The sequence below is a fragment of the Ostrinia furnacalis genome, unplaced genomic scaffold, assembly GCF_004193835.3.
Source record: "Ostrinia furnacalis isolate ACB-3 unplaced genomic scaffold, ASM419383v2 OfSCF7244, whole genome shotgun sequence".
NCBI lineage: Eukaryota > Metazoa > Arthropoda > Insecta > Lepidoptera > Crambidae > Ostrinia > Ostrinia furnacalis.
Window position 1 is genome coordinate 17821 of NW_021137483.1, and position 144179 is coordinate 161999.

Sequence of the window (144179 nt, forward strand, 5' to 3'; positions counted from 1 at the left end):
GGGTCGAATTGAGAACCTCCTCCTTTTTTTGAAGTCGGTTGAAAAGTCGTCGTGGGGAGGGCCCTAAGGGCTTGTCCCCGCGGAGACATCCCGTTTTTTTTTTTGCAGTAATAATTGTTTTTTGCAGGATCCCGTTTATTAGCATGCATGTTTTTATATTAACGTTCACACGAATATCCCGTTTCCGATCCGTTCGAATTTGTAAAGGCTTTCGGATTTCAAACACTCATAATAATTATTATTGTGTGTGTGTTCACACGTCAGTCCAGTATTGCAGGATCCTACATTACTGAGTTCCACAAAACCGGATTACCGCGGAAACTAGCTATCACATAGAATTTCTATACATAATTAGTCCAGTCAATAAAGCATTATAGATGGAAAACTGTAGAACACAATTTCTGACTTCAGGACTTTATTTAGACTAGTTAGGAGGTGAACATAGCAAAAGTCCCCGCCCTTAGCCCTTGAGCCGGCGGGGAGAGGGGGGTTTAAAGGTGCCACTTTTCAGTTTTTCGCTTAATTCACGGAAACTATGCGTCCTAGTGACATGACTACTTTGAACCAAAAAAAGCATATTCAATTTGCTACAGGTGAGATAGACAAGTTTTTCTATAAATTGTATAGTTTTCGCGGCATCTGCTCTAGAAGGTCTGTAATATTGGAAATTTTATTTTTGTCTTACATGTTCCCATCAGGAGAAAATCGACTAAATCAACATTGAGCAATCATTCTAGACATGCGGGAGCATGTTAAGCCTAGTTCCAGCGAGGGGACTACACCGTGCGTATATTTAGACGAATCACTTTGAGCCACTTTTGACTCCTCATCACTCAAAAACTACTGTGCATTAACACTTCAAATTTGGCTCATGTGTTGAGACTTACAAGATATACATCAGTTTCAAATTTCATAAATATGCCTCAAACGGTTCTTTAGATATTGACGTCCAAAAATCTACATGTCTGACCTATAGACCAAATTCTAACCACTTCCAGATGACCTCGAAGGTTCAAATTTGGCATCCAGAAAGGTAGTTATGTAAATACAAAGGAACAAATAAAAAACCAGTAAATTTTAACATTTCACATGTGATAGATAGATTTTAGTGCTCTAAATATCGATTTTTGAACGTCAATACCTAAATAACCGTTTGAGGTATATTTATGAAATTTGAAGCTGATGTATATCTTGCAAGTCTCAATACATGAGCCAAATTTGAAGTGTTAATGCACAGTAGTTTTTGAATGATGAGGAGTCAAAAGTGGCTCTAATTGGTTCGTCTAAATATACGCACGGTGCAGTCCCCTCCATGGAACTAGGCTTAACATGCTCCCGCATGTCTATAGTGTTTGCTCAATGTTGATTTAGTCGATTTTCTCCTGAAAGGAACATGTAAGACAACAATAAAATTTCCAATTTTACAGACCTTCTAGAGCAGATGCCGCAAAAACTATACAAGATATAGAAAAACTTGACGGTCTCACCTGTAGCAAATTGAATAAGCTTTTTTTGGTTCATAGCAGTCATGTCACTAGGACGCATAGTTTCCGAGGATTAAGCCAAAAACCGAAAAGTGGTACCTTTAAACCCCCCTCTCCCCGCCGGCTCAAGGGCTAAGGGCGGGGACTTTTGCTATGTTCACCACCTAACTAGGCTAAATAAAGTCCCGAGGTCAGAAATTGTGTTCCACGGATTTCTCTCTACACCGTCGTTAAGGCATTCATTGACTGGACTATTATAGAAATATCTGTAACGTGCACGCGAGCGTTGCGGCGCCGCGTCGCGCGATACGGCGAAATCTTTGCGGTGCGGCGCCGCAACGCATCGTGTGATTTGGCTCTTACACAAAAGTGTGGCCAACATACTAGTTCGCGTGTTAAATACCAATTATGTGACATTCGCTTTGTTGATTGCAGGCGCTAATTTAGGGTCAATGTTGCTTGTAGAGGACGCGTGTACACAAGTGTGCGTTTCGGGGCTCGATTTACGAGGTACAAGGTGTGAATTGGGTTTTGTTATGTTACTAAGTTGACCGCTTTTTAAAGAATATGGGTAGTCTTTGGTAATTTGATAAGATGAAGGTATAATAATGGGGATGTACAATAAGTACATTTAAAAAAGGTACATCATAATATTGAGGTTTCAATTCACATGCAAAATTAATTAAAAATAAAAGACTTAAAGAACTGTATCTAAACAGTACTCACTCATCACGAAATCTCAGAAACTACAAAAGCTAGGAGTCTCGAATTTTGCACGGGGGTTCCTTTTAGTACGTAGGTGCTCACTAAGACAGGATTTTACGAATTACCTACCCTAAGGGGGTAAAACGGGGTCCACGCGTACGAAGTGGCGGGCGGCCGCTAGTAGTAAATAAATCTATCGAAAGCTTTCCCCTACTTCTACATTTTCCACTAATATACATAACACTAAACTAACTTTCGTACACGCATATGTTATGTTATATGTTATATGTGCTAGCTCTCATTAGCTTAGGCCGCTATTCGCTAGGAAAACTTGTTTTAATCAGCCGAAGTTTCGTGAGGTACAAAGTTTTATAACATTATTCAATGTTCTAAACAGTACCGTAGGAGTTTACCACGCATGTTCGATGTACAATATATTATTATATTATAGTAGACAACTTTGCTTGAAACATAGATAGTATAGTTGAGGAACCGAGTACCTAAATATTTAAATCATTGTTTTACCCAATTTTTAGGGCGAGCGAAAGGGTGTGTTACTTATATGCGTTTAACGCTGTAACGCTGCCAATTCGCTCATTGCACGGTCTGTCCCGGCCGCTTGCTTTGGTGTTGGCCTTGAGGGAGAGCGCTGGTTGTGTAGATCCTCAAGGCAAGCCTGACTGTTATCCTTCTCGTGGTTGCCGCCTGTTTTTGGTCTGGTTCCTTATGAAACAGACGTAACGGAAATGGTCAGACGCATCCCATGCTCCTTAACACCCTTTTCCTACCCCAATCCTGCTTTGCTTTTGCATTTCCTTCCTCTCCTAGGGATACCACAAACCTAGAGGTCCTNAAATAAAAAAATACCCAATTACTACACTCGCGAGCAAACTTATGGAATCGCCCGATTTGGTTATCATCAATAAGAACATAGTAAAAAACAAAGTCGTTTTCCACTGCCTGTCCCTATGTATGCTTAGAACTTTAAAACTACGCAATGGATTTTATTGCGGTTTTTTTAATAGATAGGTTCAAGAGGAAGGTTTATATGTATATTTAGCAAATTAACTAGTAACTCACTATTTGATAGTTATTTTTTTTTATTTTCAACCTTTTTAAAAAGACTGCCGACTCGTCCATTATGCCATTAAACCTCATTAATCGATCTCCTCCGCCACAATATTTGTAAAATAACAGCCACCAACCCAGTGGAGTTAGTAAGTTTTCTTTCCTTAACTCTACTAACTATACCACTCCTTCGCGTAAATTAATATTGGCAGAAGAATAACACTTTCAGTGACGCCATTTTCTGTTATTCCTGTTTATAGCCAGTCGTTATTGTATTGTTTTAGTGACCGTATACAGATGAAGATAGATGTAGATGACATAGTTTCTACGGCATAACTTTGATTTTAATGTGATGATTGCAACTCTACTCCTATCTATTTTTAATTCTTCTTCAACCTATTTTTATGCACCCACAAGGTGGACCGACGACATCATAAAGATAGAAGGAAAGCGCTGGACGCAGGCCGCTACCAACCGGACAACATGGAAAGAGGCCTATGTTCAGCAGTGATGTCCTTTGGCTGAGATGATGATGATGATGATAATGATCAATGGGAAACTTATAGCCGTTATGTCACTTAATCGTGACTAAGAGATCAAAATTATCTCTGATTCAAAATCCCATAAATAAACAAATTAGGTAACAATGACTAACATCTCGTAACTTCGTAAATTACAGAAGGCACCAAATATTCTACCTACAAAAACATAATATATTCTTAATCGTAATATTAATGCAAGGCTTCACATTTCCTTCGCTCCATCGACATATGAAAAAAATCCAATCAGATTACTTGGGAGGAAATGAAAAGACGCGCGCGATAAGACAGAGAAGTTGTAACAAGCTTACCGAAGGCATATTGATCTCGATTGTGACGTAGATTAGGGAGGTGCAGAAGTGTCATTAGAAATGGGTAAGGCCCAGAACAGACGGTGAAACGCAACTGCAACGAAACTGCAACTTTGTAATGATTCTGATGACTGAAACTGAAAGTTTCAAACTGGTCGGGTCATGTGTGGTCTCTCAACGGACGCTATGGCAGAAACTAAGATGCAACTCAAAAGTAACTAGCAGTTGCAGTTTCGTTGCAGTTGTGTTTCACCGTCTGTTCTGGGCCTAAGAGGAGATAGGAAAAAAAATCGTAATAATGACGTCAATATTAATGTACAGATGACAGATTAACAGCACATAAATTGCCTGTAAAACAAACCTGCCTGTAAAAAAATGTGCTTTATTTACTTGTAATAGAAGCAATTAATCTGTCTGTGTTTATTATGTGTAATGATACTGAATAAATACTTTTTCTTTCTTTCTTTCATTTTTGTATAAAAAATATGATGTGCTGCTGTCATCTGTCACCTAATAAAGTTATTGAACTTTTAAGGCATTCGCTTAAAATGAACATTCGTTCGTTTCAGCCAAATGACGTCCACTGCTGGACAAAGGCCTCCCCCATAAAATGAACTTACTTTCTTAGAAAACTCGACTACTTTTTCAATATTTTTTGCAGTCACTTTTTGACAGCTAATAAAAAATATTGCTACTATTGTATATTTATACATTACCTATGTAGTTTCGAAGCTTAAGATTATTTACTGAAGATGAAGAATGGTTACAACTCTCTTACAACCAATCGACTCAGGGGTAGCAAAGTTTGTAACGTTGTTACTTACATTTGGACAAGTGAGTGTTGGACGTGTGTTGGACACAGTGTGCCTACCATGAGTTTACGTTAAGGTTCGGACAAACCAACGCGTGCAGCGATGGCGATGGCGATGGCGACCACTGCGCGTGCAAAAGTTGTTTCACACTGCCGCGACCGCGATGGCGATCACTGCGCGTGCAGGTTGTCACTGTCACCACAACTGTCACGCATATTGTCACTTTCGCTTAATGTCAATCACCACGCCTTCGGCAAAATGGAAACTGAATTAAATGATTTGTTTGAAGCTTTTGATGCAATTGAGACATTGGAAACACTTTTTCACTCAAGTTTATTCAGGCGGCCATATATTATAGAGTGAGACAGGATTACCTACATGCGGTATAGGTAGTAGGTGTTGGTACTCATAACCAAGCTATATTTCTGGCTTCGTTTGTAGTCCCTAGAGCCCTAACAATACCTTTTAATTAGATTTAAAGAAAGGTTTGAAAGGAAGGAGGACTGCACTAAGGCTTTCTTGGCCTCAGTGGGGGGAAATGAAAACGCGGACGGTTGATATCTGGTTTATTACTGTTATGCTATTGCTATATACAAGATTTACATAATGTACACAATTCAATGTGTCCAGTCCAATGTGCCGTCGGTGTAGAGTGCCTACGGTGCACGTTCGTTCAGGGTTCATGGGCCAGTCGGCTAGTCGCGGTCGATGCTGACGTGCTCGTACAGTATCCTTGTGGGCAAGTAAGATTATAACCAATTCATCTTTTTCCTTGAGGGTAAAAATTTGCCCCCATTTCCTTTTACCATTGTCGTTCTTATCGTTAAATCGCACAAAACTACACAGAACTCAACAAAACATCTATCAAAATCAATTTTCATTTTCATTTTTGCTGCAACAATCATCTTGACATTTACTTTTTTTAAGGCAAAGGAATCACATTATGCACCCAAACTACAGAGTACATAATAGTCCAAATATCCTTCTTGTTTTTAATAATAACTCAAAAATACAAAAAGACATCAGTTTTGGTCAACTAGGTATTTTTAGTGGCTCTAAATTAATGACTGAGACGTTTGATGACTCTAATTAGGTTTTTATTTATGGCACAGGTACTTAGGGCCTTTGAGAAAGTTGCAGACATGTACATTCTCAATTATTTTGTTCTGCAGATAATATCCCAATTTTATTTATGAAGTTGAAGAAGCAGGTTCTCGAGAAAACTAGAATAATTTGTTTATTACATAAAAATAAATTCTGATATTGATACTTTATTCTAAAACCTTTTTTATTATTCAAGTAGGTCAGACTAGTGCAGTGGTATGTTATGATTATAATTCATTTTTAATTGTGTAAAAACTTTTTAACAAATCCTACTTACTATTTATTACATCGATTTTAAAAAACAAAAACGTCACAGTGACAAAAATGTCGCGATGATCGCTGATCGCTGCGTGCAGACGCTGCATAGATCGCCGCGACCAATGACAGGACGCGTTGATGTGAACTCATCGCTACAAATTCATACACGCTGTCTGGTCGCCATCGCCATCGTCATCGTGCACGCCGGCTGCACGCGTTGGTCTGGTCTAACCTTTAGGTGTGCTCGCTAGCGACTGCGTAAAAAAATGACATTTAAATGTATGACATATTGTGCAGCGCCCCTAGCGGCTACTTTCAAGAAATAAAATCTTCATAGAATTTTTTGACGTATTCGCTAGCGAGCTCACCTAACGTAAACTCATGGTAGGCACACTGCTGCTTGCCAAACATTGGTCAATCGATTGTTACTTTAGTGCGTATTAAAGTTTGGTTATAAATTCTAGAGGTAATGAGGTCCCATACAAAAGTCTTAAAATCAGTACCGTAGCAATCCGTAGCATGCTTCTGCAATATGAATTGATGTATATTTTAATACAAACTAGAGCACATTTTCGAATAAAAACTCGATGCTAATGACATCAAAAGCATGAGCTTCCATGCGTGCAACACTGAATGTAGAGACGTACACTTGTCACAATACAATTACTCGAATAGAAAACATGACAAAGCTGCACTCTTTTGAGTACTTACAGCATAAACAATGGTCTGTGTATTATTAGGGTTCCGTAGAAAAAATAAAATTAAAATTAAAATGCAATTATTTCACCAAAACACGACCGCTAGAGAATGATCAAACACAATGAAGAATGTTCACTAATTTTGTTTTTTAGCTTTCTGTATTATCTGTTAAAAATAAAAAATACACGTGAAAGAATTATTTCGATACGTCAATTACTTTCCAAGATATTGAATTTTAAATGTGCGGGCGGCGGCCGGCCCGCCATTTTATGCGCGTGACGTCATATTACAGTGACTGGCTCATATTTGTATGGGTGGAATCTTGCAAGCTGAATTAAGACCCACTTCCGTGCAACCGATTATGCTGAAATTTCGCATACACATGTGATTTGGATGACCATGCAATATTATGATGACATGGAGCTGATCTGATGATGGAGCTGAAAGGTGGCCATAGGAACTCTATAATAAAACGACTTAAATGCATCGAGTTTGGGCTCGTTCGTTTTGTATTGATCAGTATTTTAATTCTATATAGTAATCGGGGTCTAATGATGGAGCTGGAAGGTAATTCGCAATAAAAAGACACAATCGCATCAAGTTTGGGTTTGGTTCAATTTTAATTTCTGTGATGGGTCTGGGTGTTAATATGTATAATAAGTTTGTATTTACAAAAAAAAGCTGGAAGGTAATTCGCAATAAAAAGACACAATCGCATCAAGTTTGGGTTTGGTTCAATTTTAATTTCTGTGATGGGTCTGGGTGTTAATATGTATAATAAGTTTGTATTTACAAAAAAAAATGTATTTAAGTATGTTTATATCCGTTTTCTAGTGAGCGGACACTGTGAATGTACGTCACGCGGGGTCACGTGACCTTCGGCGGGACTCAATAATTAAGCGAACTTTGAATGCCTATAAAATCATAACTACTGGGTATTTTTGAATGAAATAAAAACTAATGTATTTGTTAATGTAAAAGCTTAACTGTAAAATAGGTTTCAAGTGATTTTGCATACCTAGTAACATTCTCAATTTCACGACAAACTTGACCTTCACTTGTTTTTATTGGCGGTCAAGCTGTAGATTCTGGCTACACAGAAGTTGCAGCGGTGAGAACGAGAGGTGGGAATAGTCTCGTTAAGGAATAGTCAAGAATATTTGCTCGTTTGCCCCTGTCCCAAAATAAAACTATTTCATAAGAAGCATTGGTGTGTGTAATCAAGTGACAATGGGGATGTTGCCTGGGTCAAAAAGCAAGAGTTTTAATTAGTCCGTCAGTTAACTTATCAAAAAATACTCTACACGTATTTTTCACTTTTTCAAACTAATAAAAATTTAAAGAGATAAAGCGCCCCAAAGTTCATAAGAAGAGGCCCGTGACGTCAACGCTTGCTTAAAAATGCCGCACGTTGTGACGTCGTGCGCAACTTCAACGCACCATAATTATGTAATTATTTGTTAGATTGACAAATAAAAATATATGTGTCCAATATTTTTTGATATTAAAATAAACAAGCTTTTGATGCTGTAAAAAGAATAAAATAAAACATAAATTCTTTCAAACCCATCAACTTATTACTTTAATCAATTTAAAGATTAAAAACTTGTCGCGGGATTTACTAGTCTAAAATATGTACATTAATTACGTAACTTGATTTTGCTAAAAGTCTGATCTGAGAAAAAATCAAATAGGTAAATTATACATTATTTCTTTATTATTATGTATGATGTACTGTCTTAGGTACGATACAACTACGGATTAAGATCGTTTAGTCGACGCAGCGTTGAAATTGTACAGATAAATGCAGTTTGCGCACTCACTACGCGACGTCAAGCAATAAAAACCTAAAATTCGAATGCCAACTTTTTGCTACAACGCTCTTAAACATTACGGACTAAAAAAATTTTTTTAGGCAACTAGCCTATTTAGTCATAACAATAGCACTGTTAGAACAAAGAATATTATATGATGCACGAAAACAGAATAAATATGAACACGCCCTAGTTCCGCCAAAACACACAATCCGTTTTTGCTGTGAACTTAAACAAATACAAAGCAAAAATCACTCTGCTGCATATTCGGTTAGTTTTTTGAATGTGAAAAAGAAAATCTTTTGGACAGAGTATTATTATTTATTATGAATTAAGCGTTTTATTATACGAGTACAATATTTAAAAAAAGTATTGAGTGCACGAAAATCACTAGGTACTGAAGTAGGGCAGCGTAGTATGATTTTAAAAGGGGACATACATTATTGAGACCTTTTTAATTATTCATTTTAAAAATCATGATATAGTTCTAGCAAAAATCATAATGAATATAATTAAGGGTAGAACGGGTGATAATGGTGAGTATGGTGACTTATCATTTTTTACTTTTAGAGTTGATGAAGTGTGTTGACAACTCTATTACCTACAATATTTATTTCATTTTTGCTTAGATAAGTGTATAGATCTACCATATTCTAAGAGATATTTCCCCAAGCAAACGATAATGAAAAAGTGAAACCGTGAACGTCCCGCACGCACAAAGTGAAAACAAAATAAGGCATCCAAGGCAAGGCAAATGGACGGAGATGAAATAGGGTAAAACCACAGACAAACCCAGCTTCAGACTCCAAGTCTATAATTATCACGTTATCTTGTAGGTAACCAAACGCTAAATTTAAGTTAAAAGTCCTGACTCGTGTTTGGAAGGCAGCAACTGAAGCAATACGATGTTCATAGCATGATCAATACCTTCATCATTGATGATAATTTAGTTTCTTTTTATTGGTTGACATTTTGACTGTCTATTGAATTTGAAAACTACCTAAAATTCAAATTAAAACACACTACACTGGCCAGAATAATTGGATGAAGAAATAATCAAACGTTTACTTAAAGTGCATGAGCGACACCTACTTCAAGCAGTGGATGGATAGTTCGATTTAGGGAGGAGTAAGACAGTTTAACTTTCCCGAAACAAACTTGGCTTTTTTTTAAGGAACGTGCGCTGGTAGCTTGAAGAGCTTTTCCAGCTCCACCGTACTCTAGCCGTTTGGCGATCGTCAGTGCGCGTGCCGACGAGGCCGAGTGTGAGCTTCGCCTTCACAGGTGTGGACTTTTATTGGCCGTCAAACTGTAGATCCTGGCTGGAGTTGCAGCGGTGGGAACGAGAGAGGGGAACAGCCCTGTTAGGCAGGAGTACACTAAAATAGATTTATCTATATCAGCGCATTCTACAAGGCTCAGTTATCTGAAGAGGAAACAGACCTTATAATGGATGAACGGACACCAGAATAATCGACGGCCGCGCTCCGAAACATCTATTTAGAAACTAGCATGCGAACGGGATTCTTACGGGCCAGTCGAGTCGGTGTGTTTAGGGTGGTTACGTCTTTCAAATGGTCTACTCAGGTGTGGATAAATTATGTACAGCGTGCTTTGTTTTCAAAGAGATGTTAAAGCCTGATTGAGGAGCACAATGTTTCGCTATTGCTAGTACAGATGAATAATTGTGGACTTTTGGTACACAATAATAAGCAAAGTATTAATAATTACGAAACGCTCAAAAATGGCATCACACTAAAAATATGCATTAACTAGCGGCCGCTCGCGACTTCGTACGCGTGGATCCCGTTTACCCTTAGGGGTGGAGTTTCGTAAAATCCTTTCTTAGCGGATTTCGTCATAACATCTACCTGCATGCCAAATTTCAGTCCGATCCGTCCAGTAATTTGGGCTGTACGTTAATAGATCATTATGTTAATTCCATGCTTAGTAGGTATTTATTAAATTTTTCATTTTAGAGGGTAAAATTTAAATAATAAAACCCTACAATCCTCATCGCAGGTCACACACAGCTTTACCCTAATTACTGTAGAGTCGTTTTTTCGGCCATATTGGTGGATGCTGAAAGACTATTTCCCAAAGTAATGGTTTCTCATTATAAATAAACAGTGGCGTAGCTTGGGGGGGGGGCAGGGGGGGGCCATGGCCCCGGGCGGCATATGAAAGGGGGCGGCGGATAAGAAAAAAAAACATTGCATGAACAAGAAAAAAAAAGAAAATGAGATTCAATTTGATATCGACGATTGTGTAAAAGATTTTGCTTTGAAAAAAGCACGAAAAGTACATTTTTAATCTATTTTTTTAAGTAATAGTAACAAAAATATTTAAGGAGCTTACTTACCCCTCTAAAACTTGCGCCACAGATAATCTTTCGTGATTTCTCTCGTTACAAACCGAAATAAAAAAGTGGTTTGTAAATAGTTAAAGCCATATCTAAGCTACTTTTAAAACCGTGTATTATTCTGCAAGTTCGAAATTCAAAATTAGCTAAAATGGTAACTTTTAGCAGTAATTAAATCTGTAAACTTGCTGCAAATATCTAATGAATTCAAACAAATTATTTTAAAAAATAGCTTCGATACATATTATTATACTTACATTTTTCAAACCACTTTTTTAATTTCGGTCTATAACAAAAGTAATCAAGAAAAAATATGGTGGCGCTGGTCAGCTAGGGTACAACCCTTAATAATATTAAGCACATGTATGTTATTCCTTTTAAGTTCAATGAGCACTATACAGGGTGACTGGAACTGAACCCGCCATAGCTAATACGCGTATAGAGGAGGTCATTTTCTAATTATTGAACCTTACTTTCTGTGTCTAAAGTTTTATAGTTTAGGAGATATGTCAATTTTTAAACTTTTCAGATTTTTCCGAAATTTGACCTAAAAACTGCTTAAATTTTTTTTCTCGTGTGATTTCAACAGTTTTTTTATTAGATATTAATATCGAATATTTCTTTATTTAAATAAAATAAATTTCTGATCCAGAAAATGACTGAATAACTAGTTACGAGCCGCCAAAGTCTAACAAAAGTACAAACCACGATAAAAAATTCTACTTCGAATTCGATTTTAAAAAAATAATGGTGATAATGGATAGCCAATAATCTTAAAAATATCTCTAGCTTCTTTTCTCTCCAATGATATATCACACGTTGTAATTAGATATTGAAATTTGTCAAAAATTCAAAGTTTATGGAAGAAAATTGAGTAATAATACAAAAATTATCCATACAAAGTTGATTTTGAATTTTTGTCAACTCTTTTTTTCGTAATGTGATTAATTGATTATTATTTTAAATTTTTTTTTCAAAAAACACAAAAATAGTTATGAAAAGGAGTATAGCACAAAATATGAGATGTTTGAAGAAACTTTGTATGGATAATTTTCGTATTATTACTCCATTTTCTTCCATAAACTTTGAATTTTTAATCAATTTCAATATCTAATTACTACGTGTGATATATCATTGGAAAGAAGAGAAGGTAAATATATTTTTAAGATCATTGGCAATCCATTATCACCATTACTTTTTTTTTAAATCGAATTCGAGCTTGAATTTTTTATCGTGGTTTGTACTTTTGTTAAACTTTGGCGGCTCGTAACTAGTTATTCAATCATTATCTGAATCTGAAATTTATTTCATTTAACTAAAAGTTTATTCGATATTAGTATCAAATAAAAAAATCGGTTAAAATCATGCGAGAAAAAAAAATTAAGCCGTTTTTAGGTCAAATTTCGGAAAAAGTATAAAAATTTACATAATATCTCCTAAACTATGAAACTTTAGTCATAGAAAGTAAGGTTCAATAATTAGCAAATGACCTCCTCTATACGCGTATTAGCTATGGCGGGTTCAGTTCCAGTCACCCTGTATATAATTTAAGATAATATTTACTCTCAATTGACAACTAAATACTTTAATACTTGTTATTATTGTTTATTGTTATACACCTAGTGTTACCTAATAAAGCTGANTTTCGTGATTTCTCTCGTTACAAACCGAAATAAAAAAGTGGTTTGTAAATAGTTAAAGCCATATCTAAGCTACTTTTAAAACCGTGTATTATTCTGCAAGTTCGAAATTCAAAATTAGCTAAAATGGTAACTTTTAGCAGTAATTAAATCTGTAAACTTGCTGCAAATATCTAATGAATTCAAACAAATTATTTTAAAAAATAGCTTCGATACATATTATTATACTTACATTTTTCAAACCACTTTTTTAATTTCGGTCTATAACAAAAGTAATCAAGAAAAAATATGGTGGCGCTGGTCAGCTAGGGTACAACCCTTAATAATATTAAGCACATGTATGTTATTCCTTTTAAGTTCAATGAGCACTATACAGGGTGACTGGAACTGAACCCGCCATAGCTAATACGCGTATAGAGGAGGTCATTTTCTAATTATTGAACCTTACTTTCTGTGTCTAAAGTTTTATAGTTTAGGAGATATGTCAATTTTTAAACTTTTCAGATTTTTCCGAAATTTGACCTAAAAACTGCTTAAATTTTTTTTCTCGTGTGATTTCAACAGTTTTTTTATTAGATATTAATATCGAATATTTCTTTATTTAAATAAAATAAATTTCTGATCCAGAAAATGACTGAATAACTAGTTACGAGCCGCCAAAGTCTAACAAAAGTACAAACCACGATAAAAAATTCTACTTCGAATTCGATTTTAAAAAAATAATGGTGATAATGGATAGCCAATAATCTTAAAAATATCTCTAGCTTCTTTTCTCTCCAATGATATATCACACGTTGTAATTAGATATTGAAATTTGTCAAAAATTCAAAGTTTATGGAAGAAAATTGAGTAATAATACAAAAATTATCCATACAAAGTTGATTTTGAATTTTTGTCAACTCTTTTTTTCGTAATGTGATTAATTGATTATTATTTTAAATTTTTTTTTCAAAAAACACAAAAATAGTTATGAAAAGGAGTATAGCACAAAATATGAGATGTTTGAAGAAACTTTGTATGGATAATTTTCGTATTATTACTCCATTTTCTTCCATAAACTTTGAATTTTTAATCAATTTCAATATCTAATTACTACGTGTGATATATCATTGGAAAGAAGAGAAGGTAAATATATTTTTAAGATCATTGGCAATCCATTATCACCATTACTTTTTTTTTAAATCGAATTCGAGCTTGAATTTTTTATCGTGGTTTGTACTTTTGTTAAACTTTGGCGGCTCGTAACTAGTTATTCAATCATTATCTGAATCTGAAATTTATTTCATTTAACTAAAAGTTTATTCGATATTAGTATCAAATAAAAAAATCGGTTAAAATCATGCGAGAAAAAAAAATTAAGCCGTTTTTAGGTCAAATTTCGGAAAAAGTATAAAAATTTACATAATATCTCCTAAACTATGAAACTTTAGTCATAGAAAGTAAGGTTCAATAATTAGCAAATGACCTCCTCTATACGCGTATTAGCTATGGCGGGTTCAGTTCCAGTCACCCTGTATATAATTTAAGATAATATTTACTCTCAATTGACAACTAAATACTTTAATACTTGTTATTATTGTTTATTGTTATACACCTAGTGTTACCTAATAAAGCTGAGCTATTTAAGAAAATCAAACTTCCTGTGGGTTTCAAGCAATTGCTTCTCTTTAATGTATTTTCCTTCTGAAGCAGTGCGTGGTAGTTTATTTTGACTTTCAACAAATAAGGTGAATAGTGTACCTGAAGTCCATTCAATATAATATTTAAACTTTAAAATATTTATAATTAAAATAAAGGGCGGCGGATTTCCGGACGGCCCCGGGCGGCGAAAAGCCACGCTACGCCACTGATTATAAAGGTACACCTTCGTGAATGAAGGCTATGGCGCGAATATCAACGTACTTATATTTTCTACTTTAAAAATATACAATTAAATAAGGGACTCAATCTTATCGTCAATTTCAAACGACAATTATTTATTCATCGTGTAGAATCGATAGAGACGCATTCCTGCCAGACTCCCATTAAGTTTGTTATAATAATACCACTGTTTATACCAACCATGTAACATGACAGTTTGACATATTAAGGCTGGGTTGCACCATATTTAGGTACTTTAACTTTGACAAACATCAAAAGTCTGCCAAACTCCATACAAAAAACACAGGTTACGGTCAAAATTAGGTGGAGCAACTCAGCCAAAGGCTGATTTGCACCAACTTACTTTGACTTTGACAAACGTCAAAAATCTGTCAAACTCCATACAAAAAGCACCGTTTATCGTTATAGTTACGGTCAAAGTTAAGTGGTGCAACTCAGCCTTAGTTTAATTTGATGAAAACTCGATAAAATAACATAAAGCATCATTTGTCATATCAAAAAGCCCCATATATCTATGTACCTGTATTATATCCATCAACTCCTGACTTTCCTCGTGTTAAACTAATTAATGAGTCACCTCTATTTTACATTATTCGATTACAATAACTATAGCTCAGGAATTAGGGTCNTTGGCAATCCATTATCACCATTACTTTTTTTTTAAATCGAATTCGAGCTTGAATTTTTTATCGTGGTTTGTACTTTTGTTAAACTTTGGCGGCTCGTAACTAGTTATTCAATCATTATCTGAATCTGAAATTTATTTCATTTAACTAAAAGTTTATTCGATATTAGTATCAAATAAAAAAATCGGTTAAAATCATGCGAGAAAAAAAAATTAAGCCGTTTTTAGGTCAAATTTCGGAAAAAGTATAAAAATTTACATAATATCTCCTAAACTATGAAACTTTAGTCATAGAAAGTAAGGTTCAATAATTAGCAAATGACCTCCTCTATACGCGTATTAGCTATGGCGGGTTCAGTTCCAGTCACCCTGTATATAATTTAAGATAATATTTACTCTCAATTGACAACTAAATACTTTAATACTTGTTATTATTGTTTATTGTTATACACCTAGTGTTACCTAATAAAGCTGAGCTATTTAAGAAAATCAAACTTCCTGTGGGTTTCAAGCAATTGCTTCTCTTTAATGTATTTTCCTTCTGAAGCAGTGCGTGGTAGTTTATTTTGACTTTCAACAAATAAGGTGAATAGTGTACCTGAAGTCCATTCAATATAATATTTAAACTTTAAAATATTTATAATTAAAATAAAGGGCGGCGGATTTCCGGACGGCCCCGGGCGGCGAAAAGCCACGCTACGCCACTGATTATAAAGGTACACCTTCGTGAATGAAGGCTATGGCGCGAATATCAACGTACTTATATTTTCTACTTTAAAAATATACAATTAAATAAGGGACTCAATCTTATCGTCAATTTCAAACGACAATTATTTATTCATCGTGTAGAATCGATAGAGACGCATTCCTGCCAGACTCCCATTAAGTTTGTTATAATAATACCACTGTTTATACCAACCATGTAACATGACAGTTTGACATATTAAGGCTGGGTTGCACCATATTTAGGTACTTTAACTTTGACAAACATCAAAAGTCTGCCAAACTCCATACAAAAAACACAGGTTACGGTCAAAATTAGGTGGAGCAACTCAGCCAAAGGCTGATTTGCACCAACTTACTTTGACTTTGACAAACGTCAAAAATCTGTCAAACTCCATACAAAAAGCACCGTTTATCGTTATAGTTACGGTCAAAGTTAAGTGGTGCAACTCAGCCTTAGTTTAATTTGATGAAAACTCGATAAAATAACATAAAGCATCATTTGTCATATCAAAAAGCCCCATATATCTATGTACCTGTATTATATCCATCAACTCCTGACTTTCCTCGTGTTAAACTAATTAATGAGTCACCTCTATTTTACATTATTCGATTACAATAACTATAGCTCAGGAATTAGGGTCACTTTCGTAAGTCACAAGCCGAAATCGACGCTACTAGGGTTGCCAGGCGTCCGAATAAAGCCGGACATAGGTAGGCTTTTTGGTTGCGTGTCCGGCCAAAATGAAGTATGAACGGTGTCCGACTTGTCCTAGGCTTGAGCGAGCGCCGTGCGTGGCCGAGCCAGATACACGACTAGGGTTGTCAGATGTCTGGTGAGCTACTACATGAATTGACTTGTCCGGCTTTTAGGGTAAAATGTCCGGCCAAACGAAGCACAGAGTCCGGCTTTTGTGTTTTTAGACCTGGCAACCCTAGACTCAACAGACAGCGCGTTGCGTGCTAAGTGACACTTGAAGCCCACACCGCATTAATAAATGAAAGCTGCCATAGAAACTTTAGTGATAATTGCCCTTTCTACAGCCATTATTTCGTATTTCTTTAATACGACCGACTAAGGTATTAGCCACTTGTAAGAAGTATTAGAAAGTAGTGGTAGTTAAATTTCAATTTTGTCCTCTAATTTGAAGGTCATTTTTCGGTTTAGAGATCAATGGATCCAATCATGACATAAACTTTAGAAACACATAGGTACAAGCTTGCCGTTGAAGTTACTTATTATCTGTTAACTCAAAGGTGACTGACTGACTGACTGACTGACCTAGTGCTCTATCAACACACAGCCCAAACCATTGGACGGATCGGGCTGAAATTTGGCATGCAGGTAGATGTTATGACGTAGGTATCCGCTAAGAAAGGATTTTACGAAACTCCACCCCTAAGGGATCACGGTTAAACGGGATCCACGCGTACGAAGTCGCGGGCGACCGCTAGTGTAGCATAAGTAGCCTAAATATAAATGTAGAATAGATGTCTTACTATAATAATACTATAATAACTGTGCAAAAAATAAGATTACTTCCCGGCTGCAACTACAACAATACAAACCATAAAATAATGTGCACCAGTTCATTTCCGCGCTATGCAGGCCATACGTCATAATGTAGGTTTAATTCGCTTTACCACGTAATTTATTTTCCATTGCAACAGACAAGCAGCTCGTTCTTCCGTAATGGAAGCAAAAACCTTACGCGCCACCTGTCGCCAGTGCGGCGGAAACATAAGTGAATTTTATAGTATGAGACTTACGAGGCGAGCTGTAAATTCTTGATGAAAATAAATAAGCAGGTTCTTTAGTAGGTACTAGCTAAGGTTCGAAAAAAGACAAAGATGTTAGCGATCGATTGACAACATAATGGTAAGTGAGATTGGCGTGTACCAAATGGGAATAGGTGAACCAAAAGGTAGAGGTGTGACAGTTATTGTGTATTTTATAGTACACTAGCGGCCGCCCGCGACTTCGTACGCGTGGATCCCGTTTTACCCTCTTAGGGGTGGAGTTTCGTAATTTTTTTTCTTAGTGAGCACCTACGTTCTAAAAGGAACCCCCATACAAAATTTGAGACTCCTAGCACATGTAGTCAGTCAGTCAGACAATCAGTCAGTGGCTTTTCGCTTTTATATAGATTATTATCCTGTGATTTTATTAGTCAAAATAGGTATTACAGGCACTTCCTAGAATTGCTTAAAACCAAATAACTATATGGTTGTAAATAGATCCAGAAGCCAGTGAACCTAGGGTTTCTTAGAAGTTAGAACATACGAGGCCAATCTCCTACTAGTCCTAGACTATCCTACGATGTGTCTGCCTGTCTAGCACATAGCACATACTCGATACAAAATCCAATCTATTTGCGGCACCTTTAATTAAATGCAATTCAAAACTAGGCCTGAATTTGGTAGGTTTTGTTGACCGCATTATACGCATTGTGAACATTCCTGCATAGCTTTTATCTATATCTAAGTCAATACTTCTATACCATCTGTCTGTTACCAATTCGCGCATTAACTCAACCGATTTCGATGAAATTTGGTATAGAGACAGTATAAGACGCTAGGTTTAAATTGGAAGGACACGGTCACGATCATAGAGACATGGAGAGATGCCAACTAATGCGCTGAATTCGAAACTCAGTGTCGCATTAGAAATTGACTTTAAGTAATCAAAATATGTGCTCATTATCCACTGCGGCATCAGTACTCAACGTTCGAATAATCTTTAGTACTACACAAGCAATGTAAACTGTTTACATTATGACGTCTGCAGCAATGTGTTCTGTTTTTGGGCATATTGTTGCGACACCGGCCCCGCCCCCTTGGCACATCTCCCTTTAGTTTCTGTGATCTGTGGTCACGATAGTTTTTCTGAGACAAACTGAAATTCACACGGTTGAAGCAGCAGCATAAGCTAGTGTTTTAAGTGTTTAAGATGCTATTGTTGACTCTCTTATACCCATTTAGCTAACACCCTGTATGTGATAGTTTCATGAGGTGAGTGGTGGGAAACTGATCGGCGTCCGCCGCGCAGATCAGCCCCCGGCCACTGACGCGCGGCCGAGAGAGCTGTTGACTACTAAGGCCTCATGCACATTGCACATGCGAGTTTTAGTGATGCGTGACGTCATCTCATGCAGTCTCTCAACTCGCACGCGTAATTTTGTATGGAAGAAAACCCTATCTGCCTTCTTATCACTTTTCTATTAATTTCGACATAAAGCTTTTACGTAGCACTTAATCCTAATTAAAATCCGCACACAACTTACGTAATCCCAACAGTGATCTCATTAGCAGAACTCCCAAAGGCGTTAATAAATTCCAACAATTCCGATATTGAACCGTGAGCTACAGAAAACAATATTTATTTACGTGTTCCGCACAAAGGCCCGAAGCCTGCCACATAATTTTATACCGAAATTATTAAAGCTTCTTGAATTTCGAGAAGTTTGTAATATTAATCGATGGTGCAAAGTTACCCAACTTTTATATTAACTGAACAAGGCCAATAAAATATGGCCGGGTCCCGTTAAATCACACGCCGTGGAAAACGGCCAACTCATTACAAAAATTGTTGCGTAAAATTAATCAACGCGACAGGTGTTTAATTTAAAACTGTTTACAATACATTCGATGTTTTGTTTTTAAGTTGATTTGGATCCGTAAGTTAAATTGAAATAAGAGAAAAAGTATGTTACGTTACTCTTTAATCATATTACTTCAGCCGTGTACCATGTTGTGAAAGATTCTAATGTTACCACGTAAAGTTCTATTTGATTTAATTTAATATTTCATAACTCTTATACTGAGTTTAATTACTTAATTCAATGTAATTTTAATGATTATACCGGGCTGAGTTAAAAGTTTTTGTTTGTCACCGCTAGACTTTAGCTGACCAAGTTAAAATGGATTAAGTTAATTGTTATGGATAGATGGTAAAACTGGCTGCTAAATATGAGCTACAATTAAACTGTGGCCAAGTTTCGCCATAAGTCGAAAATGACGGCCCATGGGCAGCTCGTGAAAAATAAGTGCAAATATTTATAGGGCAGAGACATTTTGCTTTTTTCCTCATCGCGAAAATGCTCTTAGGAAAACGAGGATAAATCTCCGACTTGTTTAGATATTCTTAATAGCATTTATTCTATTGTCATTGCAGAAAAAAGTGGGGAGGGTGAAGTAAAGCACTCAGTAAATAGAAAATTCCACATGAGTTTTGATTGATTGCAATTTCAAGAATATTTACAGACGCTATGAAAGTCACAAATTATATTAAAAACGTACACAAAACAGCCAAAATATAAATTTCAGATACAATTATAAACATCAATCGGTGATATCCAAAGTTATTAAATGATGCGTGAATAAAAATATATTTTCAGTATTCAGTTACAGACTAGTATGTTACTATCAATTTTAAAAAAAGTAAAATAATACTTGCCATCGAACCACCACATGATCTCATTATATGACATTTCTTTGTAGAGACGCTTGCTTAGGTAGGTACATAAAAGTATAAAACTCATAAATCTCATTTATTTCTGTAAATAGGCTTAAAAAATCACTTTTACACGTCCCAGTATTAACCCTACCACTGCTTCAGGACAATAATTGGGCCAGTACTGAGAAGAAGCAGCGCAAGAAACTCAGTCACTATTGTCAGTCAATATATATGTCACTATTGTCAGTTATAGCTATTCAGTAATGTTTCTTATTTTCTACAAAAAATGCCCACTGCAGGTAACATTCTTTTAACGACTAAGCACTCACACGCATTAGTTTTCTTCCTAATTTTATCTATCGCCGCTACGGTCCGAGTGCAGCCAACTTTTAATTAAAATATTCGCTTAATAATCGGCGCCAGGGGACTGATACAGCACTGCTTCATGCAGTTCTCAGTTTCCTGGGAAAAATCCTGGCCATTCCCCTAATGGAAGTCCATTGCCTCCGGAATGCGAGTTGACTTTTGCCGGTAAAGTTGTTTATAAAATCCTCTTTTGAAAATAATCACGCTCCCACAGGTTGCTTGAATGGATCGCCTTTGCGATGGATTCTGCTTTGGTCTGGATTTTGATTTATGAGGTAAATACCAAAGAGGCTTTTAGAAAGGGTTAAGATAAATTTACACATTTTTATATTAGATATTATTATTAGACACGAACCTCGTACCGCCTATGTTCATCAGAAAGCATGTAGGATTCTAATTGTAAAAGATTTTTTAAATGGGTCCAATGGTTTTGGAGCCTGTTCAATACAAACGAAGAATCAAATAAGTATGTCCTCAATTTAATATTAGTGACGATTAATCATTAATTGCACTAATAGGTTTTATGTTTCATGTTTAAGTTCTTAATGAAGGCTAATAACATTTTGAATGGAATTTTAATTCATAAGTATATTCACACCTATGTAACTTGGCGTTAACTATAAAACTAATGACCAATGTTGTCTAATTTAACGAATGCCAAACAACTTACAAAGTTAATTTACTGTACTCAAACACAATTAATTCAGTAGTACTAGATTAGACGGACTATTCATATGGTAATACCAACATTGCGCCTGGACAACTCTCAATTGCCTAGATTGGTACACAGCAAACGATTTGATTAGCGTAATTAACTGTAGGTGAACCTGAGTGTCATACAATGACGTAGGTTTAACATGTTATGTTAGTTTATCAATGAGATAAAGGCAGATGGGATTGCCTATTAGTTTGTCCTTTCTTAAAACCTTAAGTAAGTTATAATTATACTTCTTAATCAGACAGGCCTAGTATTCATCTAATAATAATAAAACAGACATGTACCATACATCTTTGCGCCGCAGTGAAATTTAAAACAATATTAACTCGAAAACTATCAAAAATCGCGGAACATACGAGGGCGGCACTGAAAATTTCGGGAATCAAGGAAGTGAAACAACATTACTATTTAAAAATGTATTTATTGCTTTTTAAAGTATTCTCCGCGAAATTTGACACATTTTTCCATACACGAAACCAATCATTGAAGCAACCATTGCATTCGGAAGTTTGGGTCTCCAAAATGGCCGTTTTGTAGGCTTCCACAGCTTCTTCAGGTGATGAAAATCTCTGACCACGCAATTTATTCTTTATTTTTTTTGTTTCGGGTTCGTACGCGTATATCCATGATTCGTCACCTGATACGATGTTGTATACAGCATTTGAGGATCCTGCATGTAATCTCCCGAGAGTTCTGACGCACCAAGTAACGCGAGCCGCTTTTTGCTCTTCACAGAGCGAATGCGGTATCCATCGGGAAAACAACTTTTTTACACCTAATTGTTCATGCAAGATTATTTGTATTTGACTCATGCCAATGTCTAAAGTTGCCTGAATTTCGCGGTATATCACATGTCGATCTTCTTCAATCAGCTTACGCACAGCATCAACGTTTTCTTAGGTGACTGCAGTTTTTGGACGACCTTGACGGGGATCATCACTGAGCTTGACACGTCCACGTTGAAATTCAGGAAACCAGCGATAAATTGTGGTTTTGGATGGGGCTTCATTACCAAATGCAGAAATCATCCGGTCAACACACTGTTTTTGTGTTAAACCACTTCAAAAGTCATAATAAATCATCGCTCTTGAATTTTCTCGAGTCAATTCCATTTTCTCAACGACTAAACAAGTTTGACAAGACCTTGTGATACGACCGTGAATCTTTTTTTAAATAAATAAATGGTATACGATTTTTAAAACCCTGGAGTTTGCAATTAAATAGATTTTAATATGACTGGAACAGTGGAAATATTCCATTCCCGATACTTTTAGTGCAGCCCTCGTACATGGGGGTGACTCGGATAGCCCTACTGATGCTCTGCCTCTGGGCTACAGTTTGACACTACTTTTTGGGGCACCCTGTATTGGAACCGGTGGACAACTGAAATAATATTTAAAGTAGTATGAAACGCAACTCTCCAAGAAAATTATGTTTATTTTTTTATTTGGAAACAACAACAGAAAACAATAACTGCTTAGGGGTAGTTTACGTCCTATTTTCAGACCTACGGAACATTCACACAAACTCTAGAGCTCATTTCAGATATTCAGTAACTGTCTGCAATCTCAGTTACCGCTTGTTAAATGCACTCTGGTCAAAATTAATTGTCAAGTGGATAATTTAATTAAAACTTGTGCAACACCGGACCGTGGACACAATAAATAAATTTACTTCGCGAGCGAAAAAAGCGATAGCAAGATAAATACGACCGTTTGCATTAGTGTTGTAGATGTTGAGTTATCTATAAGAGGTTATTTACTTTAAGTCCAAAGTTGATAGTTATATTATACAGCCACCTGGCCTAAGGGTTTGCTTAATAGACAACAAACGATAAATGCTGCTGATTATATTTATTTATAGTCGTTACTTTGCAAGTTTTTATGAATAATATCTAAAATGATTACTCTATCTAAACCTAGTTAGGCCTACACAAAATCTACATTTTTAATAACAAAATAAAGTTTAGTAAAATTGTCATGAGGCCTAATTCAATTGCGATTAAAAAGCAAAACGAGAGCCTACATAGAGACCCCCTGAAGCTGATGATGCCCAGTAGATACCATCCTATCTTTAGTAGCAAAATCTACAATGATTGCTTTCACGGGTCGTTTAAAATCGTTATAATATCGATAGTTTTCGAATTCCCACTTTTATATCGATCGGCTATTTCCCATCACTATCCACAGTGAATTAGTGATACCCGAGTGGGCAAGTACAGTGGGCCGAGTTCGAAACGTCATCGAACACTGAAAAAGGTTAGGCGCCTATTTTGTTCTGGTCAACCCGAGCCCGATTTCCAACGCCCGGATTTATTTTGTTTTGAGTATTTAAAAAAGATGTCACAGCTAAAAGCTCGTGTATTTTTGTTTTGTGTACACAAACTTGGTCGATAGGAGTTGAACAAATAAACTTTCGTGTTGTGGTCAATTTGTTTCGATTATTTTTATAATTTGGCCAAGGAAGGCTTTTTGGGAGCAAACGCCATGTAACGATTTAATTACTCACTGTATAGACTTTAACACGTTAGCATCCTTATAAACATTCATAATACAATCGTCAGAAAATCAATCTAAATATTCAAAACCAAAAGAGTACAAAATGCACTATGGATATTCGATATTTTGTACAGGTTAGTGTGTACGTTTAAAAGTTGATTAAAGTCTCATTAAAATGCAAACGATATTTTTAACCATAATATTGTGTAATAAGAAACACGATCGCAAAACCTCTTTCGTCGCCAGTAATCGCTTTAATGTAGTCGCAATGAAAATAGGTTAGTAATATCGGACTTAAAACATCTTTTTATGTTGCAAACCCCGCTTGTTTAATAAAGGTAAAAGCTGAAAGATTTCACCGTGACGGCAAGCATCTTTTCGCTTATGGATGCTATAAAAGAATGAAGTTACTTACAAGACTTTTTATTTTCTTGGTTCTTGTATGTTTTGTTCGTCTTTTTAAAAAATAAACGGAAATTAGAAACCGTTGTATCTGCGAGGTAGTTTTGTTTGGAAAATGTATGATGTAGATTTATTAGATTTTCGAGAGAATAATTGGGTATTTGACACCATTCGCCAATAATTCTAAACCACAACTTTTTTAAAAAGACACTTCTTTCTGGTCTTAAAAACTTAATTAATTTTTAATTACCTGTTAATTACGATTTTTGGTTGCATTAAAATTGTAAAAAGTAGTTTCATTGAGTTGATAAAATTGTGACGTCACATGCTAGTATCGCCGTACAAAATCTATGGGAGAGTGTCGTTTTGACAGTTTTAAAAAGTACGTCAATTGATTGGTGGTGTCAAATACCCTATTAAGATATACTGTAACGGAGCGATGTTTTCATAAAAATTGACTTTGACGAGTTAAAGCGCGATGTATTCGGCGTGAATATTCGTTTCCATACGCTTCCATCTTTTTTTTTATTCAGGGCAAGACAGGTATTTGACCGCAATTGTACCTGGTGTTAAGTAAGATGCAGTCGAGGATGATACATACTACATATAATAGGTACTCGTAGAAGCGCAAAAAAATACTGGATGCATTTTGATATAACTTTACAATATCATAACTTGTATTATCAGAATAGCTAATAGGCTATAATAATTTACTAAAATTATACGCAAGCGAAGCCGCGGACAGAAACTAGTATAAATTGAATAGGAAAAAGACGCGCCACTATCACACGTTCCCGCCTATGCTACACGTTTGTTAGAAGCTTCCACTACATTTATTCACATTATACTAGTAGTATCACGGGAAGGTTTGCACACTAGACATAGCAGTGAGCCGGTAAGTGGGAATGCTGTGAGTGACAAAAGGCGCAATTACAAAAGTACATATTTTATAACAACTGAAAAATATAAAGAAATTGAGATGACTGTAATATAGTGGACGATTTATGTAGTAAAATAACAAAATTAGTAGATTATGTACGCCAGTTCACAGAGTGTGTTCGCAAGAACATCCAACCTGAGTTCATTTGTATTTATGTATCATTTAAAATTATAGGAAGTTTGAGAATACTCGTAGGTCCTAACCATTATAAGTAGGAGTATCTGTAAATTTCGGCGTTTACCCGTGGTCCCCCCAATAGCCCTACATCAAAATAACAATTTAATTTCTTTCTAAATATTTCAAATATTTGACTCCCAGTAAGGATACATCAACACTTGACTTTGGTCGAGTTTCAATCCTAGACCGATCAAAGGCCTCACCTATTGAGTTTAAACCGAGCCTCGTTTCGTATACAAGCTTTTATCTAGTCTGTACCTCTAGTAGGAAAAACTTTCGAGTTCGTTTCGTTGCGTATTCAAAGTGTCATCGAAAAATTTTGTATGAAAAATTAAACAGCGCCCCCTATATTATAGCCGCCCTAGGGGGCGCTGTTTAATTTTTCATACAAAATTTTTCGATGACACTTTGAATACGCAACGAAACGAACTCGAAAGTTTTTCCTACTAGAGGTACTGTACTAAACTACTAAGCCGTGCCGTCAGTTTCTCCGTATCGAACGTAAATACGGAGTCTGTGTCCGGGGACGTCCATTAGCAAACCGGGCGAACGTTTTAACGCAGAAAACAGCGGGTATACTCCTATAACGTTATTCAGTTTCGAATGTTGCCATCCCTCTCGCACAAAGCGAGATGCCAGCACGAGCGACGGTGACAGATAGATCTGAAACTACGTAAACAGCGTTTTTAGAGTAGCCCTGAAGCGAAGCATCTCGCGGCGGGCGACGTGTTAACACGTCTGATTTAATAGGCGCAGAGCCCGCGGCGATCGGTCTTATTGACCGGCCATTCGTTTAACAGGTAAAAAACGTGTTAAAATAACGTCCAATAAGCGGGTTGTGGACAGCCACAATGGAAGCCACATGTTTTCAGCTTTTACAGCAACACTATTATTATGTTTTTTTTTATTGATATCCTAAATTTTTTATGCATTAGTGCGATTTACAGCCAGTAATAATTGAGTAATTCAAATTTCGAAAATCATAGCTCTATTTGTTTTTGTTCAAGTAACACAGTCTCTTAGTAAATTTTTTTTTTTAGTAAATTCAACTTTTTAAAGCTGAATTCAAAATTCGATTGGTTCTTTGAAATCTTATGCCTATTTTTTGCTTTAATTGAGAAACACAGTCTCTTAGCCTATCCACTATTTTGAACAACTCAACTAGAATGGAAACGAGACAGTTAAGAAATTGACACTAATTGTCTAGTCCAGATTGCGCTGACTAAATGGCCCAGTATGTTTATTTATTCTATTTTAGCTTTTTCATTTATTCATTATTAAACGTTGTTTTAAAGCGAAACGCTATTAGGATCTTCGTATTTTTTTTAACGTAGCTGGCTGGTAAAAGTATGGAGAACAATAAATAGTTTATCAAATTACTCGTAGGTACTTGACTTCTTCGTATGACTTACTTAATTTGATTAACTACAAGGCTATGTAGTATTAGATATCATCTTCCGACTCTACCATAAATAAAAACTAAAACAATAATCATAGTCATAAAAATCTTTATTCTTACAATAAGGTCATTATGCACTGCTGAAACTGAAGTCAAGGAAGCCAAAACTGAAGTTTCCTAAAAACTATCAGTTCTCCAATGTTCCAACACCAATATTGGTGGCAACAAAGTTGATAAAAGTAACCATTTCATTTTTAACGGATTAATTTCAAGCTATGACTCATCTAAACCTTCACCAAGATTCCGAACTAAAACGCCCGCGGCCATTAAAGAAGTTTGCAGACAATTTTTGTATCCAAGTTTCACCGGTTAAAACCTTTTACGGTGCTACTTACAATTTAAAAGCGCTGCAATAAGGCAGTGCATTATATTTCGCGTGAAGCGGAAAACGCTGCCTCGATTAGGGATGTGGATGAAAACCGATTTTCAGACATTTTGAGTAATTAATCGATTCTTTTTACAATGCTTTCAGGCTCTATTATGTAGGTAATAATAGTCTTGGAAACAATTGTGATAGTTTTCAATGAGTCAGACCAATAGTAGTAGTAGAGTTCCGGAAAAAGTACCGTGTTTTATTTTTATAAATGCTGCGGTTTAGTTAGGGTTTAACACAAACCAAGCAAACACCAGAGCACCCTCTGCGAGCTACCAGTACCACTAGCCTGCCAGTATGGCTCAAATGGTGACTTAACAGTGCTCTACTACGATGGCAACGTATCAAATTAAAGCAAAAAACCGATTATTATAACCGCTTTTCACGCTCACCATCATCACATCCCTATTCTCAATAAGTATGAAGTGAGTGTGGGGTGTGGCGTTGCCGTCGTCTGTAGGTAATTTATATATTGACTCGGCGGGCCGGAGGTCGTAATTCTTTTAGTCGCGAGTCAATTTGCTAGGCATTGCAACATTTACACCCTTATGGAGTACACGGAAAACGCATTTTTAAACACATAATGTACCAGTCTAAGTCCTATCAAGATTGAAAGCAATTTCTGGGCATGACCGTTTCAATAAACGACAGATTTAAGACATTGTGTAAGCCCTACGAATGGTGATATTTTTACCGGTTTTGTCTATTTTTTATCGATTGGGCAGTTGGCCGTCTCTATCAGGCTTTCTTTATTTCATATAATGATTTAGGTCCGATTCGATCAAACTTTTATTCGAGAATAACTCCTGGTATAACTGACACATTGACAGTTTCAGTATGGGAAATATGTATGTCAAAAATGACGTTTTATTTTGAGATAAATATTTACTCTTGTTTGGTCGAATCCACACTTAAAAATGATAAGGATAGGTAACTAAATTAAAAGTACTAACTACAATGAATACTGTACGCTAGAAACAGTGATAGAACGGCATCATAGAAAAATGTGACTAACTTAAATTAATGATGAGTATTGATGAGTATTTTAAGTGCGTAAACACACGCATTGCCATACTCACATTGCTTTTTATTTGTATAACATTTGAGAAGAAACCAAAATGCCGACATAAAAAGCAATTTTAGGTTCAAACCGCAAAGCTTACTACAATTTAAAACGCGATTAATTCACAGTTCAACGTTTATGTAACAGAAATTAAAGGCGGCTGCCACATACCTGCGACTATCAATATGATAATCCGCGATTAGTCGGAAGCTCTATTCAACGATTGTGTCATTGCGCTGTCTTAAGTCTTTCGTGAATAATATGAGTAGATTTAATAGAAGAGGTGTTCTATAATATATTCGGCACTTTTACACTGTGTAAGTACTGTAATAAAAATATTTTGCCTGTAATAAAAGTGTAGAGCAATTCTGTTAAAAAGCTCTTTATGTAGACCGTATTTAGTCGTAAACGCGACTTTACTTGGAATTCTATGGCGTCATAGTCATACAACGTTAAAAATTGCGCCGTTGAATTGCGTGCCTATCATCATTTTTTCGTCGTTTTGTGAACAAACTCCATTACTGTATTACCATTCATTATCCGTGCGGTAAATCAAATAGATAGCGCGTATTAATAAAACTAACTTAGTTGCTTTGTTCAAGGCTTCAAATGAATGCATCAATACGCTTTTGTGTTTGTAAATTCCTTTTTGTAGTTTCGCAGCGGGGTTGATTGACGGTTGATCAAGTTTGCTGAAAGGTATAGCAACAAAAAAATAACTTTTCATTGATTTCACTCTAGCACTAATAAAGTGTCATGATTCTGAACGAAATTTAAAAAAAGTTACAATTACAAAAGAGACTCACTCAAATGACAAGGTTCAAACTTCAAAATAAAAATAAAAACAAATCAGAACGGCCAGATGCGTATTGTAATCTGGCGCGAAAAAAGCACTACAAAAACAGACGCCGGAGCCTGTGTCATTTAAAAAAAGTTACGCGAGTGTGATTTTAGGGCGGGCGGTGGACATTTTACCGCCTGACAAGGGTTACCGGTCATCATTCCGTGCAATTTACGAAAATAAAATATATATCGATCGCCTGACAGCCCGCCACATCTCTATTCCATTAGAGGGGCGGACACGGAATACGGGATGAGTGCCGTGACCCTTCGTATATCGTCCGAGATAATTGTTTAAAAGGTAATAGGTTAGAATGTTATTGGTTTTAGGACTGTTTAAAAAAATGCGAGATTTATCCCTTTTGGTTTTTCAGCTATTTCAGATTTCTGATACTAGTTTTATGTCTACGTTTCATTTGAATTCATATGAAGAATGAACCATTTCAATATGGTAGCACACTCGAAAGTATTTTTTATATTGTCCTAATTCTGTTCCATAATTTTCTCGCAACCTCTTCGTTTCTCTTATTGGGGTTTTAAGTAAGCCCTACAGGCACTACAGCTCATTAACCTTTGGAACCTAATTGATTTTCAAGCGACGTCAATGAGTCCAATTTGTAAGAATTTAATTGTAGATTCCAAGAATCACGTACTAGGTACTACCTACTTAGATTTTGATAAGGGCAAGTCAAGGTCTAATTCTTTTAAACAGAATTAATTTTATACCAACGTATTTGTATACTAGATATTAAGTAGGCACGTGTCACTCAGGTAAGTCGGTAAAAATTCAAACAGTCAACATACAGAAATCTATTTCCTGATAACCTAATTGGAGCACAAAACTGACACAGTTCTCGAGTCTTTGTAAAGGGAAGATACCCGAAATAGTTGTCAATTTACATGAGTGCATCAAGGGCCTCCGGGCAGTCCATACATTACGTCGCAAAAGTGGTCGCCCTCGGCCTCCCATTTCAAAGGTTGTAAATTGGAATGACCCTCCCTATATCTCAAGTGCGACACTGTGTAAGTTGATAGTTTACTTTGTCACGGCAGAAAATAGCAACGGACCTTCGCCCAAATAAGCAGTTATGTAAAACCGGAGGCTTAGCCAGTTGTTGCTAGGTTTCGCCAGACGATCCTCCGGCAAGACTGACTGGGCAAAGTCGAAACTTTTGGGTCGAATAGGACGAATGAGATAATAACGTTATCAAGTGGACTAGGGTTACTACATCTGACTAAAGATTACATAAGCTAGTAGTTAGGGCTGGGCTGGACTCGGTATAAGAGCAATTTTTTCGCTGAAAGTAACAAAACACTATTCGAGTTTACTATTATTAAAAACTGGTTCTGATTGATGATAGTGATGAGGAAAGTGTCTAAAATGTCAAAATGGAGTTACGTCTAACTAAAGATTAAATGAGCTAGTATAGTTAGCTGGTGTCAGCCTAAGGTGATTTTTTTTTATTTGATTAACAATTTGCTAGTTAACTACGCATTAAGGAACTGGCTCTACGTCTATGAGCAGTCTTGATGAGGGATGGTGAAGGTAGATGCCCAAAATTCAACAGTAAACAATGCACCAGTACCTAACTGCTGTCCACCACACAATAGAGCCTCATAATTGCCGAATACCCTTCCACTTCAGCATATTCGTGGAGTGCTGATTGACGCACAGAAACAACGGCTGTCTATTTTAGAGCGTTAATTAAATCCGCTGCACCATTAGCAATGTGCTTAATGTCCAATAAATGGGCCGTAATGAATGGGCCCAATCGGACGCGCAGTGACGGCCGTGCAACGCATCGCAGAATATAGGTTATGCAGTAGAACTTAAGGCTTTTTCTTCTATGGTTTACATACGCTATAACAGCTATTTAGCCTGATCTTTTCGCACCCTTCATAATTGTAACAGGTGTAAGAGCCGTCTGACATGATTCAATATGGCACATTTTAAATGCTTGCAATAATCGTATCGTAATAAATAAATAAATCGTATTTTTTATTTTATTATTTTCGTACTCAGCAGAAAATCATGAAATCCATATTTTTTATCAATAAATAACTAAGCCTTCTGGGCTTCTGGGTCTACTGGGTCTAAATCAGTTTTGTGTGACCACACCGGTCCACAAAGCAGTACGTTTGACAGGAACAATATGCGCCCGTAGTTCACACTTACCAAAATGATAAGATTGCGTATAAAACAGTGTATAGATCACACACACATTATTTTGTTTGGGCATATAAAGCTCAACTTTATGTTGGACCAAAACCACGTAACTAAAATAATAATCGTTCATGTTATGCTCACAAAAGTAATAAGCGTCCAAAAACCCATATAAAAACCGATTTGCTCAGTGAAATGTATTATTACGAGATCCAGCTGGCCATACAAAAGGGCATTCTTCTATAAACCATATAAAACACGGTTTTCTAGTGGGGACATCCCGACCGCGTCCCTCCCCGCATCACTGATCAAAAGGCGCACGGTTGATTCGTCATATCCTCTTCTAACCGAAAAGTGACGGTGTAGGCCCTTCTTCCACATTACGTAGATATAATGTTCTGAATATTATTGCATTTAAATTGTTGCAGTCTACTTTTGTTTTTATTTTAAGCCTCAATAAATCAAGATTCTAAAATAGTGGAAATTATTTTGAACTTGCGTGTCCGACTAACGCCCGTATTCACAAACACAGGGTGACACACGAACCAATCACAGAGCTCTACACACATACAAAGTTATTTAATTTCTAACGATAAGAGTCGCATCTCAAACTTATTTGAAAATTATAAATATTCGTGGGTTCAATTCCTGCCTTAGGCAGTTCGATTTTTTCAAGTTAGTTAAAATTTTCAAAATATATACAAAGTCATGCACGCACTTTATCTCGAAACTTCAATGGGAAGACTGGTGTGCAGGACTGTTTATTATCCGGCTAGAAAAACTGTACGGAACTATCGGAGGCCAGATAATCGATGACTGGAGTGAATGAGCGGAGTGGGCTGTACGGATGCGGTGAAACGGAGAGCGGTGGACTGTAGACTGTAGAAGCTCCGCTGACGGTGTCTCCAATCGCTGCACTACTATACTATAATCGGTGGTGGATCGTTGCCACGTCTTCGTTCCTCGTGGCTTCTATACTATGTGCGGTGTGACGTTCTATACGGTGAACACGGTGCGGTCGATGTCACACGCTGTAGGAGTCCGGTCTATACGGTATCCGATGTCGCTATGCTATAACGGTGTCCGAGGTCTATGCTGTAGTCGTTCTTCTATTAACTATCTTCACTATGAACTCGGCGAGAGTAGACTTCTTCGTAGACTGTCTTGAGACTATTCACTTCGGTTGATTAGAGAAGACTATTACTACTACTATACTCTTCGGTTGCTTGTAGAAGACTATGCTTGGTGCGGCCCGGCAGCCGGTTTATATACCCATAAAAGCCCGCCTATTTTCTGGAACGCGGTCCGCCCGTATTCGGGAATACGCAAGTACTTACTCGAACTCGCGGGAGTCGTAAACAAACTATAAGGCGTCCGGATATGAGCCTTATTTCGTACATCGTAAGGGCGGTTATCGCGGGCGCGCGTACTATCGCTATCCTTTGCGCGCTCGCGCTGTCTCTGTCTTTTTTGGTACTTGCCGAGCGCCGATGATTTATTACATATCTATAGCTATAGTTGCGTATACGTATTTACTGCGGTTTCTTTTGATATTTTTAGGGTTCCGCTCGGCCGATTTGTGTACAGGGTGGAAACGATAAGTGATTTCACTTGATTTTTAATTATACAAGATATCGAGAAACTGTTTACTGTTCCTGTAAGTGCTCTTTAAAACAATAACAATAAATAGGTCAAAGAATAAACTGGACCTATGAGAAAAATCAATGTTTCCGTATTTCATTCTAAATGTATGCCGCCAGCCATACCTACCATATTAGAAGTGTTAATTTTTAAAATTTAAATTTTTAATTGAGTAATATATTATTATAATAATCAAACAACGAACTCGTAAATTGCATTCTTATTTAAATTATTTACGGAAAACATGATTTTAAGTTTAACTTGCTACAATATCATCAAGAGCTACTAATTAATAAACACTAAATAAACAGATAAAGGGGACGGCATTAAGGCACTCAGAATTCTCAGAAACCATTGATTTCGTGTTTGTTTGTAACAGTATTAAATGTATGAAAGCTGGAAATATAGGTTTTTTTAATAGATTCAGTTCGTTCTTAAACATATTATTGATGCCATTTGCTAGGTCTCATGAAGCAATTTTTCAGTAAGTAACCATTTGTTCGACATCTTGTATACCTACTATAAGAAATATTCGAGTGAGATCACTTATCGATTATTTTCGTCGTCCTTATTTGTATTAAATTTAATTAAAATACACTAAGGCTGAGATGCACCACCTAACTTTGACCCTAACTGACAATAACCGGTGTTTTATGTTAGACAGATTTTTGACATCCAAAATTTAGATATCAATGTTAAAGTAAGACGGTGCAACACGGCCTAACAAATTTATCGTAGACAGTACTTTTTATTTTCTTCATAAATCTTTCTTTTCTTTGTAAAGCTATCTACAAGCTTTTATTTACTTTGACATCTGGAGTTGTAAAATCTTGCAACTTAAAATTTACTTACTTCCCTTTTTCCCGCGGTGGACTGTAGACTGTAGAAGCTCCGCTGACGGTGTCTCCAATCGCTGCACTACTATACTATAATCGGTGGTGGATCGTTGCCACGTCTTCGTTCCTCGTGGCTTCTATACTATGTGCGGTGTGACGTTCTATACGGTGAACACGGTGCGGTCGATGTCACACGCTGTAGGAGTCCGGTCTATACGGTATCCGATGTCGCTATGCTATAACGGTGTCCGAGGTCTATGCTGTAGTCGTTCTTCTATTAACTATCTTCACTATGAACTCGGCGAGAGTAGACTTCTTCGTAGACTGTCTTGAGACTATTCACTTCGGTTGATTAGAGAAGACTATTACTACTACTATACTCTTCGGTTGCTTGTAGAAGACTATGCTTGGTGCGGCCCGGCAGCCGGTTTATATACCCATAAAAGCCCGCCTATTTTCTGGAACGCGGTCCGCCCGTATTCGGGAATACGCAAGTACTTACTCGAACTCGCGGGAGTCGTAAACAAACTATAAGGCGTCCGGATATGAGCCTTATTTCGTACATCGTAAGGGCGGTTATCGCGGGCGCGCGTACTATCGCTATCCTTTGCGCGCTCGCGCTGTCTCTGTCTTTTTTGGTACTTGCCGAGCGCCGATGATTTATTACATATCTATAGCTATAGTTGCGTATACGTATTTACTGCGGTTTCTTTTGATATTTTTAGGGTTCCGCTCGGCCGATTTGTAGTCGTCCTGCACAACTGGTCTCCACGACACAGGGAATCCTAGTGTGGAGTCCAGTGATGCTGTTAGTACATACTTACTGTATAAATTATAATCCGTTTTTATTCTGAATGTAACAGTAACCAGATCATGTAGGTACTGTAATATTTTTGGACTAAATAAATATCATTTTCATTTTCATCATTTTCTATTCAACGCTGTGCGTTAGATTTACTGCTTCACTTAAGCAAGAATTGTTTGTGAATACGGGCGTAAGGGTTTATTTATCTATAAAGGTACACCAACAGCAAAACACATAAGACATTGGCAGTATACAATGTAGGGTTTCAGTCTAAATATGTAAAGGGTTACTAAACTATAGGCATGAATTTAATCACAACTATACCTGATGTTGATGTTATAGATGTAGCATTTTGTTTTATATTTAGTATATGCCTATTTACTATTAACTATACTCCTAAAGATATTTAGATAAGTACTTTATAAGTAACGGGACTATTCCCACCACTGCAACTCCTGTGTAGCCAGGATCTACAGCTTGACCGCCACAAAAACCCAACCAATGAAGGTCAAGTTATTTTATAAGTAAGTACAATTTAATGTGTGTCGATAAATTTCCAAGCTCAACTCATAAAACTTTAAAACTACACCATTAGTCATACTTTAGGCCTACGGCCGTCTAGGCGTTGGTATCGCCTACAAATCAATACGTAATCATCCTGAGAACTTCTGAAGTACAAACTTAATTGCTTGCTGTACTAAGTACATGTCTAGCAAAGCAATTAGCCTGCTTTATTGGTGGTAAAGTCGGAATTTTTAATCGCATCATAAAGGACATGTGACGTCTAAAGATTTTTCTCTTGAAAAGCTTCATTACCTTCACAACTATGTTCTTGCTTAACTGACACATTCACGGTACAACTAATTATGAACTATATTTTCCTATAATATGAATGAGAATATAAATACCTCAGTCATACGTAGTATTATTCTGTGGTCATACTTTTGTTTACTTGAGTATTAAAAAATTGTATTTATAGGCATGTAGAGGTCATCACTCACTATTCGATACAGGCTACATCAACCATCGGGGCGGATGACATAAAAAAATTGCCTACTACTTATAATGAATACTCAAATGTATAGTGTGTCATTTCTAGAGCTATCTGAAACAGTTGTTAAAGAATTCACTACCTATATTACAAAGATGATTTACACACAGTTTGTGTAGAGGCCGTCAACCATCAATGCGCGTGCTCAGCTTTCGTGTGCAATGGCCTTAAACCATCCCTCATTTCGAGTGAGCGCTCCTTCGCGATCGGAGGGAGCTGACGAATAATCTGACCACACTCGATTCGTTGGGCGCTGTGTGAACTGGGACTAGGCCGTTTCAGTATCACTAGTTGTAAGTGAAAATGAACCTTATTCGGTACTTAACTCAAGCTAATCTATCTTTTAATAGAGCACCCAAATCTTCATAGATTGGTCATCTTCAGTCTGCTACTGCTGCACTACCTACGATGCTACTCTGTAGTAGTTCTAGTTAAAGAGTATTTTTTTTTACGTCACAAGCATTGCTTACATTTTTTGACAGAAGTTAAGTTCAGATTATGAAAGATAGGTATAATTAGACGCCGGTCAAGTCAAGACATGGATTTTTTGTTTTATCTTAGAAAGTATTTTACAAAACGTTTTACCTTATTACCACATAGTTTGTGCCGTATTAAATTTTTTACGAAGGAAGCTAGAATATCCCAAGAAGACGTGCGCCAATTCATTATACAATGTATCGGCTCTCCACTCCATAAAACCATTAGCAGAGCACCAGTCGCAAGTGAAACTACAAACTGCCTAAGTAGTCTCAAGTCAGCATAATTCAGCAACATTAATGGCCGCTTTATCTATCGCATCTCAGCTGCCGGCAGTAATCCGGGATCACCGGGCCGCAGGTGTCCGGGCCGGATCCGACGGCGGACATTACGCCCGCACTTTATACGATGAATTTAACCGGAGCGGGACCACAGAGCAGACACAACGGTCGACCTTCGTGAGGTGGTGGAGAGATCGAGATACCTATGACCTATGTATCAAAATCAAAATCAAAAATATTTATTCAATTTCTTAATTGAATTGAAATATTTTTGATTTGGTCTACCACAAGTGGCACTTATGGACGTCAAAATATAGTAAATAATAAAAAAGAAAATTTAGCCCTAATGGCGCACTTTACATGTCTCCTTATCTTTTGGGCCCTACTAGCGCTTCGAGACAAACATATGGCAAGTGCTGAGAAGAAACGCCGGAACAAACTCAGTCACAGATTTAAAGGCATAGTTTTTAAAACACTCATACATACATGACTGAAGTGGCGTAAAATTTACTCTTTTTTTTCTGATTTACTTGCTTGCTACATGTTTACCTTTTCCTATCAGCAGGACATGAGTGTATGATCACAATTGTGACTATAATGACTACTAGGCATTAGCTGAAGTTATACTCACAGTTCGCGTTATCTAGATTCGAAGTACTAAGTATATTGCAGTTTTTACACACAATATTGCTTAGTTCTAGCTCTGTTTTACAAGCTTAGTTAATTGATGTTATAATTTCCTCTGCACAAAAAATATTTTAATTGGAAATATTATACTTACGTATGAATCTAGGAGAAAATATGAAAAACATCCCATATTTAATAACGCCATGAATGCTACTGACAACGCCCCCCTTGTAGCAGTTTTGGGCTGACACTGTAGGTTTGTTGTCGACACGACAAGAAGAAGATGAAGCTATGCTCTCTTTGGAACAGGATGTTCTGGCTGCTTTCCTTGATTTGTGTCTACGGAACCCTCGAGCATCGACGGGTTGAAAGGCCAGCGTTTACTTTAAGCGTTTGGGTGCCTGACAAATTGGAAATTTAGAGTTTTCGATTGCTTTATCGATTTCCGATCCAAATTGAGTAAGCCAAGAGTATGTTTTTAAAATAATGTCCCAATATATCGGCAGTAAAAAAACATTTAGCAACATCTGAGTAGGAATTTTATTCAGCCAGATACGTTCTGCTGAAAAAGGTTAAATTTAACATCACTTTTTGCAATTACAAATACCAACTTAATATAAAAGCTTAAGGAAACTTTTAGCCTTTATTACAGCAGTTTTCTAAAAAATCAGTTAATTCAACAAGTTACGACATAAAGTTATATTTTGCACCACGCAAGTGCATATTTCATCATAGAGTTAGCTGTTTAAATATTCAAACTGGTAGAAACCAAGCGGTCTATATGCAAGCACATTTTGCTGTATTTGTAATTTCTAATTTCGACTGTATAAATTACTTTTAGTGATGTCACTTTATATTCTTTTCATCAGATTTAGTGCTGCCTATTTTAATGAGATGACATCTCAAAATTTTTGAATGAAAGTAAACACAAGGTTAATTTTTACAAGCTTTCATTTATTTACATGTAAAAAAAATTAATTGAAAATGAAAAAATAATTTATTCAGTATCTTTAAAGTTTACATATTGCTGCAAGTGGCTGGGGTCCCCTTTTAACTATAATACTTGATTTGATTGAATTACAGTTCATAAAAACTCTTATCAAAAAGAATGGTAAACAAACAGACAATGATATGACATAAAGAGTACAGACTCCCAACACGTTATCATAATCGGGTCATTTAATCTCAACTACCCTCTAATTTACCATCAAATGTAAGATTTGGCTAACACCCAAGACTAAACATGTAAAAATACATGTAGTAATGGTTATCTATCGTCTTGTAAATCCCGGCCGAAGCAAGAGTGGGCGCCGACGGTGCGGGTAGATTGATAAACGCGCGGAAGCACTCGCCGCCTAATGAATGGGGAGTGGCACGCACGCCGCGTGCCATTGCAGTGCTGATGCACAGGGCACACGGCAAATGGTTAACGTAGCTTTATGTACAGTACCCGATTGAGCTTCAAAATTAGAATGTAGGAAAAATTACTCTGTTGTATAAACCATCTTTGGATGAAAAAGCAAGTGTGAGCGTGAGGGATGTACCGGATGTACGAGATGTGAGCGAGATGGCATGTGTGACATGATAGCGCCAACCGTGTGGATTGCAAATATTGCAATATTACTCTATTGTATTAATAATCTTTGTAATGAATGGGGAGTGGCACGCACGCCGCGTGCCATTGTAGTGCTGATGCACAGGGTACACGGCAAATGGTTAACGTAGCTTTATGTAGAGTACCCGATTGAGCTTCAAAGTTACTCTGTTGTATTTATAAACCATCTTTGGATGAAGCAAGTGTGAGCGAGAGGGATGTACGAGATGTGAGCGAGATGGCATGTGTGACATGATAGCGCCGACCGTGTGGATTGCAAATATTGCAATATTACTCTATTGTATAAATAATCTTTGTAATGAATGGGGAGTGGCACGCACGCCGCGTGCCATTGTAGTGCTGATGCACAGGGTACACGGCAAATGGTTAACGTAGCTTTATGTAGAGTACCCGATTGAGCTTCAAAATTACTCTGTTGTATGTGTAAACCATCTTTGGATGAAGCAAGTGTGAGCGAGAGGGATGTACGAGATGTGACCGAGATGGCATGTGTGACATGATAGCGCCAGCCGTGTGGATTGCAAATATTGCAATAATACTTACTTACTTCTAACTAGCTGACCCGGCGAACTTTGTTCCGCCTTAATGGCAATAAATAAGCAGACTTTTTTTAAATTTCGAACGGAATAAAAAGTATCCTATGTCCTTCTCCTGGCTCTAAACTACCTCCCTGACAATTTTCAGCTAAATCGGTTCAGCCGTTCTTGAGTTATAAGTGGTGTAACTAACGCGGCGTGCCATTGCAGTGCTGATACACAGGATACCAAGGGCAAATGTACGTAGCTTTATGTAAGATGTAGAGTTGCCGATTGGGCTTCAAAATGATGACGTCATAACTCCAAAGAGTTCTATTAACCACTTACAGACTGAGATATTTCTTTACCATGTTGGTCAAACAAATCATCTACTATCTTCTTTGCACATTTGCACTGTCTGCTGTACACGGCAAAGGTATGTAGCTTTATGTAGAGTTGCCGATTGGGCCTTAAAGTTATGTGATCAGACACAAAATCACTAGACAGATAGTTTTAACTGAGATATTGCTTATTTAGAAAGTGATAAGTCGAATCAGTCTGCTGTACAGAATACGAACACGGCAAATGGTTTATGTAGTTGCCGATTGAGCTTCACCATTATGGGATTACTCCACTAGACAGGCTGCGTTAAATTTGAGATGTTAGTTACTAAGTTGGGGACTTGTTGTTGGATACTTGTATCCACGAAATAATTTACTAGATTTCGAGGAAATGACAGGAGCAAAAACATTATTCTTATCTGACTCTCCACTTAGAAGACTGTTTTCTTTCCAAGTATATTTTTTTCAGACCTAATTCCTTTTTCGTTTTTCCCAACACGTGGAAGCGCTTACTAGTATGTGTGTAGGTGTTGTATAATCTGCGCCAAAAGATGTCGGCAATGAATCAAAACAATAAGTCCGTCTAATTTTTATCGTACTTTCTATATTGTCTTAGCCAAAAACTTTCCTGAGTGAAATATTCAAAGAGATAATACTCTATTTCAGCAGATTTTTATCATAGCCAATACAAATTGCCAAAGTCAATTGACGTAGACTTTATAGCCATAGGAACGTGCCTACTGATCCCACCCTCCTCACGATTGCAGTATCTGCAATCCTCGCTAACTGCAAGCCATGCCATAACGCCGAGATATTTACGATTTTCACGCTATTCCCGCCGCAACTAACAGTACAGTTAACTGTTAACAGTTACTGCCAAATATTACTTATAGCACCCGAGACCCAGCTGTGAAACGTGAGTTGAACAGTAAAAATTCTCGGTCAGGTGTTAAAATAAACGACCAACAACAAATGGGAGCTTAGGAAAGGAGTCAGGAGTGTAATGCTTGGATTTCTGGAGCAACGGGATCAATAGATGGGATTCTTGTCTTCAGGTGTCGAGAGCAACAAGGTAAGAGGATTCTTGAGGATGTCTTCAGGTGTTGAAAGGAAAGGGAATCTGAAAGACAATAAAGTATGATGAGTAACATAGGAGATAGAGTCGTTATTTTAACAGGTAACGGAAAATTTAATAACAGTTGAGTTCTCTGGTCAGTTGAATCAAAACAATCGATTTTAACATACGCGGCCATAAACAATAATCGTTAAACAGATTGCGCGGGAACAACGCATCCCCTGACACCTCAAGCATTATAACGGAAAGCAATTTCGCACGGAGAACACTTGTACGCCGCTCCCATTCCGTCCGACCAGCCCGGCCGATTCATTTCCCTGATGGCCACCCATTACACCGGTCAAGATGGATGGATAACAAACCAGCAATTACACTATAAACACAATGACAATCGAATGTTTTCACTAATTGAAAAAGCCACCCGAAGATCGATTCGTTTAAGAGCACTATATGAAATGAAAGTCACACGTATGCGTGACGCGACACTTGATATATGAACACCATTGACTTTACGACCGATGGCGACATTTATTAATCTAGGGGGTCACCTCCACGCATGTAAAATTAATAGAGTGCTTTAATACGTGGACGACGCGAACGAATCAACGTTCCTTGATGGACGTTCTTAAATTCCAGTAATGGATTCGTTTAATGCAAACAACTGGAGGCGACAACAAAAAGCTTTACAAAACTGGGCGAGTGAGCTGAACTAAAACGATAATGAAGGAATTAGCGAGTCTGCGTCACTTGGCAAAGAATCCTAATCATAATAACTCAAGATGGTATCGCGGAGGTAGGCGATGAACAAAAGGCAGCGCCGGCGAGCAACAATGGCGCCCGACGCGGGGCCAAGATCCGCGCTAACAAATTACCAACCCGCAGATAACTAAGCAATATTAAATCATAGTAATTTGTGGTTGCAAGGCGCAGCCCCTTTTATTATCTTTAGGCTCAAGAATGACTCGAGATATTATTGTCGTTGTCTTTTTCTTTGATTCGGTTATCTGCGTTGATATTTAGAATTAAAACTGGGTGTATTTTAAGTTTGGGGATTTATTAACAAGCGGCACTGACAAGAAATAGCAGTATTTAAATCAGTCTAAAGAGTAACATTCAGCTGGAAGTTGGCAAGTCTGTGTGAAACTGCAATTTCGCCGCTCATAAAACAGGAAGCCGGAGTCGGCAGCGCAATCGCATCTTTTCACTGAGCTCCTTCGGAGGCGCATTAGCAATTCTAACCATCGCAATAGTTGCTCGGAAATTGTAATATTTAGTCTTAATAAAGCCATTCGTAACGCTGAATATCCGGAACAGGCGTGAGCTACACTGCAGCTGCAGCGGAGTGGTTCGTTTCCCGAAAATTTACTGGAATCCACACGAGATCCAATTTGCACCAAGATTATAAAGATTCTGATCTTATACTTCAGGTTCATTCATATGCATTAGCATAACGTAGTCGAATGAAAAAAACATTGCGTATAGAAGTTCTTATAGGGCAACTAAAGTAAACAAAACAACTGTCATTTGTCTAACTGTATAAATTTTTAAAGACACGTCCTGCCGTTGACACTGTCTAACTAACCAAATGTCCAATATCACTTAAAAACTTCCAATTAACTTCGGCCCATACATAGTATATCATCATAAAATCAATATCAGCTCCGCTCCCCTCGATTCGGGCATTATTAATAGAAAAGCTGCAAAATCCAACCGTAGCGAAACGAGTATCCAAAATTCTAACCGCTATAAATTCCCTACTCGAGCAATCGCGAGCGTTCTGCGGCTATTGGGCTATTGTATCGCATAGCGGCTACAGGATATAGTATATTAATGAACCGATAGCGAGCAATATGAGGGCTGGAACGGTTTATATAAATTTACCGAACACAGTTACAGCCCTGCGGACAATGGACCGCCTGACCCGACCGTATGCAATCTTTCATGATGATATTTTAAAAGTGGAATATCGTGCCAAAATGTTATAATTCGGCTCTCTCCGGACGCGCGAAATTATGCGAGAATGTTACGTGTAAACTCCATACGGGGCATTAAATTACGCTTGAATGCAGACTTTTACATGAGCTGGGATTTTTAGGAAGAGCTCTTACGTTCTTTTTGCTATGCAAACAACCGTTACAGCGCTACAACGAGTTTTTATATCCGAATGCTAGTTAACTCTCGTCTGAAGCGCTTTTACTTAGCATTTTTTTGTGTTCGTGCAACATAAAAATTACAAACATTTTCTGCAAAATGTACTCAACTTTAAAAAGTCGCAAAATACGCCACCTAGGATAAAAGTGAAAGAATTTATGAAGCCTTCGGGTTCTTTAAAAGTTCCGGTTTTTGCGACACCAACGCCATCTAACAGAAGCGCTGCCATTTACCGAGTAAACGTTCAGCGCCACCTAGCGGATTTTTCGCGAGCTAATGGAACAAGACACCAACCCTAAACGTGAATCCAGCGGGAACATAGCAGTTGTCGCGCAAAACGTCTCATAGATGGCGGTATACGACCAAATCCGTAGCAAGGTTGTGATGTGTATTACTGTAAAGAATATCGTATTTCTTTTCAAATTGACGTTAAATAATCAATTTTAAATTCATCAAAAATGTATTAAAATCAATATATTTCTAGGTACTCACGGGTGTGGTTTCAGCTACCATCCTTGGTAACTGTTCGGCAACTAAATGTCTGAAACAATGAAAAAATCAGATTATTAAAAGATCCATTGTCAGTCGCGGTACCACGCCGCGGTACACTTGGTGCTAATTGTCATGTGAACTATTGACATCTTTACAAGCAGTTCCTACTCAACTGTCACCACTAATGCCTTCAACATGACTACAGATAAAAAGTGTTTCTCAATGCTTTCATACATAACAACTACACACAAATGTCTGGGAACGTATTTACGAAATCGCGACCCAATCGTCTATTTACCCTATGCTATTTGAGCAATTTCACATACGATTATTAAAATCCAATTTGATGAAATACCTCTCCTGGATTTAAACAAAAAAATCTCCAAAAGTTCAAAGACTCCGACCACTTTCAATTCGATTAATCTTTAACAAGCGCCAGTACTCGACCTTGGCAATAATAACACACGTTTACATTACAATGGGCATCGAATCCAAACAGTAACAAACTCAATCGATAGGAGATTGCTATACTCGGCCTTCCAAAAAACAACGCGATTAAAATGTACTTAGGAAAATGACTCGCTTACTTCCGCAATCGGAATCGTAGAGATTATTTTATGGGCACTTTCATTATCGACTGGTATCCCTATTCCCTACAAACGATGCGAGTTGGTGGAATTGAATTAAGCCTTTTGAAGTCTCATTGCAGCGTATTCTGTAGGAATTTCTGAGATAATGTGGATAAAAATCGCTCTACATCTCGTTACAAGATTCAACCTATAGCAACTCAATAACTTTATTGTTTTATAGGCTACACACACACCCTTTCATCATAAGGTTGGTTATAAAAGCGCCGATGAGGTATTTAAAATGGCTTAGGGTTTATAAACCTAAGGACTAACCCAGCCTATAAAAATCGTTGCAGTAGAGGTCCACTAAGGCAAAAAATCAATATGTACCTCAAACAAAATGGGGTCCATATTGGCTCACCTAAAGTTATTTACCCGAAATTGTTCTTCCTAACGATTTTAAATCCGAATGATCACTCTTCCTAAAATTTTTCATCCTAAAGTTTTCATTCATAATATTTGTAGTGCTACCGGCGATGTTCATAACACTCATGTTTCCGAAAATTGTAATTAATAATATCATTTATGTAAATATATTTAAACTCCTACTGTTTTTTATCATAACACTTTTATCCCTAAACAATACCATAATATTTGAATCGTAAGGCCACAGTTCTAACCTAACCTAAACCAATAATAATGAATAGGACCGATTCGTTTCTGGAACTTGACTGAATGACTGGAGCGGGACTCTGGCTTCGCTCGCTCGGCTCGTGCGTTGTGGTCACAGTTCTAACCTAACCTAAACCAATAATTATGAATAGGACCGATTCGCTTCTGGAACTTTGATATATCGTCAAAGAAAGAAATCTAAACAAAAAAGATATGACTTTGAATAATAGTGTAAAATATGGTTATGTTGAGAAAATCTAGAAGAACAAATAAAAGTATAAAAGATGTTTATTGCTAATGACATTATGAAGTTGAATGATTCGGAATTATGAACATTAGAGACAGAGTAGTTAGGAATTGTGATTGTTAGGATGAAAAATTTTAGGAAGAACATTTTCGGACTTCCAATTTTCGGAGTTGAAAATTTAGGTGAACTTTGGCGCACCCAACAAAATGATGTAAAATGACATAAAATAATAGCAATACTTTTTAAATACTACATATTACAGTATGACATCAGCATAATCATCAAGACGATAAATTAGTCACTCGTTAAATATTGTCACTATAAAAAATGGTCACAAATCAGCGTAATAAAATCGTAATGGAAATTAAAATTATACTCTGCCCCGTCGCGTATTGATGCCGAATGTAATTTACGCGTTTTACGAGTAATGCGTTCAATAAACATCCTAAAGTGAATTCAGCAACAAACGGTCATCTATAGATTTGAGTAATCGAAAATGCATTTTGGTAAACGAAATTAAAGTCTAGGAAATTTTGAAACATTCAAAAAGCATCTCATGTCCAGATCAGTTTCAATGCTCAATAATTTATTGCACTAGGTACTTGTCGACGAAATTTCAGAGCCTATTAGGACTTAGCCTATCTGACAAACAATAACTTTTGGTAGCGAATAGACACGTCTCGCAGAAGAGAAGAAACTGACCGTAATATTAGCATCTTTCATGGAATTTTTTGTATGACATTAGCAGAATTAGTCGCAAATCGCTTTACAATGGCCTCTAAAAGTTATCGCCAAGCTGAGAAACTAAAGGTAAGGCACATAAAAGGCATTACACGTAATTTACGTTATTCCGTGAACACCGCCACATCCTGCCAGTGACGGGGCATAGTGACAGCTGGAAATGAGCTTATTTGAACACTATTCCCCATGTAATTTAATACCAACGCATCTGAATAAAAACAAATATTGAAACTGTTGATGCGGGACCAATAATGTTGTGAATGAGTTTAGGTGCAAAGTCTACAGACGGTATATCAAGATAAACCCTGCGCCCTGCGTCATCTTAATGTAGTTAACCTAATTTAGGCAGTTAAAGGTGAGATAGCCAGTTCCTCCGTAGTTGAGGATTCCGGGTGAAGCTCGCTTCCACCTTCAGCCTGATCATCACTTACCATCAGGTGAGATACAGGCCAAGAGCTTCCTCGTTGTGGATAAAAAAAATTGTGATTTTGCAACTAAACTGTAAGGCTGAGTTGCACCACATAATTTTAACCGTGACTATAACGATAACAGATGTATTTTGTATGGAGTTTGACAGATTTTTGACGTTTGTTAATATCAAAGTAAGATTGTAAGAAGAATTACCTATTTGTCAAAAACATTTAGGTAACAACATTCGACGTCAGAAATGTACTGGACTAGACAGGTCCACGAAAATGGTATCTAGAATGAGGGTATCAAGCCCTGCGATTGGCAGGTGCCGTTTTATTTGTGACAGCTGAAGATTATACCTAATCTTCTTGGCTGGAAGGATCAAAATAATAGGGTCATTCCATGACAAATGTTACCGAGGGTGAAAAAATAAATATGTTCTTTTCGCATTAAATCTGATGAATTTTGAAAGTAAACATTCCAAATTATAATGTGCAACAAAAAAAATCTGAAAGAAACAAGTAATTTTTTAAGTTATTAGTCTTCAAAGTCTATACTTAAGTCAACTGTCTGAATGATCATTTTCTCTCTAATTATTGGTAATACGATTTAAAAAAAAACTATCAATCTGTGAAACGTTTTGCCACTATATGATTCGAGGGTATTTATCATAGTATTGGTAGATAGCGTCATAGTCCCAAAAAAATGGATAATCATCAAGTTTTAAGTGTGTTTTCTTGTTACTTCGGCGATGTAACACCCGAAACAGAAAAACAGGTATTTGTTTTATTATTGTACCTTACACATGGATTAGAATAACAATATTTGGTAAAAGTAAGGTCATGGTAGTAATGATTTCAAATACTAACTAATATCTGAGCATGATACTAATTTAGTATGTTTCTTTCTTGATTAAAAACTGTAACACCCGAAACGTTTCGGGTATTACATTTTTATTTATACGTCGATAATGTGTGTATATTGCTTGGAGAAGTGAAAAAGTATTACTGTAAGGGTCCTTTGACCTCCCACTAGCGCTGGCATCGGAAAAGGAGTCATATTTCTCAATTTAAGACTTTTTTGAAATGTCGACTTAACACTAAAATTAAGGTATTGCTAAAAAGTGTCGATGTTTGACATTTCCAATAAATATCGTAATTAGAAATTAAAGTAATGCTATTTCAAGCCAAAAACAATAGAAAAAGCTATATACTGAGGAAAAATTAAACTTGAACTTTGTATATTTTTTAAAAAAAGCTGCTTCGTAATTTCAAACCAGAATTCGCTCTATTTGTGTTTATTTGTTGTACTCCTTATTTTGTAGTACCTAGAGACTAATAAAACACCGATTTTATCGATAAAACGAGTTGAATTTTCGTACTCGTAACACCCGAAACAGAACCATTGTAACACCCGAAACAAAGAAAAAATTTATAAAAAAATAGTAAAACGTTTTATTTAACAGTGATTGTATGTTACATGGTTTGTAAATGTCATACTTTAGAAGTCCTGTAAGTTTTAGGTATGATTCCTTAAGAAAATTCGCTAAATTTCGAGTAAATGCAGCAACAGTCAGAACATAGAGGCAAAATCTCGTAACGCCCGAAACGCACACTTTTCGACTCATATTTTCATTATCCTACATCCTAAGCTGTACAAACTTTATTATTAAGATAAAACAACTAAAAACGGACAGATTAAGGCACTAACATTATTAAAATACTATTTCAAAATACATGAAATTATTGAATATGTGTGTACGAACGTAACACCCGAAACGATGGAATGACCCAATAGTTATTATTCGTTGAGTTAGTAACAATCACTTATTATTAAACTATCGCATAAATGTTTGTCAAACTAAACGCTGGCAACAGGAAATCGCAAAAACAACATTTGATTTGGAAATCGATTTCTATTCCTTGAAATTCTACCAACAGTTTGTATTATCTGTAAAGCCAACTCTATAATCTGTAACTTATTTGTAATGCATTAAGATACAGTCTTCGTTGTAAATATTTAAAATAGCTCTAATAAATAGTCAATAGGTAGATCAATAAGTGTTCTTTAACATAGCGACAACACCGACAGCTAAAACTCGTATTCGAGTTTTTTAAAATCATTTATCCATATAAATGCAACTTCGCGTTTACAAACTTATTCTGTGCTTTTATGCTCAAAGAATTTCAGTAACATCACCTTAGAAGCTCGCATTATAAAATAGTCACTAATATTATAAATTCGAAAGTTTGTGAATGTCTGGATGTTTGTTACTCTTTCACGCAAAAATTACTGAACAGATTTTGATGAAACTTTACAGTATTGTTGTTTATAACCCAGAATAACATATAAGCTATAATTTTATGACGATCTGTGACAAACTAAATTTCACGCGGGTGAAGCCGCGGGCAATAGCTAGTGAACAAATAATTTAGAACCTACACCCGCCTGCACTAATTTTAAATACAAAAATCTGTCGTTCTCTGATTTGGAAAAGCGAGAAAATGAAAAGTTCCCTAATAGCCTATAATGAAAAGAAACACCACGTTCAAAAATAGTACCGCCAGTAATTGGCAAAAGAGATGTAATACACAGCGTGGCCTGAACGTGACGGCTGCCGGTTCATTTGTGACAGCTGGAAATTAGGTCTGTGCGCTCGCTCCCGTTTGAACCCTGCTGCGATTCAATGTTCTCACTTTACCGAAAACTGTGAAGTTTGCGTTAACTGTTTAAAGCGTTTACATGACTTGGGTGGAACTGAGGGTTAAGTGTGAGTTTACATCAAACGTCGTCACTAGAGAGCGCGTAAAAATATGACAATGTATGACGGATTGTACAGCGCCCCTAGCGGAAGCTTTCAAGAACTAAAATTTTCATATATTTTTTTAACGCGCTCACTAGTGAGAACGTTTGTTGTAAAAACTCACACTACGCCCTCTGATCATGTCCTCGTTTCGTGATGCTAATTTTTCTATCGACAGCACATTAGTCTGCAATTCAATGTTCTCAGTTAAACGAAAACTGTGAAGTTTGCGTTAACTGTTTAAAGCGTTTACATGACTTAAGTGGCACTGTTTATGTCCTTATTCCTGTCTGATTCGAATTGTTTTATCGACACAAATATCAATGTTCTCAGTTTACCGAAAACTGTGAAGTTTGCGTTAACTTTTAGAAGCGTTTACATGACTTGAGTGGAACTCATGTCCTCGATTCGTGATGCTAATTATTCTATCGACAGCAAACTTGAGTGTACTGAGATTCAATGTTCTCAGTTAACCGAAAACTGTGAAGTTTGCGTTAACTGTTTGAAGTGTTTACATGACTTGAGTGGAACTGTTCAGGTTTTCGTTCCGTGATCACTATTATTTTATCGACAGCACATTAGCACAAGTGACATTAGAGTGCACTACCATTCAATGTTCTCAGTTAACCGAAAACTGTGAAGTTAGCGTTAACTGTTTGAAGTGTTACATGACTTGAGTGGAACTCATGTCCTCGATTCGTGATGCTAATTATTCTATCGACGGCAAATTTGAGTGTACTGAGATTCAATGTTCTCAGTTAACCGAAAACTGTGAAGTTTACGTAACTGTTTAAGGCCCGATTCGACCAAACTTTTATCCGAGAATAACTCCTGGTGACACGTTACAGACAGTTTCAGTATGGGAAAAACTGACGATTTATTCTGAGATTAATTGACTTTTGTTTGGTCGAATCCAAATAAAAAGCGTTTACATCACTTGAGTGGAACTGTTCAGGTTTTCGTTCTGTGATCACTATTCTTTTATCGACAGCACATTAGCACAAGTGACATTAGAGTGCACTACGATTCAATGTTCTCAGTTAACCGAAAACTGGAAGTTTGCGTTAACTGTTTGAAGCGTTTACATGACTTGAGTGGAACTCATGTCCTCGATTCGTGATGCTAATAACTAACTGAGAACATTGAATCTACTATTCTATCAACAGCAAACTATAGAGAGTACTGCTCTCTGGTTTGCTGTTGATAGAATAATTAGCATCACGAATCGAGGACATGAGTTTCACTCAAGTCATGTAACGCTCATGGAACGAAAACCTGAACAGTTCTACTCAAGTCATGTAAACGCTTCAAACAGTTTTAACGCAAACTTCACAGTTTTCGGTTAACTGTGAACATTGAATCTCAGTACACTCAAGTTTGCTGTCGATAGACAGTTTCTATTCAGGTTAGAACTGTTCAGGTTTTCGTTCCATGATCACTATTATTTTATCGACAGCACATAGCAAAGTGACATTAGAGTGCACTACGATTCAATATTCTCAGTTAACTGAAAACTGTGAAGTTTGCGTTAACTGTTTGTAGCGTTACATGACTTGAGTGAAACTCATGTCCTCGATTCGTGATGCTAATTATTCTATCAACAGCAAACTAGAGAGCAGTACTCTCTATAGTTTGCTGTTGATAGAATAGTAGATTCAATGTTCTCAGTTAGCCGATAACTGTGAAGTTTGCGTTAACTGTTTAAGGTCCGATTCGACCAAACTTTTATGCGAGAATAACTCCTGGTATAACTGACACAGACAGTTTCAGTATGGGAAATATGTCAAAACTGACGATTTATTCTGAGATTAATTTACTTTTGTTTGGGCGAATCCACCCTAAAGCGTTTACATGACTTGAGTGGAACTGTTCAGGTTTTCGTTCCGTGATCACTATTATTTTATCGACAGCACATTATAGTCTATTCAGCGTAAGAAAGTGATTATGACACTTCTATTTAGTGAGGCGCTTCTTTTAAACCTCTTCTATATTTTTTAGAATCGAGAATATTTTCTTAAGAAATCTAATCGACTTTTTATTTGTTTGATTTTTAATTTTATCTACGAAAAATCAAAATTATATCTACGAATTTTAATTATCTGGATATGGAATAAACGTTATTACACAATAAATCACAAAGAATTAAATATTATGCATTTTATTCTTTAAAAACAACAAATAACAATGACAAACAACTCGTAGAGAAATCGCATAAAACACAACCGGCCATACAAGGCAAACGCACACGTACTGACTGACCTTTGACCATCCTGAAAGAATAATTATGATTCGATGGTGAGATGACCACCATACCGATTATTGATTGGTTGCGATTGTTCTTGTCCATCCCTATGAGCAAAAGTTCCGATTAACGCATTATGCATTTCATTTCATGTAATATTTTTTCACAAATTTTAATAAATAATAAACTAATAAGTATTTGAAATTCTTGTTTAGGTTAATTGAGAAAGATTAATAATTGTATTTTGGAAAGATAAAATCACAAAAAAGTGATTGATTTTTACACCTCAATATTTTTATTCTTAGGAAGTTGGATTCATGAAACGAAATGTTTCATCTGTCTAAATCACCATCATAAGTTGAATGAACTATAGCACAAGTAACATTAGAGTGCACTACCATTCAATGTTCTCAGTTAACCGAAAACTGTGAAGTTTGCGTTTACTGTTTGAAGCGTTTACATGACTTGAGTGGAACTGTTCAGGTTTTCGTTACGTGATCACTATTTTTGTTGAAAAATTGCCGCTAGTTTAACTCGAAGTGATTAAAAATTGTAAACCTAAATGGAAATAAAGGAAATTGATCTGCACAGTACATAAAGAGAAACCTTCTGATTAGATCATGTATTAATTTTAAGAGATTAGAATGATTATTCGGCAATTATGTGAATTCCGAAAACTGAAATGAAACAACGAATCTAACGCTGATAAATCATGTAAACTGAATTAACTTCATTACAACGGTACTTTCATTACAACCTTCAAGCCAAGTAAGTATTGCTGTCAGATAAGCACAGTTTAAGTTCAATAACACAAGCTTTTCCCACGAACTGTAACTGTAACCGATTAACATGGCAACACTTTGACAGGCCGCCTGTAATCATTAACAAAAGCGTCCCGTTTTATTTATGAAACTTTACAGATGTCAGTAACTCCCGACTGGGAACAGGGCTAGGGTTGCCAGGTGTCCATCTTCAGCCGGACATGTTTGGCTTTTTACGGACGTGTCTGACCAAATATTTTCTTGTCCGGCCTCTCTGTCTTTTGTTAGGCTTTCTAAGTGACTGCCGCGCCATCCAAAAGACGAGCGTAGAAGTAAAGCCATGACGTGATTTTTTATTATGAAATATTTTTTAGCTTTTAGAACATAAATTAGGGCGTTTATTAAGCTATGATTACTATTTTTAAAAATATGTTCGGCTTTTAGATTAAAGTGTCCGGCCAAATTAAACACTGAGTCCGGCTTTTGTTTTCGACGTGGCAACCCTGTTTAGGGTGCGAATGGTAAGCAGCTTACAAATTGAGTCGCTGTTTATTATGCGTCCGATGCAAAGAGCCCTCCATCGTTTTAAGATACAGTTGTCACCGAAATGCCAAATGCTTTGTGAATTTGGCGATTTGAGACGATTTAATAACAGAATTGTTGACTCGCGGTTTATAAGCTCAATAATTTGACAATTAAGCTTTATAGATGCGTTTAAGGACACCATTTAGTGATAAATCGATAAACTAGAAGGAAAAGTGATAAACTAGAAGATGTAAAATCCACTTCTTTTAAGATCTATTTTTGTTTCAATATTCCATGTCCATCTCCTATGCCTCATTATCTACGTTTCGCATTATGTAAAGAATTGCTTTTATGGAACAGAAGAAAATAAAATTTTCGATTTGAGTCCAGGTGAGTTACAGCAAAATGGTATCCATTTCGAATCCAAGTCATAAAAAAATTCAACCATAGGAATTATTGGTGAAACTTAATGGAATAAACTAATTACAAAAAGTACTCACTCTTTAGTGTCCGGTACCCTACCGTATCGCTTAACCTTAATGATACAAAATGAAACTCGGCAGCAAAAATACGGATACAACACGTACGAGATGAAAATTAATCCAATCCGGTTTCCTTCGAGATATCAATGTTCTAGGAAATAGGTATCATGAGTGTAATGAAATGAACCGCATAATGGCGACTGCGGCTAGACTTCGTCCTTGCTCTTATGGTTCTGTCAGTCTGTCTGCAAATATGAATACTAAGTTTAATCACATTAAACTACAAGAACTTTAGCCATCATGGTTAAATACATAAGCAGTATTAAAAGATGTGAAGATTGATTACATTTACTACGATAAACGTCCAGCAGAACTAACATTTGCTCACGGTAGGATACTAATTTCAAACCCGCTAGAGCAACTGATGTTTGCAGTAGTACCAGGCCAGGCGGCAGCTGTATTAGCTTTTCGTTTGCTTTTGAATTTAGACAAAGCATCGTATTATTAGCCCGATTACTACAGTAGACTTGAAGGAATTGCTTTTTTGGGTTTGGTGAAAAAAAAAAACAAAAAAAAAGAATCATTGACATTGCGAACTCGTTTTAAAATCATTAAAATGAAGAGCCTAGTTAAAACCATAGACAAATATCTGCTCTATAAATGTATTTCCTTGGAACTAAGAACATTAGAAGAATAACGTGGCAACTGCCAGATTCCCCTTAAATGTGGGTTACGCCATAAATCGACAACATTTTAAATGTCCCAGTTGTAAAATGCAGAAAATTCCACGACCATTCCAACTGAGCGTTACATAAAAGTGTGGAATAAACCGCACGACAGACGGACCATGGAGCCCTTTGTGCTCAATCCGTTATTTTAGGATTGTAAATTTGAAACAGAGATATAAAAGGTATGGAAAATTAAGGGGCTTTTCCCATTGCTTAAGGACTAATTCCGCCACTTCTTCTCAGCACCAGCCCATAAATATGTTGTCCCGAAGTGGTGGTAGGGCAAGCTATATTTGGGACGTGTTTAAGTGCCCTGGATAGGGCCTATGTACTGAATAAACTATTGAATTTAATTAAGTGGTTTTACGAGTCGCGGATAGAGACATCTGACAGATAAGTCCCAGTTCGTTCGTTCGTTTCAGCCGAAAGACGTCCACTGCTGGACAAAGGCCTCCCCCAAGGATTTCCACAAAGACCGGTCCTGCGCCGCTCGCATCCAGGCACCTCCCGCGACTTTCACCAGATCGTCGGTCCACCTAGTGGGAGGCCTGCCCACGCTACGTCTTCCGGCTCGTGGTCGCCACTCAAGAACTTTCCTGCCCCAGCGGCTATCAGCTCTACAAGCTATGTGCCCCGCCCACTGCCACTTGATTTTAGCGATTCTGCGGGCTATGTCAGTCACTCTGGTTCTCCTACGGATCTCATCATTTCTGATTCGATCACGCAGGGAAACTCCGAGCATAGCACGCTCCGAGCAAGTCCCAGTTCATGGCAAATGCAAGCTGTTTTTTGGGGCTATACATCATAATCAGTTTGACTTCTAGACTGTTAAAAAAATCACTTGGGATCGACAAAGACAACTTATGTACATTATACTTATCTTTGGAAGAACTTTTGCCCGTTAAAATGTGAACTTTTTACATTATTTTTATTTACGAGGAGACATAACAGGCAGACTTGGAGATGCTTGTTTTAAGCCTGTGGTTAGATGATACGAGATGCAGTAGGTACTATGAGATTTAAAAAATAGCATAATGATAAAATTATCACTTCACGGGATTTTTGCTACAAAATCTTTTGCGTAATGATACTTTAAAATGATTTTAAAGTACACTGTCCATTAGAGAAAATTAATAGGTACAGCTATATCAAAATTTTCCGCTACCTTCATAATATCCAGAAGGAATTATTAGTTCTCGTTTCGAGAATGCACTAAAACTGACACTTCGAGTCCATCTAGTACAAAATTAGTATGATGGACTCAAGTCCTAAAAGCCATCGAGTTTCAATGGAATCGATCCACAAATACCGCCAATAAACCACATCGTGCCATAAACTAGAGCGCTCCGAAATTACTACCATATCACCATCAAGCAATATTCCGAAATGCACTAGGGTTTTAAGCGCGCATCAAATTTTCTCTAACGAATTTCCGCAGCAATGTTACATATTAGCTTAATAAGCCCATAATAGGGTTAAAATGCATTCATTGTGCCGGGGCACTTCCACGGTAGAATGCCCGTGTCCGCGATAACTCATAGCGTATATTGAAAGTATACAGACAAGTATACATGAACAGTACACACAGGTTGGAACTGCTCGCGTACCACCTAGTTTCAAATTGTAATGAGCCTCACTATTTTTAGAAACTATATGGTTAGTATGGTCTTATCGTACACCACAGATCACGGAAACTAAAGGGAGATGTGACAAGGGGGCGGGGCCGGTATCGCAGCAAGCAATATGCCCAAAAACAGAACACATTGCTGCAGACGTCATAATGTCAATTGCATTGATTTAGTACTACTAAAGATTATTCTAACGTTGAGTACTGAAACTGATACCGCAGTGGATATGAGCACATATTTTGATTAATTTGTTTGTGTCAATTTCTAATGCGACACTCAGTTTCGAACTCAGCGCATTAGTTGGCATCTCATCTCTATGATGTACACTATAATTTGGAATGAAAAACATACGGCATATACGCGAGCAGTAAAGTTCTATCCTGTGCGTACTGTTCATGTATACTTTCAATATACGCAACTCAGTGTGGGCAAGATTAAACTGTGCCTACTCGCAAACTGACCGGGGTTATGAAACACTGCTGGGAGTAATTCATTTTGCAACGCGCCCGATTATGCAGCGGCTCGATAACTTCTAGAAATGAATAGAAGCTAATTTATGATTCTAAATAGGTATTAGATAGACAAAGGTTAAACAAAACACTAACGACTGTTAAGCATTACAATAGCATTTACAGTGCACACAAAGGTATCTTTTTAAATTAAATTGCAACCAGTAAAATAAAAAAAAGAATTATTTAGGAGGATTAAGAATCGCTGAGCAGCATTAAGAATCGCTCAGCAGCCTGATGGTAAGGTCTACGTCGAAATTCTTATTTTGTCCAGCCAATTGCAAATAACCAACAAGGGCGATTTTATTAATACACGAGAGGATGCCCAAAATTACAAGAGGACAGGACAAGGTTACGTTACTTGCAGAATTAAAATCACTTGCTGGAACACATAAAAAGTACTCGTATAAAAAGAAAAGTATTGTCGCCAACATGTGCAATGATACAAATAACCCTTCAAAGCATGGGTGAGCTTTGAAACCGTTTGGCGACAGAATATCTCAGCAAGGTTTATGAACTTTGAGTGAGTCAAAAGGGCAAAAACCTAAAACCGTTAAAGGCTGTTAAAGGGATCAATACGAAACCAAAATAAAACCGAACGCTTTGAATGGTTACATAAAAATCGCGTAAAAATCGACACTTGTGACTGAAATTCAAATAAAAATCACTTTAGGATTAACGCACACTATGTGACACTATAAAATGTTTGTTAATATATGGTTTGGAAAATCTAAATAGCGGAAAGGTAAAAAATACACCACGAATAAACGCATGCTCGTGGGAATCGGCCATTTGGTGTTGGGTTGCGGATACCCTTAGGTATAGGAAAACCCTTTTCCTTGGGGTTTTATAGGATTAGGTCACCATTGAAATTTGTAAGGACCACCAAATGTGTGTTCTATTTTCCTTTTTGATACGAAGATTATGAATATTTTATGCGATGTGTGTCCTTCTTATTTTTTATTAATAACTCGCTGACGCTAATATATATAGAACTCCAAAATGACAGCGTCATGGATTTAATTATTTAATTAAGGTTAACATAAGCCTTTATCACCTAAGTTTTTGGAATATTCTGGAATAATAAAAGTAGTTACCGGTGACAAAGCAATAGGTGCTTCTCTTTGTAACAAACTACATGTGAGAAGAGCTTGATTACAGTATGAGCCAAAAGTGGTCCTAAAATGTAACGAAATACAAAACCGTGTTACCTAGTCGCTTCTTAAAGGCTTACCAAGAGATTACGTAAAGTATCTCGGTAAGTTTAAATACTCTTTAACGAGCAGCGTAAACAATAACTTAGTTACATCAGTACCTCTAGTACGAAAAACTTTCGAGTTCGTTTCGTTTGCGTATTCAAAGTGTCATCGAAAAATTTTGTATGAAAAATTAAACAGCGCCCCCTAGGGCGGCTATAATATAGGGGGCGCTGTTTAATTTTTCATACAAAATTTTTCGATGACACTTTGAATACGCAACGAAACGAACTCGAAAGTTTTTCGTACTAGAGGTACTGGCCTGTTCATCTCCGCGAGTTTACATCGAAAACAAAACACGCACGATTGCCCCCTACAAGAGTACTATTCGACAAGGCCTCACATACGAGCGAACATTGACTCACGCACGCGTATTCTTGTGTATGATGGAAAAAAATGGTGTACTAAATACTGTGCAGTATTTAACTGCCTAAATAATAATAAAAACACAGAATGTACTTTTTTAAGTTGCCTCAAGACACTGAGAGGTAAATAAGTAGTTAATATTATTCATGATAATTCATGCTAAATCATGTATTTCCTCCGCCATTTTCTGCAGATTGGCACCTCACGTCACATCATTTTACCGAAGTCAGCCCTATAGCTTCGGCGCAGTACCGATCACTGACGTTTGTCAACAAAACTTCTGACAAACTTGCTTGACTCTTGAGACAAGCTAAATTACACCATATTGTTAATGACATTGAGCATACATTTTTTTAAATACTTTCGCGAAGTAAAACTTCTGTACGTAGTACTTATTATTATTCTGTGGTTACATTTGCATATTTGCATTTTCCTGCACAAAGGCAAGAGCTAAAAAGTAAACGAGCTGTGTGGAGTGTTAAAAAGAAGTCATAATTTTTTTAAAGATTGACTTTTTGAAAGTTTACTTTTATCTATCTTCTATCATCTATCTATTGGCTCTCTCTCTCTCTCTGTCTCTATTTAGAAAAAATCTAAAAGTAGATAATTCGATACTACATTATTACTTACTACATACGCAAATACTACAAAATAATATTTTAGAATCTGGGTTACAATTCAGTATCAGTTCAAAATATCCTGGTGGGAAATAAAGTTTATTTAGGTCGAACTCTCAGCTGGAAGCAGTTCTTTCCATTTAAACTAGTCGTCGGATAATAATTGGAAACGAATTCTACGCGTACTAATATCATGGGTATAGTTTGTTGCTTTTTGGAACAAACTTGACAATTAAATATCGTGTACATTCTATAGGCCGTCATTTTCCAATAACAAAGCAACCACAGAATACCACGTTACTCATCAATCGCGGTTTTCCCACTAATAATGTTTTGGCAGTGTTTGAACTTTACACCGCGCCAAATCTAGCATTATCAACTGTCATAAAACACTACGGACCAGAAGGCGCGCCTTCTACAATTCTACACCTATGAAACACATAACGTTCAACAGTTTAGTTCGATATGCCATCATTAGTACTGTACCAACGTAGGTGGTGAAATACTTAATCTCTAGATCATTATCATCGTTATTCCAGCCACAGGTGAATATATCGTAATTTCGTATATCGTGAGACATCGTCCACCCACAACACAAGACAGATAATAATATTAAGTTAGTAGATTAAGTAAGTAGGACCAAAGACCTCATAAAGGAAGCAGGATGGCCCCGCTACCAGCTGGGCGATGTGAAAATCATTGGGGGAGGCCTATGTTCAGCAGTGGACGTCCCGTGTCTCATGTCTGAAATGATGATGAGAGGTGATACTTCAGTCTTTTGCAGTTTCGCGCCAATAATCGCCTGTCTCAAGCTCGCGAAGATTCGTGTCCACCACATCACCCCAGCGGTGTTAGGGCCGACCCACCGGCCGTCAGATATCGGAGGCCAAGACACGCTGAGTCGCTAAGCCATATGAGTAAACTAGCTGTGCCCGCGACTTCGTACGCGTAAAAACCCGTTTCCGCAACATTTTTCATTGTTGCTCTGCTCCTATTGATCGTAGCGTGATGTTGTATAGCCTATAGCCTTCCTCGATAATAAATGGGCTATCTAACACTGAAAGATTTTTCAAATCAGACCAGTAGTTCCGGAGATTAGCGCGTTCAAGTAAACAAACAAACAAACTCTTCAGCTTTATAATATTAGTATAGATAAGAGGTGCTACTGTATCTACATGCATAGTGTAGTGATTAGTCAGTCATGTTTATAAACACAACACATTCGCATAACATCGCGTCAAATTATGCGTAACAAACGAGATAACACAACTTGACCTACACGCGATAACGAGTTCAATTTTAATGCTTTTTATATTTCTGTCACGTAGGTATGTTTTTATTTGCATGCTGCCGTGTGATTGCCGGTTTTGTAAACAATATGATATAACATGTTTATAATTAATGTTTTTATCTTTTTATCCTTCTGGCGCAGTCGGGTAAAAACACCTTCGACATTTAACTAGGCGCTATTCCAAAATCCAAACTAGCAAATGATTCCTGTTGTGAATCTATAAATACTCAAAAACTAATAAAAATCTTTTTAAAAAATCGCAAATAATTATTTTAGTAAGGAGAAAAAAATACTAATTGCCGGGTGTTTAGACGTCGGCCGGCAGCCATTGCAAGTGGTTTACCTATATGCACTAGCTTGCCTTCGCAATAATGAAACGAGTATTCTATTAAAAACTTCGAAGAAACTGCAAAGAAAATCGCCAAGACTTGGAGCAAGATCACACGAAGCTCAGGACCGAACGCGATGGAGGACTGTTGTGGACGCCCTCTGTCCCATCTAGAGGACATAGGACCATAATCATTTGAAACTTAGACCAATCGAAGTGGAAAGACGAAGGTGGTTGACCTTGAATGCAAATCAGAAGTTGCATTCGGATGCCTTACGGATGATTAAGGTAAACGAACCATTGTAGGACTAATAATGTGTCGTGCTAATAAATGTTCAATACCTAAGTACTTTGATGTATCGATATAATAATTTGAAATATAAATAGAATAGGGTGCAGAGGTACACACACTGTAGCTTGCTTGGTTCACCCCTAAACTGGTCAGTCGAATCTTACTATTTAATTACACAGGTTTTAAAAGTAAGATAAGTTATCAATGCACAGTACAGTTCAAGTGGATTCTGATTGATGATTATTTTTTATTTATTATTTAAAATAATAAATGTATTAGATATATCCTACTTAAATAGAACATATTTTTTAAATGTGTTTATTTAAAGTAATAAATAAACTTCAATGGTTATTGTGTTAATGGTAATGCCCAGATTAAAGTACTGTAACTACAAAACTCATTTCTGTCCGTGTATTCCGACACGACCTATAATCCAATTAGCTCACACAGTAATTGGGAATTATTTACTGTCATAAAACCATACTACACAAGGATTTGACTTTGTGATTTTGTTAATTAACAGCATCTGTTACACGATTAATTACCACTTGGCACATATACAGTGCTTGGTAACAAAACAACGTAGGCTGATATTGTCATTATTGTACAGAGCGAAAAAAAGGTCCTGGACTCTATTTTGAACTTTGATTTATAAATATTTAAAACAAAATTAAAAATAAGTTCAGTAGTTTTTGCGTGAAAGAGCGTCAAACATCCAGACATCCAAACTTTCGCATATAATATTAGTAAGATATTCAACTCAGAATAAATCGTCAGTTATTCGACATTTTGACATATTTCCCATACTGAAACTGTCAATGTACCAGTTTATACCAGGAGTTATTCTCGGATAAAAGTTTCGAATCGGGCCTCACTATGGTAGTCGAGTGCTTGATATGAGAAAAATTAGATTCGATCGTAAGTAATAGGTAAACTAAGTATACTTAGTTGAGATTTAAGGACTTACCATCACAGTCACAGGTTTACCACAGAATTGTAGCATAAAATGAATTTCCAACAAGGCTTGATGGGATAAACAACAGCTAGCTACACAATAGTGGTCACTAATGCTTCATTCGGTAACGTGCTTTTGATTGAGTATGCTAATGCCATTTTCAATAACAATTTTATGTTTTAGATCGTTGATTTATTATCAGAATGAACTCTACTAGATTGGATTGAAAAAATCCCAGGGGAAGTGTGATTATGTTTAAAAACATTAGTTTATGTTTACTAAAATTAGTAAATCATCCACGAAAACACAAGACATTAAAAAAACTTTTAAAGAATACCATAATGTACTTATAACGTTAAAAATTATCAATACTTTGCCTAAAGTGAATAAAAACATTGGTTTGAGCGTCTAACAATGAGGGTTTTCGCGAATGAAAGATCCGCTAGATGGCGGGACGTGGATGTGGGGTCTGACTGCTGCGTGATTGGTGGATTTTGACATATCTGTCAATGTCATGTCAAAAATAACCAATCATGCAGCATTTGGACCTCGCGTCTACATATTGCCATCTGGCGGATTTTTCATTCGCGAAAACCCTCATTAGTTTGGCCCTAAGCCTAAAAAAAAATCTGAAATGGGCCGACGCTGTTTGGCAACTGTCCATATAATGCCATACTGACGGAACATGGGATACAGCAAGATAACTATCATTTAGAGACGCTAGGTAGGGTCAATAACACTATCGATTATCGATACTTGCTACAGCTCAAATTTTGAAAACCTGCCTAATTCTCACTAACATCGATAGTCGATTGTCTTAAAATGGACATCTAAAATCTAAAGGTACCTTCCATTTCTTTCTGGCTCGAAACCTAGCCATTGTTAGTTGCTAGTATATACCTACCACCAACCAACTAGCCAACTTTTTTCACGTAGGGCCTTTTACAAGCTTTCTTTTTAAAAGTCCACAGCTAGGCTTCAATTCTGCAGTGAATGAACGGCTATTTAGCTATTTTCTAATATTTTTAATGTCTCTTTTTCTCAAAAAGGATCCTCGATTATCGATGCTAACCTCATCTCATCACTTCGCCAAATGGGCAAGTTGTAAAAAATATTCGTCAAACGTTCGTCGACCCCGAAAAAATAGAACTTTCACATCATGTTTACCCTAATCTCACTTTATTAGCCTCAATAGCCTGAAAGTGGTGTTGGAAAACAGTGACGCTATTACATTTTCCGAAGTCGGTTATGCTGTAAATGAACAAGACCAGAATCATAATAAGGATAGAATCTGGCTCGCGGAGGCAATTGCTGTAACAAATTGCCTATAATAAATCCAGAGCTGTAGCTGGTATGGAATGATAAAAATTATATTGATGCCCGTAGCTGTGCCGCAGTAATGCTGATGCACTTTTAAATCACTTACTTGGATTCACTTAGGATAATAGCATTTAAACAATGTCAATTTATTTTACGGCCGGAAGAGATTTATTTACAGAAGAATGGTTTATATTTAGAAGAGTAGACGATGTAGAGTATTACTCACACCTAAAAAAGCTAACATTTTTGGCCGCTTACAACATGTTTTGGTTGGTGGTAGTAGGGCATGTTCTAAATCCGCCAGGAGAGCTAACGCTACCATCATCTTAACTAGATCAGTGGCCATCAATGTTAACAGCATTAATAAGTCAACAACTGAAGATCAGAATAGTTCCTGTGTGGTTGAGGATTCTGGATGAAGCTCGCTTCCACCCTTTCCATCAGATGAGATGCAGGCCAAGAGCTTCCCCAAGCCAAGAATGGTTAAATAAAGTGTGTGCAATCGTGCACTGTGCATAATATTACACATTAAACACAGTGCATTTTGATTTTATTGATGAATCCCATATACCTAATACAAAACCAAATTAAATAATCTCTCAGTGTGCTTACCATGAGTTTACGTTAGGTGTGTTCGCCAGCGACTGCGTAAAAAAATTACATTAAATGTATGACCGATTGTGCAGCGCCCCTAGCGGCTACTTTTGAGAACTAAAATCTTCATAGAATTTCTTGACGGACTTGCCTAACGTAAAATCATGGTAAGCACAGTTACCGTAAAACACCATAATGTATTACGTAATTACAAGGTCACTGGATCCAATGGTCGCGCATGTAAGGTGTTAAGCGCGTACTAAGTAGCCCTAAGAGATAAGGGTGTCAACGAACCCGCTGCGACCCTCGATAACGTTTATTAACAACACTATGCTTTTGACGGCTTGGATTGGTAGTTCGCATGTCGGATTACAACGCCAGCCTGCGGTCGTGGATTCGAGTCCCATGTGGGGAAAACATTTTACTAAATAGAGAGTAAAGATTTTAAAGAGCTCACTAACTGTTCTATCAGAATTTTATATTTGATCTCTTGAAACCTACCATCTACACATTTAAGTGTCTAAATTTATAACTAAACAATTAAATAAAATGTTGATTATTAACTTCCTAATGATAGCTATCTACAATGGCGAATGTAAGTAAGTAAGTTATTATCATAATTACGGTTTTACATTTATAGTCTGCACACTAAACAACAATTTGAAAATTATTTAGAAATTAATTAATGTTTGAAGTGATATAAAAGGGGAGAGCTATTATAAGTAAACATCACTCGAGAACATACAATTTATTTCACCTTTATGTTGGTTTTTACTCATTTTCAATAACACAATATTAGCCACATTATTATTTTATCATGCATTTAAATTGACTGTTTTATGACTAAGCCTCTATAAGTATTGATTAGTAAATTAAATATTAATTAGAGACGCAGAGTAATCACTGGTTGATTATACATTATGCACAAATAGAAGGTACGAACGATCCTGAGGTACTTTCTTAGGAGGATGGAGGTAAAATAGCGAAATAACGAGGAAGCTCTTGGCCTGCCCTGCATACAACCTGATGGAAAATGACGTTCAGACCTTCCGTAGAAGCGATCTTCACCCGGAATCCTCAACCATAGAGAAACTGGCTATCTTATCCAACTGCCAGACAACTAACAACAAGTTAACATTGGAGTTTGTGTTTTGTTTCGTTAAAGCTAAAATTCAAGTTAATTTAGACATCACGTGCCAGATTACTGCATCGATACTTCACCGTCGAAATGCAACTTTGCAAGTATTGGAAACATTGAGAAACAACCTCGGTCTGAGTAGTAGCTATGTCAATGAACTGTCTGGGATTCCTAAACCCTATAATGGAAATTGATTCGACTAGATTCAGCTTAGATATCTGCGAGGCTTGAACGATATCTTTATTTCAAGGTCAGACAGAATGTGAGAACGAAAAAAGTACACAGACACAGACCGCATATCAAGGTAAATAAACACTGTTTCATAAACTCTCGTATTGGTGGAATAAGCACAAGCCGGAAGACGTAGTCCGGCAGGCCTCCCACTAGGTGGACCGACGATCTGGTAAAGGTCGCGGGAGGTGCCTGGATGCGAGCGGCGCAGGACCAGTCTGTGTGGAAATCCTTGCGGGAGACCTTTGTCCAGCAGTGGACGTACTGACGACTGAAACGAAGTACGAATTTGCAGTGAAAATGTATAGCCTGATGTGCTGTCTACTGTGCCGTTAAAGACTTATTTAGCCCTCTATCATGACAAGCACAAAATAACTAAGGTCCAGACCGACCGTCGACTTAATCCCTGAAATTACCAAAGAATACATCTGTATTAGATCTATTCTGTAATGTATATTAATAAAAAAACATTCATACTGACATAATTAAACATAAATTCGTCAGACAGCTGTTAATTAACAAAGCACGATTACAAAATAATTCGTCCCAAAAATTATTTTGTCCCCTAACACACAAAACAACTACTTTAACGCGACTAAACCACAATAGATTCATCAGTTTCATTTCAATTCAAGGTTACTATGAAACATTTTCTATAAGAAAACTTCGTGAGATGAAGATAAGCGAGATGTCAACGAACCGGCGCGACTCGATAGCTTGATAACGATAACCTGCACGTTACATTGTACCAGCGACGGCAGATTAAGCTGTACACTGTGACTTCTTATGCAGTGGTATTAAGTGCGATTTTGGAACAGCCATGTTATAGTCTGACGTGACGACTATACGAGTGTTAGTTGGCAGCTGATTAATGTCTCAGTCTGCGACAGCGTTAATAATACATGAGTTAGTATTGGGGTGCATAGAAAGAGCTTCTGCGAATGACTTTATAATCACAATATACCTACATAAATAAACGCATTTTAAAGGTGAGTATAGGCTAAGAGCATTTTCTTGTAATAGATGAACGAGTCGCTCCATGAAATGTTAGTGTATCATGTGTCAAGATCATTATTCGTAAGAACGTTACATTACACAGAAAACTAGTCTATACTGTGTCTATACTCACCTTAAGATGAGGTATTCGGGAAACATCCGAATTCCAAATCGAATACGCACTAAGAAAATTCGCAAACGGAAACATAACAGATACTATTTTTGTAGCCCTGTGAGGTTGAAACCATAATTATTTTTAATTCTACCAGTATCAGACAAATTATATTGTCAACTAATGAAGGCAACGGCGAAGCCAAGACGTTCTATTAATAATTTTAATTGACTTTCCACGAATATTTTTACCGAAAAAACTGTCGTGGATCAAATTCTTAGAGTTCCGATTAGTCGGTTATCAATTTATTACGTGATATAAATAGCGTTTAACGATTGGACTTTCTTGAGAAAATTATTAATACAGAATTAGAATCTACCAAATACCACCAAATTATTCATCATTATCATTAAAATTTCAGTTACAGGACGTCTACCTACTGCTGAACATAGGCCTTCCGCAATTATTTCCAGATTGACCGGTACCTAGCGGGCAGCATACAGTTCCTCTGTCCACCTTGTGGGTGGACGTCATACGCAGCGCTTGACTTTCGTTCGTTTCAGCCTCAGATCATAGATGATCTGAGGTTTCAGCCAAATGACGTCCACTGCTGGACAAAGGCCTCCCCAAGCTTTCCATAATGACCGGTCCTCCGCTGCCCTCATCCAGGTTCTTCCCGCGACCTTCACCAGACTTTACGTGGCGCTTGACTTTACGTGGCCTGTATTCCAGAACTTAGCTGTCCCATCAGCCTTTCATACAACTATCAAATATAGAAAATGACGTGATTCATAGGTATGGCGAGTGACAAAACAATCCAAACATATTATAGCAGATTGGACGGTCTATTAAAATGACCCACTAATGCCCGGGCTACGCTACCGGTTTCAAGGTCAGCGGTCTGGAAACGATGTTGATACTATCACTGTTGTTTACAAAATATGCAGATAGGTCTAAAATCATTAGTAATTTATAGAGCGGTAGGAACTACCTAGATCTATCTATCAAAAGCGAAAGGTCACTGACTGACTCACTCATCACGAAATCTCAGAAACTACAAGTGCTAGGAGTCACAAATTTTGCATGGTGGTTCCTTTAAGAACGTAGGTGCTCACTAAGACGGGATTTTGCAAAATTCAACCCTTAAGGGGGTAAAACGGGCTCCACGCGTACGAAGTCGCGGGCGGCCGCTAGCAATACGAAAGTACCTCTTGCTGACTGTTTTAGACGATTACACGCCTAATCTAATCGAATTTTGGTCGCGAACTATTTAAATTCAACCTACATTCGTGAAATAGAGAGGGGAGGTTTGTATCTAAAAGGTAATCATCGTCATCACTCATCATCAGGATAACAGTGTGGGCTTCACAATGAAAATTGTGATGATGTGTTTTGTTACTTTTCCACGCAAAAACATACTGAATGGATTTTAATGAAGCTTTACAGCATTATTGTTACCTCATATGCTGTAATTTAGAACGATCTGTGACAAACTGAATTTCACGCGGGCGAAGCTATGGGCAAAAGCCAGTATTATGATGGTAGACGACACAGATCTTATGACCTCTTAGTAAGAAACTAGCTCTTATGTTGCAAGCTAGATGCCAGACAATAGATTTTTTGCTTCGGGATTGCCGCGGCGCATCCCGGCGCGGGCCAATTAAAACGGAACTATTAGACCCCACGGGGATTCGACCCCAGGACTCTGTGCTCTAAGACAAATTAGCTACCATGTAAACTGTGAATCTCGTCTACGATACGTCCACATCTATATTTCATGAGTTAGAAAATAAATAAAATAAAGATTAAAGTTTAAAGGCTATAAAGAACAATATTAAATGATGCATCATAATTACAACATTAACCTTTCGATTGACAATCACAAATGTGTCGGCTCAAGTTTAGATTCTTCTCATCTAGCTTCTCTAATCCAAGAAAAATATAAAAAAGCAAACTGTATAAAAACATACAATAGATTTCATTGCATTGTAATTTAAACAATGGAGTGATCATGTGGACTGAAAATATAATTTAAAAGTGTGAATCAAAGAAACCTAGACTGTAAATACATGTACCAATCTATTAAAAATTTTAACCAGTATGCAGTTTCCTAGATTGCAAATTAAATCTAGCTATCAATGAAAAAGGTAAGCAAAATATAGTCTGTTTAGGTAAAAACAATAATAGACATGTAAGGCGAAATTATTGTGTCTGAGAAAATTTAATTTTAGTAGACTTCAAGAATAAAATGTTCAATAACCCACTCAACCTGCTTTATTAATTGGCGTATCTGGCTACATTATAATAAGAAATTACTTTTATTGACACATTAGTACTACACTAAAATAAATTACTAATTAAGCTTATAAGGTCTCATAATTATTAAAACATTGTGTGTTATCATTTTTTATCTGAAACTTATTTTTCCCCCAATTAACATGGTGTAACAAAAATTTTAACAAGCTGATTATTAAATTAATTACCATAATGGCTACAGGAAAATGTGATAACTGTAAACCACAATAACCACATGGAGAGGAAGTCCAGTATTCATAATTAAACATTATTGATTATTTCAATGAATTGGTAATTGGTGTGGTAAAATAGTAATACATGTAAAGTATGAATATGAGTGTCTAAAGGTTAAGTGCTTTAAAGCTAGAAAGTTCAACTTTTACCAATGATTAATATATTAAGACTTAAATTATAATGTGACTTAAAATATTGATTTAGCATTACCAGTTAAAGCCCCAATATTTGGCCTACATTTACCTAATGCAAATAATGTCCATAAGTTTCTCTGAAGTCATCTATCACAAAGTTTTTATATCTCAATCCATATAAGAAAATATCTACATTATTATAATGGCATCGTCCCTGATTCATTCTTTCTAAAATGTCACGACTTCCTGAACAAAAATAGCTAAAGATATTTGTCTCACACTCGATCAGAATGCCATTCACGAATCACAGCCATATGGTTTATGAATCATGGGATACACATACGATCACATGTGCACGTTTATAAACACACACTGTTCTCATAAGAGTAGACATTTCAACTATTACTTTATTATGTTTATTTTGTTAGTTCAGCATTCGTACATGTGGTGAGTGTTGTGATAACTACGGATCCATAAATAGGTTGTCAATGAAAGATTTATCGGGGAAGCCATAAATCTTTGTCTTATTGAAACTAAGAAATAATAGGATACTTTGAGTTGATAATCTGGATAAAATGCAAGACTGATTTGGAAACATCAATGTAACCCAGTAAATGGAGTTTGTACCTACCTATTCACAAAATACGATAGTCTTTTTATTACAACATAGATTAAAGATTTTTTGCGTGCATTTCAAGATGTTTGTAAGAATTTGTAAGTGATCATTTTTGGAGTACCAATTTTGGGAAAATTGCAAGTCGATAAGAATGAATGAAACTATAGAATAGGATTGTTTCGCTATGAAGCTGTTTGGTTTCAATGCAAGTAGCAGTTTGAGTGGAAGGCGAGAGTAATAATTAGCAAAAAGTTATCATTTGGCGATAACCTCGGAAAGACTTTTACAAATACGTACACATAGTAAATTTGTGTAAAGATTTCACACTTAAGTCTAAACTAAATTAACATCCGCGTCACTTTCTACCTAAACACTTACACTGCACCCTAAATTTATCATATAAATCCTAATATTCACCAGAAACATAAAATAAATACATACCCTTAAAAGTACAGTGTAGTTAAGAGGTCATCCAAAAGTTCACCAACAAAAACCATTATCACGAAAATTATACACAATTCACAAATTTCACTAACACATATCGGTTTATATTTAATTAAATCCACACCCGCGCAAATGTTAAAAATCAGTTTCTTATTGACATAAACACAAACTGAGCGTCCGCCATATGCAGGTGCGTTCCACACATACGTCAACGTCAAACTATTCTCACTGTATCTGTTCGAATCGTTCGCAGCTGTCTCTCAATTTTTAGGTATAATTTAGTTTCATTTTATATGAAACACAAAAATCTGTAACGATTTTTTGAATTTAAGAATCATTAAATATTTTAATTTGATAAATTTAGTGAAGAATCCTTTATTTCCAGTTATTCAAAGAAAGGGAAATTCCAATCGTAAATATCTTGCGAAGTATTCCGAACGTACCTCAATCTGCCTCTCACTTCACTACGGTTCGGGAGCTTACGAACTTCACTGTGCTCCAATCCCGACGAGCTTTGATTTCGATTTACGGAAGAGTGTCGATGTATGTGCGAGAGAGAGAGAGCTACATAGTATTTTTTAAGTCAACGGCCTCTATGAGCGTACTGCGACTGCGAGTAAGCTCTTTTTCTATACTGTGACACTCGTAGCTCGTAGTAAAGCGGCTACGAATATGCTACGGATTTTATGTAGAGTACAGTTTGTTTTATTTGCGATCGTTAATGAAAAATTATTATGCATTAAATCCCTAGAATAAAAGTCTGACTGTATCAATCAATGTGACACAGTTTTGCTAACTGAGATTGTCTTCAAATAAAGTAAAATAGGTAGTAGGTACATACTACAATTAATTACTTACCTCTGTCAATCTTTAATGTAAAATCTTTACACTTAATGAAATGAAATCTGGCTTACATAATAAACAGACTTCAGCATAAACTTAGATTGTATTTTATAAATCAGTTTCCTAAAATGAAGCGGTCATCTGGCGACAACTGGACGAGCAATATGATTCACCATTCGCAGCCAATAGTTCGCACGTGGTGGCAGGACATTACCCATTATGTATAATATCCCTCTGATTCAGCCAGCCTGTTCTCGGGTTGAAGCCTTTGCGTATTTCGCGCCTTTTCGTTTTTTAATTTATAGATGTCGCATATTTTTACTTGGTTTCCATTCGTCAAAGATTATTCAGCAATAGAGAAGAGAAAAAAAGTGTATTATCAAATAGTATTAAATCTTAATCTTGACCCAGATACCGATGCGATTTCGTCACACATCCCATACCGCCCACTATTCGGCCCTGGGGCACACTAAATTACTCTGTTTTTTATAGACCGATGAGTAAGAAAATGTATCGCCAAGTTACTTATTTAAATCTTAAAGGTATAATCAGTGGCGTAGCTTGGGGGGGGCAGGGGGGGCCATGGCCCCGGGCGGCATATGAAAGGGGGCGGCGGATAAGAAAAAAAACATTGCATGAACAAGAAAAAAAAAGTTATTCCAAATCGCGTCGTAATATGTTACGTACCGATAAAGCGAAACGAAACGCACAAGTGTGCGCAAGAGAGGACGATAATCGCTTGCGACTGGCTCGCTCGGCCGACGCGCGGCTGGCTCTATCGGTCGGCCGCGGCCGGACTAATAAGTAATCTGTGGCGGCCGGTGGCTAAAGCCTGGTCCGTGAGTACGTAGAATTTTGTCCAATGACCCCAAGCTACCCATCCTTATCGCTCGCGCGTAATTATATTGCTGTCGCGACTGTGCGACGGGCGCCCGCAGAGAGTGTTCGAGCGCGACAGCAACATAATTACGCGCGAGCGATAAGGATGGGTAGCTTGGGGTCATTGGACAAAATTCTACGTGCTCACGGACCAGGCTTTAGTCTATATAATCTGTGTCGGTGGCGCGCGATTACTCCGGGTGAAACTCGCTGATCATCCATCAGTTTCCATCAGGTCAGATGAAGGGCAAGAGCTTCCTCGTTGTGGATAAAAAATGTTCTTTTCAGTTATTGTCTCTAAATGTGTTCTACATTATGTAAACTTAGGGGATTGCATACATTAATTAGTCCTAAGAATGTCAAAAACATGTAACGGAATCTCCGACTTACCACTTTAGTGGAGCGATTACAGAAAAAAATGACCTATTAAGTACATGTTTTTTTGTATTATTATGAAAGTTTAGAAAACTGCGCAGTTTTTAAAACTATTTTGGACCTATGAAAGTTCTTTTTTTTATAGAGGAGAGGCTTAGTTCAAACGATCATAGCAAATGTTGTGATAGGGATAAAACATGCGATTTTTGGTTTTACAAAGATAATACGATAGAGAATAATACAAAGTAATAAAAACTACCTGTTATAGGGGCATTTTTTGGAGAAATTTATCAAATAACCAAAAAAACACGAATTTAAAAGCAGATTTTTTTCAAAAAGTATCATTTTTTATTATTGTTGGCATTTTTTGTGTATTTTATGTATTTTTTTAGTATCGCCTGTTATTTAGCATTATTACTGTTTTTATTTTATCAGGATATACCGCTTAGTTTAAAAGTTATTACGTTTTCTTTACAATAAGTAATTGGAAGAAAAAAAATTCTATAAAAAATTAAAAAAAAATCTCCAAAACGTTGGACCTCTTTTTTGTCGATAAAAATAGGTCTAGTTTCATCTATTTTCATATGTACACTTTAACGTGACTCACACTGTATAATTTAAGATAATATTTACTCTCAATTGACAAATAAATACTTTAATACTTGTTATTATTGTTTATTGTTATACACCTAGTGTTACATAATAAAGCTGAGCTATTTAAGAAAATCAAACTTCCTGTGGGTTTCAAGCAATTGCTTCTCTTTAATGTATTTTCCTTCTGAAGCAGTGCGTGGTAGTTTATTTTGACTTTCAACAAATAAGGTGAATAGTGTACCTAAAGTCCATTCAATACTGCTTACTACGGGTTAGTCGAATCTCATTTAAGATACGGCATAATTTTTTGGGGTAACTCGACCAACAAGGAAATAATATTTAAAATTCAAAAACGATGCCTACGCGCTATGTTTGGACTTCAAGTCACTGATAGCTGTAAACCAATGTTTGTTAAGCATAAGATTCTGACACTTCCGTCTCTGTACATCATTGAAACAGCCTTATTTGTTAAAAGCAATCCCCATCTATTTCCTCGAATGTCTGATGTAATTGTACGTAATCGCCGCGGTGGGGACCGTCTTTGCTTACATTTGGCCAAAACCACATTATTAAATAAAAGTATTATCTGTATGGCACCAAAAATATATAATAAAATCCCAGAAAACTTGAAACAATTACATAATGTTATGTTTAAAAAGAAACTTAAACATTTTCTAATTGACAAGGCCTATTATACTGTACAAGACTTCTTGAGTGACAAAATTTGACTAATTTTAATTTTACTTTTATTATCAATTATCAGATGTACCTATTGTTATTATGAATTTTAATGTATTATTTGACATTCTTACTTGACATATCATTTACATGCCAATATCTTGGTAAAACATGTTGTACCTATCACCTGTTAAAACTGTAAGACCAAATCATGTTGCTTTGTAATATGTTTTCACACATGTTTATGTAAATAAATATCTTTATCTTTATCTTTAAAAAAATATAATACAGTGTGAGTCACGTTAAAGTGTACTTATGAAAATAGATGAAACTAGACCTATTTTTATCGACAAAAAAGAGGTCAAAAATTTTTTGAGATTTTTTTAAATTTTTATATAGATTTTTTTTTCTTCCAATTACTTATTGTAAAGAAAACCTAATAACTTTTAAACTAAGCGGTATATCCTGATAAAATAAAAACAGTAATAATGCTTAAAATTAAAATTGTCTCTACCTGTAGCGGAGAATAATGTTGTAGCAGCCCTTTGTTCAAACGATCATAGCAAATGTTGAGATAGGGATAGAGACATGCGATTTTTGGTTTTACGAAGGTAATACGTTTGACAATAATACAAAGTAATAAAAACTACCTGTTATTGGGGCATTTTTTGGAGATATTTATCAAATAACCAAAAAAACACGAATTTAAAAGCAGATTTTTTAAAAAAGTATAATTTTTTATTATTTGTTGGCCTTTTTTGTGTATTTTATGTATTTTTTTAGTATCGCCTGTTATTTAGCATTATTACTGTTTTTATTTTATCAGGATATACCGCTTAGTTTAAAAGTTATTACGTTTTCTTTACAATAAGTAATTGGAAGAAAAAAAAATCTATAAAAAAATAAAAACAAATCTCAAAAAACTTTTGACCTCTTTTTTGTCGATAAAAATAGGTGAGTGTTTCTCAAAAAAAATGTACGTAACGAAACGGTAGTAACGAAATAGTAAGGCCATAAGGCTTGTTATACATTGGCGAAATATTGTGAATGCTCTTCATTTATTCAATTCGAAATATTTGTAAGTATGCACCCAAATACGGGGTAATAGTAAGGGGTTAGAAATAAAATAAGGGAGTAATTATTCATACTATTTTAATAAAATTATTTTTGTTCCATCATGTTTATCCATTTTGAGTCGTTCTCTGTAGGCTTTTTGCCTTTCGGCATTGGTTTTTGGCGGCATTCCTAAAAAAACAAAAGAATGGCGGAGACGTCAGGCCAACAGCCATTCAGAGTGCAGCTATTGTTGTCCGTGTAAAATAAATACGGAATTGTTCAGAAACCATGGGAAAGTAGAAATAAATCGTAACTAAAGAGTAAATAACGAAATAGTAAATGAGAGCGACTCATTTTGTTTTTTTGCTTTAAATTGCCAATTCATTATGACACCCCATAGAAAATCAATTTGATACAGAAACTGCGATTACTGTAGAACGATAATACAAAGAAATTTACAATAATTTAGTTACGTATCGCATTTTATGAAACAAAAATACATGAAAAAGCTAGGGTGGCAAACAGGTTTTTGTATGAAAGGTAAAAAAGGACTATTTTTAAAATATCTAAATATTTGGTAATAAGTAGGATTATAGCTATAATTCTTCGTTATCTTAAAGATTAATAGTCATCCTTCAAAATTGTGTGTGTGTTTTTTTTGTGTGATGATTTATAAATATAAAACTTTTGAACTGTTTCAAAGCACACTTTTTTTTTTTCAAAATGTACATTTTTTTTGAGAAATACTCAGGTCTAGTTTCATCTATTTTTATATGTACACTTTAACGTGACTTACACTGTATTTAAACTTTAAAATATTTATAATTAAAATAAAGGGCGGCGGATTTCCGAACGGCCCCGGGCGGCGAAAAGCCACGCTACGCCACTGGGTATAATAAACGATATAATTACATTTCGAAGTTCGAACATTCAATTTCATTTCATGTTGCACTCCCGTGGTCCCGATACGAGTTCACTTCACTATTGTGCTTAATTGCTACCTACTTGTAAAATTATTGCTCGAAAACAGTTATTTGGCTGTAAAGGTTGTTCTGTTAGTCTTCTAAGTACAACGTCTCAAGGGTGTTCAGCCCACACAACCAAGAACGTCTGGACCAAGTAAGAAAACCAACTTAGCCCTTTGATATTTAGATATCCGCGAATAGCCTACAGAACGGACAATTTACAGTCGAATTTATAGTTCCAAGTAGAGATTATCACTCACCTCGTTAAAAATATCGCCCGAACAAACGATGCTTGCATAAGTGAAGTAACAAATCGAACGCACAGCGTTGAATAGAGCTCTGTGACTGGTTCGTGTGTCACCTGTGCGTCCACGCGCACTGTGAGACCTCATAGTAATGTTTGTGAGTGAATACGGGCGTATGTTTATGTAAAAGAAAACTCATCTCTACTAAAAATTAAACCAACTTTTATGACTTTATAGGCAAGAGGCCGAAAATTAAATTATATTTGTCGGTTTTCTTAGTAGCTTTTCATAAAATATCCATCAATATCTTATTACCATAAATAACCTTCATTTTATCTTGGTTGCAAATAAAAGCATATCTTTTGGATGTGCAGGCGCATTTTTAACGATTAATTCTTTAGTTTCTCTTTATCAAGCTCTCCTTCTTATTTTTATTTATTATATTTTATACTTTATTGCATAAATAACGTAGAAAGGGTGGATTTAATACTAAAAGCATTCAATCAAAAATATTTTATTCAATTTAGATCATATTTTGGCTTTACTTATGAGTCTTATGACATAAAGCTAGAATCAGTAAACTAAGTAGCTATTAATACCTACTATACTTTCTTACAGTCAAATTTAAAAATAAAGTCCACAGCCGGACAAAGGCGTCCCCCAAGGATATGTCCTATGATCTGCAGCCGTGTGACTCAGTGAACAGTTCATTTCATCCCATACCGAACACCGTAAAACAGTGTTCACAATATGACCTCGCATTCCCGATACAACGTACATGAAGTGCATTCCCCATCGCACCCAGGGGAAATCCACTGCAACGCCAGACGATGGGGTGCGTTCCGGAGGGGACGCGTGTTTTGACGGTGCCAATTTTAGGGTTTGGTTATTGTTTATGGTTAACGTGAGCGTTGATGTAGAGTTAAAGGAATGGAGTCTTTTTCCCGCCAATTTTGATGCGCCGCGCTGTAACTGGACTTGCATACCTACAGCATATTGGTTGACAGGGTCAAGCAGTAGTGTACGCGTAGGTCAGGAATTCTTTTGTTTTTTTTTTTCATTTTCGCCGCCTTAAGAAAATAACACAAGACTTGTCATCATTGATTAAAAAACAACCCAAAACAGATTCAAAATTTTATTTGTGTGCTGAGTTCGATAGTTTTTTTTACTTTATCACATGACTTTAAATGTATTTTTGTCTCTACCAGCTGTATTGAAAACAAGTTAATATTAAATTAATAAGTCAATAGCGATACAAAGTTAAAGTCTAGTATCTCTGATTTTCGCTAGACACAGCAATGTCTGGGAACTTTGTAAATGTCCCTTTTTTGACAATTCATTATTTTATAACATTTTGATATTGAATTTTTACTATATTGAAAATTTCATAACAAGTAACTTACCTAGCTACCTCAAGGCGATGTGAACTCAAGTCTGAAAATGCTTCACGATAGTACTCGTATTGTCCTCCAATATACTCAACAAAACCCACCTATAACCCATACCAATTTATATTCTGCGTGCATCCAATAAACAAGGCGCTCATATATCTCAGAATTAATATCTCATTTGTTCCCAGCGCGTGCAACTAGAAAATTCTATAACAAGCGACGAGCGCCTTATAGGTACATATGAAAGTTATAGGCAATAGGCGATTGTCCTGGGGCGCAGCTCATAATTGTGTTTGAAGCCCTCTCCGCGATATTGGCTGCACTATGCACTAGTTTGTAACGCAGTGGAGAAGGAGGGAATGGCAGTAGCCCCATGGGAAAAGGGTAGGTAAGTATGTGGTCAGAAGTGAAGTTGTAAGACAAAGTTTTTTTTTTAAGAAATAGTGATTGTTATTACATACATTGCCGCAAAGATCATTGTGAGCAATTTGTGAAGAAGTTTGATCTAGCCTACACCAAAAATATTGCTTTCCGACATGCCTCATGGAAATATTCAGTGAAAATATCATTCCTTCGTTTGTTTCAATCAAATGACGTCCACTGCTAGACACAGGCCTCCCCTAAGGATTTCCATAACAACCGGTCCTCAGCTGCCCGCCCGCATATATTTACTTCCCGCGACCTTCACCAGATCACAATTGCAATAATTAAAATACAATTAACTAAAAGGTTCTTCTTCTTTTTCATAGATATGACTTGAGAATCCAAAGGCGTAATTCCGTAACAAAATATATAGGTGTAGGTATTTATTGGTTTAGGTGAACAGGGTGGAAATGACATCCACTTGCGTTTCTTTTTTAACATTTGGCATCTCATTATGTAATATTAAGATCTTTTTTACAAAAAATATTGTATTAAGGTTATGTCGAATAATCTTTGTAGCTTTGAGCTTACTGTATCTATCTGTAGCATGGCCATACTATTCACTGGTTTGTACCCCGTCAACTAGGTTGGGTGAACTTCGCGTACAAAGTGAGGACAATAATGGCGGAGTTCCGCCATGGTAAAAGCAAACAAATTACTATAAAGGAGCCTGGCACACTATAGAGCCTCAAAACACAAGACTTCGAACAGGGGAACATTATGCCATGCGTGTATAGAATATAACCTCTGAATTAATTTATATTTACAAATTACTTCTTACATTACCTACCACATTTTATTAAGTACTACAAAGTAATAATACAATTGATGGAGAAATACATTATTGTTATTAGTATAATAAATACGATACATTGAGGAAATTCGTCTTGAAGGTTAAACCGATTCTAACGGTACAAAGGAAATGGTAACAAACACATTTTTTTTCTTCTTTGGTTCATAACTTTTTATTAGTTTTCAAACCTGCCTTCGAAGATGCGCCAGTTTCATTCCAGCCAGTGTTTAATTTCAGAAACAATAAATTTTATTTCACTTATAACGCAAAGAATTCGCGCTACAAAATCTTGTTAACTTCACAGAAATGCCAAAGTAAAGGAAATCTAGGCTTTGTTATTTCGAGAAAATAAACGTTGTTGATGGTAGGTCAACTTTTTATTGTTCTTCCGTGAGAACATTAGGATTCTCTGGAAAATTTATATTTATTTTCCCTGTTCCTAATTTGAAATGTTAACGGAAATAACCCACAAAATTTCTGTCTACCATCAAACATCATTCATTTTTCTTGACTTTTGAGGGAATCGAACCCAAGACCTAAAAATCCAAAATATAAGTGAAGTGGAGATGGAATGACGAGTACCTACGAGAATAAAAAAAACCTTGTATACTTAGGCAACTAACTTGATTCGCTCTAAATACCGCACGTGAGTGTACGAAATAATTATTTACAACTCATAGGCTGAGTTGCACCACCTAACTTTAACGGTAACTATGACGATAACCGGTGCTTTTTGTATGGAGTTTGACAGATTTTTGACGTTTGTCAAAGTTAAAGTAAGATGGTGCAACCCACCCTGTGGTGTACTACTATACAAATAAAGAGTGTGCGCTATGGCAACACTGACTAGTACGGCGCGGTGGGGAGTCAGTCGAGTCGGGCCGCCACACGGGACGGACGTCAGTGCTTGCACTAGCTTACACAGTGAACATATATCAGTGTTTTATTTAAGACACCACATTGGCGACGAGGATAAAAGTGAGTAATTAATAATTTTAATGATTATATACCCAATAAATTAAATAAAATAAAAGGGAGGTAGCTACAATCATTACACTTACAGAATGTACATTCGCAGTCTATTTGCCGATTATTATTTATCAAAATCATTATTATTATCGACATCAAGTCAATTAATATTTAATTTTACAAACAATACCAAACCTACAAACCCATAGTAATATTGATTTTGATTTTGTTGCGCGTACGCATGAGTCACAGATGTTATGTTGATTAACAAACTCGTTACTTACCAAAAGTAAATCATGATCATTATTGAGCCAAACTGACGCAGACAGAATATGTCTGCCCGCCAGTTATCGACTTTTGACGCAGACGATGTATGTCTGCCCACCAGTTGAAGGGTACCTATTTAAACTGTAATTTGGAATGCCACTGAGACTCGTTTTGATCATCATTCCTTATCGAACTAAATAATTTATATTAAAACAATGATCGTATTCCTGAACGAATTAAATTGGTTCACTACAATGAAATATACGTAATATGAGTAGGTTACCTCCTGTTTGCATCAATGCTACCTATAAAACGAGACAAGATAGTGTATTGTCAAGAAATTATGATAATCTGATTGGGTATATAATCATAAATAATAAACAAAGCAAGTCGTGAATTGCTAATATACAATAAACAAAGCAAGTTGTGAATTGCTAATATGGAATAATAAACAAAGCAAGTCGTGAATTGCTAATATGGAATAATAAACAAANAAGCAAAATATTTATGTGTAATTTGTAAGCTCATAGAAAGTACTTACTAATTAAGTATTACAGATCATTAATGGGCTATTGTCCAAAGATGGTTGAATATTTTGACCTTTTGACTTGTTTCAATTTAATTGAAAGGAAGATGAGTAACGTGTCAGGAAATTGAATAAGCAAAATATTTGTGTATAATTTGCAAGCTTATAGAAAGTACCTACTTACTAGTTATTACAAACCAATGTACCTTAATTTAGTAGTAGTATTAATTATAATATAGCTTGTCTCGAATCAAATAAAATAAGGAAGAGATGTGGTGTACTACTATACAAATAAAGAGTGTGCGCTATGGCAACACTGACTAGTACGGCGCGGTGGGGAGTCAGTCGAGTCGGGCCGCCACACGGGACGGACGTCAGTGCTTGCACTAGCTTACACAGTGAACATATATCAGTGTTTTATTTAAGACACCACACACCCTAAGGCTGAGTTGCACCACCTAACTTTGACCGTAACTATAACGATAACCGGTGATTTTTGTATGAACTTTGACAGATTTTTACGTTTGTCAAAGTTAAAGAAATTTGGTGCAACCCAGCCTAAGGCGTCAAATGATAAGCCCGTAAAAACAGGCGAAGTAAGCCCCACTAACCTAACAGCGTACTCAACCACGTCACCGCCAAAAGTTACGGACATGACTTGAGAACGACTTAACGTCTTGATCGACACCTGTGCCGCTCGAAGTTTCCGACTGAATATCTTTACGGAGAGCTGTGGTACAGTCGGCGACGATTATTAATCTTCACGTTTTAAAAGTGATACCAGGCCTGTTCATCTCCGCGAGTTTACATCGAAAACAAAACACGCACGATGGCCCACCTATAGGATACTATTCGACAAGGCCTCACATACGAGCAAACATTGACTCACGCACGCGTATTCTTGTGTATGATGGAAGAAAATAAAGAAAATTACTAAATACTCTGCAGTATTATTACTGCCTAAATAATAATAAAAACACAGAATGTACTTTTTTAAGTTGCCTCAAGACACTGAAAGGTAAATAAGTAGTTAATATTATGCATGATATTTCATGCTAATAATTCATGTATTTCCTCCGCCATTTTCCGCAGTTTGGCACCGCACGTCACATCATTTTACCGAAGTCAGCCCTATAGCTTCGGCGCAGTGCCGATCACTGACGTTTATCAACAAAATGGTGCTTGACTCTTGAGACAGGCTAAATTACACCATATTGTTAATGACATTGAGCATACATTTTTTTAAATACCTTCGCGAAGTAAAACTTCTGTACGTAGTACTTATTATTATTCTGTGGTGATACCTACATTCACACTTAGGCTAAGAACTCATAGCGCGATTTTCACCCGCGCCCGCGGCGGTTGCGGGCCCGCAGCTTCTGTAGAATGCAAATACTTATGTAAAAACCGTCCAAGTGCGAGTCGGACTCGCTCACCGAGGGTTCCGTACTAACCTGCAAGGTTTACAAAGTTCTTTCATTACGACAATCGAGTCATAACTATGGTATTTTTATTGCAAAATGAAATTCATAAGTTTATATTTATTAAAAAATATATATTTTGTAATGTAACTAAAAATTTAAGGTTTTCGGAATTTTTCCTTCATGTGTGCTATAAAACGTTGCTTCATGCCAAATTTCAAGATTCTAGGTCGACTGGAAGTACCCTTTAGGTTTTGATTCCCTTGCGAGTACTTGCGAGTTTCAAAATATGCAGCTTAAATTGCTGTTTCTTTTGATTGCGTTGACATAGAAGTTTGATTTTGTTACAACATAAAGGTATTATAGACCTGAGTATTTGGTATGAATTTCAATTTAATAGCTCTACGCGTTTATGAAGAAATGGGTAGTAAGTTTAAAATTATTTAAAAAAAAAATTATGTGATGTAACTAAAAATTTATGGTTTTCGTAATTTTTCCTTTATCTATGCTATAAGACGTTGCTTCGTACCAAATTTCAAGATTCTGAGTTCACTGGAAGCACCCTGTAGGTTTTGATTCCCTTGCAAGTGTCGAAAATTTGCAGCATAAACGGCTGTATCTTTTGATTGCGTTGGCTTAGAAGTTTGATTTTTTCACAGCTTCAAGGGACAGTAGACCTGAGTAATTGATATAAATTTCAGCTTCATACCTCCACGCGTTCCTGAGAAAAAGGGTCTTGACAGACGGACGGACGGACAACAAAGTGATTCTATAAGGGTTCCGTTTTTTCCTTTTGAGGTACGGAACCCTAAAAACTAATTCACAACTCACGACGCGGTTTTCGCCCGCAGCGGGCGCGGTTGTAATCGGCCTCCCTCGGCCCGCGCGAAAACCGCCCGATCGGCGGGCGACCATTTTGTACCAGTGACTTAGCCTTACCATTTAATAGAATTACAATTAGTTTCAATTGTTTTCCCAGGCCGTCTAACCAGGCGTATAGAGTGTGAGGTCAAATCCTCCATCAGCCACTGTAAAATTAGAGTCGTGCTTCTGCAGCGGAGACTGGATGACCTAATGATAATGATGACGATGGTGATTATTTGCTTTTTATTGAATTATTGGTTTTTCTTTTTTTTTTCTACAGATTAACACTACAAAATGTAAACTTGATTCGTAATGCTGATATTTGTTACTGAAAATATAGAAAACGTGTAATAGAGCAGCCAGGAAGTGTTGAGTCTTCCTGTTTGTATTGATTTATCATATTCGATCCTGTGAAGTAGGATAAGTACCTAAGTAACCATTTTCTCGTTCGACATTGAGCGAGTTATGTAGCTTTGACATTAGGTAGCGTTAATAAAACATAACTCGACAACTCGAAAAGAAATCTTAGTCCTACTACGAGAAGTAAATATTCAATGTGACTGTACCTCACTGTACCGTATTCATCGTTGAATGGGTTAAATAGAGCGCGATTTGATAACACAAACAGCTCTAACACATAAACGAAAATGCTTTACAAGAGTTTATAAAAGCTTTTCACACATTATGTCTTCATAGTTCTCTAAAAAACATTTAAAAAATATAAATCTAGATGTTCATAAAATGTGCTAAGCTGTGTTAAAATGAATTCAAACATTCGATATCGATGATTGTTTTTAGTACCTACCTATAAACATGTAACGATTACGCGTAGGTACTATAAGGTAATTCACAATTTAGATCGACGTAACACCATAAAAAACACACAGCGATAGCACGTGATAGGCTCCTATTCCGATGATTTGTAGTTTGTAGCAATGTTTAATTAAAAATAGCAATATAATTATTACAGTCCACTGATTTTTGTTTTCGTCCACTCCTCTCGCCCACTCAAGTCTGCCACACTAAAAAAAATGTTATTACAACCTGTTAATAAATTGATACAGTTTTCTCCGAACCCCAGCCATCGCGGAGAAAAATAAGTTAATTATAAAACGCCGATAAGGAAATAGGGAAACTTCGGGATCCGCTCATTCCTTCCTGTTGCCAACTGTATCCGATGTCTTCAATTTATTTTTTACAACACCTTTTGGAGTGATTCCGGTAAATCTGGGGAAAACGATCTTATTTATCCAAAGAGAAAAAAGTACCTATCTAAAAGGCAGGTCTGTTTCATGGCAATAAACAGAACTTTTTACAACTTTTCTGCAAAAAAACATCTGTGTCACAAATCTAACCTCCTTTTTTTGAAGTCGATTAAAAATAAAAAGAGATCGGTTAAAAATTTAAAAAAAGAATAATTCAGTAACATACCTCCTTTTTTCATGACAAGCATAAAAGCTCCAAAATTACAGAGGAAAATAATGATGGTGATTATATTGGTACCGTGAAAGGATACATTTAATACAGATATTGAAATTGAGGGGAAGATCCTCACAACTCATGACCTACTTAAAAGTTGTCTGTTTGTTTGGACTGAACTGCCTCGGGGCTTTGAAAACGAATGCATGGGACAGAAATACATTTCGATAAACTTGAGAGTTGTGATGCCACATTTTTTTTAATAAATCAATATTATAAAATACCTATAACCATTTAATTTTGTAATAATTTTCCTTGTTCCTTGGATGCTCACCAGTTTATTGTTGAGGTTGGAGAGGATAAAGTGTTTTTTTTAACAAAAATAGGTGTTTTAAATTAAAATTACTTAATAGCTTTTTTACTTTTTAGCTGTTTAGGATATTAATCTAGTTTAATTGACGTGTATTTCTGTGATATAAATGAATTTGAATAAACTTGAAAACGCTTCAAACATTTTAAAAATATTACTAAAACGTAAGTTCAGTATCCGAAAATCTTGGTTAGCCTATCGAGATTTCAGACAGATTTCTCTACAAATAAAGTCGTAGCCGTCTGTCTGTGCTGACCCGAACATTTATCATGCCCCACATACACACTAATACTGACTGTAGATTTGAGAATTCCAGGATATATCTGTTTGCAAACCAGACACTGAGTTTAAACAATTGGCCTTTTATTCAAAAAATGTTTAAGTTATTTAATTTTGTATGTAAGCATGTACAAAGACAAAAAATTACGACTAAATTAACACACATATAAATATGAGCACTATTACGAAAAAATGACACTTCATCATTCTCGCTCGACCGTCACTAACCCACCGAACTACGTGACTGCCTAAAAGGGGACCAACTCCAGCAGATTTCTTTATATACCATTAAACGTAATGTTGGAATCCAATAAACAGCAATCTGATACAACTAATCCAGAGATAACGTTTCAACGCTTCCTTTAATCCGGATACCAATTAATTCTTAAAAACCACTTAACACAAATGCGATTCGGCAATTCCGATTTCAGCGGCTTCAAAACTTTTGGGGGATGTTCGGGAAGTATTTGGAGATATTAATTTTAAGGTTGGTTTCTTTAAGGAACTAGGTAAGTCTTCAAACCGTACAAAGGTGTTTTAATGTGTTATATTTGTAGGTTAAATAGGAACAGATTTCTTTTTTTTTTAAATACGAAACATTTTTTTAATAATTATGTTACTTTAATTTTATACCGTCGAACCAAGCGGTTGCATGAGACCGCGGTAGCAGTTGATTTCTATTGTGTCGTCTCGATTACAGAGCTGGAAAGAACTTTAATTAAATTGCAAATGAATGTTAATGTTAGCCTAGAACTCTTCAGTGATACTCTAAAGGACACGGCAGGTTAAACACGTTTAACTTTACCGAACATATCTTTGTACCCTTCCCGCGTAATATTCAGTTGGATGAACAAACTTTGCTGTACGACTACATTTCTATTTCCTTAATGGACGCTGTTAATATTTTTGCTAATTAATCACGAATGAAAGTTGTGATATTATGTAATAGTTTTAAAGTATTAAAAGATAAAACTTATCATGCACACCTAGGAAAATTATGAAAATACAAATAAAAAGATTTATTCGTCGCTTTATTAGGAGACATCTTAAAAATATTTAGTCTTTGTCATAAATTGTAGCTGTATTTTAATTGTATCTTGGTACTAATTTCATATTTAATTAATCTAAAAATTGATTATAAAAAAAATAATTATAAGAAAATCATCAGGTGAGATACAGGCCAAGAGCTTCCTCTTTGTGGATAAAAATAATCGTTACTAGGTTCGAATTTTCCACTTTCCTTTTAATGCAATTAAACCATTAGTTTCCCTTATCTATCCCTTATAGTCTATATCCCATAATCAGAATACATTAAATACGTGTAATATTAACACATAATCACAAAATTACTGCTACAGTACCTCTAGTAGGAAAAACTTTCGAGTTCGTTTCGTTGCGTATTCAAAGTGTCATCGAAAAATTTTGTATGAAAAATTAAACAGCGCCCCCTATATTATAGCCGCCCTAGGGGGCGCTGTTTAATTTTTCATACAAAATTTTTCGATGACACTTTGAATACGCAACGAAACGAACTCGAAAGTTTTTCGTACTAGAGGTACAGATATCCAATTCCCTGCGCATTCAGTCTAACGAGCAAACGGAGCAAAACGCCGCTAAGTCGAGTTAAATGATATGAACACGGCTTTCCCCGTCTCAAAACTGCTTATCAGATAAGCGCCTGTATCGGACGTCTCAGAGATTGCTGGAATCAACATCTTCATTTGCTCTACCATAAAAACTGAGGGAATTAGTTCGAAATTGAAAATGGGGATGATGTTTTGCGAATGGCTGTTTGAATTTTTTGCTCAGAAATAGGTCATGATGACGCCGTTTATTTTCAGGGAATACCGGTTAAGTAACAATGAAAAACATTTTTTTAAATAATAGAGACATAAAAGGAATTGTATTTATTAAGAAGTTTATAAGGATTGCCTGAAAAGTAGAGAAAAAGTTTTCGCTCATGCTAGATTATTCTCTATGCTAAACACAATAAGACGTAAATTACCTAGCGCCAAGGATAGACTAAAATAATGAAGGATTGCTTGTATCCTATAATTCTCGAGTCTGAGTTTGATTTCACATCGTTCGTTCGTTCCTTCGTTTCAGCCGAAAGACGTCCACTGACTGGACAAAGGTCACCCCAAGGATTTCCACAAAGACCGGTCCTGCGCCGCTTGCATCCAGGCACCTCCCGCGACCTTCACCAGATCGTCGGTCCACCTAGTGAGAGGCCTGCCCACGCTACGTCTTCCGGCTCGTGGTCGCTACCCGAGAACTTTTCTGCTCCAACGGCCATCGTCTCTACGAGCTATGTAATGATTTCACAAATTATGTGTAAAGCTTTATGGGAATACTAAAGGCAGTTCATCTGCATATTTAACATACAGTACTCGCTCGTAACCTCGAAAATACAATACTTCAATCTACCGTCACGAAGATGCATCGTGAAAACAAAATGGCCGAATGAATGGCACCAGTCGCGTGATGTCGCGCCGCCATTTCCCGCGCGGAAAGCGTTTCGCGCCAGTTTCGCGCGCTTTTCATGATTGTCATTCGACATTTAGGGTTGGTTCGCCAAGTTAATTTAATTACAGATTTTTTGGTTAAAATACAGGTGGGAACTAGTGTAAAATGTTAGCGAAATATTTAACTCCGTTTTTTAACATGGACCAGAGAACGATGCGGTGTAATTACTGTGGGCTCAAAATGTTCTATGATTTATTTTTATTACCTGTGGAAGCGGTCATTTAGTCGCTTGTATTTACCTGATCATACCTTCAGTCACAAAATCCTATAGTCATAAAATATTACCAGTGTGCTTGATGAGACGAGCTTTAAGCATTCCATTCTCCGTCTATAGTACTCCTATAATTTAGAAGAAGAGCTCTCCCAACTCTTCTGTGAGCGGCACACTTGCCGGTAAAATGTATTATTAAAAATTGGCAATAACGGAACATCTGACTTCCGTGTTTGGCAAAATCTTAGTGAAACGATATCTACAATGCCAGTGAAAAACAATTCTCGGTTTTAACTTGGCAACCCTGCTGGAATCAAACGGGCACCGGAATTGATTCCGGGGACGAGTGTGATGGAACAATGCGGATGCGTTTAACTGAAGCAGCTGAATTACTGCGCTCCCTGAAAGGTTACATGGACCATTGACACCGTTCTCGAGGACTTGAGTATAGGAACAATGTCACTTCGAATGGAGCTGAGAATATACAATAAATATGGCTGAAAAAGAAAATTATAGATAGAATAAATAATATGACTGAAAAAGAAGATTTTTGCGTTTAATTTCAGTATTGTGGTATTTGATCTGTAGCTGACGTTAAGAGACACAGATATAGATATACCTGTGGTAAGAGACTAGAAGAAGATTTCTTCCCCAAGAAACATTTTACACGTCAAGACATTAAAGGACTACTACTGAGATTTGAGACCGTTCAAGGCTTGAGTATGGTGGAACAATTTCACTTCGAATGGAACGAAGAAAATTTAATATGGCTGGAAAAGGTTTATGTGATTTCAGATGTTTTTATGGTAGACTGTTCCGCTGAATTTCAGCCATTTGTCCCTCCGTTGATCGGGTAAGAGAGTAGAAGATGAATGAGATTGTCTTACTTACGAAACATCAACACGTTAATTCTAACATTAAACTCTGTTAGAGACTTTAACGAATGTGCTTAAGCGGCGAACAATCCGTATCTACTATTAGTTATGTATTTATTGTATAGAAGGATGAGCAGCAAGATGATCTTTAAGCGAGTGTTCAGCAGACCGCCCGCTCAGTGAAAATTATGTTTGACAGCTCTTGTCACTGCTGCTCTGTGACCAAGCTACTGGAGATAGACCTCGTAGGCTAGACGACAAAATTTCAATTATTTGTCCGTCAGACAGATAATAATTAGAAAATATTAGACTCGTATTTTTTATTTTTTTCGAGTTTCATCGAGTTCAAATGGCGCATTACGTCACGTCTATGTAGATTTTTTACTGTAAAGTGACGACACGCGACTATTCAACTCAACGTAATACTGTAATTCGATTATGAAAAAAAATACTTTCATTTTCATTACGCAGTCATCGTCTCAATTCCATCTATACCTGTATTTTTTGAGCGAAAAAAGAGTGTAGAGTCGATCTATCAGCAGCTGTGGTGGGGTGGGGACAAATGCTTTTACACCCGTATTCACAAACGATGCTTGCTAAAGTGAAGCAGCAAATCTAACGCACAGCGTTGAATAGAGCTCTATGATCGGTTCGTGTGTCACCCTGTGCGTCCACGCGCACTGTGAGACCTCATAGTAATGTTTGTGAATTTGGAATGGATGGAAACTGTATTATGTCAAAAATGACAACACCACAACTCAAAGCTGTTTAATTCGCCACTTAAATTATTAGGTGGCTTTCGAGTTTTTAAAAATGAAACCCCAATGGAGCTTACATGTAGAGAAGCACATCAAGGTAAACGCTGTGGCATGTTATCTGGTTGTAACATGAGCTATTTTCCAACAAAAATGTACAGTCTCATGTGCTGTCGCTGTACAAAAACTTAATTAATCAACTTTAATCCCAGCAGAGACTACGTGTTTTTAGGATGACATGTTAAACCGATTTTCAATTAATTACTTCTAAAAATTCAGTTCATACTTTTATGGGCATTATACAGGCAGGCAGTTGGAGATTTTTACTTAGAGATGACCCTTAATGTCAGTACCTACATCATACATATTTTCGTCCCTTATAATTTTGTATTCGCCAGAATAATCTAATTCGTATGCTCTTCTCCAAGGTCCAATTTATCTCTATTCAAAATTAGGCGTAGGCACGAAAAGGCAATATGAATAGACAGACGGAGCTACTTTCACACAATATTAGTTCGCAATTCGCAATAACCGTACAACGTAAGGCTAGCAAGCTCCGGAAGTACATAATCAAGCATAGCTGTTGTGACGTGTCCTTTCACGCGACGCTGTGTGACGTCATAGTGGCAAACAGGACGTGTCGCCCGGGGCGGGGATGCGATGCTGCGCGCTTTATACAGAAGTTACAGAACCATACGAAAATGTGCATGGTGTTCCTTTTCATGTATGGCCTGTTTCGAAAGATCTCGTTAATAAAAAGTAGTACCTAATGTTTTGTGGGCACTTCTTCGAAATTGCATTCTTCGGCTGATTCATATGGATAAATTTCAAATTCAATTTTAGGTCTGTAACATAGACTCATATGATAATAGGTACACCCAATAACATATATGTGGATGAGGGACTCGTTTTTGTAAAGCAGTTTTCAAGATATCGACGTTTAAATATTTTGTGCCCATATGAATCAGAATTTGTTACATATTAATCAAAAATAGAAATAAAATTTAAAATCTTTATGTACAATTGGCTCTATATTAAGAAAATAATCATATTATAACAAAAACAATGATCTGTTGTTATGAAAACAATATCAGTTATCAAAATATTACGAGAAAAAAATGCAACGAATTCCACAATAATTCGTGAAAAACATTTTTCTGAAACTTTAGTATATATTATTTTGTCATCATCATAATCATTTCAACCATAGGATCCACCACTGAACATAAGCCTCCCGCAATAATTTCCATAATGACCGGTTAGTAGCGGCCTGCATCCAGCGCCTTCCTGTGGATGAACGTTCTACACTGAGCGGCACGTGGCTTCCACTCCAGAAACTTGCTATCCCATCGGCCATCAGTTCTGCATACTATGTGTCCTGCCCATTAACACTTCAACTTGCTAAAACATCGGACTATGCCACCATGCGACTTTAGATCGTTTATGCATCTCCTCATTTCAGATTCGATTGCATAAAAAAAAACCAAGCATAGTCCACTCCATAGTAGTGAGAGGCCGCTTTTCAGTACAAAATGTCATCACTGATAACACACACTGGATGTAGACTTTCATCTTATGGCACTAAGGTATTTTAGATGACTCTACTCATCTGTATCACTTATCCAAGCTATCGTTGTTAAGACGTCCACCCACAAGGTGAAGAAGGTGAGATGAGCTTATAGAGGTTGTGGCAATGGCAGTCAGTTAATCTCGAAATCATTGGAGGCCTATGCTCATCAGTATATTATTATGTGCTATGGACGCCATAAGTGTAGCTGAAATAATAATAATAAAAATAAATAATCGTTGGGCAATTTCATACAGCGCCATTTAGCCACAAAATAACAAATATGCTTGTGATATGGTTGCTAGCTTAACGGATATGCTACTTATTTACTGTTTAAACACATACATTATTCATACGTATAAAAATTATGATGATTTTTTTTTATTCATAACAAGACCGCAATCGCACCTGGTCTTAAGTGAGATGCAGTCTACTCTGGGATATCATTTTTAGCTAATAAACACTTTTTTGGTGCTTGATAGATCAAAAACTAATTTATTTTATGATTCATATAGGGCCCTGACCATATGAATCACGCACAGATGAATCAGTTTTTTGCCTAAAATCGAGCAAAACTCGTCATACATACAGACTACAGTGTTTTCATTTTTCTACATGAATCTATAACCCAAAAGCATCACATGAAAGACAGATTAGATTTTTACTGCAATAATATAATTTTATAAAGTAGGCATTGTAATCAGCATGCCACCTGAACCAAGCACAGATGAATCAAGTATTTGCCTTCGTTACACCGGGTTCTAAGCCAACCAGTTCCACGTCTGCCTTCTAGCTCATCAGTTGCAAGATGGGCTTGCCTCCACGCCAGAAACCAGACTCTCATGATTAAAACCTGACCAGTTATGGTCAAGAACAGCTCACGCCATATGAATCAGTATTTTATGCCGGACACTGCTTATTTATTTTTTTGCAAACAAACTAACTTAATTAAAATTATGACACATTTTTTTTGAAGAAGGACAACTCATTAGCTTTCGAAATAATTTTAATTTATATTGATATATCAAAAGGAAAATGCTACATCAACCATTTTGTTCCGAAAAATGGCTAACGGACACACCATATGAATCAGAGAATCACACTTCAAATATTTTTATTTTGTATAAAGACAGCAATTATGTCAAAAATGTAATTTGCGCCAGATAGGGCTATAGCTAAGCTATACGAAAAAAAATATTGCATGCCATTTTGTTAGTTGGTTACAGAACTATACCCAAAGACATCGAAAATTTTGCCTCCGAAGAAATACCCTTGTGACAAATGACAATCGACTGATAATCTTTTTTAAAAGATCATTCTTGACAATTTACGGCTCTAGTGACAAACATTCAAGTAAACATTTGCAAAGAGAAAGGTTGAAATTAGAAATTCAAATACCAACCAAAGAAATACGAATTGAATATTACTTGCAATAGCTTAAACAACTCTGTTCAAATAAACAAAACTCAGCCATTGGAAATAAAGTTAGCGAATCATTTAAATTCTAAATGTTTATAGTTATTGAGTTCGCAAACTTACAAAACTTCGCATTTCTGAGCGGACAGAGTCCCATTCCGCGGCGCATTTGTCAAGATTTAAATTCTAACAATTTATTCTGGAAACGCCGAAACGGCCTGCAAAAATCCTCTTATCGGTAAAACATTCAAATTAAATATCCCCACTAATGACGTTCGCTTTCAATCCAAAAGAATGGTGGAGAGAACTCCTAATAACATTAAATCGTCAGACAATAACACCCTTGAATCATTTCGGAGCGAAGCCGAGTAAATTACATGTCAAATGGTTGGAAATCCAGAAATATTCCCCGATAATTTCTGGAGCGGGCGACCGTCCCCCTCCCCCTGGCCGATGACAAGGATATCTAAATGTCATTATAAGTTGGAGAGCTCGGAATTCCGCGCCCAGGGCTGTTTTCAGACGATTTTCTTGTTAACGCTATTTGTTGAAAGTCTATCACAACTGTTCGTTAAAACGCGCGTCACGGTACGTAAACAGAATAACGACACGGCTCACACTAACGAATTTGTGATTGTTCGATGTTTTGGTGGCAAGCGACCTATATTTTCTTTTAATTTGTTGACGGGGTGACTCCAGACACAACAGTAAATCAATTTGTGGTGTCGAAAGTGATTTACATGTATGAAAGTCTGAAAGGTTGTTATTTGAAACGTATTCTAGAATGAAATAGAGACGTAAATAAGTAACGAAGGCTTTTGTATCTATGACTTGTGAAGCTAACAGCATGAATAAGGCTTAGTGGGTACAAAAAAATAAATAATCTTCCTAACTAAATGCGTGCTAACTTCGTGACTTTTCAAAAGCATTCAAGATCATTTAAGTAAACCAAAATGCGAAGAAACGATCCTCCGATCGGGCCGAACCAAAGCAAGAAATTATGGAAATCCAACGCTCCATCGCCGTCAAAGTACTGAGGAGTTAGTAATTTCATGTGTAAACCCGCAGAGGAAAAATGAGTGCCTTTACAAAGGCACCCCACATCTCGAACGGTTTATTCAAATTTATACAGCCGCACGAATTTTAGTTCACTGCTATTGAGCGTTCCGCGCTGAGTAATTTGTAAATGGACCGTGGTTTTTTACTAGGGGCGGTGGCGGGTGCCATGCAACACAGAATTTTTCTAGTGCTACTCGAAATTCCTACGTGATATTGCGATACACCACTGTTATACAAACAAAAACTTCAACTGAACTTAATATAAAGGTGCATCCACGCATACATCTTTCGCAAATCATGTATTATGAGGGACTATTATTTAGAGTTACAACTCTCCAGGATTCAACTCTTCAGTGCTTCGTGCATCAGGCCTACTAAACGTTACCACGGACATCCTAACTACTTACTCCCAGACAATATAACAATTTAGGCCGAGACGTCAATCAGTAACGTCCTTGAACGCCCAAATAGTTGTCAGTCCTTCGAAAAACAGCTACATAGATACGAGCTCAATTTGTCAACAATATTGTCTGTATTTCTGTATATTTCAGACAGACAATTTGTAAAAGTATTGTAGGAAAATCGGGTTCACCAAAAACTTCGTAAGCAACGCGTGCAACGTTGGATTTGTTAAACTTGTTAGTAAATCACGTAGACAAAGCGCTCTCGAATATTCGAAAACATCGCGTCAAAATTCGCACCACAATGACCGCTCGCACGTTTTACTGAACTTTAAAAATGGTCGTTTTCCGTACAATTTAAACTAACATTAAATTTAAGTAACCCAGTTTTGTGGCTAAGTAATTGCAGTTGCGGTGGCCATTGTGCGTTCAGTGAATGAATGAGTATCTCTTACAAAGGGACTATTATTTTACATTACAATTCCGCTGGGTTTTCATTACTTTGTGCATCCTTTAGGCCTACCAAGCTTTAACTTTTGCTCGCAGTCCTTTAATTTGAGATGCCGAACATACTTCTATTCTCTTTTATGATTGCTAAACGATTTGTTAAGTACTTGCGAGGAATTTTAAAATGAGTATAGATTGCCGGAAACACAAAATGTCTTCACGTATTTTCTCTTTTGTTGTCTTTCGCAAGAATAAAACTGTGGCGGAACAAACATCTGTGGTGCGGTGCGTTTCTGAATTTTGCGAGATAAATGGCTACAATACAATGGCATCGAGGATGGGCTGTCTTGCATGAAGTTGTAGGTAAGGTTCTACTACTAATTTTCTTGATTCCTGAAGTTGTAGGTAAGTTCCTACTAAGTAATAACTTCCTTGAGGTGTGGTCTTCTTTTATCAGCTAAGCGATAAGAGGTATGATGGACGAGATAACCAATATTACCTACATAGAAATACTAAACGTCTTAAATATTAAATCAACGTTGTATTGTTTTGATACAACTTCGTAGGTGCCTATTATGTATGTTTCGGATCATGCAGTAACGTTCCCGTGCCAAGTGGTTCTAGTGGTTTGGCCACTGCGGGCTTGGCGACGAGGTATGACCATTTGTGTTACAGCTAACGCGCGTGACCGCATGCGCTTCAAGGGCACAGTCCTTGAAGGGTCTTTACTTAGGCATAATAACTCATAGATGATGGATTTCTTAGAATCTTCGGCATAAAATGTTATAAAAGTAGGTAGAGGTCCCTGGTCCGTACTACTATAAGTATTTCTGATAAGTAAAGTAATGGATAAGTGACTGATTGTGAGATTAGACGTTTAGAATTCTGTTTTTGTACGCTAAGACTGCTCAAAAACGGCTTGAGAATCTACCTACGCCTGTATCTACTCGTTTACTTAATATCAGTTTCAAGGATAGATTCAAATCAAATTGCTTTATTTGCGTAATTCCAGGTACAAAGTGGTCTTACAAGATTTGGTAGGTTTCACTGAAACTTGCTCGAACTAGGAAGCGTGCAAATATTAAAAAGATCTAACTTTTAAGCAACTTTAAATGGATAATACTTTTTAATGATTAATTTGTTCTACTTTTCCCTCTTATTAGCCAAAATAGTACCTACTCTACATCTAACCTCATCTTTACACATGCAATTCGCAGAAACTGTGTTTATTACTTACAAATATCTTTTATTGCCCTGTTACAACATAAAATAACAGCTGGCAGCACTCTGGCCACACTTCAGCTAATAATACAGGACATTTCTCTTGTGGAAGTATCCACACTATTCATAAAGCCAGGCCACAGGCGCCGGGAGGTCGCGGCCTCTGCGGCCTTATTCTGCAGCTGTACGAAAGAATAGATGACAGGTATTTAACAAATAGTTTCAAAACTATGAAAGAAAGGAAAAAAAATCTTTATTGTTGTCAAAATCATATTGTAGAGTTTTTTTTTACTTTTCAGGAATTTTTAACTAGTTACAATTTTTTTTATTTATTTTGTAGGTGGAAACTTCAATAACAACATACTCAAATTTTCAAGCACATTTTTCTACCACACATCTCCTTAGCAAAAACCTAGTCCTAATAAATTGTGGTATTATGTGAGTCATAAACGGAATTCTCTATTTTTTTTATGGCTATTACAAAGTGACCCTTCCAAGATCCGAACCTGGTTAAAAACATATGTGCCGACGTCACCCTTTAGAATAGGGGTGAATTCAAAGCACGCGGTGCCTGACGGGATCGCCGCGATGCCCGCGCGAATACAAAGAAAGAACGAACGATTATGGCTGAGTATTATTTTGGTGTCTATTCTTTTTGACCGACTTCAAAAAAGGAGAAGGTTCCCAATGTATGTTTTCTTGATCTTACAGCAAAACTCCGTGAGTTTGGAACCGATTTCAAAAAATATTATTGTTTGATACTTATGACATCAGATTATTATACATTTTCGTTGCAAGTTAGAAGAATATGTATAACTAGGAAGATGCTACCGTGCTCAACTAAATTGCTTTCGTACGTACAACGACTGAAAGACAGTTAACTATTATATTCTTCTTACCCTAGACATAAATCTATAACACTCTTCTTAGTTCAGCAACGTCATTAATTCAAAAATGATATTACTAAAGAGGTCCGCGACATTCTAAAGGGACACCTTTAGACACAACTGTTTTAAAAAATATCAGTAAAATAATCTATATCAACATTTCTAAAAAATAATAATGAACAAACTCCTTTTATCCTATTGATTCGAACCCTTGTGTGAGTCCCTAATCAGCTGCTCATCATTAATTAAACTCAAAGGTAATTAATTATACTGACAAAGCAGAAATTATTTTGAGCACATTTTAAGTGCTTAGGTTTGAATGACGGGTTGATAATTGTAATTGTTGAATGCCCTTCAATGTAGAGACAGATGTAGTTAATAAATAAAAAAATAACCATATAAATGTAGGATATGAGTGAGAAACGAAACGTAAGGATGTGTGAAAGAGAAGGAAGAGTGTGTGAGTGTGACGCACGACGACGTGTAGACGAACGACGATTGTTTTGAATTGCTATTTTTATTATTTTTTATCTTGGGCAAATAAATACGTGGGAATTAGAACTGCATTTCAATTCCTACATAAAATTAATATAAAATTAGCACTACTCATTTGATTTACCGTAAGCCACAATAACATGAAATATTTTTCAATCGACCCAACCGGGAATCAAACCTGGGACGCTTTTAACAAGACTTTTGTACTATGCTGCGCTATCAACAATCATTCATTATAATTATACTCCCAACTTCTTAAGACTTAACTTAGTAGACTCTAGATCGGGTTTCTAGATTATTTCAAATGAAGTCAACCGTTTTGTATTATTTTAGAGAGTGGAATTATTTTATTTATTCATTGTCTGAAATTAACTAAGTATAAATCACTGACCACACTTGTACAGATTGAGAACTAATGACCGCGATTCGATCACGCTTGACCAAATAAATAAGAAGCTTTACTATTTTATTGAATTAAGGAATTAACTGTCACGCACTTTACGAACCGTATAAAAACCTTTCGCGCACTCAACCGGTCACAAGTGAGAAGCGACATCCAATGTCGGACTACTCACTTCGTCATTAAGTAACATAGAAACACCAATATCCAGTCATCAATAGTTTAAGTTAAATGTCAAAATAGTGTTCGAATACGCAATCGGTTTTCTCGCGGCGCCATTTTGAAAAAGCACACGCACAAAATGGCGGAAAACTTCACGGACTTCGACATCGGGCCAGTGGCGCACCCTTTGAAGATGTACGTATTTGTGCTACTTATGCAAATAGGCTATCCGCCTGCGATGCGGGAATAAAAACAAATATTCAGTGCCCGCCGGCCTCAACTTGAGGGAATAACGAGTTCAAGTTCTTAATTTGTTTTTTTATGTCCTTTAACTTTAACCTATTTAAATCTTCCTCTTTTAAAAAGAATTGTGACGTACAACCGAAGTCATTATTCTTCATGCAAACTATAGTACTACTTTTCTTAAGTAATCGCGCCCGTTTTTTAGTTACGAAGGCCTTCAACTGTCCGGAAGGGATTTCCGGGACGTCGGAGCTTTTAAAACGGGATCGTCCATTATAAGATTGTATTTCGATTAAATGAAGTAATTTTGTATCCCGCTTTTGCAGTTTATGACCCTTTTACTGTATTCCGAAATAAGCGGATTCGTAGTACTTAGATCTTCATTCGTAAAGCAATGGGTCTTCTGGATTTCCATATTACCACAGAATAATAATGTTATTCGTATATTACATACAATTTTTTAAAGGAATATACAGCGAACAACATGTAGGGAACTAGGGACATGCCCCATCAGGCCTCCGCAACCCGTTTGGAGAGAGTCGTGCTCCTGCAGTGTTCTCTAAATGTCCTAAGATGTACGCCATAGGTATTTAGACGATAAAAGCATACCTTTGTCGTCTAAAGATAACATTATATCATGGTGCGCATCCTTGGCTAGCTTGATGATGATTAGCGAACATTATTTCGCCTCTACATCATCATTTACAAATTCTTTCTTTCCCAGGGTGTCCAAAGAGGTGGTGGAACACATGCTCGGCTGGAACATTCCAGAAGAGCATCAGGACCTGGTCCACGAGCACTGGCGCAACTTCCCAGCGGTCAGCAAGTACTGGCACTACTGCCTGGCTCTCATCTACACCATGTTGATGGTCACCTCGCTCACTGGGAATGGCATTGTCATCTGGATCTTTGGCACGTGAGTATAGCGTACTGCTGACGTCATTAAGTTCCCTTTGGTTAACAGTGACGTCTACAACTAGCCCGATGGATTCCTTTAACATTAAGTAATAACCTGCCCATTGGACGAATGACCTACTTATTAAACACATTCTAATTGACAACTCTATCACATCATTAGAACAATTATAAGTATTTAGTACGTGACATTATGTAATTAGTAACTTATTTCTAAATAAGTTACTTATAATCGTTCTAATGATGTGATAGAGTCGTCCATTAGAATACTTATGTTTAATAAGTATTAGGTACTTACCTACTTATTCCCTGTGTCCTTGTATTTAGATAATGACTCTCAAATCTCTCACCTCGACTTCCTACTGACGTAAAGTAAATAACATACATCCAAACAGAACTTGGTGTTATTGAAATTGCAATAGACTCAATCATTTGTTGATTTAAAATAGATTTAGTTAACGTTTGCTGGTTTCGAATATCGTCAACTCCAGTGGAAGCCTTTTGATTAATGTCTAATGTACAACAGCATATAAGACTAAACACGTTTTTGTAGCAAAATCGCCCTTATCAAAAGTCAATAAGGTGCACAGTTAACTTGACGTGCTTTCGTCTGTACGAACTACGAACGACGCTTGAGTGCGGTCTCTGGAGAGACTGAGAGTAACTAGGACGAAAAGGAACATTTAAATCGGTAAATTAGGTTTTTCAGTTAAATTAGTTGGCCGCTGTAGAGGCAAGTTAGTGAATGAAAAGCCGAGCTTAATTTTTAACAGCAAACAAAATTGTTAGTTTGCTTAAAAAAGATTACTACGCAGCGCATTGGTTGGTGCCAAATACGAGAATAACTTTATCATCAGTGAAATAGTTAGAGTTTTCAGGGTAAGTAAATATTATCATAGCCATAGAGATATAGAGAGATGCCAACTAAATGCGCTTAGTTTGAAATCACCGAACGTAGAAAGTACTCAACGTTCGATTAATCTAGTACTACGCAAGCAATGTAAACTGTTTACATTATGACGTCGCTGCTGTCATCATTGCTGTCACGAGCAATGTTGTTCTGTTTTTGGGCATATTGCTGTGACACCGGCCCCGCCCCCTTGTCACATCTCCCTTTAGTTTCTGTGACCTGTGATCATAGCCTAATTATTGTAATTAGTAAGTAATTTTAATTAAAGGCCACATTATGCTCTATTTATAGCCTTAATATCAACGTCTTTATTCACAAAAAGCTGGAGCACATGCTCTAAATATAAAATGGTATTATGTAACCACTCATTTTGTGAGTAGTCTAATAACTTTACCCTAATTACATTTTAAAGGCTGAGAAACAAAAGAGACACGTCATGATCCTTTAATATTGCTTACAGCTGTTTTATAACGACTGACTCATTCTCAGTTGATATGTGATGATAAGGTCCAAGATAAAGCACGTTTCTTTAGTAAATACCTTTTCACTCGACTCTTAAGAGACCCAGTGGGCTANCTGTCGCGCCGCGTGACGTCACACTCCCGCGCCCGCTGTGACGTCAGCGGTGACGCGCTCACCTCTCTCGCACGCGGTGCCCACGGCCTGGCAGTAGGGCGAGCTGCCATGCTGTCGCGCCGCGTGACGTCACACTCCCGCGCCCGCTGTGACGTCAGCGGTGACGCGCTCACCTCTCTCGCACGCGGTGCCCACGGCCTGGCAGTAGGGCGAGCTGCCATGCTGTCGCGCCGCGTGACGTCACACTCCCGCGCCCGCTGTGACGTCAGCGGTGACGCGCTCACCTCTCTCGCACGCGGTGCCCACGGCCTGGCAGTAGGGCGAGCTGCCATGCTGTCGCGCCGCGTGACGTCACACTCCCGCGCCCGCTGTGACGTCAGCGGTGACGCGCTCACCTCTCTCGCACGCGGTGCCCACGGCCTGGCAGTAGGGCGAGCTGCCATGCTGTCGCGCCGCGTGACGTCACACTCCCGCGCCCGCTGTGACGTCAGCGGTGACGCGCTCACCTCTCTCGCACGCGGTGCCCACGGCCTGGCAGTAGGGCGAGCTGCCATGCTGTCGCGCCGCGTGACGTCACACTCCCGCGCCCGCTGTGACGTCAGCGGTGACGCGCTCACCTCTCTCGCACGCGGTGCCCACGGCCTGGCAGTAGGGCGAGCTGCCATGCTGTCGCGCCGCGTGACGTCACACTCCCGCGCCCGCTGTGACGTCAGCGGTGACGCGCTCACCTCTCTCGCACGCGGTGCCCACGGCCTGGCAGTAGGGCGAGCTGCCATGCTGTCGCGCCGCGTGACGTCACACTCCCGCGCCCGCTGTGACGTCAGCGGTGACGCGCTCACCTCTCTCGCACGCGGTGCCCACGGCCTGGCAGTAGGGCGAGCTGCCATGCTGTCGCGCCGCGTGACGTCACACTCCCGCGCCCGCTGTGACGTCAGCGGTGACGCGCTCACCTCTCTCGCACGCGGTGCCCACGGCCTGGCAGTAGGGCGAGCTGCCATGCTGTCGCGCCGCGTGACGTCACACTCCCGCGCCCGCTGTGACGTCAGCGGTGACGCGCTCACCTCTCTCGCACGCGGTGCCCACGGCCTGGCAGTAGGGCGAGCTGCCATGCTGTCGCGCCGCGTGACGTCACACTCCCGCGCCCGCTGTGACGTCAGCGGTGACGCGCTCACCTCTCTCGCACGCGGTGCCCACGGCCTGGCAGTAGGGCGAGCTGCCATGCTGTCGCGCCGCGTGACGTCACACTCCCGCGCCCGCTGTGACGTCAGCGGTGACGCGCTCACCTCTCTCGCACGCGGTGCCCACGGCCTGGCAGTAGGGCGAGCTGCCATGCTGTCGCGCCGCGTGACGTCACACTCCCGCGCCCGCTGTGACGTCAGCGGTGACGCGCTCACCTCTCTCGCACGCGGTGCCCACGGCCTGGCAGTAGGGCGAGCTGCCATGCTGTCGCGCCGCGTGACGTCACACTCCCGCGCCCGCTGTGACGTCAGCGGTGACGCGCTCACCTCTCTCGCACGCGGTGCCCACGGCCTGGCAGTAGGGCGAGCTGCCATGCTGTCGCGCCGCGTGACGTCACACTCCCGCGCCCGCTGTGACGTCAGCGGTGACGCGCTCACCTCTCTCGCACGCGGTGCCCACGGCCTGGCAGTAGGGCGAGCTGCCATGCTGTCGCGCCGCGTGACGTCACACTCCCGCGCCCGCTGTGACGTCAGCGGTGACGCGCTCACCTCTCTCGCACGCGGTGCCCACGGCCTGGCAGTAGGGCGAGCTGCCATGCTGTCGCGCCGCGTGACGTCACACTCCCGCGCCCGCTGTGACGTCAGCNTAAATGACAAATAGAATAGACTGAAATGACAGATTGCACTTGAATTACCCTACAGGTTATAAGAGAAATAGCTGACATAAAATCCTAGACAACAGAACGCCTAGTTACACGGCAAGGTATACTTACATTACAAGCGACAAAATATTGCTCTACCGTCATAAAATGGGCTACTTTATTCGGTCCCTTTTCGTGCAAATAAATAGTGGATGTAATGCGCGATAAATAAAACCCGAACCTACGAGAAGTTTGATCCTAGCCTGAACACGGATTCGCAATCATAAGTTTGAAGATACGGGCTAACGTTGTATTGTAGTTTATTCCTGAAAACACTTGCAGTTCAGTTAAAAATAATTCTATAGTACGTATAGACGAAATGTAGCTTCGAATTAAAACATGAATCAAGATACCTACCATAGTGATTCAATCTGCAAGGCTGTTTAACTTGGATTAGATGACCAATAGATATTAGTGTGGTTTTTATGTTTGAAAAAACCATACCAGCGTTTTGAACTCTTATTGCACTGTGCACATAAGTATAAATAACGGTTTAAAATAAATGTTTCAGATGAAACACTTACTCAACAATCAAAACTTTACTGAAGTTCGATATAACCGGTTATTGAAACATGACAGTTAAATTCTTGCAAAAATCCTTGCGCAAAATATACGTAGAAGCTTTTAAGCACCGTTTCTATAACAAGAAGATTCACCAAGTGTCGCGCGAACTACCAGAGTTCAAATCGCTTCCAATGTTCGCGCCGCCATTTTTGCGCCGATCCTATTTATTCTAGCCGTCTGTAACTGTGCCACGCGTCGGGAGATTTCAGATTTTGCAGCTGTTTCCAGAACAGTTAAAGATCGTAAAACTATTATCTGTGGTAAAACGTTAGGCGTGAAACTGCTTTTATTTTTTGAACCAACGAAAAAAGGGAGGAGGTTCTCAAGTCGACGCATAATATTTTTTAATGTATGACCATTTTTTTATTTAAAAATCTTTATTGCACACAAAGATTGCGGTACTAAAGTGGCATTCTTTACCAGTAACCATGATCACACTTATTTTTTTTAAAAGACTCCGATTTCGAAAATTCCTATTTAGTTCGATATTGAACACTATTAACAATAACAAATAAGTAATTTAAAATTTTGCAAAACCCCCTTTCTCCCTCCACATAACCGCAACTAGTTGAACGAATCCAAGCCATCCGTTGTTAGCAAACTACCTACTCCATTTCGAATTCCAACCGAGTCAGTTAGTCCTAGAAAGCTGGAATTCGATCTCGAACCACATTACTCATTTATTATTTGCTTGTTACCGTTTAAGTTATGCATGATATGAGGACATACATGGAATTCCCATTTGTCAGACGTTTCCATGTCTATCTACATTAGGAATCTCTTCGAAGATCGTTTACCTATACAATTAAGGGTAGTTTTAGGTCAATAAGTACCTAATGTTTATCGAATATTATATTCAAAGGTAAAAGCAAAATAAAGAGAGACTAACAAAATGTTACAGGCCACATTTTAATTACAATTATTTATGAATAGGCACAAGTCTTGTATGAAATAATGAATTATAAATGCATTACAATAATATTTTGGTCTCTACCATATCATTGAATAATACAAGTTATTTACTATTATTTCTGCCACAAAAAAGTTTTGGAAAGTGGAAATTAAAATTCGCCACCGGAATTAGGCAAAAAACGAGTTTGTTGATATTCACTTTATAAAAATATTTCTTTAGATATTTGAAAAATGGGTGCATCAATGCGTAAAGTAATAAAGGCTTCGCAAAAAACACTTACCTACATGCTCTTTTCACTTCAATAAAAATCTCAGATAAGCATTTACGCCAGTAAAAAATGTGGAAAAGCTAAAATGGATTTCCAATGTGATCCGTATCGGTTCCTGATGGGTGTGTGTGACGTCATCAAGCGGTTTGCTACGTCACCCTGCCCTTTATCGGTCGAGGATGGAAACAAAATGGGAAAAGTATCTAAACGCCATTACGGGGTATTTTTCCAATGGTGATTTTAAAACCGATATTGACCTACTTTTCTTCTCTTTTGTGAATATGTGGCGAACTCCGGCAGTCTATACACATTACACACAGAATACATTTTACATCTGTCTAATATTATAAATGCGAAAGTAACTCTGTCTGTATGTCTGTCTGTCTTGCTTTCACGCCTAAACCACTAAACCGATTTTCATGAAATTTGGCATAGAGATAGTTTGAGTCCCGGGAAAGGACATAGGATAGTTTTTATCCCGGTTTTTGAAACAGGGACGCGCGTGAAAAAGTTTTTCTGTGACAGACAAAATACCACGCGGGCGAAGCCGCGGGCGGAAAGCTAGTATTACATAAAAGGAATTTCCAATTCCACCAACATGTTGGTTATGTAATTTAACGGCAAATCGCTTTGATTGAACAGTTTTATCCGTATCTGTACTAGGGCACTATTTAAGTTGTGAGCCTCGACAACATAACGTGTTGTTAGACGACATCTGATACTTTTAATGAAAAGTTTGACATTTTTCACTACAACTTTATTCAAAACTTTTTATCATTTAAGCACGTTTTGTATTATTAATATTGAATTGAAAATTATCTTGACTACAAAAACATGGAATTGACATGCGGAAATTTTCGCGCGAATATTTATTATGACTTTCGACGTGGTTAATCAATACAAAACTGAAGCGGTCAGCTAAATTTCACTTTCGGTAATAAAGATCTGTCCTTTACCATTGTAAAACGCTAGTTTAAGAAGTATAATATTGTATGTCATTGTCTCACCAGTGAACTTTGCGAAAGTCGTCCAAAATGACTAATAGTGGCGGAAAACATTGATGTTGTCAAAAAAATGGAAGAGAAACATTGTCATGTGATATATCGTAGGATTGAGATAATCCTAGGCATTAATTCCACTAGCAGTAATAAAATATTGTAGGACCATATTATGGTTAATACGTTTTTTTCTCGCTGGATGTCACAAAATTTTTCGAACGCTCAATAGGACGCTTGTGTCGTTTAGTCCTTGGAAATGTTTGATAAATACGTTTGAAAAGCTTTAAAAGCCGTTTTTAAAATTGTGACAGTTAACGAATTAAGGATCTATGCATAATTATCCTGAAAATAAACAGCTATCGACTATGGAGGTGTTTTAAGATGAACCAATTCCAACAAAAGTCCCTTGCGCTCGGAACACTTTGAAACTTACGGTCGCCTATTTTTCCGAAATATCCGATTATATGACAGAAACGTCACTAGAGAAATTTAGAATGATTAATTCTTAATAGTAAACAGCCACTTTTTTCCAAAAGTCTTCAGTTTAATAAGGGAAACTGACCAGCATAGTCGAATCGCCATTCGTGACGAAAATGTGAGCTTTTACAAGTCTCGTCAAACAATTGACTATTTGAACACTCAAAATATGAAATAAACAGGTCCAACGCTACAAAACTCTTGCTTGGAATCTAAACACTTCTTTTGGTACCTATATATTAAAATTAAATGCGTGAACAGCGATTTATGTAGCCAGAAGTAACTGTCGGTGCGGTCAAAAACCATGCTTTGGAGGTGCCTCAAGCTGAGGGGAAAAAATGCTATGAAAAGTGTTTCGGACACATTAAAAAGTACATAAATCATGAAAGACAATACCAATAAACGCAATCAATACCATTTTAATAATAAACTACTTTGTTTTCATAGTTAGGCTCACAACTTAAATAGTGTCCCACGTATCTGTGCTTTGGTAGAGACGTTACATCGAATAAAACACTCTGTGTATGCTTTGTGAGAAACTTTCTGCATGGAAAAAAAGGGATTGCGTCACTAAGATAGGTTTAATATTCTTTGCCAATAAATAAAATGCTATAAACCACATTGTCTTTCAGATCTAAATCCCTTCGGAGTGCAAGCAACATGTTCGTCATCAACCTAGCCATCTTCGACCTCATGATGATGCTGGAGATGCCTCTGCTCATCATGAACTCCTTCCACCAACGGCTGGTGGGTTACCAGCTCGGTTGTGACATCTATGCTGTGTTGGGATCTTTGTCTGGCATCGGTGGGGCCATCACTAATGCTGTCATCGCTTTTGACAGATACAAGTAAGTTAATTTGTAACTCTAACCCCCTTATTAATAAAAATTATACCCTAGTTGGACTCTGGCTTAAATTGTCATTTAGTACGGAAATGACATTTTAATCCACGGTGTAACTTTTTATTAATAAGGGGGTTATATGAGTCATTTACTTTAATTTTATAAGCATGACTTCGCTTTCCTAAAGATAGTAAAGATGTTTTTTAACTTCATTTTTCTTCTACCAAGTTAAAAACATAATACCTTCAACTCATAGGTCGTCACAAAGTGAAACCCAAAAATCTGATTCTTTCCTAAATGTTGAATCCATTTGGTCTACAACTGTGGGCTTAATGCTCATGTTCACCACATTAAAACTGCCTTCAACCCAGTCGGTTTTTGAACTTTCTGCTCAAGCCCTAGGCCCAAATACCACTGGATTAAACAAATTAACATTATAACATAAGATACTCTGAGCTCTTTCTTTCTACAGGACCATCTCCTGCCCACTGGACGGAAGAATAAACAAAGTGCAAGCTGCTCTGCTTATTGCATTTACTTGGTTCTGGGCCCTGCCTTTCACAATCCTCCCAGCTGCCAAGATCTGGGGACGATTCGTGCCAGGTCAGTTCACACAGCGTATTCTGCTATAATACCTAAAATGTTGATTTTTTAGCTACAAACTTCTCTTTATCTTAATTAATTTCACAAAGAGACCATAATGTCATAATCTGGATTTGAAGTAATTTTCGGCACTTTAAAGTTAAGATAGCCTGTTCCACTGTGGTGGAGTTCCTTTGGCTTATCATCACTTTCCATCAAGAACTTCTCCAGTGTGATTAAAAAAGAGACTTCCTTCACACTTGATTGGTTGGGCAATGAACACATAGAAATTGCAGTAGGTACTGGTCAAGAAGTGTGAATAGGTTTTCAAGAACATGACGAGAATGAAACGATGAAATGTTTTGGGCATGTTCTTTCACAACTTCTAATACTTTTTCTTACTTCTCAATGGAAGAATAAAAAAGGTAAGGTTTAGCTTTCACCTTATTTAACTGCTATCCCTACCGGTTTAAACGACGCTCGTAGCTGTTAATAACAAGATACCCCTCCAATTTATAATAAACGGGCCGTTACACTGTTGCTAATAAAACTGTATCCGTAACTTTAACCGCAAAACGCGACAATTTATCATGCAGTTTATTTACGGAATTTGAAACTGCGAAATACATTTTGCTCGTAAATAAGGATTTGTTTCCATTGTTGTTAGAACTTGCTTATAAATACTTAGTAAATACATAACTCCTTCGTCTAGTTGTACAATTTGAAATGAATTTAATCCAGGCCACGAAGCTATTCGCTGTATGACATATTTATGCCATATAGACATATCAAATGAGTCCAGCTTGCATTCCAAGACTTTTTCCATGAGTTCTATAGAATGATCAACTTGTATCTACTATTGTGAAACCAATTCACAAGAGGTTTAGATTAGGCGCAGGCCATCGATTTTTCGTCGACCGATAGTTTAGTCGGGCAGTTAATCAGTATGGGCATGTATTAGAAGTGCGCACATTACGCCGATTTGATTTGGCCGATTCTTCATACAAACTAAAATCGGGCCCAACTATCGGCCAACTAAAAATCGGTGGTCTGCGCCTAGTCTTACTCTTGTGAATGCCGAATTGGTTTCACAATAGTACAATTTGTCACTTTTAATTAATTTAAATATTTTGTTTGCAATCTTATTAAGATGCTTAAATATTAATTTAACCGTAAGATCTTTTGGCTACTGGGAACATGCCCTAAACAGAGTTAACAGGCTGATTAGCTGTTGCAATTGTGTTCGTAAATTGCGTGCATCCGTCCTTGGATCACCTCATTGTCTTCGCTGGCGGACATCATTTGATGAGTAATCCCGATTATCAATCGTCGGGAGAGCGTTACACTCGTGACGTCATTGGTTGGAAACAATGACATTTGATGTACTGTGGGTCCTGACTCTGTTAGATTTCGGGATTCGAGATTTTCGCTCTTCCACCAATAGAGAGAGATGACGAAGAATAATTTGATATTTTGAAAAATGTTGGCCAATTGTGATAAAAAGCAGCGAAAAGAAATTATTTCACCATTGTCAGTTTCTCTTTAAAAGTTCATGACATATTTTGTTTCATTTTAGAGAATACAAAAGTTACCGTACACATGTACGTACACACATAAGAACTCTTCAAGGACTCATTAGTAACGTTTCTTCCATCCAGAGGGTTTCCTGACAACATGCTCCTTCGGCTACTTCACCGACGACAACACATTTAGGACAATACAAAATAGACCGTATCCACAGACACAATAGAACCTTAATTTCAGCACACCTGTCATCATTCGTAACTCTTCTTCCATTCGGAGGGTTTCCTAACCACATGCTCCTTCGTCTACTTCACCGATGATGACACATTATGACTCATTAGGACACTAGAAATTGTACCGAATACATACACACATAGGAACCGAATTTCAGCATACCTGACCTCATTACCTTTTCATCCAGAGGGTTTCCTGACCACGTGCTCGTTCGACTACTTCACCGACGACCGCACATTTAGGACAATAGAAAATAGACCCTACTACAAACATATAGAACTTTAATTTCGGCACTCCTCATCCGTACCTTTTCTTCCATCCAGAGGGCTTCCTGACCACGTGCTCGTTTGACTACTTCACCGATGACCAGGATATGAAGGTGTTCGTGGCCTGCATCTTCGTCATTATACACTACAAATTAGACCATAAATACATACATAGACACATAAGAACCGAATTTCAGCAAACCTGACCTCATTACCTTTTCTTCCATCCAGAGGGTTTCCTGACCACGTGCTCCTTCGACTACTTCACCGATGACCAGGACACCAAGGTGTGCGTGGCCTGCATCTTCGTCATTATACACTACAAATTAGACCATAAATACATAGACACATAAGAACCGAATTTCAGCAAACCTGACCTCATTACCTTTTCTTCCATCCAGAGGGTTTCCTGAGCACGTGCTCGTTCGACTACTTCACCGACGACCAGGATACGGAGGTGTTCGTGGCCTGCATCTTCGTTATTATACGCTACAAATTAGACCATATACATACATAGACACATAACCTTATTTCAGCACACCTCATCCGTACCTTTTCTTCCATCCAGAGGGTTTCCTGACCACGTGCTCGTTTGACTACTTCACCGATGACCAGGATACGAAGGTGTTCGTAGCCTGCATCTTCGTCTGGAGCTACTGCATCCCGATGGCGCTCATCTGCTACTTCTACTCCCAGCTGTTCGGTGCCGTGAGTATATTTATTAAATTTTGGACCCAAATTACCCAACAGTTCTTCTACGACTTACTTACTTACTTTTTAGCTGACTGGTACCTAGATGCGGGCAGCGCAAGACGACTGTCGTTGTAGAAATCTTTGGAGGAGGCTTTTAACCAGCTGAACGTCATTTGGCTGAAACGAACGAAATTGTCACTTAGTAGTTACGCAATAAAGATTTTGAATTTGAAAAAAAACTAACTTAACGTGACTCAACTAAACTGGCCGCTAGCGGAAAACCCACAATAAATTAATGAAACTCACATGTCTAGACCATGGCAGATAGCCATGTGTTTTAGAACAGATTTGGAATCATATTGATATGATTACGTACAAATCTGCAAGTTCTACAGGTTTGAACCTGTTAAAAACATACAGGTACCTTCACTCTCAGAACTCAAGTCAATTTTATTGAAATAAGAAAAAACTTAACTGTTTGATATAAAAACAAAACTTCTCCAGCTTTCGAAATAAAGCTCAAATCAAACGTAAATTCAACACGTCGTCCTGAAACCTTCAGTTAAGCCTTAAAAATACACGTCAAAATTTCACTGTCGAATAGGTTTCCTTTCTTACGGAGATAAGGGTAGTTCACATGTAGCGCACGGATGCGAGAGCCTGAATATTTTTTACATAGGAATAGCAGCAAAAGCAAATGTATGCTGTTTCTTGTATACTAAATTATCAGTAGATTGATTGAGACCAAATTCGAGAAAAAAACGCTCCACGTTGTGATGTTTGAAAATAATTACTGAAACAAATATTCGCAAAAATTCATCTACAAAGAAAAGAGAAATAGACTGTCATACAACTATTGCATTTCTTTAAAAGTGAAAGTGGTATGTACTTATTACTTCTTTTTTGTTACAAATAAGCTAGCAATCATGCAACTTGTATCTTGCGAAATCAGGAAGTGTAAAACTCTCCGTGAAAAATGGGGTTTAATCCCTTCAGTGTCTTATTGCAATTTCGACGAAATTTTTTTCACAATGTGAAAACGCTTGCGCTCCCGCTTCCTCGAATCACCACGAAGGGGTGTAAGATCCAGGGATTGTTCTCCAGACGAAAGGGCATGTTTCCGACCTATTTAATCGAGGTCTGCCCTCGATAACCGAATGGTACGATGATTAGTTCAATGTTCCATCTCGTTTTCAATTAACCCTCGAAAAGAGTTTGGGGAAAATATTTTTTGGAGCACAACCCTTCCAGCCCACTTGACAATATTCAAATTATTGTGAGCACATGTTTTTTGTCTGTACCTTATTTTTGGACTAGAATAGAATAGAATAGAAAACTTTTTATTTGCAAGTTCAAAGGACTATAGGCGGACATGCTGCGTTACAAGTTACTATTAAATCTTGTCACCTTTTAGACAGATTCGCTAAGTATAAAGTTCGAAGTATAACACATTTTCTGTGTCCTTGCAATTATTTTTAAAGCTTTAACTTTGAAGACAATATGTCACCACCTCGAAAAAGGAGCTGTCTGTAATCGTTTCCTTTCTTTTAATATTTCAAGACCGGAAGACCGCGCATCGAAACTTTTGTTCCATTTTAGAGTCGCTCTAAATGACAAATCACAAACAAACTTTGTCATTAACAGATTTGAAAAAAGGAAACTCGAACCAATCCAGCGTTCAGCGGACAGAACTGTCTGGAGTGTCCGGGAAAGAAAGGAAAAAAGAAACAGAAAAATGTCGACCGAAAGTTGCGAGCGAAAAACGTTTACAAAGTTCGTCACCTCAAATTGTTGTGAACTCGAAACGGATGGGAGTTGATAGGATACTGTGTAATTATTAATTTCGTAGCCGCGGAGTTGTAGAGTTGATTAAATTATAAGTATTAGCGGCTGGCGTGAACCGAACGAGTTAACTTGTTAGCCGATTTTATAAATTATGAACTCGGGCTCCGAGTTTTAGGGTTCGGAAGTGAGAGAATTTTCTTGATAGTTCGTCATCGTAGTTGGTCTAGTAGTGGAAGTAGTTAGCAGGCAAACGAATATTAAATACAGCGTGTCTTGTTTAATCAATGCCTACTTGGCAAAAGACCTAATATTTGTTTGTTTTCAATAAAACTCAGTGATTAGTTAGACCTAATGAGTGCCTATCATCGTTATTTACTTTAGAGCAAGAATTTTTAACGAGCTATTCTGTGATTTTACCTTAAAAATTCATTGTACAAACTCCGTGCGTTTACATCTTACTTAGAGCGTAACTTAAGATTTAACAGAACGTTACTTAGATATTTTACGACAATGTGTTCAATGTAACACGCTAAAACTACTTCAAACCACCAACCTGCTTACCTAGAAACACTCTATCGTTTACTCTAAATTCACCTACATTTCAACTACTCTACTTCTACTGAAATATAAGTTTTAATGGGAAGATTCATCGTCGTCTGTCCAATTAGTTACATAACTGAACCCCTAAAGAGGGAATCAGTCCTTGCCGCTGACGGCTGTTCAGACGCTAACGGGAGTGATCCCATCATTTATTACTTCGCGATTTTTCCTCCTCCGGGAGAATATTTTCCAATTAACGGACACGGCACGTGCTTTCGGTAGGTATAATGAGGATGTTTTGGCTGTTTGGTAATTTATAATTATAATTACTGTTTAAAGTTTAATCTTATTATCAAACATAAAAGGGTTAAGGCGGTTATTACGACTATAATAAAAATCTACGGGATCAATTTAGTAGATTGCCTAAAGCTTAATTTATATCTACTGAATTTTATTACTGATGAAGTAAGTAATTATTACTTTTTGCTTATGAGCCATAAAAATAATAATTTATTTTGAATCTATTATTTATTATACAGCCTACGTACCTTTGTATTGCATGATGTTGCAATATCAGACCTATTAGAGCTACAATTCCATTTTTTTAACGTAGCTCAGTCGCTCATTCTACCCAAGATCCCAAATAAGTAGGTAAGTACGTTTTAACGTCTTCAGAAACCAATTCCCACCCCAAAAAAGAAATCTCGCTGCAACATGATATTTCGTACACTTCAGAATTGCGATTATTTTCAAGAACCAGTTCACATCTTTTGACAATGGCAACAAATTGATTAAAGTTCGAGAGTGCATTAAAAGTTTTCCCCGAGGTGCAGCCCTTACGGTATGCGAGGAATGTTATAAAAGCGGAAACTGCCCTTGTTCCGTCGCCCGCCCAGGTTTCTTTGTATTGCGGACGCTCGCGAGGAAAAGACGACGAAAAAAATACATTAACAATTAAAGTGGAATATTCGTGTCTTATTATTATGAAACAGAATTGCAAGGGGTGTTAAATTTTACAAGTTACAACATCGAGGCTACAAGTCGACACCCAAAGTTAAATATCCTTGATCAAGATTTAAGTTTCAGGTAAATGTTGCCGTGCTAAGGTAATACAAATCATTTTTTTAAGATTTGACGCCTATATTCAGGCTCTATAAATAATAATTCATGCTGTGTAAACGCTGCGCTATACTCCTTGCCAAGATGAATTATATAACTGCTGTAATATTGTTTTTACGAGGCTGTTCCTCCCTCTTTACCCTCATTGCAACTTCTGTGATTGTCCGAGTCCTACTCAAAAAGATGTCTAAGTGTTAAGATCACCAAAATATATGACCTTTAAATTAAGATCAATTATAACTGCTGTAATATTGTTTTTACGAGGATGTTCCTCCCTCTTTACCCTCATTGCAACTTCTGTGATTGTCAGAGTCCGACTCAAAAACATGTCTGAGAGTTAAGATCACCAAAATAAATTGAAATTTCGTAGCACCTGTGCACACGACTGTACACAACAGTTCCAATATCGCGAAATAAAGCGTGCGAGTGCGACTGACCGGAGAGCGCTGTTTGCGCTCTCTCCCACCGATATAAGTACCTACATATCTATGGGGTGAGCTTTCTTCTTGTGGCATTATGGGGTCTTTCATCTATACTCTAGCTACACGCTACACGCATGGTAAGTCCGGTGATCCGGTCACATACTTGTGATTACACTAAAGCCCAGTTTTTTATACGTAGTTAACTATTGTGTTGTGACTTACAGATTGAGTAACACTAGTCATGATTTTATCTGTGTAATGGTTAAATGAACAAACTTGAAAAGTTGTTTGCTATAAACAATCATATTCATCAGCCATAGGACGTCCACTGCTGAACATAGGCCTGCCCTAAACCCTAATGCTTTCCATGTCGATTGATTGGTAGCGGCCTGCGTCCAGCGCTTCCCTGCTACCTTTATGATGTGGTCAGTCCACCTTGTGGGTGGACGTCTCACGCTGCGTTTTATAATATGTACCTAACACCATTGTTGTGTTCCGGCAGTTAGAGGTAAGATAGCCAGTTCTTCCGTGATTGAGGATTCCGGGTGAAGCTCGCTTCCACCTTCGGCCTGATCATCACTTACCATCAGGTGAGATACAGGACAGGCCTAGAGATTCCTCGTTGTGGATTAAAAAAAATATTATAAAAGATTTTTTGACCCTGCGAACTTCGCAACGCCAATGAACATCAGAAATAATGGCGTCTTTTTTTTAAATCAATCCAGTAGTAATTTCGGAGCCCATTTAATACAAACAATCAAAAATCGTACCTACCAATTATAAGTAATTAATGTAGATCAAAAGCCTATAATAATGTGCCTAAAGATGTAACAACACCAAAGCTTCCGTAGTAACTTACCCTCACATTTCTGAATATTACCCTGAATTATTTCAGATATTCAATTTGAAATGGCCCATCTTGCAGAGCGGGAATCTTAATACAATCGTATTGTGTTTTTATAACGAGCCCATATTGTGAGGCTGAGGTTTCCCGGGAAATTAATTTATTCCTACATCAAAGGGATGCGAATGTAGGAAGCCTGGATGGGAATGAACAGAATATTTCTATTATTTACGTAGATAGATATTTTAGACTAGCTGGCGGTGCCCGCTATTTCATATGCGTGAAAATAGTTTGAATAATATTTCCCGTTTTTGCAACATTTTTCTTTACTGCTCCGCCCCTATTGGCTGTAGAGTGATGTTAAATCTTTATAAATGGGCTATCCAACACAAAAAAATACATATCATACATACCAGTACCTAGTTCCTGAAATTAGCGCATTCAAGCAAAAACACTCCTCTGCTTTGTAATATGAGTAAAGATATTCACACAATACCTTTACGTACCTAAAGACTTTTATACGTCTGACTTTTATTGGTATTCCTCAAGTAAATGGTTAAACTTGGGTATTGTAACGCAACAGAAATTGAAATAAATACTTAAGTAAAAGAATAAAACTTCTTATGAAAACTATGTAGTTACATAAATGTAGGTACTTGAAAAAACGTGACCCTCCTATTACGAGTAAAGTCCGGCTAAAATTCAATAATTGAATGATCAAACGAACTTACCAAGTGAAGTTCGATCTAAATTATCCTGTTTACGCCGAAGAGATTTATTTTACCATGTAGTACCCCTGTACAACAAGCCAAACCGCACACAATATTCAGCGCAGTAGTAGTAAAAAACAAAAGAGCGGGCAACCCCACCCCTACCACGCTGTGGGCTCGGTGTCCGAGCGGTCTCATTATATTTAGAGAAGAGATGACATTGACGTTTACCTCCAGGGAAGAAGATATAGAAATCTTCGGGTTGGGAGGGACCATAAATCTCTTCGGCGAAAACAGGATAATTTAGATCGAACTTCACTTGGTAAGTTCGTTTGATCATTCAAGTTAACATCGCGCGTTAACTTGGAGCTAAAAATGGGTCAAAGTTACGCGTCGTGTCACAACGCTTATAATAAAAATGTACGAGCACTTGCACAAAATAGTTGTTACAACCAACCTTGTGTTGGGTCTAATTCTCGTCACTACACTGCACAACTTAAAATAATTACGTTTTTTGTCGGTAAAAACGTCCTGGTGACGTCACTTAAGCATTTTTCTTATACTGCGTGCGGTCGTTGCGCGTGCGCACAAAGGAATGAGACCGCTCGGACACCGAGCCCACAGCGTGGTAGGGGTGGGGTTGCCCGCTCTTTTGTTTTTTACTACTACTGCGCTGAATATTGTGTGCGGATTGGCTTGTTGTACAGGGGTACTACATGGTAAAATAAATCTCGGAGGCGAAAGCAGGATAATTCAATACGGCTATTCTAGCAGTTTAGAACGAAAGTTTAATCTAATATCATGTCTTTATTAAATACTCGAATTGAGCAGATAATTAATAATCTCACTTGACTCGCACAATCCCAAGAGAATGGCTTCCGACGTGTTTGCTATGTTAAAGCAAACTTCGTCGGAGAACTTCGTACAAATTTCACTTAAGTAACACACGCTTACAATGTTAAGTATCGCTCAAGGTACACTTATTCAGACACTGTTACATTAATTAATTCACACTTTCTTGAAGTTACATGAGAGTCATGAGACTACGAGAAAACTTTTTCGGAACTTTTTGCTCTTAGCTTCGTTATAAAGTGTAACATTACAGTATGACAACATTGACAACGCACTACGAGTACTTTATAACATTACAATGTGATGTAAATACGAGTACGATAGTACTTAGGTAACAATCGTGTTAAATATTTACGCCCGTATTCATAAACATTACTATGAGGTCTCACAGTGCGCGTGGAGGCACAGGGTTACACACGAACCAATCACAGAGCTCTATTCAACGTTGTGCGTTCGATTTGCTGCTTCACTTAAGCAAGCATCGTTTGTGAATACGGGCGTTAGAGTCAAATTCAGAATAAGTGATAGACCGAGGCAGAATAGTTCGTAGCCACCGAAGACCAATTGACAGAAATCGCGGAAGAAACATCTTTACTTATTCTCTTTTTGACCTTAAATTTAACACAAATGTACACTAAAAAATAATAGGAAGGGAGGAAAGGAAAGGACCCTTAAGGTACCCCTTAAGAAGATCCTTAAACTAGCACCTCAAAACAAATGCCAAGAAGAAGGTGCGCTGGATCTAAACTCAATCACCATGAACTCATGTCAGCACTAACTTCTATCCATTGTCTTCTCTAAACGGTCCGCCTCCACGAGCGCATGTTCCAAGAGCAAGCCAAGAAGATGAACGTCAAGTCCCTCGCCTCCAAAAAAAGGATGTCGGTCAAAGCCACCAGTACTAACTATCCTTTTTCTTCCAAAGGTCCGCCTCCACGAGCGCATGCTGCAAGAGCAAGCCAAGAAGATGAACGTCAAGTCCCTCGCCTCCAACAAGGAGGATGCCGGTCGAAGCGTGGAGATCCGCATCGCCAAAGTGGCGTTTACCATCTTCTTCCTTTTCGTGTGTGCGTGGACGCCATACGCTTTCGTTACGATGACCGGTGCCTTTGGTGACAGGTAAATATGTGATACATCAAGTAGGTATTTACTACAAGTATTAGAAGTCTTATACGCAGACAAGATGTTGATATTGATACTAATACAATAAGACAGGTTTAGCTGAGCTGAAAAAACGACAAAGAACGAAGAATTAGCTGGATGTAAAATTCAGAGGATCATGAGTTGTTCTCGCAAATAAAGATGACCACGAAGTTTTATGTGTTTCAACCCAAAATTCTAGATCTTATGTTGTTTGTCATATTGTAGCTACTGTTTGACAATTTATCTTTAAATGCTCATGTCCTATTGAGTTGTAAGAAATGCTGGTTGTTTTTCCAGGGGTCTGTTAACGCCCGTGGCTACGATGATCCCCGCTGTATGCTGCAAGGTGGTCTCATGCATAGACCCATGGGTGTACGCTATTAACCATCCCAGATACAGGTATGAACAAGAGTCATCTTTTCCCCTATAAAATACCAAGGTTATGGAAATATAACAGAACTGGCAACCGCCAAAACAATTTCAAAATTAAAGAAAATATTGTGGGCTACTTGACAACATAATCTTTAAATCTTGCAAACTGCACTCAAAGCACACTGTAAAAATTTCGCTTCTGAAATCTAGACAAACACTAATATTGCTGTATGAGATTATTGATAACAGAAATGGTAGGGTACAAAGAACGAGTGGCACGAGTACTAATAAATTTTTAAATTAAATTTGAGCTATCTTCTGCATAAAACTCTGGTGTTAACATAGGCACAAGTGTAAGACGTCCAAAATACCCTTATTCCAACAGGGCAGAGCTCCAGAAGCGTCTCCCCTGGATGGGAGTCCGCGAACAGGATCCTGACTCCGTATCCACATCCACCAGCGTAGCCACCGCCCAGTCCCAGCCAGCCCCAGCGGAGGCCTAGAGGACATATTGATAAACAACTGACTGGCTGAGCAAAGCTGGCGTATCGACACTAAACAAATGACTGGAGACAGAGCTGGTGCGATTGAAGTTGTAAAATTGTGTCACATTGCAGGAAATATTGGGTTGCTTTTTAAATGCGCTTATTTGTGAATTAAGTTGTATTGAATTTGATGACGTTTATAAATGAATGCGCTTGTTGCTGAATTAAGTTCTATTGAATCTAATGACGTTTTTATAAGAATAATGCGCATGAGTGCGCGGTAAACATTCTTGCGAAAAAACAGCTTTATAACCCAGCAAAGCTAGGTGCTAGCTTAGGTCTATGCTTAGTAACTTTAATAATTAATTATGCTTATTTATTTTTACCTTGCTAATAAGTATTTATGTATTTTAAAGCAGTTTCTTTGCAGAAAACCTTTATTAACCCCGCAATGTGATGTTCTCTGATCAAACATCCGTCCATAGGCTAAGTAACGAAGTACTCTATCTTATCATTAAGGGTACTTAAATTAATTGACAATTTCAATTACACCAGCTTTGCATCGACTACGAATAACTGACGACTATTTGCGCAAGTAAAACGGTATCTGAATCTTCCAGTTTATTTTTTTGACGAAGCAATGTAATAAAAACAAAAAAAAAGATAACCGATCGATCCTGACGACTAACGGCTATATTTTTATGAAGCAAATACATAAAAGTTTTGAATCAGAACTTGTTTTATTTATTATTTTTTTTACATTTTATCTCCTTCTCTGGTATCAGTTGTATTAAAAAATCTTTTGGAAAGTTTCAAAAGAAAGAAAACACGTTGTTCAAAGAAAAGAAGAAAGAAGTAACTATCTTCGAAAAGGATAGACTGGCTAGATAGGATTTTCACCAGTTTTCTTGTAAAAGAGGTTTAAATCCATGAATACGATCGATGCAGTAGTTGAACAAAATCCATACGAGAGAAAATAAGTAAGTACATAGGTATAGGCAGAATCTAGCTCTCGTAATAAAAAAAATACGCTAACGGTTTATTGGTACTAAAGAGTTTTTTGTGAAGGTACACGTTCAAATCCCAGCCATTCAACTTTTATAAAGGAAATACTGTTCTAATGAACAATAAACCCGCTATAGGCATTTTTATGACAAGATCAGCTTTAACTACAATTCAACCTCTTCCTATAACGGTTTTATTAAATTTTCTATATTGGAAAATTTATGAGAGAAACTCCGAAGAAAAATAGGTCTTTGTTTCAAATAAGATTTTACAGTGGCGAACTAGTGACCTATTTCAGCTTAATAAAAAGAACGGGTGGCGCGGGTCTATACTAATAATGTAACTAACTCTGTCATTTTGTTTCATTTTCACGCCAAAATACTGAACCGATTTGATGAATTGTTGTATAGAGTTGGAGATAGATAGGACACGAGGGTCACGGTAAAGAGCGATGGAGCGTGCTATGCTTGCAGTTTCCCTGCGTGATTGAATCAGAAATGAGGAGATCCGCAGGAAAACCAACGTAAACGACATAGCCCGCACAATTGATAACTTGAGTGAGTGGCAGTAGGCGGAGCATACCTCGTAGAGCTGATGGCCGCTGGAGAAGAATTTTCTCGAGTGGCGACCACGAGCCGAAAGACATAGTATGGGCAGGCCTCGTACTAAGTGGACCAACGATCTGGTGAAGGTCTGGGGAAGTACCTAGATGCGAGCAGTGCTGGACCGATTGTGGAAATCCTTGGGGGAGGCCTTTGTTCAGCAGTGGACGTCATTTGGCTGAATCGAGGACACGAGACAAAAACATAGGCTATTTTTGAACGCAAAATGAATTTAACAAAAATACACAATTTACGAATGTAAATACAAAACAATTATAGTGATTCGCTTCAACATTATCAGTACATTCTCAATTTCAGTTTGATTATCAGGTTGGGAACATGATTAATTGACAAAGGCAAATAATGAAGTTTGCATGCAAATTATTCGAAGAATAAATTATTTGTTAATTCTCCCTTAATTGCTCTTTAGCATTCCTCATGAAATTAAAACGGAACGATGAAAGACCTCGTCCTGCTTTTTAATATCAGTACCTACGATTCTTCAGCGTTTTGAATTGCATCAGTTTCATACTTTGCTTTAAGTAGTATGGCTTCTTGAAAAGGACTTCAATTTAGTTTCAAATTAAATTACATGTATTCACTTAACTACCTACTTAGTTACTTATGGAAAACTTTTCCAGGAAAAGATTAAAGATTATTTTGTTTTTGTTAAAATCTTTAAATAAAAATACCGTTGCTTGAAGAATATCAAGTCTTATTATAGATGCTCCTCTTCTATTAAACGGAACGCAGCTAAATTAAGGCGNCTATTTTTAAAATATCTAAATATTTGGTAATAAGTAGGATTATAGCTATAATTCTTCGTTATCTTAAAGATTAATATTCATCCTTCAAAATTGTGTGTGTGTTTTTTTTGTGTGATGATTTATAAATATAAAACTTTTGAACTGTTTCGAAGCACACTTTTTTTTTTCAAAATGTACACTTTTTTTGAGAAATACTCACCTACCGAAAGTGGATTTACCAGTAGGCTGAAGCCTATGGCGGCACATTTTAGGAGGCGAGCGAATTTGAGGTAGGGTCAAGGAGGCAACAGTGACTCGGTCGGCTACAGTGGCTCAGTCATGTTTCGACCTGAAGGCATAGGAATATATATTTGTCTCTTTTACCGATTCAAAGGTCTTGGTACCCGAACACGTTTAAACCAGTTTGCTCGCCGGTCAAGTGCCGTGCGGAAGGGTGAGGGAATGTTTTTTGTTTTCGCGCCCACTAAATTACATTCTAAGGTGAGTTTCGATTGTTTTCATATCTTTGTTTGTTGCTATAGGTAATAGCCGTTATATTTATCGGATAGTAGGTATTGTATCAATTGTCTTTAATCCGAATTTTGACTAATTTGTTTTACATCTTGGTTTTTTTGATCAAATATTTACAAAATGGCGTAGAAGTACACAGTGACTCAATTTTAATACTTTATACGAATTCAATATTTTTATAACTTTAAATCGAATTTTGTTTTTTATTTACAGAATGCCACGGAAAAAACCGACAGAAAAATAGGGAAGAAATAAATAACGAAGAGATTGAGATGACTTAAGATCTTATAGGTAGCAATAAAAGTACTAAGAGTCGTGTTGAATTGTTGATTATAATAAGAATAGCTTGTGCAGTTTTGTTATTATTTCTAATAAAAAACTACGCGGAATGGGCATTTTCTTTTCATATAAATACTGCCGTACCACGTTAATACTGTGTACCACGGTAGTGAGTCAGTGTGTACACCTAGTAGTCCACAGTGGCTCAATTATCATTTTTTTGTTTTAGGTTCCTACTTTGACATAAGTAGTAAATAATGTAGAATCATGAGTGCTCAGTTACAGTTCAATAGTGTATCTAAAATGTGAGCAAATTTTAGGCCAATATTAAAGCGATATCTATTTTTATTAAGCTTCGAAAAAAAAGTGAGTCACTGTTGCCTCCCTGACCCTAAGTGAATTTCTGTCTTGGGGCAGAAAAGTTCTCGAGTGGCGACCGCGGGCCGGGAGAACTTGCCGAAATATAGTCTTTAAAAGAATACAATATGTCTACCTTTAAATCGGGTAACCTACATTTATACCTCGTCCCGGGGTTTTTCAGTTTAATTTGCGAAGACGATCAATTACGCCGGCGCCTGCGACCGCAGATCTATTCATCACGCTGCTCCGCGTTAATTAAATTTAAAACTGACGATCAAAAGCACAGCGGTAACATATCTACTTACCTGAGGCTGAGTTGCACCACATCTAACTTTGACCGTAACTTTAACGATATCGGTGCTTTTTGTATTGAGTTTGACAGATTTTTGACGTTTGTCAAAGTTAAAGTAAGATGGCGCAACCTACCCTAAGTGAAAAACTGTTTGCTGTTGAATTTGGGACATATTTGTTACACACATCAGATTTTTTAAATATACCTAGCTTGACTTGCTGACGTGTCTGTACTTACCTCATCATCATCATCATCATCTCAGCCATAGGAAGTCCACTTCTGAACATAGGCCTCCCCCAATGTTTTCCATGTTGCCCGGTTGGTAGCTGCATCCAGCGTCTTCCTGCTACCTTTATGATGTCGTCGGTCCACCTTGTGGGTGGACATCCCACGCTGCGTTTTCCAGTACGGTCCTACCGAAAGTGGATTTACCAGTAGGCTGAAGCCTATGGCGGCACATTTTAGGAGGCGAGCGAATTTGAGGTAAGTAAATGTCTGTCTTGGGGCAGAAAAGTTCTCGAGTGGCGACCGCGGGCCGGGAGACGTAGCGTGGGCAGGCCTCCCACTAGGTGGAACGACGATCTGGTGAAGGTCGCGGGAAGAGCCTGGGTACAGGCAGCGTACGACCGGTCGTTATGGAAATCCTTGTCCAGCAGTGGACGTCATTTGGCTGAAACGAACGAACGAACGAACGAAATGTCTGTTGTTGTTCTTGTTCAATAGCTTTTTTCACGGAGTCAAAACTTTACGTATAGCAAGTTATACATTATGTGGGCCTCTGACGAATGGACAATCAGTCACATAGGTACATGCGCCAAGTTAGCCCACAAACCTCCGTGTTTTCCGCCAGGAGTCTGTAGCTAATTCAACGGAGTCCTAGTCCTCAAGTATCGATTATGCTCAAAAATAGACTCAAGCCTACCTTTGGTCTAATCTAATGGGATAGGACTTGAATCTATGCTTGACTTCGAATCGAGTTTTAGGTTTGGTTTCTAAATACGTGCACTTTTTTCTCGTTTCTAGACACTACACTTGGATGGAGTTTAGGTGTAGGTATGTACCAAAAGATAACCAAGCCATTTCATTCATCACACGGTAGTAAGGAAGATTTACTTAGTTCAGAAAAACAAAAGAAAACGCCCACTCCATAAAAAACAATTTTGCTAATTCAACATCGAGTGTTTATTGTTTAGACCTAATTAGCCGCTACCCAAACAAGCGAATAAAAAACAAAGCAGTAATCTCCTTGTTGCGAAGTTCTCAAACTCATTAGACGGCGCAAGTTGCCTAAGCTGAACGCGGTCGCCTGTGCCTCTACTCTACGTATACAGGGCACTGGTTCCCAAAGTGCAATTGGCATCCCCTTGTGGGGCTTGGAAAGAATTGTCACTTTCGCTGGCACACACAAGTTACATCGGACATCAATATCATCACCGGAGATTTCAATCGGTTGGTTAGATAAGAAATAAAAGCTTTCGATGACTTTATCTAACTGCCAGATGGATATCTCAATCCGAGATCTATGAAACCAAAGGTATCAGAAAAGTTATAATAAATCCCTGATGAAGATCAGCAACTTTGGTAGAACAGGCCCTTGTATTTCTTTAGATTAACAAAAAAAAGGTTGACAAGTTCATGCACCTTCTTTTGTGCTAATCTAAGGGTTAAGAATTGATACCTACTTTAAATAACTGGCTACATAAAATAATTAATTTTTCATTATTCTATGCAACCATGAAATACCTGCTTTATTAAATGGAACAATTCAAATTCATATTTTATGTAGAGAAGTGGCTGCCGAGATTCCAAGTTTGGGAGCCCGTGCCGCAAAACCAAGTAGGTACGCTTTGAGCAGCCCACTTTATTTGACATACGACCATACACAGATATGAATCCGGGAAACGCTCTCAACTATATGAGACTGTGTTTGCCCAAATAGCAAGCTCATCCTTTACCGAGGTCTTGTAATTTTTTCGAGTACACCCCATTTGTTGGTTGGGTAATACGACGGAAAATAGAGGCACAGCTCTCTGCCTATTCTGAATTTCTATGAGGTATAAAATGAAAGGACAATAAACATGGTCCTCTAATATACAGAAATAAATAAAAGCATATTTATCTCATACTCTTAGGGCCATCACCCACGGCGACTTTCACACAACATCTTTCTTGTCAGCATCGATAACAACGCACGTTAGTCGCATTGGCAACGCACTAACGTGCTACTAACGCGCTACAGAAAAAATAAGTTTTCGAATTTGACTCAACCACGAAGCGAACCCGGACTAGGGCGCATGGTATTAGAATTGGATGGGGATATGACCAACGACATGCCACAGAATCTGAGAAAACCTAAAGCGAAGTTTAGACTAGTAATAATAAACCTTGCAGAAGTTGACTTCTGCAAGCTTTTGACCACTGTTATAAGTAATACCTCGCTTAAAGCTCAGCGAGAGAAATGTAAAGATAAACACAAGAGAGAGACCCATGGCAGGCATTTTATTGCTTTTTTAAGCAAATGCTTCATTAAATTAAATAAAAACCAAACAATTATTCCATCCCTACAATTTGTTTCATTTCAATGCATAACAAATTTTACATGAAAGAGGAAAACCCACGCAAATAACGCGAGTTTAGTCGTTTACCCTTTTCACGAAGATATTTTAATAATGTTCACTGGAGCGGAGAGAGCATGCGACCTGTGTACACAAAATATTACTTATTTACGCACACGAGATAAAATAACAAAACTTTTGATTGACTTTTAAAACATTGAGGCAACGGCTATGGTAACTATCCATATACTATCATAGTTTCACTAAAATAGTCACAGCCGTCACAGGAACCGAGTTTTGCAATGTAAGGTTTTGGTGTCTACGTTTTTTCCAAATGAGACTGTTCTCAAGATTACAATATTATTAAATTGTTTCAAACTATCGAGTCTATATTGGCTTCGTTCGCTAGTGCGATATAATATCTCATTTTGGTACGTAAAGAGTACCATCTCTTTTTTATACGAAAATCGATACGGTTGTAGAAGGAATACGGTTATCAGGGTAAGCTCATTTGAATGGGTGAATAAAACAAAGTAATTTTATTGAAAAATGTTTTTATTCAAATCCATAATCAGGCAGCGCTGCATTACTTAAAATCTATTTACAATAATTTCAAATGCTAAGTACAGAATAGCGTATGGAATGTAATTGATCTTTCCTGAAGTATTTACTTTACTTATCATTGACAATACACTCTAGTTTGATAATAAACCACCATTCAAACTCAAGTTCATGTCTTAAATGGTTTGTTTAAAAATCTCAATATCTGAAAGCGTTGACAAGTCACAAATATTAAAACAAGTTTTCTAGCTGATCCTATTCCAGTTACTGCTAACATTCTCTTACTTTAAAATAAAAATATTAATTCACTCTAACTTATTTACAATAACTAGTGATCTCCTACTTCGATAAACTGTTTCCCTACTTCATGTCAACTACAATTATTGCTTCTTCGTGTTTTAGTTTTAAATAAATTATATCACAATTGTAAAATGTTAATTTGAAAAAGTTAATAAATACTTAGGGCACATTTACAAAGCGTCGATTCGATTCGATTCTACGGGAATATTAATAAGATTTATTTCCTTGATTTCTTTTGTAAACTCAATATAATTTCATGCAATGTGCGATGTATAAAATGCATCGATTTTAATTCTCGGCCACGATAATTAGAGCTATGAGCGACGTCACGTAAAATGGCGCCTACTCTATGATTTCAATGGGTTTTATAATTTTTTATACCCAATAGTACTCTGATACAAATCTATCTCACAAATGGATTCAAGCCAGTGATTTGTTTCTCAATATTGTGAAAAATCACAGATTTGAATTCATTTTTGAGGGTTTAAAACACTTGAGTGTAATTTCATAGGAGGTCCTTGTTACTGACATGATGTCATCAGAATTTCTACCTTTCGAATCCCGTAATATGGAAAACTTAAGGATGAAATTGTACAAGGTTGACAGATTACGCTTATTTGGTCATAATCAGTTACATGACAGATACTATGAATGTTTAAAACAATAGATTTTAGGAGACAAAAGTTATTAGTTAGAATTAGCTAGTGAAACTCTAATTATCTTGGTCAATATGGTTCTAAAACTACATGGTGGTGCTAAAATGTTAACATAACGAAGGGAAACTAATGTCAGAAGAGAAATATCAAAAACGATTGTCAATGAGATAGTTGGTACAATGTTTCATAATATTATTTATACTTTTTAGAAATTAAAATGTTACTTCATTTAAAGGTTACATTTTCGTAGGCCTGTTTTTGAAATTAAGAATAGTCACTACGACTGTGTATCCAAAAATCGAGGATTTTAAGAAACCCATAGTACAGTCCGCGTCAAATACACACACCGGCAGATTTAGCGGAACGCAAAAAAAAGTATAAAAATAAGGAAAATTACTACTGATCTATGAAATATTTATTATACAAAATAAAGAGATAATTAAAATAAAATAAAATAACATAGATTTTTTAAATATTTAGTCGTTTTTATTTAATAAAAAATCATCGAAACGAAATTTCAATTTTTCAGTTTTGAACAAAAATTAGAAATTGTGGCCAGATTAAAAATTAGGGTAGCTTATCACTAACCAAATGAATTAATTAATGATGGGTATTTCCCCCTCTTGCTCTGATGATGGTTTCCATTCATCTGAGCATGCTGCAGTTAATGTTATGAAGGGTATTTTGGGGCAATGTCTGCCATTCCTCTAGTAACGCGTTTCTCAACACCACCGGTGGTATTCTGAATTTAACACATCTTTTAAGAAAGTCCAAGACATGCTCTATAGGATTCTTGTCTAGGGATCTTGCCAGCCACTGCATCATGGGTATATCCAAATGGTTTAGATGTGCCTGTACTGAGCGAGCACTGTGAAAACGAACATTATCGTGAATTAAACTAAAGGAGTCCACAATAAATGGAGTAAATGGCACATCATGTTCTTCTAAAATGTTCCTAGTGTACCATTCAGAAGTCGTATTTCCTCCATCACCCACCACTAACTCCGTGCGAGCTCCCAAACAAATCCTTCCCCACACCAGAATTAAGCTACCTCCATAAACCACGATATTTTCAAAATGAAGACTAAATGTTACGTTCTCTTTGTGTCTCCATATTCGCTATCTTCCATCGATCTGGTTTAAGAGAACTCTGCACTCATAAGTGAAGAGATCATGCCTCCAGTCGTTCAAGACCCAATCACGATATTCACGTGAAAAGTTCAATATGTTTTTTCGGTGCTGTGTCACAAGTTGGAGCTTTCTCGGGTATGCACGACCCTATACCAACTTCAGTAAATCTCCTGTGAACTGTGGGCTCAGTCACTCTTACTCCTCGAGTGTCTTTAAGGTTATTTCTGGCTTGAACAGCAGGTAACCGCGACTTTCTGAAAACTCGAAGTTGTAAAAAACGGTCATCCCGTCGCGAAGTACGCCTTTTTCTGACTTGAACCCTCCTCCTAACGACAGAAATGATCAATCTGTACCGTTGGTTACTGCCATGGGTGGTCGATACTGATCAACGACGTCTTACGGCAGCCGATTTGTATGCATGGCCGTTACTTCTCATTTCATCTGCCTTAATGATTTCTGACGGTGCTAAGCTGGGCATAATAAACCCTTATAAGTAACTGAATGCTTACACAATAAAATTCTCAGAAAAAATCATCTTTCACGTAAAAGAAATCCAAATTAGCAAAAGCTTCATTCAATTCAAAACACTCAACGAAACTGTTGATGGGGTAATTTAAACAAAATAATTAAAAATATATACTGTTGGCAATTATTTTTTTCATATTTAGAATTAAATTAAAAAATAATGTCATAATTAGGCATTTTTTTACCTAAAATAATGATGATATTGATGCTTTTTTTTCCGTTCCTCTAAATCTGCCGGTGTGTGTAGTTCTTGACACCCAAAGTAGCCAAAAAGTTCGCAACACGTCTTTGTTACAATCGGAATAAGGTTGTGTTATCCACTTTTTGGTCACTATGGGTGTCACAAACTATTTGATGCTGACTGTACATGCAGTAAAAACTCAACAGTATGCAGTTTTTATCAAATAATGAGGGTTTTCGCGAATGAAAAATCCGCCAGATGGAAATACGTAGACGCGAGGTCCAAATGCTGCATGATTGGTTATTTTTGACATGACATTGACAGATATGTCAAAATCCACCAGTCACGCAGCAGTCAGACCCCACATCCACGCCCCGCCATCTAGCGGATCTTTCATTCGCGAAAACCGTCATTGCCATGTTACTATTAGGCTAGAATAATAACAAGCCCCCAAACAAATAGCAGAATGAAATACTTAACCAAAATAAAAAACACCAAAAGAAATAATACGGTCATCAATGAAAATTTAAACGAACGGTATGAAACATTGTACCACGGTTGTTTAATCGGGAACTAAGACCGGTGTTTATTGCGGTTTATGGTCTGCAGAAGGCGGCGAGCCCACCACTCCTCCAGGTTGAACGGTCTGAAGTTGGCTAACTGACGGGGACCCATCACTTCCTGGTAGTATTTCGCGTCGTCACCACCTCGTTCTAGATCCCTTGTCACCTGGAATTTGATGATATTCAGTTGAAAATGCTGAATGGACTTTAACATACATATTTGTACATAAATATTTAATTTCTATAGACTATAGGTACTATAAGTTTCTTTTTCTGTTTTGGATATTCTACCACAAGTATTTATTTACTTTAAAGAAATCCTCGATTGCAATATAGAAATGAAAAAACACCTGGTTATGAATAAAGAAATTTGAATTTGAATTTTTTTTCTAAATATTTTATTCTGCTCATATAATTGAGGAGGTTAGGAACAAAAGGTGACATTTACGTATCAGCTTCATTTTTTTTATGTTTTTTTTCTTACTTGGAAGGATAAATTCTATCATTATCTGCAAGACATTGGTTCTGAAGGTGCTTAATTTCATAGAAAAATCAACTTGAACTACTGCTTTTGAAACAAAAAGTTACATTTTAATTCAATCTCAATAGTGATTTGTACATAATAATCAAAAAGTGTCATTTCCTTTGTAAATATTTCTGAGGCTTTTAAGGTCGGATCAAAACGGGTACATTATTTCTTAAAAAATAACGATTTGCCCAAAATAAATTATGACGACAGGTCGAATCGATATGTTTAATCGAATAACCTTATTATATACCTTGTAATCTATGTCTATGTTTAACTAAATTTTAAAACATACATGAAAACTTTTAATACCTTGTAGTCTATGTCTTATTAACCCATAATATTAAAAACAAAAAAAAAACAAAACACATAAAGTTCAACAAAAATATTTATTTTCTTAATTTATTCATATAATTAAAAAGTGTAAATGTCACTTTCTGTTCCTAACCTCCTCAATTGTTTTGCCTTTGTGTAAAACATAAGAAGTCACATAGAGACTTAATTTATCTAACAAAGCTATTAAGTAGGTATGCAGTAAAAGTGCAAGATTATCACCTTATTCCAAGATTCATAAATGTAATTGATGAGATCGTCGTGCTGGTTAGTGTTATTGTTGTTATTGTGGGCGCTGACTTGTGGAGACGGCATCGGTGGGCTGAGACGTGCTCCGTTGTGGCCGTTGCTGTTGTGTCCATGTCCGTGTCCATGTCCATGCCCGTTACCATTGTGACCGTTACCGTTGTGCCCGTTGCCATTGTGACGTTTGCTTCCACCCATATGGGGCAACGATCTCGGGCCACTATTCACATAGCTTGATCTGGAATTCACATGAAAATGGTTGCTTGTTTACATACTTATTATTGTTTCATAGATTAAAATGAATAAAATTCTTTTGTTTATTAAATTTTTTTTTTTTTATATCATGAAGACAAAGAAAGCCAGGAAATAAAATTGTTATAAAGTTGAAAATACTCATCACCAAATTGGAACAAAATAAAAAGAAGGTCAGTTACCAAGTTATCTCAGCTATTGTGCAAATTATGTACTATTACAATCTGTATAAGATATCGATGTCTTGTTCGCGTGGCACGATAACGCGGCACTAGTCCATAACAACAACAAGAACAAAACGTTATTCCAATCAATGTAAACACACGATTTCTCTCGAAAACCAACATTATTTACTCAAGTGGCGGATTAGGTACATAAACACGCTATCTCCAATGTATGAAACAAATAACGGGAACAAAATGCGTTATCATTCGACCACAAAGAAACAAAAAATCGAACTGCATATCGCGATTATTATAAGATTGCCAATGTAAAACGTTTTGTAAACTAGGTTAGAAAAAATGATCTTTACTCTGCAATGTGCTTCCATTTAATTTTAAAAATAAACACGGATTAGCTCGTGAAAGTGCGATCATGTTAGCGAAAGGAAAAGCAACGTACCTCATATTGTTTCGGTCCATGTTTCAAAATAGCACACTATTTTAACCTCCTATGCTAAATTCTATGAGTAATCCTTATGTGAAACTAATTAATGCTAAGCCTAAGCTCTAATACATTTCGAAATAAAGGAGTTAATGTAAAAAAATCTGTAAATAACAATACGATTCTAAAGATAAATAGTCGAGACGCCACACAACACGACAGACATGACAGATAACTGTCAAAAAGCAATCAGCTGCACTCGTGTGAATTCAAGATGTATTCTGATTGGCTAAATTATCTAGGACGCGCAGCATTGACCAATCAAACTAAAGGATTTTTTAATGCACTAGCAATAAGATTTCAAATGTTACTTTTCTTAGAATAGACTCAATGACAAAGCAGCTTATACAGCGTATTTGTGTGTTTTGAATCCGGAACTCTATTCGAATTTTGTTATTAATGAGAGTTTTTTATCTTTTAATAAATTTCTTTCAATAAATTAGTGACATGATGTTTGCTTACTAATATTGTAGTTACATTTAGCGGAAATAATAAAATTGTTTAATTATATTATTATGCATGCGTAGAATGAAATACTGATCAATGTCAAAAAGTCAAACATAAAAAAAAACGCTTTGGTTGGTTTGGTTTGGAGATTTTCGATTTATTTCGGTATGTTAATCGAAAAAGCAATTTAACGGAGTATTCTGAATTATAGATAAGAAAGACTTCTATGTGTTTGCTCAAACATGTCTGAAAAACTTGGCTTTGAAGAGCTTCGAGCAAAATATAAAGTGAGTAAAAATTATAACCAAACATTTATTTTAACTTGCATCTTCTGTGTGCTTAAACTTACTGTCTTGATGTTTCAGGATGTTCTATCCAAAGCATTTGCCACCAATAATATTGACCTGCTGGATTCCTTCACAAAAAACACCAGTGAAGTGGACAGGAAAGCTGCCATGGATCAGGCATTTAGAGATAAGTTATTAGAACTGCTGGTTGAAGAACCTAACACTTTAGAAAACTATGTCTGTTTCTGTATAGAGTCGTGTAGACGGCAGATGGTAACTCCTACGATGCCAGTCGTCTTGCTGGGAGACATATTTGATGCCCTCACCTTGAACAAATGTGAGAAGATGTTTACTTATGTAGAAAATGGTGTAAATATTTGGAAAGAAGAATTGTTCTTTGTAGCATGTAAGAATAATCTGCTCAGAATGTGCAATGACTTATTGAGACGTTTATCGAGATCCCAAAACACTGTCTTTTGTGGTAGAATCTTGCTATTCTTGGCAAAGTTTTTCCCATTCTCGGAGCGCTCTGGACTTAATATTGTGTCCGAATTCAACCTTGAGAATGTGACGGAGTTTGGGGGAGATAGTACAAGTACACTTAAAGATTCGCTGGACGAAGAAATGGTTGTGGACACTGAGCAAAACAAGCTGAACATAGATTACAACTTGTATTGTAGATTCTGGAGTCTGCAAGATTTCTTCAGGAACCCAAATACTTGTTACAATAAAATACAGTGGAAAACATTTGTTGCAGTAAGTTTTATTTTTGAACTCTGTTAGCTACCAACAGAGTTAAAGTATGTTCATGTACTTGCTTATTTTCATGATAAATAACCTTGTAAAACTTATACTGATTATTCTAAACCTTACAGCATTCAGGCAGTGTCCTCTCAGCATTTGCATCGTACAAGTTAGAAGCTATCGAACTACAGAAGGCTAAACTGTACAGACTGAAGACTGTAGGCGGTGACGTGGAAATGTCAGAGTCAAGCAAGGAACAGCATTACTTTGCAAAGTTCCTCACCAACCAGAAGCTGTTGGAACTTCAGCTGTCCGACTCGAACTTCCGAAGATGTGTTCTGATACAGTTCCTGATACTTTTCCAGTATTTGACGTGTACAGTAAAGTTCAAAATGTAAGAAATATTACTCTTTTTCTTGTCTCATACTAAACTAATTCATAAAATTTAAATCCAATTCTGTGAAAAATTTTACATAAAGTTAACCCGAAAAGATAGTATTTGATACAGGGTGTTACTATTTATAAAAACAGAAGAACTAAATAATAAAAATTGTTTATATTCTGTAATTTGATGCCTATAGTTAAAGCTTTGTAATAAATCTAAGAGCCCTGTAAAATATCCAAGGATATATTAAATTATACATACTTGTTATTTCTTTATCAGCACTATTTAACAGTCTGTCTTTGCTTCCAGGGAGTCTCAAGAGCTAAAAAGCGAACAGCTGGATTGGGTCAAAGACACGACATCCCAGGTGTACAAACTGCTAGGAGAGACGCCACCAGACGGCGCTCGATTCGCGGATTGTGTCAAACGCATCCTCCGCCGCGAGGAGCATTGGAACACCTGGAAGAATGATGGATGTCCAGGTGAGATCTACTTACACTAGATCAGTCTTTCCCAAAGTGGGCGATAACGCCCCCTTGTGGGCGCTGCAGGCTTAAAGGGGGGCGGTAAGAGACCCAGAAAAAAAAATGGGACATTGTGTAGAGGCTTGGGAGGCGTCATTTACTAGGAGGACTCTTAGACACCGACTGAGCACTCGACACTCTACTACAAATGGGGGCGCTAAAAAGAATTTATTCTCAAAGTGGGCAGTAGACAAAATAAGTTTGGGAACCGCTGCACTAGATTATTGGTTCCCAAAGTGGGGGGCGCAAAGACCTTTAAAGGGGGGCGAGGGTCATCTTTAAGAAACCCGCGACTGCTGAGAGAATGCATTCCAGACTGCTTGATACGACCAATAAATAATCTTGACTGGAGGAGGGGGGCCACGGAATTTTTTGTATGGTCGAAAGGGGGCGTGTCTCAAATAAGTTTGGGAACCAATGCACTAGAGTTACTATGGCTACCGAACTGGTGAGCGCAAAAATTTTATAAAAAAAAATAAAACCGACTCCAAAAAACCTACACTAAAAAGTAGAAAAATAATTACTAATTTCCTACTTATTTATTAGGACAAATTAATATTTATGTAGGTATACCATGATTGATACTTTTGGAGTCGGTGCCAAGATTATGAAACATGTAAAGTTTGCCTGCACCAACTCCAAAAGTATCAATCATGGTATACCTACATAAATATTAATTCGTCCTAATAAATAACTAGGAAATTAGTAATTATTTTTCTACTTTTTAGTGTAGNGATGAAGAAGTTTTGTTCAAGTCTGTATTGGCAAAATATTTTAGCAAAGGCATTAAATAAGATCCTTGATGCGCCAGTGTAGTTTTGCTTAAATGGTGAATATCGTCTTGCTGCGTATGATAATTGTAATGTCCGTCGATAAAAGCAAAGTTGAATCCTTGAATGTTTCCCTGTTCTCTAAAAACAGTTAAATCAGTATCATTTGGCAGCATTTTATAGATGCTGTACATTAATGAGTTAGAAACGGGATAAGCTGTTTTTGCCTTCGAAAATTCTTGAACAAGTGCTTGATTGCCTTTGTTTGTTTCCATTAACATATAACTTGGTCCCGAAGTTCCTCTGGCTTCAAAGTTTAAAACTAAACCAACGTCTTTTGCCCATGGATGTTTGTTTACAAAAAGTGCAGCACCATTTAAACCCAATTCTTCAGCATCTGAAAAAAGAATAATAATATCATTTTTTTGAGGCTGTTTAGCGTATAAGAAAGCACGAATTCCTTCTAAAATTGTAGCTACGCCGGATGCATCATCACTTGCGCCTTTTGAGAAAGAGTGCGGAGCACTGTCGTAATGCGATAAAAGTAAAAGTGCTTTAGTATTATTAGTACCCTTGATACGGGCTAAAATGTTTTTTGATTTTACTAAAAGACCTTTGTCGTTTAGTGTAAAACCTTCTTGAACACTAGTTTCTAAACCAATGCGATTAAGCTCAAGTTTAAGATAGTTTGCTACTAATTCATGATTTGTTGACCCAACATAATGTGGTTTCTGAGCGATAATCTGCACTTGGTTGAAGGCTCTTTCAGTCGAAAAATCAGCGAGTGCTTCATCATTTTTTGACAGCCATTGCGGCATCATAGCGGCATAAATAATGCCTAATAGGGTTAAAATGCAGACTACTGCCAGAATTGAGGCTGGGTTTTTTTTCATGATGAGTATTAAACTAAATTTCTTTTTTAACAAGCATATAATAATCATTGTCCAAAGAGCGATATCCTTGGTCGTATAGGAAATAGTAGGTATTTCCTGTTTTGGTCAGCAAGATATTGGTAAAGAAATCAAAATCAAAGCCTTTATTAATCATTTTATCTTTTGTTGCTTTTGATTTCCCATCAGTATTTAACTCAGACAAAATACGGTAATTTTTTCGTAATTTATTGTTTACATTACGCATATAATTGTTACTGTCTTTATTTATTTTATTGTTGTAGGCATTTCGGCAGCTGTCTGAGCAGAATTTTTTGTCTTCTCTGCCAACAAGTTTTTCTGAACATTCGAGGCATGTTTTCATTAATTTATTTTTTTAGTTTCATACANATCTAAGGCGGTTTCTGACAATGTCCTTTACTTTCTCCTGAACAAACAAAGCCAAAAGGAATAAAATTCGTTTGCGAATGAACGACCTTGACTGTCAGCGAAAAAGTTAGATACAGCTTGATAATATCACCCTATTGTGGGGTATTAAACCACAAAGATTTAGGATTAGGGACTTGGTTATTTCTATAAATAAAAATAAGTAAGTAAGAAAGTATAAAGCAAGCATGCATCGCAATATTCAATTATTAAAATTATTATCTTCTTCTATCTATCCCAACTAATATTATAAATGCGAAAGTAACTCTGTCTGTCTGTCTGTCTGTCTGTCTGTCTGTCTGTCTGTCTGTTACGCTTTCCCGCTTAAACCTCGCAACCGATTTTGATGAAATTTGGCATAGAGATAGTTTGAGTCCCGGGAAAGAACATAGGATAGTTTTTATCCCGATTTTTGAAACAGGGACGCGCGCGATAAAGTTTTTCTGTGACAGACAAAATTCCACGCGGGCGAAGCCGCGGGCGGAAAGCTAGTCTATATATAAAAGAAAGTCGTGTTAGTTACTCCACTTATAACTCAAGAACGGCTGAACCGATTTAGCTGAAAATTGTTAGGGAGGTAGTTTAGAGCCAGGAGAAGTTCTTCAGATACTTTTTATCCCGTTTGAAATAAAAAAAAAAGTCTGCTTATTTATTGCCATTAAGGCGGAACAAAGTTCGCCGGGTCAGCTAGTTACATAATTACATAATATTCTTATAATTGAGATTTCTACTTGTTGGAAACTTGAAACTGAAACTATTCAGTCGTGTTGAGTGAATAAATTGGAAGATGCGACATTTTATACTGAAGTCCATTTAAGCCCAAAGTTAGAACAAAAATCTGATTTAGATATTTTAAATAAAAGTTGCATGAAAAAAATACTTGAATAAGTGCTTTTAATTGTAAACTTTACTTATTTATTTTCTTTGTTTACAGGATAAACACTACCTCTGCATAATGGCTTCAGACTCGCCCGATCAGAACCTGACCCAGTACTTCAGTTTATGCAACGACTTCATACACGCGGCCCGGCTACGAGATGGGAACGTGCTTATTCACTGGTTAGTAAACAGAAAGTAGAAAAGGGGCATCGAATTAATTTATCCAAGGGCCGATTTTTCAATCGTCAGATATCTTTTAACTGAAGAATAAACCTTGTCATTTTGACATATAGATGACCTACGCTGAACTGTCCCACCAAACTCAATGACAGGGGGGCGCTACCATCATTCAACTATAGTTCCAAAATACTGAACTGTCCTATGCATGACATTGACAGTGGGGCGCCACCGTCAATACCGGATCGCTGGTTCCGATTTTTACCATGTTTGAAACCATATAGTTGAACGATGGTAGCGCCCCCCTGTCATTGAGTTTGGTGGGACAGTTCAGCGTGGGTCATCTATAGGTATAATATGGTTTCCAGCATGGCAAAAATCGGAACCAGCGAGCGTCATGGATAGGACAGTTCAGTATTTTGGAACCATATTTCCCATACTGAAACTGTCAATGTGCCAAAATTAATCCTCAGTTAAAAGTTATCCGACGATTGAAAAATCAGCCCTAAGGCATAAAGTGTGTACTTCCTCGACATAGGTAACTTCTATGCCACATAATAGCCTCAGCAATAGTTCATGACACGGACACCCAAAATGGCCAAAAACTTTATAAAACAACCTTATGATTCATTAAAGATGCGTTGTGAACTTTTTGGTTAGGTACTTTGGGTATCACGAACTATTTGACGCTGACTGTACGTCAACTCCATCGTAATCTTTGCGTATATCAACAGCTTATCGTCTTTCGATGTTAGTTGACATTTCTTTTGTACTTCGTCAGCTGTACCTATCTCAGTATACGCTAAGCCTAAAATATCGCATTTATTCTACGTGTACCTAAAGTACTACTTAAATGGGAATAGCGAAATGGAACCAAGCGTAACAAATGGTGCTATATTTTTCCCGAGCCGCCACTCAAGCTTTTTTCTTACAAATGTAAACGTCGTTTAGAAATGTAAACAAAAACGTTATTTTTCTCTCCGTAAACACATTACTCGTAATATGCCTACGCATGCATAGCACATTCTGTCATTTAATCAAAAAATATCCTTTCATGTTTGTTATAAGCACAATAAGGGAGCCTTTTATGAACAAAAGCAAGTCATTGTACTAGACTGGGTCCATACATTCATAATAACAGTCAGAGAGAGTTGTATCACACTTAACTCCCTTGGGGTTGACCGAGCTTGCTAACCGCGAGCCGAACGAACGTAGTTATCTTGTTGAGTAGCGTACCCATGATGTGTGACGCGTATTATAACATCACAATTTGTGCTCTTGTTATATTTCTAACCGAAGTAACTGAATGCCTACAATATAATTTATTTATATGGTGATAGTTTAGCCACATAAAAGTTTGAAGACGGGAATCAACATCATCCATGTGGATAGACGGCTGAAGTCCACTGGTGTTACAAAATATCTCTACTAAAGTATTCCCTTATTTCTAAAATAATACTTTCCATTCTACAATCAAAACAATCTATCAATCACATACTTAACATAATCCTTAACATCCATTCATTTCACATTCCTTTTCCACATCGTTCATTCGAATGTAACTAATGCACTCTATTGTTACAAAAGCTTTTTAATACATTCGTACTTTCAATTTACCAAAACTATTCAAAATCTGATTTCTAATTTCTCTCTCGTAATACAAAAAATAAATCCATCTATCTCATCAATAGTTTTCTAAAGTAAATCTTTCTGTAGTATTAGGAACCCACTATAAAACAAAACTTGATAACTATCAAACAAAATCATTCTACGTATTTAGCTTGTTCCAAATATGTTAACGTTTAAGATTTCATTAAACAACTAATTCTAAAGAACTGATAAAATGATGTCAGGCAAACAAGTTATTATGTTACAATATCTGTTGTTCATTGCTTTCCCACTAAGGTATAGCTTCATATTACTTTCTGATGAACGTCGCTAACCAAAAATGCTGATGCGGTTACACGTGCAGTCTTGTAAGTAGGTAATGCAATTATTGCGCAATACGTCTATCTAAAGTTGTGAACTATGTGAATAAACAAATAATTATAAAATCGAAAAATCCTCTATAACATACATTGCAATATTTAAAATGTGTTACAAGATAAAAGTCTCAAAAAATATTTTATGTGAAATATTAACACTGTCAATCAAATTAATAAGAAAGTTACTATTAAAGTTTCTGAATATAAGTCAAAATAAGTATTCAAGTTATGGAATACTTTTTATTATTACAAATAAGTTTTCTTTAATAAAAGTTTAGGTTTTATTCGAAATATATACTGATTTTTTTTTTGAAAAATACTTTAACAATAGTACAGGCTCGTAATCATAAATGATGTTAATAATTTAAATGTCCTATTATGTAAAATAAAGTGATACAGTAAATGAAAACTATGTAATATACTGTAGCTACGAATTTAATAAAAATGAGAATTTAATTAAATTTCAAGGGTAATATCTAATCCTGTTGATAATTATTATATGAGACAAAATTAAATATTATCTCGAAAAATTTGAAATTAACAAATAAAATATAAAGTGTTAAAGAATTTACAGGCATTTGTCTAGCTGTAATTGTCGTGATTTATGTACTCTTTATTTATTAGTAAAAACAAAATACTGTTAAAGTCGAAATTATAAAATAATCTATTATTGTAAATAAAACGTTACAGACGTGTTAAAAATTAAATTGAAAAAAAAAATCGGACGAGTTAAAATGTTGAACAATGATAATCATAATAATTATTTACATTGATTTTTAGATAAATCATGATAAACTGAACAAAGTTAATAAACGCTGTATTTAGAGTAAATTACACTTACTTTTTTTTTTAAATAGTCATTCGTTAAAATATCAAGTAGTTTACCTATATCAAATCGATACAATTTATTAAATTAAAAAAATAGGATAAAAATGTAAATTTCATTCAAATAGAATATTTAAAGTTGTGAAATGAAAAGTTGACTGGTAGAAATTGCTCAATATAGTGCATTGAGCTTGAAAAGATTCTTGTAAATTACAACTAAATCTCTGCTATCGTAAATAAGTCAAAGAGTTATTTGAATTTACTAAAAAAAATAAGTACGTTTTTGTACATTTATAACAAAAATAAGAAATAAAATTGAAGAATTAAAACTGTTTGAAATTTCAATTCAAAATATGATGTTTAACTTTAAATTTATCGTCTTGAAAAATACAAATAATGCTATGCACATAAAATATTTTTATCAGTTATTTGGCACAGAAATAATGAAATTTAAAACCAACTAACGAAACAGTACAATGACTACGAAGGAATTCGCTGACGAATGTGAACCGCAAATAGCTCGACACTTACTTAGGTACTTCGATAAAATTAATTTCTAATAGTTGAAATTACGATTTGAAAAATGCTTAACCTTGATTAATGTATAAAATTCTTTGCCATTAATAAATCAAAACAGAAAATTATGTAATAAAATATTCACAAGACAGCACATTTTAAAATATAAAACTTAATTGATTTTTATAGATTCTACATAAATATTTATTGTTACCACTGAAAATGACAACGAATATTTAAAAAATATGTGAAATGAATAATTTCAAATACCAATTCTAGTGATATTAAATCTTCAATTAAAACTCTTTTAATTAAGCAAACAAAATTCATTACAATGAATAATTAATAGATAAAGTCTTTAACCAATTTCTTTTAAAAGTATTGAAATTTATATTTCATGAAGTAAACTGCAAATTAATATAAAATATTTATAAATGTGTTAATAATGTTATAATTTTGGACATTATTCAGACTTCAAAATTACTTACTTAATTTGACCCTTCTACGTTAAATTCTTATTTTCTAAAAAAATACACAAATTACACAGTGGCCACATGTGAATTACAAAATTAGTTATTTAAGTATTCAAAATGTAAATATTTTTCATTTTATATAGGTATTCAAAACAATGTCAAAATTCCAAGAAATGCATAATGTAGTACTTGCTAATTCTTTCATCTCCTTAACCTCCTTAACGCGAGCTTCATCACCCGGCGGCATCAGGAACCTTGACACGAACTCTCCCAGCAGCCAGCAATTAACCAACATCTGACTCGAACTCTCCCAGCGCCCTGCACATCACCAAACCTCCATCTGGCACCATCTACGCCCGGCAGCCAGCATTTCCATTTCCATTTCCGTTTCCGTTTTCATTTTCATTATCTTTTGTCTTCTGACACATTATGACATCTTCTTTATTTCTCTGAAGTTCCTTCACTTTTTCTTCAAATTCACTTCTTATTCCGATTTTTCACTGATTTTACTTCATTTTAGTCCATTTACATAAAAAACACCAATTAGAATTTTAACTTATTATTTTATTGCACAGCACTGCCCTAAGGCAGCACTGGCAGGGTCGCCATGTAATGTGGGGACCGGGAGTTGACAATAAAAGAGTGTATACTGTGCGATGCGAGTATATTGTGTGTGTCAGTTTACGCAGCAACGTCAAATATATAGGTTTGGCGCGTACACATACTACAGTTCAGCCAATATTTTGTCCTTAGCATAATATGCTACGTCATGTAAAAATATTAAGATCTTCAATGTCAGGCGATTAAATCTCATCATTTCAGATGCTGCTGTTCCATAATTGCAGTCAAGTATAATAACTCTATTAAACCCCATGAGTGGTCCCACGTGTGTATAAATAAAATAAACTGCAGTAGCATTTAGTCTTACTTAACCAAGCTGTAGCATATCCCTTTAATAATTACTGATCAGTTTCTCTTGTCGGACAGCTTGGCGGGCATGTCCCGCAGCGTGACGGTGGCGGTGGCGTACATCATGTCAGTCACAACGCTGACATGGCGGGAGGCGCTGAAGGTGGTGAGGGCAGGACGAGCGGTCGCCAACCCCAACCTTGGGTTCCAGAGACAGCTGCAGGAGTTTGAGACTTATAAGCTGGTTGAGGTAAGCATTTGAGGTGGTTTTCCTTTGATTAGTTCTTCAGAACTCTAGCCACACTTTCAGATGTTAGGTCGCTGAATGGCGCGAGACGCTGAAGGTGGTGCGCGCCGGACGAGCACTCGCCAACCCTAAACCTTGGGTTCCAGAGGCAGCTGCAGGAATTTGAGACTTATAAGCTGGTCGAGGTACGCATTTGAGGTGGTGTTCCTTTGATTAGTTCTTCAGAACTCTAGTCACTCCTTTGGATGTCAGTCGCTTGACGCCGCTGACAGAGTCTCGCGGTGCTGAAGGTGTACAAGCTGGTGGAATTGCGTTCAAACACTTTAGGTATAGACAAATAAAAAAGACAGTTAATTGAGTACCCTGGTTTGTCAGAATGCTGCTGCTGCATCAAAATTCCAAGAAAAAAAAGGGTTCAATAAAAATTACCTACCTTCTGTCTGCAGGAAAGAAGAAGACTAAAAGAGAGGTATCCATCGCTGGCGCTAGCCGACCGAGACCTCTCCGAGTGCAGAGTGATGCTGGACTCTTACCAAACCATGCTAAGCGAACGAACCATCTGCGAGGGAAAATGCGCCATGGGCCGACAATGTCCTACCGGTAACGTGTATTAAGTAAGGCTGGATTCACACACTCGATGAGGTAATGATGAGGCAGTTCTAAGACATAAGAGATTCTTCAAACGAGTGTGTGGAACCGGCTTAGCATTTGCTTGATTCTCTTCTGTGAAGTGGGTAGTTCTGAAAGTGCGTGCATGCTTGATTCACCAGGACATGTTAAGGGCGCCGACAGTCCCCGATCGACGCGCGCTGTCTCTGCGGGATCTCCTCGGTAAAAACAAAAGAGAGAAGCTTTATTTACGCTTTGTTTGTTAGATGTAGCCAGCTCATGTTACAACGAAAGGCGCTGGATAATAATTAATTTATCTATTATTAGTTTTCGTGCATCTGCAATGCTGTAAAGAAAGACTTTTAACCAATCATCTTTGTAAATATTTTCAGTCCTGAAGTCTTTCTAAATGACTTAATCAGATACCTTCAGCTCTGAACCTTTCAAGCGAATCCGATAATCATTCTTCTTCTTATCTGATCAATTATATTATTCAAAATTTAGATAAAGAAAACCAACAGCCTAAGCCTCTTTCGTTGTCGACTTTTCATCCATCAACAGATTTTATCACTCGAGGCCAAGCAGTATCTGAAAGTACAGCAAGATACTTGTACACCATCGCATACGTATGTATTTATAATTATGTGTATGTTTCTAATTATATGATAATAATTATTGTAAATTACAGTCATGGACAAATGAAAGACCTTTAATTTAGAGACTCTACAAATTTTTTCATGACTGGTATTCATTTAGCACTGTTGGGTTGGGTCAGCTTGCTAGGTTGGGTATTGTATTGCAATAAGAAACATAGTTAATTGTCACTTACACACATGCACATTTACAGTACCTGTGAGTATTTTCGCTATACAAATCTCATGACACTTTTGCTTGATAACACATATCTATCGATTCACATGCTTTATAAATAAATATATTTTATCTTATAGATTTACCTGTACAAAGTCTACTCGCATTATATTTTTCAATACTAAATCAATACAAAAGGTAAACATATTTTGCATGGTTGATACATACAGAAAAACAATGGTAGGTACGAAATAAAGCATCCAAGTAAAAGCCCTTTCACGGCAACAAATCGGCAGAATTTTTCATCTCCTGCGATTTCGTTATTTTTCCTCTTTTCGTTATTTACGAGACAATTGTAACCCAGTTTTTTTCTATTTTTCTTTCGGATTGTATTTGCCTTGAACTACTTAGTTGCATGAATAACAATGAATACGAATTGAACTATGTTATCAATGTACTATAGACAAGCCATTGTAAATCAGTATTTAAAACTTGGCGAAGAGGTTTCAATGTAGATGTGCATTTTGTAGATATCCGTAGATTTCTCAGTCACTTCTATTTAAAACCGATCTAATTTATAGATTTTGAGTCCATATTTTATAATAAGTAATAACTATCGTGTATTCTAACAACAAACAAAGCTTTAAATTAAAGACAAACTTACACAAATTCCTCAACAACAAAACTCTTCATAACTTACACAACGACATAAAGTTTACATTGCCCCACATCACAAAACGGTGCACGTGCCTTAAAATTGGGTTACACTAAATTCAGAAGGGAAACTTTCTTGAAATTCGTGACATTTAAGTATCCCCATGACAGTAGATATGCTATTGAAAGTTCTAAGTTGACTCGGATGTGTCCAATAGTGCTTCAGGCTGTGACAATGGCAGCAGAGACAAAATAATGGTTGTGAGAGTTGGAGCAACTGAAATTCCCGTCACGTCTCTTGTATTTAGTTTCACTCAGGTGTATTCTTGGAGAAACTAAATCGAATAATGCATAATAACATCTGCATCAACTCAAATATCTAAAATGGTGTATTTATTTTATCAAAAATATTTTTATTTATTAATTGGCAGTTTTATTTTATTTTATACATTTTAGAAGTGTGTGTGTTGAATTCGTGAACCTTAGATCAGTCGCGAATTACATGCTCGTATTACAAAATTATTAAACCTAGTGTAAATGTATGAGTAAAGGCAGCTTGCTTCCGTTTGATTATAGTCATTGATTAATTTGAGCTAGACAAGGTTTGAAAAAAAAATCCAAACATAAGACTAAGATCTACTTAGGTACTTACTTATCTAGAGGTGATACAATTTTGTATAATGCTTACAATAACATTGTTACTTAATATTTATGGTTTTACCATTTGTCACGCCAGGAGTGTGCAGAACAGGGTCGAAGCGTCAGCCTCGAGCTCGCAAGCCATCAAACGCGTCCACAGTGGGTGACGTCAGCGGTGGCCTCAAGAGATCGCCGTCGACACTGTCCACCACCTCCACTGCCTCAGGGTACAGGCCTCGGTCCTCGCCCGCCGGCCTCTACAGCTATACTGGTGGTGAGCTCTAGTCTTCTTACCGTTCTTAGTAAGCCATCAAACGCGTCAGCAGTGAGTGACGTCAGCGGAGGCCTCAAGAGATCTCAATCCACACTGCTTCAATCAATCAACCACCTTCAATGCTTCAGGGTACAAGCTATTCTTCGTTAGTGGTGACGTAAGACCACGTGTCACCGCTCCTCGCGCGTCTGCCATATGCCACAATCTTAGGTGGAAGAATGAATGAAGCGTAGTATCATAATTATGTGAACTTTCATACTGTAATATCTTAGAGAAACAGAAGTGTTCAACTGTTTTAAATATTGTATTTCTTCACAGCGTATTCATTAATTTCAAGAATGAGGGTCAAGTAAAATAACTCGACCCTTATTCACGTCACATAACTTCACGGTTTTCAAAACAACAATGCACTTAAGAAAAAGCTATGTCTATTGTTGTAAGAAAACGTCTAGAAATATGATCGCCATTGTGATACAAAATGATACCCACGCCAAACACGCACTTAATATCGCCTTGTATCTTTACTTTAAATTAAATTACACATTGAATTTTGTGAGAGTATAATTTTTGGGATTCCAAAATAGGTAGGTACTTGCTAGGTATTGAATTTTAAAGTTTATTATGTACTATCGGGGACTCTTCCGCCTGACCACTTTGTAGAAATTTTGGGTCCATATTGGCTCACCTAAAGTTATTTACCCGAAATTGTTCTTCTCAACGATTTTAAATCCGAATGATCACTCTTCCTAAAATTTTTCATCCTAAAGTTTTCATTCATACTATTTGTAGTGCTACTGGTGATGTTCATAACACTCATGTTTCCGNAAAAAAAAAACTATAAAGCAAACAGATGGACTGGGTAAGACACCACCGCCCAGCGGTGTACTCAAAAAATGCTATCCGAAGGTTCGAATGTAGCCATCCCTCTCACACTAAGCGAGATGCCGGGATGAGCGACGGCGACAGATGCTTTGACAACTCCGCGGTGTACTAAATGCTAGGAGAGACGCCGCCAGACGGCACTCGCTTCGCGGATTGTGTCAAACGCATCCTCCGCCGCGAGGAAAACTGGAACACCTGGAAGAATGATGGATGTCCAGGTAAAGTCTTTAAACTGGAGGTACTTGGGCTGTACTGGTGAACGCAAATACAGTAGCAGTACAGCTTAGCTTACGCCAATACAAGTAATGACAAAGTTACCATGCTACCAGCTTACTCCACTGTAAATAAAGTAAGGTCCTACTGTTACTCTTATAATTCGCTAGGGGGCGTCTAATTACGTAAGACGTTTAGGGGGGAGCAAGTTAAGAAAAACCTTAACAAATGTCACGTAGGAGGAAGGGCCCCTCCCTTTCTCCTACGTGACATTTGTCGGCAAATATCTCGTAATTTTTTTCAGCAAGATATTTTGTTTCAGAGTTCCAAAAACCCAAGCCCCCAGTCCAGACTGACTCATCGGATGACATCAAGAAGGCGAAGAAACGCCGCCGTCCGGTCGGCGACATTATCAAGGAGTATGAAGGGCAGCAAAAATTCTTTATGGGAAAGTATGTGTTAAATCACGCCCGTATTCACAAACGACGGCTTAAGTGAAGCAGCAAATTTTAACGTTGAATAGAGCTCTGTGATTGGTTTGTGTGGCCTCATAGTAATGTTTGTGAATACGGGCTTAGTGTGCTTACCATGAGTTTACGTTAGGTGTGGTCGCTGGGTCCATATTGGCTCACCTAAAGTTATTTACCCGAAATTGTTCTTCCTAACGATTTTAAATCCGAATGATCACTCTTCCTAAAATTTTTCATCCTAATGTTTTCATTCATACTATTTGTAGTGCTACCGGCGATGTTCATAACACTCATGTTTCCGAAAATTGTAATTAATAATATCATTTATGTAAATATATTTAAACTCCTACTGTTTTTTATCATAACACTTTTATCCCTAAACTATAAATACTACGTACAGAAGTAGGTACGTTCTTCGCGAATGNATAACACTCATGTTTCCGAAAATTTTAATTAATAATATCATTAATGTAAATATATTTAAACTCCTACTGTTTTTTATCATAACACTTTTATCCCTAAACATATAAGTACTACGTACAGAAGGTTTTCTTCGCGAAGGTAACGTAAGGTCACAGTTCTAACCTAACCTAAACCAATAATTATTATGATTAGGACCGATTCGTTTTTGGAACTTGACTGAAGTATACGTGTTAATGCCAACAAACTTGAACTTTAATATATCGTCAAAGAAAGAAATCTAAACAAAAAAGATATGACTTTGAATAATAGTGTAAAATATGGTTATGTTTAGAAAATCTAGGAGAACAAATAAAAGTATAATAGATGTTTATTGCTAATGACATTATGAAGTTGAATGATTCGGAATTATGAACATTAGAGACAGAGTAGTTAGGAATTGTGATTGTTAGGATGAAAAATTTTAGGAACAACATTTTCGGACTTCCAATTTTCGGAGTTGAAAATTTAGGTGAACTTTGGCGCACCCGTGCTCGCTAGCTGCTAGATTGCGTCAA

General features: G+C 37.1%; 3 protein-coding genes and 2 long non-coding RNA genes across 5 annotated transcripts in view; 3 read left to right on the forward strand and 2 right to left on the reverse strand.

Moving 5' to 3' along the window:
* Positions 1–40469: 40469 nt before the first annotated feature.
* LOC114363724 (uncharacterized) lies at positions 40470–69239 on the reverse strand. Its single transcript, XR_003656797.1, has 3 exons — positions 68923–69239; positions 43389–43437; positions 40470–40790 (listed from the first exon to the last, which is right to left on the reverse strand). It is a non-coding gene; the product is annotated as an uncharacterized LOC114363724 (long non-coding RNA).
* Positions 69240–95697: 26458 nt separating this feature from the next.
* On the forward strand, positions 95698–116563 carry Rh5 (Rhodopsin 5). Its single transcript, XM_028319530.1, has 8 exons — positions 95698–95899; positions 96672–96863; positions 104080–104295; positions 104762–104892; positions 107464–107603; positions 114786–114979; positions 115301–115402; positions 115761–116563. Exons 1-8 carry the CDS (start codon positions 95844–95846, stop codon positions 115876–115878), a joined length of 1149 nt encoding a protein of 382 aa, XP_028175331.1. The 5' UTR covers positions 95698–95843; the 3' UTR covers positions 115879–116563.
* A 1956-nt stretch (positions 116564–118519) lies between these two features.
* Positions 118520–119278, forward strand: LOC114363723 (uncharacterized). The gene is made up of 2 exons (XR_003656796.1): positions 118520–118714; positions 118958–119278. It is a non-coding gene; the product is annotated as an uncharacterized LOC114363723 (long non-coding RNA).
* Positions 119279–125917: 6639 nt separating this feature from the next.
* LOC114363721 (asparagine-rich protein) lies at positions 125918–128346 on the reverse strand. Its single transcript, XM_028319529.1, has 3 exons — positions 128126–128346; positions 127229–127490; positions 125918–126313 (listed from the first exon to the last, which is right to left on the reverse strand). The coding sequence occupies exons 1-3, from the start codon at positions 128143–128145 to the stop codon at positions 126158–126160; spliced, it is 438 nt and encodes a 145-aa protein (XP_028175330.1). The 5' UTR covers positions 128146–128346; the 3' UTR covers positions 125918–126157.
* A 372-nt stretch (positions 128347–128718) lies between these two features.
* Positions 128719–144179, forward strand: part of Hpr1 (THO complex 1-like protein Hpr1) — a 20513-nt gene continuing 5052 nt past the window's right edge. Inside the window, exons 1-5 of the mRNA XM_028319532.1 lie at positions 128719–128901; positions 128980–129657; positions 129777–130039; positions 130340–130512; positions 143055–143184. Of these exons, the coding sequence (XP_028175333.1) occupies positions 128857–128901; positions 128980–129657; positions 129777–130039; positions 130340–130512; positions 143055–143184 (1289 nt within the window). The 5' untranslated portion in view covers positions 128719–128856. The remainder of the gene's footprint in view (positions 128902–128979; positions 129658–129776; positions 130040–130339; positions 130513–143054; positions 143185–144179) is intronic.

Excerpts from the sequence above, each read along its gene's own strand:
- Rh5 (XM_028319530.1), top strand. The coding sequence starts at position 95,844 with ATGGCGGAAAACTTCACGGACTTCGACATCGGGCCAGTGGCGCACCCT. Across the intron at positions 95,900-96,671 it reads GTGGCGCACCCTTTGAAGAT|GGTGTCCAAAGAGGTGGTGG; the intron begins GTACGTATTTGT and ends TTTCTTTCCCAG. Across the intron at positions 104,296-104,761 it reads ATCGCTTTTGACAGATACAA|GACCATCTCCTGCCCACTGG; the intron begins GTAAGTTAATTT and ends TTCTTTCTACAG.
- LOC114363721 (XM_028319529.1), bottom strand. The coding sequence starts at position 128,145 with ATGGACCGAAACAATATGAG. Across the intron at positions 127,491-128,125 it reads ATGGACCGAAACAATATGAG|ATCAAGCTATGTGAATAGTG; the intron begins GTACGTTGCTTT and ends TGTGAATTCCAG. Across the intron at positions 126,314-127,228 it reads TTTATGAATCTTGGAATAAG|GTGACAAGGGATCTAGAACG; the intron begins GTGATAATCTTG and ends ATCAAATTCCAG.